The sequence below is a fragment of the Ailuropoda melanoleuca genome, chromosome 4, assembly GCF_002007445.2.
Source record: "Ailuropoda melanoleuca isolate Jingjing chromosome 4, ASM200744v2, whole genome shotgun sequence".
Taxonomy (NCBI): Eukaryota; Metazoa; Chordata; class Mammalia; order Carnivora; family Ursidae; genus Ailuropoda; species Ailuropoda melanoleuca.
In genome coordinates this window covers 12,194,124-12,330,218 of record NC_048221.1, presented here as the reverse complement: position 1 = coordinate 12,330,218, position 136,095 = coordinate 12,194,124, and the positions used below count along the sequence as shown (strand labels likewise).

The 136,095-nt window shown below is 50.3% G+C and overlaps 3 protein-coding genes across 7 annotated transcripts in view; all 3 read right to left on the bottom strand.

Annotated features, from left to right (window-relative positions):
- The window catches only part of SIN3B (SIN3 transcription regulator family member B), a 35,587-nt gene extending 1,881 nt beyond the window's left edge, over positions 1-33,706 (bottom strand). Inside the window, exons 1-17 of the mRNA XM_034657997.1 lie at positions 33,550-33,706; positions 32,136-32,289; positions 25,683-25,883; positions 23,596-23,739; positions 16,617-16,739; positions 15,417-15,503; positions 14,862-14,980; positions 10,517-10,724; positions 9,571-9,687; positions 8,408-8,646; positions 7,478-7,661; positions 4,630-5,233; positions 4,267-4,436; positions 1,938-2,111; positions 1,588-1,680; positions 508-602; positions 1-280 (exon numbers count right to left, since the gene is read on the bottom strand). The exon at positions 1-280 is cut by the window's left edge and continues 1,881 nt beyond it. Coding sequence (XP_034513888.1) covers positions 1-280; positions 508-602; positions 1,588-1,680; positions 1,938-2,111; positions 4,267-4,436; positions 4,630-5,233; positions 7,478-7,661; positions 8,408-8,646; positions 9,571-9,687; positions 10,517-10,724; positions 14,862-14,980; positions 15,417-15,503; positions 16,617-16,739; positions 23,596-23,739; positions 25,683-25,883; positions 32,136-32,289; positions 33,550-33,572 — 3,015 coding nt within the window. The 5' untranslated portion in view covers positions 33,573-33,706. The remainder of the gene's footprint in view (positions 281-507; positions 603-1,587; positions 1,681-1,937; positions 2,112-4,266; positions 4,437-4,629; positions 5,234-7,477; positions 7,662-8,407; positions 8,647-9,570; positions 9,688-10,516; positions 10,725-14,861; positions 14,981-15,416; positions 15,504-16,616; positions 16,740-23,595; positions 23,740-25,682; positions 25,884-32,135; positions 32,290-33,549) is intronic.
- Positions 33,707-42,563: 8,857 nt separating this feature from the next.
- NWD1 (NACHT and WD repeat domain containing 1) lies at positions 42,564-105,041 on the bottom strand. 5 transcript variants are annotated; one of them, XM_034657996.1, is made up of 21 exons: positions 104,297-104,916; positions 102,438-102,562; positions 98,667-98,752; positions 96,559-96,675; positions 91,730-92,027; positions 85,119-86,391; positions 79,295-79,498; positions 78,127-78,286; positions 77,408-77,525; positions 76,577-76,735; positions 71,888-72,085; positions 68,907-69,029; positions 62,280-62,488; positions 57,994-58,266; positions 56,596-56,686; positions 52,736-52,890; positions 50,946-51,222; positions 48,891-49,441; positions 46,335-46,440; positions 44,458-44,786; positions 42,564-43,764 (listed from the first exon to the last, which is right to left on the bottom strand). In XM_034657996.1, the coding sequence occupies exons 3-20, from the start codon at positions 98,748-98,750 to the stop codon at positions 44,485-44,487; spliced, it is 4,698 nt and encodes a 1,565-aa protein (XP_034513887.1). In that variant the 5' UTR covers positions 98,751-98,752; positions 102,438-102,562; positions 104,297-104,916; the 3' UTR covers positions 42,564-43,764; positions 44,458-44,484. The 5 variants fall into 5 exon arrangements, with proteins under 5 accessions (XP_034513887.1, XP_034513886.1, XP_002912756.3 ...); XM_034657995.1 differs by having other exon boundaries at positions 42,564-44,786; positions 102,438-102,622; XM_002912710.4 differs by having other exon boundaries at positions 42,564-44,786.
- A 16,762-nt stretch (positions 105,042-121,803) lies between these two features.
- The window catches only part of TMEM38A (transmembrane protein 38A), a 27,905-nt gene continuing 13,613 nt past the window's right edge, over positions 121,804-136,095 (bottom strand). The window contains exons 3-7 of the mRNA XM_019798057.2: positions 128,531-128,687; positions 128,081-128,265; positions 125,733-125,820; positions 124,222-124,339; positions 121,804-123,409 (exon numbers count right to left, since the gene is read on the bottom strand). Of these exons, the coding sequence (XP_019653616.2) occupies positions 123,170-123,409; positions 124,222-124,339; positions 125,733-125,820; positions 128,081-128,265; positions 128,531-128,687 (788 nt within the window). The 3' untranslated portion in view covers positions 121,804-123,169. The remainder of the gene's footprint in view (positions 123,410-124,221; positions 124,340-125,732; positions 125,821-128,080; positions 128,266-128,530; positions 128,688-136,095) is intronic.

Sequence of the window (136,095 nt, the reverse complement as noted above, 5' to 3'; positions counted from 1 at the left end):
GCGTGGGGTCAGGGCGGCCGTCAATGGCCGCGGGCCGGACCCCGGGCTCCCGGGCCGTGGGCGGGGGGGGGGCACCTGCTTGGCCCGGCAGAGGGTCCCGCGGCGGTACATGTAGTCCTCCGAGTTGACGATGAACATCATCTTGTGGGTGCTGAGCTTGAAGCGGCAGTCCACGTTGCAGGCGCTCTCCACCCCGACCAGCCGCTTCCACGAGCTCTTGGCCTCGCCGCGCAGGGCGCGTGCCTGCTCACACTGCCACCTGCGGAACTTCTTGAGGTTCCTGGAGGCGAGACGATGTCTGCGGACTGGGAAATCCTCACGGCCGAAAACAGCCGTCGAGACGTCCGACTTCCCCGCGGTCGGAGAAATGCAGATGGAAGCCGCGACACCACCACCCCAGCCCTTCCACCAGCAGCATGGGAAACCCAGTCAGGCCCCGGTGCTGCCAGTGGCGGGAGGGGCCTCCCCGGGCCCGCGGGAAGGAAGCGCACCTGCGGGTCCTCTTACCTCTGCAGGAACACGGGCTTCAGGAGGAAGCCCTCGGTGGGCGAGTTGGACGCCCCCTCGGTCCCCACGTACTGCTCCACGTACCGAGCCAGGTGCTGTGGGGACAGAGGGAGACAGGCTTGTGTTTTCACCCGCACCCCCAAAGCATTAGGAGGATGGCGGCTAGAGAAGAGCGGATGCGTGACGGAAACCACCAGATGGTAGCTCTGGTTGGAGCACTCGTCAGAGCCGGAGTCCGACACTTCAAGCTTACGTGGACACATCCCTGCCGTGTATCGTCCTCTCTGTCCGTCATGTGATAAGCTCACACGGGGAACGGGGCCCTCGCACAGAGGAGAGCTGGGTCTGGGGAGCAGAACGACATCACAACACGCGCAGCAGGGCACGGCCAGGGAGGCACTGGGGATGAGCAGAAGGTGGGCCCCAGGTCTGGGATGGGCACGGCCTGCAGTGTCCGGGTGACCTTTCATCTGCTTGCCATCCTCTAAACACCAGACTCAAGCCTCACTAAACCACACTTGCTGGAAACTTCCTGTGTGGGAAGCCCAGAAATACAGGGAAGGATGCGGTGAGGGAGCCCCCCGCTGGCTGTGGTGGGGGCGCGGATGCGACCCTGTGAAGCCGGCTGGGGGCTTACAGAGACCAGGACCCCACGTACAATGTGCATCTCAGAGCACGGGCCAGGGAATTTCTCCATCTTGAAGTCAGGGACCTGGGCTTTATGCGCGGGGAGTGCAGGGTCACGCGCCACAGGGTCTCAAGGGACCCGCGGGCCCATGGCAGTGGTGGGAGGAGCCAGGAACGGGGTTGTGGGGGGAGGGTGGCCTGGCTGTCACATGGCCTCCTGCCCCGGGACACCCCCACTAGCCCCTGGTGGGGCATGTGCAGTTGCCATCCCCTCTCAGGCTTCCGAGGACAATGGTCACACTGCAAGCGAGGCTTCTCTGGGTGGACAATTTGCAGCCTATGCTTGGCCAGCATGGGCACAGGGCTTGTTGTGGGGGAGCCCCACAATGTGCCCGTGGCTGCCCCTGACCCCCATGGTGTGCTGAAGGCGCAGAGCACGGGACTGGGCTTCACCTGGACCTCCACGGGGTCCTCTGTCTGGGCCTCCTCGGTGTCTAGAAGCTCGATGGTCATGATCACCTGCCCTTTGCGCTGGAGAAACATCACCTGGGGAGGAGGGGGACGAGCAGCCTGAAGCCATGGGGCCGAGCTCAGAACGAGGTTGAAAGGTCAGCTACGACCGCCTTCCCCAGGCTCCGGGGGTCCAGTAAGAGGACTGCGTGGTGTCAGGCAGGCTGGCAGCCTCGTCAAGGCCCAGCCCCAGCCTGCCTCCCGCGCCCGAGCAAAGCCGCCGGTCCTCCCCCGCTGTGGGCGCCCTCCTCGCAGCCCCGGCCTCGTGTGGGGCAGGGCACAGCCCCCCTTACCTTGAAGCAGTTCTCGTCCGCCATGCAGCGCTCGGCCTTCCACTGGTAGCTGGTCTCCCTGGCGGCGCGGACGCAGCGGGAGGACAGGTTCCCCCCTGCGGCACCCCGCTTCTTCTCGTTCAGGTAGAGCTCCACCACCTTCAGACAGACGTCATCGCTCACGAGGTGGTGCAGCTGGGGCGGGGAGGGAAAGCCAGTGGGTGGCCGGCGTGCGCGCCCCCCGGGGAGGGGTGAGGCACAGCTGCCGCCCCGGGCACCTCGCCCGAGAAGGTGAGCCGAGTCCACGAGGCGGGCCTCAAGGCCAGGGTCCACGGGGCTGTGCTGGGCAGCCAGGCGCTGGGTGCAGACCGCACCAGACCCAATCAAAAACCAGCCCAGAGCACAGCAGACTGGACCGGACCAGCAGGCCCTGCCTGGGTGTGTGGAACGCAGAGAAAAATAGCGAAGGCTACGTGACAAACCGGGGATGGGATTATCTAACGGCGGTGCTGTGGCAAGTAATTTCCCGAGTATTCTGCTACAAACACAGTTAATTCTTGAACCTCCTACAAGCGTGCTTGAAATTCGCAGGTGTAGGAAGACAGGAGTAAGGGAAGCAGCTGGGCGGCGGGGTCAGGCCGAGCAGGCGGGAGTCGGCACCCCTGGGCACCAGCCGCGGCCCCGGACGGGCTCCTGCAAACTCCGGGCCTCGGGGCCTTCCCCGCGCTCTGCTTTGTTGAATAGATACAACGTGTGGCCACACGTAAATCTCACATGGTGCCGGGCACACAGCAAGATCCCAGTAAACACCAGCCACCGCTACGGAAAAGAAATGCTAATCAAACAGGGAACGTGAGGCAAAGAGCGCCCACAGGGCCCTGCAGGCTGCCAACAGCGGCACAGAGGGCCCGTGAGCATCAGCCTGCTGGAAAGCGGGGAGCTCGGGGGGCGGGGGGGGGGTCCTGGCCCTACCAGGGCTTCGGCTACCTTCATTTTTGTAACTCCTTTTCTTTTCTTAAAAAAGCGAGTACTACAGAAGACATCTGTCCATGTCCATCCCATCTTGATGGGATGAAGGGGAATTAATTTAAAAAAAACCAAAAACATTCATCAGAGTGTCCGATCTGGTCCAACCCTTTTGGGTGCTACAGACGAGGCCGCTGTCCCCAGAACGGGGGCCCGCCGGGGGCAGACTGGACGCCCAGCCCCAGGACGCATGCCCAGCCCCATAATGGCCAGAGAGCAGGTGGGTGCCTGCCCGGGGGGAGGGCTGAAAGGAGGCAGGGCCAGGGCTGTCCGGCAAGACCCACCGAGCAGCACGCTCAGCTTCGGGGCACGCTTCTGTGTGTGCCTGCCTCGATGAGAAGTTTGTGAAGTCTGAAAAGAAATGCCGCTTCTAGCAACTGTATTTGGGTGGGAGGGTGAGGACGCTACTCTTTCCTCAGCTTTTTTGCTTTATGGCGAATAGCCTTCCTGGATAAACAGGAAACCAAGTTGAACAATAACGACTTTGGTGGCCACTGAGCGGGACTTGCGTCCCAAAACCACATCTGCCTCATCGGGGGTTTTGCTGTTTATAATAATGTGCCTGATTCCCGTTCCTGATTTCCTCTTGCTGACACGCAGCTGGGGGGCGTTTTGCTATCCTCAGCGATGTGGATAACTGGCCAGTAGCCTCCCTCCAGGAGGAGCGGCCTACGGTTCCTCACGTGCCGCTACCCTCAAGAAAGGTGTGTCGAGGAGGAGTCAAATGAATCCTGTACAATTGCCAGAAGAGTGAATGAATCAATGTGGTCCAGCCACACGATGGTGGGAGAGTTGGCCAGAGAAAGCAACGCACTTCTGACACAGGCTAGACGTGGATGAACCCTGAGAACAGTATACTGAGCTCGAGAGAAGCCGGACACAAAGGCCACAGGCTGTATGATTCCATTTACACGACACATCCAGAACAGGCAAATCCCTAAGACGAAGGACAGATTGGTGGCTGCCCGGGGCTGGGGGAGGAGAATGCGGGGGTGATTGCTCATGGGGACGGGGGCTCCGCCAGGGCGACAGAAAGGTGCTGGAACTAGATACAGGTGGTGTCTGCATGACACTGTGAAAGCACTAAACGCCACTGAACTGTTCACTTGAAAATGGTGCATTTTGTGATACAGGAATTCTACTTCTATTGAAAGAACAGAAGAAAGGTGCTGACCCTGGGGCGGACCGCAGCATGGAACAAAGGGCGGCGGGGGGGGGGGGGGGGGGGCCCCNCTCTCCCGGAGGCGCTAGAGGCCTCCTGCCACCCTGCTCACCGCCTGGCCCAGGCCACTCCCCTGCCCACGCTCCCCTGCCCCGCGCTCACCTGCCTGGCGATGCTCTGCACCAGCTTGTCCATGGTGAAGCCCACGTAGGCGTGGATGGTGAACATCTCCCGCAGCGTGTCCTCGTACTGCGTGGGGTCGATGCTGCCCTCCAGCAGGCTCCGCACCATGTCCAGGAAGGCCGGGTAGTACTCCTCCAGCTCCACCTCACCTGAGGGGCGGGGACGGCGGTCACCCAGGGCCAGAGACATGCGTGGCCCGCAGCGGGGTGACTCCGAATCCCCGCAGCACGCTGCCCCCCCCACCACAGGCATCCTCAGGGCGGCCCAAGGCTCCGGGACGGTGGCCCCGGCCGGCCGGCGGAGGGGAGCACCCGTGCGTCCCCCCGGGGGCCCGGGCCTTACTCGGCTGCTTCAGCCGCAGCTCCATGGCGGGGTCGCTGCCCCTCTCGCGGCGGCCGTCGCACAGCAGCTTCTCCCTGTCCTTCTCGGCGCGGTGCTCCAGGAGCTGCTTCTGCGCCTGCCGGTAGATCCTGAGCAGGCGGGAGCACAGGGTCTGGTGCAGGCGCAGGAAGAAGTACCAGTTGTTGTTGGCGAAGAACAGGCTGTACACATCGTCCAGGGGCTTGTGCTGCTGGGGCGGCTGCTCAGAGGCCGGCGCCTCGCCCACGGCCCCCTTCTCCTCTGGGGGGCTGCTCTGCGGCCCGGGCGCCGGCTTCTTGCGGTCCCCGGGCTCGGCGCTCTGCCCCTGGGGGCTCCCCCGGCCCTCATCGGCGGAGTCCTCGGACGCCCCCAGCTCCAGCTGCTGGGAGAAGAAGAGGCTGGGCACAAACTGGTGCACCAGCTGGTGGATGGTGCCCTGGTCCTCCTTCTGGATGGCCGGCTGCCGCTTCACGTAGTAGCTGATGAGGGCGGCCGCGTCCTCCAGGATCTGCCTGTCCTCGTACACGAAGATGAGATGCGGCTCGCTGGAGGGGGCGCTACGGCCCTCGGAGTGCTGCTCCTGGTGCTGGGGGGACAGGGGGCCGTTAGGCAGAAAGAGACCAGCTGGGACAAGTCCAAGATGGGGGGGGGGGCTCAGAGCCAGAGGATCTAAAGGCATCACACTCTGGTCCGGGTGCAGCCCAGCACCTCCCACCTGCCCGGTCCCAGTCACCAGCCCACTCCAACCATTGTCCTCTCCAGGTCTGGAGTGATTTGACCTTATCAGAGGTATTCTTTTTTTTTTTTTTAAGGTTTTTTTAATTTTTTTTTTTTATTTGACAGAGAAAGCCAGCGAGAGAGGGAACACAAGCAGGGGGAGTGGGAGAGGAAGAAGCAGGCTCCCAGTGGAGAAGCCTGATGTGGGGCTCGATCCCAGAATGCTGGGATCACGCCCTGAGCCGAAGGCAGACGCTTAACGACTGTGCCACCCAGGCGCCCCTATCGGAGGTATTCTTTTTCGCAGGATTCTTTTGAGCTTTTTATCACTCAAGTCTATGGAGTCAAGTCAAGGAGTATGGTCAGCCATATCACAGCCCCCTAGGCCTTCCTGCACTGCTCATGACAGGACCCCAGGCCCTGGCATGTCATCCTACAGCTCCCCCCCACACCTGGCTTCTTTCAATGTTTCAGGGGTGCTGAGCTCCTTCCTGCTGTGTGCAGGACCTTTGCACGTGCCCCTCTGCTTTTTGGCCCTGGAAAACCACAGCTGCTCCTCAGTCTTTATCCAGCTCATGGCTGCTTCCTGCGAATGTACACGATCACATGCCCTCCAGACTGCCTTGAACTGCCTGCTGAGGTAAGGCCCGACAATGCTCTCTCCCAGGTGGCACTGATCCCCAGCCACTAGGCACGGAGGCCGACACATACCCTGGCTCTCAGAAAAGTGAGCGTGGATGCCGTCCCTGCAGGGGGAGGGCTCCTGGGGGCAGGGCTGGGTCTCCTTCATCTCCAGGTGACCAGCCCAGGGTACAGCACTGAGGGGGCTCCTCGAACAGCCATGGAAGGCATGACCGACGGAAAACAGGTGCAGTGCCAGGGCCTTGGCTTTCTGGGGTAGGCGACTCCTGTTTCTTTCCACCAGAGGTCGTGCTCCCTCAGGGACGTTGAATTCTGCCGCAGCCCCAGATCTCCTTCCCCCGCTGGCGGGGAGGCCTGAGAGCAGGTGTGCCTGGCTCCTGGCTCTGGCGTGACTTCCCTTCTCCTACAGCTTTTTGAGTCCCGATCTCATCTGTGCCACAAACACCCTCAAAAATCTTTTTAAGTGCTTTCCTTGGAGCCAGCTCCGGTGCATGGGATACAGAACTGTGCTCTGCTAACCCCCAACGGTGAGGGCAGACTTCCCTATGCACGAAGGGCTTGCACATGCAGAGCCCTCGAGGCTGGTGGGCTGACCTCTGGCCTCAAACAGTGCTGTTCCCCTTTCCCCTCAGCCCTCAGGGAAAGAGTGAAGGAACTCAGTAGTGACCGTGGTGGGCCTTACGGATCACCTCATCCATTCTTTCTGATGTTGTCCCACAGACACTGCTGGGGGGAGTGGGGGTGGCGCTCTCAAGCCTGGACCACCAACTCGAGGAGTCAAGTGAGGAAAGCAGACTAGCTGCAGGTGGGCCCTGTGGGGCCGACAGTTGCCCAGGGCAGGAAGGCAGGAGGGAAGGGGCTTCCCATCACAGGCTCTTGCAAGTGACTCACTCCCTGCACGTGTTTTTCGATACCTAAATCCTCGAAGTCTAGACCCAGCTCTGACTTAGTTCTGTGGTTCAGACCCCACGAGCCTGACTACGCCGAAGCTGGCAAGAAGGCCCAGGGCAGTGGCTAGAGGCAGAGGCCTAGAGCCCGGAGCCCTGGTCTCCTGCGACTAGCCTTGGCAAGTGGCCACCTCTCATGCCTCAGTTTCATCACTGCTAAAATAAGGTCTGTGACTAAGGGTCAGATGGAATGTTCCTTCTCAGGGTCTACCTGTGCCGGGCACACAGCTGGCAGCAGAGAAAGGAGAGCTGAAGTCACCTGAAGGACAGCGACTTACCCAGGGGTAAGTGGGAAGGAAGGAGGCAGGGGAGGGGAGAGCCCTTTTCTAGCCACAGCAGAGCCGCCACAATCCTCCCCCTGGACCCGCTGAGTGCCACAGAAACATCCCTTCCACCCCCACAGAGCCCTGCAAGAGGGATGCTAGGGAAACAGAGGCAGAGAGCTGGCAACCTGCAAGAGACTGGGAGAGCCAGAAGCAGAGCCAGGACCCCTTGCCCGCTCAGCCCTGGGCAGAGGGCCTCACCTCATCGTAGACACTCTCGATCTCATTGAGAAGGCTCTTGGAGCGAAGGGCCTTGGTGTCGTTCTGTTTGAAGTTTACAGCCTGATGGTCCAGGGACTTGAGATAGGCCTTCTCATACTGCTCCCGCCAGATCTTGTTGAAGCCCTGCTGGGCCTCCCGCCACTCCTCCTCCTTGGCCTTCAGCCTGCGGGGTCAGAGGGGCTCAGCATGGGGACAACCCTGGGGACCCGCCTGTCATCCCTGCTGCACGGGCAGCCTGTCATCCACCCACGGGCCCAGCCGAATGTCCCACACTTGGGGCAGCCAGCTCCTGGCCTGGGCCGCGGGTTCTGTGCTGAAGAAGAGGACGGGAGGGAGCAACGGTTCTGCAGAACCAACGTGGCTGGTTTTAGTTTCTCAAACATCGCTGCCCCAGCACCTCCTCCCTGCCCTGGCCCATGGCACTGACCACACTCTGGGTGGGTGCTGGATCAACCACCGGGCTCACTCTCGTGACTGCAAGCCCCACGAGAAGGGACTGTGTCAGCCTGGCTGGGCTCTGCAATCCCACGGCTGAGCACAGCACGTGGTCAAGGGCAGCCACTTCATTAATACCTGTTCACCAGCACAAAAAAGTTCCTAAAATGCACCACTAAGTAAATGGCAAGCTGTGCCACAGAACCATCCTGTCTGTGCTTTAAAATAGCTACATTTCATGTTTGGATATGATTACGTGCATGGTGGAAAGTTCCAGAAAGACGCAGACAGCTGTTCAGTTGTGTTTTTCTCTCGGTAGTAGAACGGGGTGGTGAAGAAAGACTGGAAGCCGCACTAAGCCAGCCCGAGGCCCCGGGGAACCCCCCGCTCCCCTTCACACTGGTGACAAACAGCACTAATGAGCTCCACGGGGACAGCCTGCGGCAGGCGGAGCAGCAAGAATCTGGAGGACACCTTTTCAGGACGACAGGGACAGCAGTGACGGGGTTTTTCTTGAGGCTCTCGATGATCTCTGGAGCCTTGTCGCCGTAGATGCGGTGGATGGCGCGGCGCTGGATCACCTCCGACGTGCCCCCCAGACAGTCGTCCAGCCGGAACTTCTCCTGGTCTTCAGGCGCCATCCGGGACAGCTTCTTCTGCACACTTTCCAACACGCGGATCGTGGCCAGGTTGGTCTCCAGGACGACATCTAACTATGGAAAGGAAGGCAGGGGCTGGCTGTCGGGGGGCAGCGGGGCCCCGGGGACCAGCTTGGGTTGGCAGAAGAGATGCGTGGACAGAACTGATTAACTTCTGTGTCTCTGGGCAGGGGGCGGGGATGATGGACGCCAGGCCACGGTGGCCCTGATGCGGCTCCAGGGGCCCAGAGCAAGCACGGTTGGTTAAGGGGCTGGGGTCCGACCCCGGCAATGGTGTGAGCCAGGCACCCACGAAACAAGACTCATGGGCTCCTCACCCCTGCACGAACATCCAGCGGCTAGAAGGGTGGCCCCATCTGAGGAGGGAAACAGGCCCCGGGCTGGCCCACTTCGTGGGCATCAACGGCAATAAAAAAAGAGTGCTCTCAGGGCACGTGCTGATGGGGAGCCAATCCCCAAAGGGAATGCACTGTGACTCCACTTACGACAGAATGACAGAGCTGGAGGACGGAGTGGCTGCCAGGGGTCAGGCACGAGGTGCGGTGGGGAGGGAGGCGGGGAGGGCCATCAAGGGCAGCACGAGGGATCCCGGGAGTGGGGGAGCAGTGGAGTATCTTAGTGGTGGTGGAAAATACCTGGGCGCACACGTGTACCCACACACACAAACACAAGTTCAACTGTGGAGATGTGAATAAGATCTCAGGGTGTGTCAATGGCAACCTCCTGGCTGGGACACTGTGCCCACAACTTTACAAGCTGTGACCACTGGGACAAGGGTCCCCGGGATCACTTGCTGCATGTAAATATACAACGATCTCAATAAGACTTGAGGAGGGTGGGAGGGTAGAGAGGATCAGGATACGCGCCCCCGGGGCGGGGGGCGGGCGGTGGAGAGGGAGAAGGACAGACTAAAGTAGAGAAGCAGGGACAGGCTTGCCCCCCACGGCCCCCTGATCCCAGCAACACCAGCACACACACCTCGAAACGCTCGTCCTCACAGCGGTGCAGCTGCTCTTCGTAGGGCGTCTTCTTGGAGCTGACGAAAGTGGAGTCCTCTGACCAGGAGGGGAAGGAGACCCAGGTGTCGTTCAGCACCTGCACCGGGAGGAAACGCTGTGACCAGTGCGGTAGGCCTCGGTGGCCAGGACCGTTTACTGTGCCGTCCAGCATAAACGATACAGAGACAAGCAATATAATCTGAATTTCATAGGAAAGTACCTTCTCATACAGATGGCAACCTTAATTTTAAAGTGGTTTTAAGAGAAAACAGGACTGTGGTCAAGTAAACAAACTGTACTATTTCGGGGGTTGGCAAACGTTCTCTGTAAAGGGCCAGAGAACAAATATTCTAGGTTTTGCGGGCCAGCCCGTCCGTCAGGATGACTCGACTCTGCCTCTGTCCTGGCAGAGCAGCCACAGGCGCTACGTAAATGAATGCGCACGTCTATGTGCCGATAAACTTTATTTACAAACGCAAGCACAGGGCCGGATTTTAGTTTGCTGACCCCTGGACTAGATATCCTGAAATCCAGCAAGCACTCCTGAATTCTGGAAAGAGTAACAGCCTGTCTACTAACCTGAAAAAAGTATTTGATGGTCGGGCTAAACCGAAACATACCCAGGGCAGGGAACCTGGGACAGAGCAGGGTCCTGGCAGAAATACACGTAAATCTAAATGGAGGAATATGCCAAAGCCGACGCCAATGCCATGTGCTCTGCGGTTTACCAAAGCTGCCGGCAGGGTAAGGAACCATCGTCTCAGCTCAGGCATTTTGTCTGGCCACATCCCAGCACCATCTATCATTCAATATTTAGGGGGGTCGATGCTCAGTTCTTTCATGTAAACCATGGGGATGATGGGTGTTTGTGCAGCGTGGGGGGTGACGCATCACGTAAGCCGACACGAGCCACCAGGGAGCACTACCTCTTTGCAGATGGCCGTCCTCCCACTGCACTTGGGCTGCTGGTAGGTTTTGGGGAGCGCTCGGTAGCTGGATCCAATGCGCTTGCAAGACGCGTAGTCGATTTCCCGGCTTATTCCGTCCCCGGATCGGTCGCTCATGGGCGGGGCGAATGACAGCTCTTTCACCCCCAGGAAGGACTTGAACTGTGCAAACAGTTCTGGAAATTTCCTTCAGAAATAAAGACAAACAGTAAGTTGGCTTCCATGGGGCTTTCTGGGAGGGACCTAGCAATTTTAGAATGGCTTCCTGTAGACGCCTGCTAATAGTGGTTAGAGAGGAGGGGCGAGAGGTGGAACCAAGCATCAGGATGTATGTAATGTCCTCAAATGTGTGAATCAATCTGCCTCCCGCCCCTCTGTCATCAGCCAGGTCCCAACACTAACAGGAAAGCCTTGAAACATGCTGGAATAGACAATTCAGACTGGCAGAAGCTGGGGTTAGTGATGTTCTTTAACTGGAAAAGGCCGGGCAGCAGGCTGGGGCTTGGTAAACTACTGGCAACCTGTCCACGCCTGTCATTGCAAATAAAGTTTTATCGGTACACCATTGTGTCCATTTGCTTAGTACTGCCTGTGGCTGCTTTTGCACCACAATACCAGAGTTCAGTAGTACTGCTCCTTGGCCCTTGACAGATAAAGTCCACCAACTCTTGTTCCAGAGTCTTCTTACCTGAGATCCTTTCCCAGGAAAACCCTCCACAGACATGATCACGCAAGTCATGATGTAACGGTCAAGCAATGGGAAGGTTTTAATACAACTGGCCCCCAATGTCACCTGAATTTGTGATTAAATGAGTATCAAACCCTACCGGGGGCACCTAGCTGGCTCAGTTGGTGGAGCATGCACGCGGCTCTTGATTTTGGGGTTATGAGTTCAAGCCCCACACTGGGTGTAGAGACTAATTAAAACAATCTTAAAAAAAAAAAATCCTACCGCAAGGACGCAGTTACTCTAACACTTGGCACGGCGATCCTGCCTCCCGCAGCTCCCTTTGTGAACCACACACTCCCCTCCTGACATGGCCGTCCATTGAGCCCTGCTGTAGGGACCCCATGCCAACTCCGCTCACAAGGAAAACCCACGAGCAAACAGAAACGCGGAGAGGGAAGACATCAACAAAACCCGTGCAAAGGACATCTAACGTTGCAGCTGTGATAAATGCCAACGTGAAAGCTCTCTGAAGGGGGAACTGTCACTCCGACACAGCCCACACCAGGCCCGACTCCCGTTGTGCCGTCAGCAGGTGGCAGATCTCTGGGCCCCCGTGCCTGGCTGCCCCTGGGCGTGCAAACCTAGACCCAGGCTCACACCACGAGGGAGGCCTCGTGGAGGTGATCGCTAGCCCAGCCAGACGTGACAGCAAGGTGAGCGAGCACAGCCCGTTGTAGTTCTTCGCTGCACACCCCCACGGGCCTCCCCCAATGCCGCTCTCCGCACGTGGAACTGGGAACAGCGGACCCCCACCCGACACTGCCCACCTGCTCAGCACCTCCAATTTCGAGCTCCTTTATTCTTCTCCCTTAATCCCACCCCCCCACCCCGACAACAATGGCAGGAGGTAGGTTTGGCCATTTTGCAAACAAAGAAAGTCTCGTGCTCTGGTAGGTGGCAGGGTCCCAATTTGGACTTGGGGCTGGTGACGCACCCAACTAGGCAGCCTGCCCGGCACAGCCCTACACAGGCCCCTCACCCGCCACAGCACTTCATCTTTCCAGTAACAGCACCCCCTCCCCAGCTGGGACCCAGAGCCAGAGCACTGGATTCTGAGCTCCGAGACACACTGCTGCGGGAGTGAGCGTGCAATCCAAGTCCGTAGAAAAAAACCAGCCACGCTTTAGCCGAGGGTGTATAACAGCACCATCCCACTCTGGGCCAGGGATCTTCAGCAGCCTGGGAAAGCGAACCCAAGTGAAAAGGTCACCCTGACATGTGCACCCTCTCAGGACCTCAGGAAGCACTGCCTGACGACCCTAACTTGACCTCCGAGTATCCCAACCTATGGAGCGTGACCTTAGCACTGACTATAGAGACTGGAGACAGACGTCCTTCGTTACGGGCCCTGCGGAGAAAACCCTGATTCGTACAAGTGAGGGAACAGTGCGCAGTCGCCACCAACGATCATGTTGACTCACAACTCACACGGAAACACACCCAAGAAGTACCAAATTAAAAAAAAAAGGATGCTGCAGCCCAGCCTGACAGCACCGTGTCCCGAGGGCAGAGGAGGGGCGAAGGGCCAGCTGCTTCTAGGCGGGGCCACCCTAGACCCACCCATCACCACAGCAAAGCTCTCTGAGGAAAGGGAGACGTATTCACTCTGGGCCTCTGCCTCCTCATCTTTAAAATACTAAAACGGGGGCGCCTGGGTAGCACGGTTCGTCCGGCATCGGACTCTTGGTTTCGGCTCGGACTGTGATCTCGGGGTCAGGGGATGGAGCCCTGTGTCGGGCTCCACGCTCAGCGGGGAGTCTGCTTGAGTCTCTCTCCCTCTCCCTCTGGCCCTCCCACTCAGGCTCTCTCTTTAAAATAAATACATCTTTAAAAAAATAAAAAATATATTGAAACACATCAAATGTGTCTATGAGCCCGTAGGATGCTTTAAAAAAAGGAAAGAAAAAAGGAATTGGTCCCTAATTGGTCCTGATAGAACAGGAATATGACTCACCACCCAACCATTGTGATAAAGGAAGAAATCAAGCATCTACCCTGGGCCGCCAAAAGGTGAATAATACTGTTGAGGTTCTCTCTTTTGCACCCCCAGTGCACGCATAAATCCGTGAATGAACCACAGAACGTGGACGCCACTGACTCCTGGTGGACAGAGGGACGTGGAGGATGGGACTGCAGGTGCGGGGCTGCCACCACAGAAACGGCAGGGAGTCAAGTGGGAGGGAGAGACTCCCAGATGTGTCCTAAAACGAAACCCAGACGAGGAGGCAGGAGTGAGCCATGAGCTTGACAGGACCCGCACCACCCTTAGTGTAGGGAGGCGCTTGCTCCCAGGTGATCCGTTTGGGGGAGCATGATGGGATGGCACAGGGAGGGGCTCCGGGGGACCGGCGAAGGTCCGTGTGTTACTTGGGTGGTGGGCACAAGGGGCTTTGCCTAAAATGACTCATCAAGTCACCCATCATGCGGTTTCCTGGATCTGTGCTTTATTTAATATTTAAAAAGAAAAGTTAAGAAACTTTTTCAAATTAACAGTAAAGGGCTCAGGAAGCCGCTGTCCCTGGGGAGGACTTGAGGGCCAGCTAAGCTGCTACAGTCATTGTATAATGTGCGCTCGCCACGTTCCAGACGCCGGTCCACAGATCGTACATGTACGGCCCCCGTGGAGTGCTCTGAAACCGCGCGTGCTGCCTCTAGACATCCCGTTTCATCACAGGAACACGGAGACTCAGACTGTCTACGGAACTCGCCCGACGCGACAGAGCTGGCGAGCAGGGGTTGATGCTGGGCCGGTGCACTCCGCTCCTAAAGTGCCCCGGGCACGAGCCTTCACCTCCTAGAAAACCTCTGCCCTCCCGGCGGCCGCCCAGCCCGCAGGGTCTGCCCCACTCGGCAGCCTGTGCTGGAAGCGGCCCGCTGGCCCCGTGAACGGAGCTTCTCTCTGGCCAGCAGGGGTGCCGAGTGGCCATTTCCTTCCTCCTGACAATTTCTGATTGGCAGAATTTTTAAAAGCACGAATCGAGTGCATCTCTAGAGGATTAGGATGGGTGAAGAAAACCCAATCCCCAGAGGTTATGTACTGTGTAATTCCAGCTACATAACACTTCTGTCACGTACGATTAGAGTGGGGGCGCGGGTCAGGGGCTTGCCAGGGGCGTGCGGCTGAGACTGGGGTGGGGCGGACGAGGGACGTGGGTGTGGGTATCACAGGTCAACACAAGCATCCCTGTGGTTCTGAAGCCGCTCGGTCTCTTGACTGTTGTGGTGACACAGGAACCTTCACAGGTGATGGAGCTGTACATGCACGCGCACACGCACGCACACACCCACGCGCACACCCACACCCACGCGCACACACACGCGCACGCACGCACACCCACGTGCACACACGCACCAGGAAAACCCGACAGGACGGGTGGATTGTGCGAGTGTCAGCATCCTGGTTGTCACGGTGGGAGAAGAGCCCAGGGCCTGTGTTCTTTCTCACTCTACTGCGGCTCAATCTAAAACAACCTCCGCCGCCATGGTGACTTACAAACCAAAATCAAAGAAAGCATTTACCATTTTCCGAAAGCGACAAGCAACAGAAGGGTGGACAGTTTATGGACACACACCCGTGTGGGAAGTGTCACTCACCCCAGAAATGGGCTGACGAGCTGGAGGAGCTCGGAGCCGGACACGAGCTCCTGGTTGAAGAGCGCGATGCAGCGGAGGAAGTTCTCGTAGACCTCCTGGCTCTTCAGCACCCTGCGAACCTGCGGGGAGAGGGAACGAGGGGGCCCTGGAGGGCCAGGCTGACCTGCACTCTCCCCACCCTTCGGCTCAGACATCACTAGGTGAACAAGGAGTCATCGATGCATGTGCTCTCAAGTGACCGGATGTGGCCGGCAGGACAAGGGTCTCCAGGCAACTAATCCTTAGCTTGGAGGGTATGTGCACGGGACCAACTTGCTGGCTCCTGCCACCGACCCTTGCTTTCGAAAAAAGCTTCGGGGGAGGCCAACGTGTGTCTTCAAACCTGCGTGGGCTCTGAGCTCCGCCACCTCCTGCCCGCACCGCCTCCCACCGTGCAAGCTGGGTGCCAGCCCTTCTCCCCGGCCTGCCCTAGCAGCTGCCCACCCTACCGGCGCCCTTTCCAGAGGCTCCCGTCCTGCACACCCGAGCTGGGTGAGGCTGGCCTCGACGGCTCACCTTGTCAAAGAAGGAAAACTCCTGCAGAGTGCCGTACTTCCCCACGGCAGCGATGGACAGGTCTTTGGTACCTCGGAGTTTCATTTTCTTCTGTGGAGAGAAATTCTGTGCTGTGACTTTGTCAGAGTCACAGCGTCACCGACGCTGAGCTCTCCCGACAGCAGCTGTCACGAGGGGCTGGATGGGGTCTGCCCAGGACCCCTGTGGAGGAAATCTCAGGACCACCCACCTCGGCCTCCGCGGCCTAGTGAAGGGCAACAGTCACAGCTGCTCCACCCACGATCGGGGCTCTAAATTTCGGCAGTTTAGGGCTTTTGGTAACAGGCAGGAGCATCACAAAATTGGAATAACAAGGGAGATGTACCCCTGGATGCAGTATCAGAGACCTCTCCCGCCTGTTTTGTCCTGTGGCTGTGATGGTGGTGGCAAGGGGACAGAAAGAAGATGATCCTAGAAAAGCCTGGGCTTTAATCTCTGTGAACACTTTTGTCTCTAAGCTGGACTTAGACCAGAACTTGGCTGTACTCTTGGGGCATCGAGGACCTTACAAAACCATCTCCCAATGTGGGGATATGTCTAGAGGACACAGTAGCCAGCTGGAAAGGGTCCCACCGGGCAAACCTGAGACAGTTTAGATGCCAAGATGAACAATAAAAGTCACGAATTACAACCCAGAGTCCCTGTTGATGTAGGTAACCCAGGAAAGGGAAATGAAGGAAAAGCTCTTCCTTACAGCAGAAAGCCAACTAGTAAACGCACAAAAAATGATGGAATTAGAAAATCACGAGGATGGGTGATGAGTGCAACAGGAGCTGGATCTCAGCCCCTCTCACCCTTCAACAGGGCTCCTTGCGCAGTGACCAACCTGCACAACTGCACATGGTGGCCCTGCCCATGAAAGAGCCACCATGGCGAAAAGGAGCGGACCTGGCAGTACCTCCTGTTCCTACAGGAAGAGGTAACACTCCTCATAACAGTCCTGTGAGCCACGGGTAATGGGTGAACAGCCACCTTAGAGGTGAGCCCACCTCCTAAGGTCCCACGGCTGGTGAATTCCAGTGAGACCAGGGTCCAGACTCCGCGCATGCCCCGGGCCTGTGGCTTAGAGCCTCTGCCATGGCTCCCTAGGTCGTCCACAGGGAGGCCCAGGTTGCTGGGTGTCTGTGTAGGCGGGTATCTATGCACACAGCTGATGGTTACCTTGGCTGGTGCGGACACCGGACGGAGGAGCGAGGGCCGAGAGCGCTTTTTGCTGTGTTCCAGGTTCTTCTCATGCTCACTCTTCTGGACGCTGTTCATTTCACAGGGCCCATTTCCTGTGAACTAAAAACGCAAACCGGGGCGGTGATTCATGCTGGAGAGATACAGCGGGGACCCTCAGTACGCGGTCTTGGTGTGTGTGGGTGTGTGGAACCACCTTGGGCTCAGCCCACGGCCCCCTTCCACACGCGAGGAGACTCTAGCTCCTGAGGTGCCCGTGTTTACCAGGGGAGAGACCCGCGTACCCAGATTATCATAATCTTAACATCGTGAAGGTGGGAGAAGGCACACGGAAGGCCGCGACGGATGAGGGTCCTGCTAGGGAAGGAGGGCACAGTAGTGCGACACCAGTGTTGGGCTTTGGTGTGCAGGGCTCACCCGACAGACCACTGATAACAGGAGTCTGCCTGCATGCTTGCGTGCCCCACAGAAAGCATTGAATGCAGGGGAGTGGCAGGCACAAAGCCCTGGCAGCAAGAAACAGCCGACGGCCACCAGGTCACTTGGCAGGCCTTCCAGCCAAGTCTGTGTTCTTTTCTACGAATGGAAAAACAGGTCTTGAGGACTGTCATCCTCCCTCACTGGTTCTCCCAGGCTCTACGCTTCAGATGGGAATGGCCATCACAAGTGGGGTATCTGCAGGGTGTTGGCAATATTTATGAGGAACAGTTCTGGATGAACAGTTCAGGACTGGCATTTATGCTAATGTGCCAGAAAGCTGAGCAGACACGGGGAAGACAGACAGACCTTGGGTTCTCTGCAAGATGTGTGCTGGGCCAGGGAGGTACCTCGCAAGTCACCCCACCACCAGACCTGGGATGTGGAGATGCCACCTGAAGGGAGTACTGCTGGCCTGAGGTGTGGGCTGGGTTAGTCGTGGTGTATCCAAGTGAAACAGCCAGAACTACCGGATACCAGTGAGCTAGCTCTGTGTCCTCTGCTCCCCTGCTGGGGACAGGCATACCTGATACATTCTTAAGGAATGAGAAAAAAACCCAAGGGGCAGAATAAACAGGATACCATTTAGCTTTTCTTAAAGGATAAACACTTGTTTGTCCCTGTGTAGGAAATTTCTGGAAAAATACATGGTCTAAGACACTTGAGAGTACCTTAACTCTGAAGAGAGCAACCAGGAAACTGAGACAAGGAAGGGGAAGTTTACTTTTCACACCTAATGTTCTAACTAGTGCTTGATTTTCTCACGAACGGGCATGATTTTTATGATAATGATTACAATGGTAATATTAAAGACCTATCATTTAACTATATGCAAAACCTGGCCCTTAGGGGATTATGCTTCTCTGGAGAACATTCTTCTGAAGATTCAGAGCTACTCTAAGAACCTTAAGTGGAAACACCTTCAACTATTCCATTTTGTAGATGCCGGAACGGGTGCAGGCACCAACCCCTAAAGGAGGCGGCCAGGTGACACTGTGAGGTGCTGAGGGGACCAGGGGCCTCCCAGGGAGACAGACCCACTGCCGGCCCAGCCACGATTCCCCAGCTGGAAGGTAAGCCTAGTCTTACCCAGTGTCCTTAACACTTCAGACAGCACTTACTTTTTATAGTTATGTGTCCCCATTTGTGAACATGTGAGCGAGATGGACCCTTAAAGACCCTCAGAGTAGGGGCTGACATATTCACCATGCTCAGCCCCCTTTTGTAAATAAAGTTTTATTGGCACATAACCATGCCCACTGGTTGACATACCATCCAAAGCTGCTTTCCCAGGTCTTTGTGATAGAGACCCACTGGCCTGCAAAGCTTAAGACACTTACTATCAGGCCCTTCACAAAAAAAAAGTTTGTCGACTCTGACTTAGCCCAAGTGGTCACGTTTAATTAGAACAGTATCAAATTTCATCTTTGGTTTCTTGTTCCTGCTGTTTTAATAGAAATTCAAAATTTAATATAAAGGATGGTGAAGATAAAGATCAAATTATACAACAGATTCTATGTGGGTGTTTTTAGTAATTTTTAAAAAACTGATTCAATCGCTTAAACTGTACAAGACGCTCTAATCAATAAGCCCTGCTGAACTGATAACGAATGCTATTTCCAGAAACTGTGAGGGAGATGCTTACTCTCCAGGGCGGGCTTTGTCCAGGTCCAGCTTCGTAAGTGCTGAGTGGTGCCCAGCAGGGGGCGCAGCGACCACAGCAATCAGAGGACGGGGGCTCCACTGCCCCCTGCAGCCCGCCCAGCACCAAGTCACCGACACCAAGAGGAGGGAACTAATGAAGGCTGTCCTTGCGGCAGGCCTGCAGAGCCCCACAGCCTGCTTATCAGTTCCCCAGCCTCTGCCGTGCCCTGCCCCCCACAGCTGTAGCAGAAGGGGCTCCACTCACAGCCCCTCACCCAGGCCAAGCACTTTGCTGAGGAACCTTCCAGAGTAAGGCTTAGGGGGAGACATCCTCATGGCCGCTTCCTAGAGGAGGAACTCAGGTTCGGAGGAGGTGACCTGCCAGGGCCCTTCAACCGTGTGCCCTTGGTCCAGCTCCTGTCCAGGCAGGGCTGCTCTCTCCAGCCTCCTTGGGGTGTAGAGAAAGGGCACGTCCCTGGCCCCTTGATCTCTGCCAGAGCGGGAAAAGCTGGCCTGGGACTCAGCCAGGCCTTCCTTCCAAGGGGGATTGTGGGAGGGTGGAAGAGGGCTGCCCCGTCTCCTGTGCTGCCCCCAGCGAGGGCAGGGTTCAGGGAAAGAGCTGCCATCAGAGAGGCTGGAGCCGAGATGTAAGAGGCAGATCCAAGAGGATGACAGCGGACCAAGGACAGAGGATGACCAAGCGGGCCACACAAGGGGGCGAGTCAGGGCCAGCCAGCACGCGGCAGCGCGCAGCCCCAGCTCCTGGGACCTGGAGGCCCAAGTGCCCGCAACTGCGCCTCAGGCCGCACCCACACAAGGGTGCGCAGCGGGCAGGAGGCAGTGAGATTCCTCTGCTCCTCGTCTGTGTGGCCCCTGGAGCCAGTTAGGAGGCTCTCTGGCAAGCAGAGAAAGAAATGAAAGTGATGCCAGGACAGCACAGGACATTATTTGGGAAAAGGGCGCCAAGCCCAAGGAGGGACGCTGTGCTTCGGGGGGGGGGGCAGTGGCAGCTGAGAGTGGACGTGAGGGTGGGGACACGAGGAGGTGGGCTCAGCTGGGAGCAAAGCCGTCCTTGGTGGAGGTGAGCTCCCTGTCCCCCGGGGAGGGGTCAGGAATCGCACACGAGGGCTTTGCCAGCCCTCCCCAGGTACTCCTCAGGGGCCTCCCGCAGGCAGCAGGCCAGTGGGCCCGGAGGAGGCAGAGGAAGGCCCCGCCGCCTGGGTGGACACTCGGGGCGGGCAGGGTGGCGGGCGACATTGGCACTGGGAGGGGGCAGGGACAATCCATCTGGATCCTCTGCCTGCTTTTCCTCAACAGTCAGAGCTGTTCTTCTGGAGCACTGCACACGTGCTGGGCCGAGCGCGAAGCACTTAGATGACGGCTCGCCAAGGCTGAGTAGGAGGGCCTCCATCGCCATGTGAGACAGAAGGCAACCAGGCCCGGGAAGTGAGTGACGTGGTTGGCTCAAGCCCTCCTGAGCACCTGAGGACGCAGAGTGAGTGTCCTGGCCCAGGCTGTGTGCTCCCGGGGCTCTGCCTAGCCCTCCAGCCCCTAAGGACACCCAGAGCTCCAGGCAGGGTGAAGGATGGGCGACAGCTCCAGGACCTGACGTCAACCCCGCAGAGAGGCACAGAGCTTCTCTGACTTTGAGTCAGGAAGTGTTTCTGGGTGGCATTCCGACTCTGAGGCGGCACTCATGCACACTGGAAGGTCACGTGATTCTTGATGGTACCCAAACCCAGACTCCTGCACCCACCCCACCAAGCCCCTCCCGCTTCGATACTGCTGCCCCCCCAGCCCTGCCCCCCACTGCAGCTTCACTTAGAAGCAGGACCCAGGAGAGGTGGTAGTGATGCACTTTGGTGGGGGGGGGGGTGAGGGGACCTCTTGTGTACACAGGCCCCAGGTCACCATCCTAAGCAGAGAGGAACAAAAAGAGGAAAAGGAACAGTCAACAAACGAGGAACAGAAGGGTATTTCTTCAGTCGGATTAAGGGGTGTTTATGAAAAGCCCACAGCTCCTGGCACACTCGGGTGGAAGATGGAAGGCTTCTCCTCTAAGATCAGGAACAAAACAAGGGTGCCTCCTCTCACCACTTCTACTCAGCTCAGTACTAGAGGCTCCACCACAGCAATCAGGCCAAGAAAAAGAACTAAAAGGCATTCAAACTGGAAAAGAAGAAGGAAAACTATCTCTATTAGCAGACGGCATGGTAACATGCATATAAAAAATCCTAGCGAATGTACCAAAACTATTAAAGCTGGTAAACAGACTCAGCAAAGCAGCAGGACACACAACACACAATCAACACACAAAAATCAGTGGTATTTGTATATACATACATGACGAACAATCCAAAAATGAAATTAAGAAAACAAGAATAAGATATTTAGAGATAAATTTAACTTAGGAGGTGCAAGACATGTACATCAAAAACCACAAAAAGTTGCTCAAAGAAATTAAAGAAGTTTTTTTTTTTTTTTAAAGAAAGGGGGTAACTTTTTTTTTTTTTTTAAAGATTTTATTTATTTATTTGACAGAGAGACAGCCAGCGAGAGAGGGAACACAAGCAGGGGGAGTGGGAGAGGAAGAAGCAGGCTCATAGCAGAGGAGCCTGATGTGGGGCTCGATCCCATGATGCCGGGATCACGCCCTGAGCCAAAGGCAGATGCCCAATGACTGTGCTACCCAGGCACCCCTAAAGAAGATTTAAATAAATGGAAAGATGCCTCATGTTCACAGATCAGAAGACTTAACATTATCAAGATGGCAACATTCCCCAAAGCAATCTAAAGATTCAGTGCAATCCCTATCAAAATCCCAATGACTTTTTTCCCCTTTTTTTTGCAGAAATGGAAAAGCTGATCTTCAAATTTATATGGCATTCTGTGAGGCCCTGACTAGACAAAATAATCTTGAAAAAGAACACTATTCAAATCACTTCATTTCAGACTTAAAACAAAGTTACAGTAGTCAAGGCAGTGTGGTGCTGGCCTAAGAAGAGACGCGGGAATCAGTGGACTGGAACAAACAGTCCAGAAACAAATCCATACAACTATGGTCAACCGGTTTTCAACAGGGTGCCAGAACCATTCAATGGAAACAGAAAAGTCGCTTCAATAAACAGTGCCGGGAAAACTCGATCTCCACTTGCAAAAGAATGATGATGGATCCCTACCTCACACCATATACAAGAAAAACTAACTCAAAATGCATCAATGACCTAACTATGAAAGCTAAAATTATAAAAACTTTTAGAGGAAAATACAGGGAGAAACCTACCTGTCCTCAGATCTGGTATAGATTCTGAGACACAAAAGGCATGAGCAACAAAAGAAACAATAGATAAATGGATTTGATCAGAACTAAAAACGTGTGCATTAAAGGACACTAACAAGGGGTGCCTGGGAGACTCAAGTCGTTAAGCATCTGCCTTCAGCTCAGGTCATGATCCCAGGGTCCTGGGATTGAGCCCCGCATCGGGCTCCCTGCTCAGCGGGAAGCCTCCTTCTCCCTCTCACACTCTCCCTGCTTGTGTTCCCTCTCTCACGGTGTCTCTGTCAAATAAATAAAATCTTTTAAAAAAATAAAAATAAAGGACACTAACAAGAAAGTGAAAAGACGACCTGCAAAAAGGAGAAAAATTTTTAATAAGGGCTGAGTATCCAGAATATATATATATATAAAGAACCCTTACAGCTCAATAATAGAGACAAACTAAAAAACGGGCAAAGGATTTAGTTCTCCAAAGAAGGTATACAAATGGCCAACAGGCACACCAGACGGTCAATATCATTAGTCACCAGGGAAATGGAAATCAAAACCATGATGAGGTACAACTTCACAATGACTGCGGTAATTTAAAAACAAAACAAGACACCAGGTGTTGGTAACAATGTGAAGCACACGGCTAGTGAGAACAGAAGATGGTGCAGCTGCTGTGAAGAGAGTCTGGCAGTTCCTCAAAAAGTGAAACAGTCACTGTATGACTCGGCAATTCCACTCCTGGGTACAGACCCCGAAAAACTGAAAACAGGGACTCGAACAAATCCTCCTGCGCCCATGTCCACAGCAGCATCATTCACGATCACCAAAAAGAAACCACCCAAATGTCCACTAACGGATGGCTGGATAAGCAAAATGTGGTCTGTCCACACAACGGAGTATGACTTGGCCACAGAAAGGGATGAAGCACCGATGCGCACTGTGACATGGATGAACCACGAAAACATGCTGCGCGAGACCCAGACACTAAAGGCCACAGGGTGTAGGATCCCATTCACATGAAATGTGCAGAACAGATCCATCTCCAGAGACAGATGCAGGTGCGTGGGTGCCAGGGTGAGGGGGAATGGGGAGTGACTGCTCACGGGGACGGGGTCTCCTCTGTGGTGATGAGAATGTTCTGGAACTAGATAGAAGTGCTGGCTGCACAACACTGTGAATGTACCAAATGCCACTGAACGGTATACTTTAAATGGTGCATTTAATGTTATGTGAATTTTACTTCAATTTTTAAGAAAGCCTTATGTTCATAGAAAATACAACGAAAAGAGGATATGGAAAGTGCAACCCAGCAGGCCTCAGGCCATGACGGGGTGACCAAGGGTGATGATGCAGTCCGCACCCCCAACCTCCCCATCTCAGGCCCCTCCTCACCCTCTCTGCCCTCTGCCCCCACTCCGCAGTCACTGCCAAGCCTCAGACTGCCCCCACTGGCACCTTCCCATAGGTACTGGTTACAAGCAGTTCTCCACAGCAGGATGCTCTCCACCTCCCAACAGGGTCCCAGCTGAGGAGGTGGCCCTTGGGCCAGGGTGGGCACTCCGTACTCACCAGAGACCGCTTGGCTTCAGGCAGGAACTGTCCAAACTCGGACAGCAGGTCCTCCTGGCCCCGGAAGAGGTTGGCCACCTCGGTAAACACCTCCTCTTCAGACATGCCGCGGAATGGCCGGCCCTTTGTGCTTAGCTGCTCCTTCTGCCGATTTTCAGGAAAGGGAAAATGAGTCGTTAGCCAAGGAATGAGGCACCCCAGGCTGTGACATTCAGGTATCCCACTGGGGAGGGGACAGAAGGATGACTCACGAAACAGAGAACCGCCGGGCAGAGCCCATGCCCGCCGCCACTGGGAGAAAGGGACCCAGTCCACCACCCTGCTAACAACTCGGGGTGCCCTGCATGCTTCTGTCCTCGTCCCACCCCACAACAGAACCCAAGCCCTGGCCAGGGATGGGGCTTACATGGGGGTGGGAGGGGATGTGGGCAGGGACACAGTCATGGAATGATCTGGCCTCAGTCTTTGCGTGTCCTCAACCAGAGGCAGGGGAAGTACATGGTCAGTGACGAACCCACTGCCCTCACAAGGGCAAAGGGGGCCCTTTATGCTGGACAGGGGGCGGGGAGTGGGGAGCTGGCACTGGGCCTTGGAAACAGGAAACAGGGTGACGAGGGAAGGAAAGGCACTACCGGGACAAGGGACCTGGCCACCCAGAGTCAGAAAGACCCCAAGAGTTCAAGGAAGATGGCCTAATCCAGAGCTTAAAGCAACAAGATGAGGACTGAAGGGGACCCGGGTCGGGACGGCAGGAAGTCAGGATGGCCATTAGAAATACATCCCTGTCAACTTTACCCCCGAGAATGTGGCAGAGCAAGAGGTGGCGGTACTGGGGCTCTCCCAAAGCACACAGCTCGAGATTCCCACTCCGTGGCTGGAAAGGGCATGAGACGACCCCTCAAGAGCCCTTGATGTCTCCCTCCCCTTCCCTCAGGTCCCCTGAAGCTGGTGGTCTGCTCTGACCCCCAGGACTTTGCACAGGCTGTTTCCAGCACTGAGAAAGTCCACCCTTTGTCTATACTCATTTGCCTGATGGTTCTGACTGATTTCTCAGGATTCAAGCTGAATAGGCCCTTCCTGACAACCCCATCCACCAGCCCCCAGTCGGGGCTGGCAACCGTGAACCCAGACAGACTTCTACACGCTTCCCTCTTTCCCACCCCATCCATCTCTAAGTCTCTTCCACATCCCAACTGAACTAAGCAGCAGCCATTCATCTCTGCTGCTCCGCTGCCTGGCCCAGGGCCCACTTGTAATCCACTTGTAATCAGCATCAACAGAGAGGAGCTGTGTTGTCAAAACACTAGCGAAGCCGTCTTATAAAAAGAAGACCATCTTCTCAGGTTCTTTCTAAATCCCTGTACTGTGAGTTTCCTAGCACTTCTTGGGATGCACAGGTGCCTCAAGGAGCAAATGAAAACCCTAACAAAACCAAACTCCGACAGGTATCTGGATGCCCATGTTCACAGCAGCATTATTCACAGGAGCCAAAAACATGGGAGCAACTCCGGTGTACAGGCATGGATGAACAGATAAACACAAGTGGTGCGTCCAGGCCATGGAATGTTCTCCAGCCTTAAACAGGAAGGAAGTTCTGACCCAGGCTACAACATGGATGACCCTCCGGGACATCACTGTGAGCCAAAGAAGTCAGACACAAAAGGACAAGTACTATATTATAGGAGGTCCCTCGAGCTGTCGAATTCACAGAGACAGGAAGTACGACAGCGGGAGCCGAGGCTGGGGGAGGGGCTGCGGGAGTTACTGCTCAATGGGGACAGAGTCTCAGTTCTGCACGATGAACAAGCTCTGGGGACGGATGGCGGGAAAGGCTGCACGCATGAATGTACTTAATGCCACTGAACTGGACACTTAAGAAGGGTTAAAACGTAAGTTTTACGTTATGTATACTTTATTACAGTAAAAAGAAAAAGATTAATGCAAAGGAAAAAAAAAAAGGGAAAAAACGCATTGGAATTATACGGGATTTCATGAATTCCAGACCAGAAAATGCAGAAGCCTCAGATGCACCCTGAAAGCGGGACAGCACCACCTGCACCCACCCAGTGTGACATGGGGCCTCGTACCTGGTAAGTGTGCAGGATCTCCAGGAATGACCTATAGATCTCTGGGTGGTCTAGAAAACGCGTCTTAATCTTGTTCACGTAGCTGATGGCGTTGTTGAACTCCACAGAGTCCGACTCCAAGGGCACCTGCGGCTTGTCCTCCTTATACAGCATCTGTGGCTTGAAGTTCTCTGCACAGTCGCTGTGGCTGTGTGAATTCTCCTGCCAACAGCACGACAGTGAGTTACAGGCAGTCCCGACCCCGCGAACAGATGTGAGAAACGCCAGACAGAGCCACGGTCTGTTTGAGAGCAAGCGACACCCAGCAAGGAGCCAAAGTTTTTAAGGAGATGCAGGAGAACGTTCCTTGTGGGGAACTGGAGGGAGGGAAGCGGGGAGGGGGGGCTGGGGGGGGCACACACAGGCAGGTAACCCCTCCCTCACTGCGCCATGCGTCTGCCCCGTCCTCGGTGAGTCTCATGAACCCACCTCCCTCTGATCAAAAAGCATGAAAGTTTGACGAACACCCGACACCTTGAAAAATGAGCATGCAGGAGAAATAAACGTGAAGCGGGATCATCTAATCCCCTCTAGAGTGGAGTTTGGGGCTGTGTTTACAAAAGCCACCTTCCACATCTCCTGCCAGCCCATTTCAGCAAGACTGTTTTGAGGCGTGAAAGCACCTGCTGTCAGCAGCGCTGGGCAAGTGGGGACCCTGGAGGTGAGGGGGGCCCACCGCCCAGGTTGTCTAGGACCGTGGGACTCTTGCTGCTAAGCCGGGGGTAAGTCACTTAAGAGAAGAGACAGGCCCTGACCAGTCATCGTGCTTGCCCTCCATCTGTGTGCTTTTCTGTCCATACAAATAAAAATAGAAAATAGACACATACGTCTCTCTCCTAGAAACCCAGAACCCTGATTTGGGGTGGGACTGATCCCACCCCCCTGAAGGATGCGATGTTTATGTTTCTAAACTGAAATTTTATGCATGTCTGATGACTCCCCACAAACCACGACTGGGCGGTCAGGAGTGACCCCCGGCACCCTGCAGGTCCGACGCACACAGGGGCTGGTTCTTGAGCAGGTCAGGAACCCCCCAGCGCAGCTCCAGGTATCTGTCAGAGAACACCTTCTCAGCAAGTCTTCCAGAACGCGGGGCTCCAAACCAAAACGGCCTCTGTCTCCCAGCACTCCGAGCCCCTTTTTTGCTCTATTTTTCTCTGTGGCACATGTCACCTTCCGACACACACGTATTTTACTTATTTTATTGTCTGTCCACCCTTGACCAGATGGCAAATGCCCTGAGGGAAGACAGTCCACACTGTTCACTGCCATAGCCAAGTGCCTGGAACAGTGCTTGGAACAGAGTGGGCTCCAGCCAGTGTTGGGAATAATCAGATGAATGGATGAAGAACAGACAGCCTGGTGCTTCCATCCCCCTTGGCATGGGGCACCAACCATGGACCCGAAGACTCCAGCAGGATGGGGAATGCCGGGCACAAAGCTGCAGAGCTGTCATCAGGATAGACGCACTTGCTGGGCATGCTCGCTCTCACCGGGGTGGGTGTGTCCCACTCTGCTCGGGCTGCCATAACAAAACACCACAGACTGGGCAGCTTACACAACAGAAATTTATTTCCTCACAGTCCTGGAGGCTGAAGTCCACGATCAAGGTTTAGCAGAGGTGGTATCTCTGGAGGCGTCTTGGCTTGTGGGCGGCCGTCTTCTGTGTCCTCACGTGGTCGTCCCTCTGTGTGGGGGTCACTCCGCGTGTCCAAATGCCCTCTTCTTATAAGGACACCAGTCAGACTGGATTAGGGGACACGCTAAGGGCCTCATTTTACCTTAATGACCTCTGTAAAGGTCTCTAAAAACAGTCACATTCTGATGTACTGACAGTTAGGACTTCAACCGATGAACTGGGGTGGGGCGGGGGGTTGGGGAGAGGACACAATTCAGACCAAACTGTGGGTAAGAGGCAACTCTAGAAAAGTCTGAGCTGAGACAAGCAGAGACACAAGAGACCCACAGCAGCCACAATTCTAAATACCATCTCTCCCTGGCAGTGAGATGCTTCCTAAGGCCCTCTGGGGACTCTCTTACTGATTACCACAGGATCCAGGTGTGCTGGCCTGGCAGTGGAAGGAGCTAAAAGGAGCCAGGGAGGCGGGGAAGGGGGCAGCCTTGGAGCGGAGATCTGGTTCAGAGGAGGCTGTGGGCTCGTGGGAGCTCCGCACCACTCCTCAGGGGCATTTTCAAGCTCCATGTGCCCCTTCCCATGCCCTGGACTGAGGCGCGGGGACAAGATGGAGAAGCCTCTCAAGGCCAGGGCTTGGCAAGGAGGGCCAGACAGTAATGGTGCAGCTGCCGCTGCCAACAGCCTGATGGTTTTCCACAAGTTAAACGTCGTTACCACGTGACCCGGCCAGTCCACTTCCAGGTATCTACCCGAGAATCCGAGAATCGCGAACAGGTGTGCAAACGACCCAAACGTCTACCAAGCGGTAACGGATAAACGCACGTGGCGCATCCCTAGGACGACCTATTCCTCAGCTCTAGAAAGGAATGTAGCTCTGACACCATCATGCGGGGTGGGGAGGGGGCCAGACACAAGGAGTTACCCACGATTCCACCGAAACAAAACGAAACGTTCGGAACAGGCAAATCTGCAGAGACAAAGTGGATTAGTGGTTGCCAGGGGCTGGTGGGAGAGGAGAACTGTGAGATACGGTTTCTTTCTGGGGCGATAAAAATGTTCTGGAATTAGGGGGGAGTGGTTGTAAGATACTGTAAATACGTGCAAACCTGCTGAACTGTATACTTTAAATAGTTACAAAAAGTGAGTTTGTGTTAATATTGTCACAATTTAAGAACATTTATCTCTGGAAAATGTAAAAACCACTCTCCATACAAATACAAGCTGGCCAATCCCTGCTCTGAACCTTCCGGAACAATCCAGTTTCTTCTCTTTTGTGCCTGCCCTGGGCGGCCTCATCCAGGCACAGTCAGGTATACTCCTAGACACCAATGGGCAGCCCTGCACAGCCCACCTCTGAGTGGCCACACACAGCCCCCCTGGATACGTACGAGACACCTCATCCAGCAGCACATTCCAAACAGAGTGGCACCCCTGCCGTCCCCAGGCCTCCCTCACCCCAGCAGGTGCTGCCACCTTCACCCAGAGGCTGAGGCATCCTAGAATCTCCTTGGACTTCCCACTCTGACTCCCTGCCCCCCCCAGTCCGCATCATCACCCACTCTGCCTGGATCACCGGGGGGGGCGCCTCCCCGTCCACTTCTAGCACCACAGCTTTGGAACTCTCCACGGGTTCCCCCATGCTCCTGGCTCTCTCCCCCACCCTCTCCACTTTACCTCCCAACCCCACAGGCTCCCTGGGTGTTTCTCAAGCACAACCACTGATTGCCACCTCAGGCCTTGAGACCGGCCCGGGAAACCCCCATCCCGAGACACAGGCAGGGTTCCCGAGCTCTCACGCGGCCTCTGCCCACGGCCCCTCAAGCCCTGCCCCTGCCTTCACTCACTACAGCCCCTCACGTATTTCTCATCTGTCCACCCGCATCTCACGAGTCCCCCGCCTTGCCGTGTGAGAGCACCGAGCAGACTCTGAATAAACCCCAGCGCCTGGCACAGAGGAGGCCACCAACACCAGGTCTGTGCGTGACTAAGACACAAATATGAGAGGCGACCCACCAGGGACTCACTGAACTTCTAAATGACCCTCCCCGAGAGAGAACACGGCAGGCCTGCCTCTGAATGTAAAGGGTCACTTATCGTGCGAGCTCAAGGGTTAACCTTTACCTGTGTTCAAGCCGGCTGCTGTGCCAGCCGACCCTCAAGGGGCTCCCAGGAGGCAGGGGTGGCTCCGAACGGAGCCCGGGAGCTGAGATTCATCACCTTCCCACTGACACACGGTGTCTTGCTCCTCCAACACGTGCCTGGCACCGCCCCAGAACAGGGACACAGTCATGAACCGGACAAGGGTCCTGCCTGATCTGGGCTCAGTCGGCCAGGCGAGGCTGACCAAGACACACTGATTTCCAATTTCAAACCCTGGCTTTGCAATTTTACAATATACAAAATGGGGCGGTAAGAGTATGACCGGGGGGTGGGAGCAGAGGGCTCTCTGGGGAGTGATGTTACAACCAAGACCCGATGACCGGCTCCAACATGATGCTGACTCAGGAGGCTGTAGCCCCAGCAAGGGGACATTCTTCCCACCATGCTGCCGTGGCTTTCCTGGGGCCACATGCCCCACATCATGGCACATGTCTGTCTGTCTTCCTCTTAGACTTGTGTTCTCAGAAAGGCCCGTTCTGTCCCCCAGGAGGCACTTAGCGACGTGTGGAGACACTTCTAGGTTGTCACATGGTGGAGGGTGGAGGCCGGGGCTGCTGCTCAGCCCCGTAGAGGGCACAGGACAGCCTGCTCCAAGGGCTGTCCCAAGGGCAATAGGGCCAAGTCCGAGGAACCTGCACCAAGGGCTCCCCACAGCCTGGGACTCCCCTGCTTCCTCTTCCCCAGCAACTCAGAGCTACTCCCTCCCTGCCTGGAGTTGGCAGGACCCGCGAGGAGATGAGAAATGAAAAAAAAAAAAAACAACAATGAAGGTGAACCTCAAAATACGGAAGCTAGAAAAACCAGTAAAACAAAAAAATCACCGGGGCATGGCACATGGGGAGCCCTGAGAAGTTCTCAGGCTACTGTGGCCTCTCAAAGGACTCCAGGATGCCAACAGGCCCTCTCGTCTATGCCTGGCGGGAAGGAGCGCTGAAAAGCAGGGCAGGACACCCAGCAGGTCAATCGATGTGGACAGAAACGGAGTGGGCAGCGGAAGAAGGGGGCCCTAGACGTCGTGGTTTCGGGCTTTAGCAAGACCACAAAGCCGGGTTACATAGTAGCTGTGAAGTCAGGGGGAGACGAGGCCGGTCTGGTCTTGCTCTGTCCGCAGCACCTCTCCACGGAGGGAGCACAAGACCAAGGGCCTTGTGGCTACTGACCAGAAGGGCACCTCCAAGTGACCATGGTGTGGTTCGCACGGAGATCCAGCCGCACAAGCTGAGCTACTCCAACGGTCCAGGACTGAGAAAGGCGATTTCTACAACTAAGGTCTCCGACCTCCACTCTTTCTTAGGGAGTGATGGTCACGACACACCCGTGTTCAGATTCGTCTGAGCGCTCCCTGTGCACCGCTGCAAACGGGCCTGCTTTTCTTCCCAGCCCCAGCCATGATGGTTCCGCAGGTGAATCCGTGATGGCTCTTCATCGTCGGGAGCACTGAGCCCTCCAGCTGGATGGCCGCGCTCCATCTGTAAATGTGAAATGGAAGCAGCTCTCTGGAGTTCAGTGGCCACGCGCTTGCGAGTTCCTTTTCAAAACTGAGACGCTCTCCTCGGCTTTAATGAGGCAACATGCTGGTGGCAGAGCTTGCCTCGCATAGAGAGAAGGCAGAATTGACATGCGGGTCCCTCTCAGAGAGGGAGGTCACTGTCACACTGCCTCTGGCTGTTCTCCTTCCAAATGCGACTCCTGCGTTGATACAACACCGCAATCTCCTCCATCAGAGGCGGAACCAAAAGAAGGCTTTCTGGGGTAGATTTTTATATCCCCACTAAAACCCAAAGCCCTGCGGCAGAGACGGAAGAGGCTGAAAGAGCTGGTTCACGGAGACCAGGGGTTCTCAATGTTGGCAATGGGGCTCCCAGGAGTCAGCTGGCAATGTCTGGGGACGCTTTCGGCTGTCACCATGGGTGAGGGCCTCATGGGCGGAGTCAGGGATGCTGCTAAGGCATTACGGCAACGAGGCCAAGGTGGAGGAAAGGCAATGGCTACTTCATAAGAGTAAAGCTCACACAGGCTTTCGTTTCCTCAGGGGGTCTGGTGGGCTCAGGCAAGAAGGGACTGTAGGGACAGAGGCGGCAGCAAGCCACTACCAGAGACAGAAGGAACCAAGCCATAAGCCTGAGCTGAGCCAATGACCCTGCTGGCAATGAAATGCGGCCCAGCGACAACAAAATGGTTATTCCCACACGCAGCTCAACAGCTTTATTTTGTGGCTGGCACCTGGAATGATCAGAGAGAGCCCATGCCGGAGTACAAGTGCGGCCTGCCTGGTGCCCTCACGGGGAGAGCCTCAGGGTAAGAGCCTGGTGATGGTGGGTGGTTATTTTGACAGGACAGAGAACTATTAAGAGAATGCCCCCCTGACACAAACAACCATATCCTCTCTTCATCTGAATCCTCCAAATGGATCAATGGGGGATAAAAAGGCTGGCTGGGTAGGGATTTTGATCTGTTTTGACCTGTGCTAGAAGGGAGCAGCATGTCTAGAAAAAGACTGGAACTTCGCTGGCTTTCCAGCAACAAGATACACAAGACGGGCTGCCTAATCTGAGTACCTGGGTACCAGGGCACGCCGTGTTAGGGCCAGATCACTCCAGACCACCAAAGCCACATACCTGGCTGGACAGAGGCGACTGTATGTTTAACTTGCCGTTCTTGGGAATGTCTATTCTGTACCCGAGGGGAAGGAAAGCGTTGAATCCAACAATGAGGTCAGGGTGTTCGTGGAAGAGCTGCGACACGCGTCGGATGACTCCAGGCGTATCGATGCTAGAACGAAAAAGAATAAGAGTGGGCAGAACAGTCTGGGGAGCACCTGGAAAGCGAAATCTACTCCCAACTCGCTTGACAGTGCCACCCAATGAGCTTCTCGAAGGACAACAAAACACCCCGCAATGTGACCAGTGTGATTCAGCCAATGTGTTATGTGTCATCTACTTCCATGGTAACCAGGCTCGGGCTCCCTGTGCCCTCCTAGCGAGAACCACAGGACATTTGCATGGCACAGCTCCCCCAAAACACTCCGAGCACACACGCGCTCGGTTCTGAAAATGTCAGGAGGGCCAAGTGAAAGTCCAGGACTCCAAGAAGTGGCAGGAGGCCACATCCCTCTAAGCAACGTGATGAACTATGACACAGGTGCTGATCCCAGCAAGTGATGGCAAGGCATAAATACCAAAGGCCCTGCAAGTATGGGTTGCACAACAATGCCAGGGGTCTCCCTCAAGGCTATAGGGGGGCCCCCCTCAAGGCTTTAGCTTGTCTCTCCTGGAAGGAAACCAGGCTAGCCCTGCCACATTTCCTCAGAGGGGGGAAGCAGCCTGGTGGGGATGAGGCCATTGAGAATCTAAGAGTCAGAGTGCCCATGTTCTAGTCCTGACTGCCCCTAAGGTTCGTCTGGGCAAGCCCTGGCCCACTCTAAGCCTAAGCGAGCCTCCTGTCTGAGGATGGCATGATCTCCAGGTCCCCCATCTAGCTCTAACCCTCCTGTGTGCCTACAAAATCAGCCAATGTGTTTAAAACCCTTTCTATGTGCCAGCCCCCTTACGAAGCATTTTATGCGCATTACTGTCCAAAAGGGCTGGGACTAGGGTGCCGTTGGGTGAGGCACTCACCTTGGTGACAAGATTTAAGGGGGAGAGGGAGCCAAAACACTCAGTAATCAAGACAAATAACATTTTAATGTAGTGCTTAAAAAATTAATTTTAAAAAATCCTTGATGAACAAAATTCATTTAAAAATCAATCTGAGTAAAGACAGGACCGGACTCTCGTGCTTGCGGACTTCTCTCTTGCTCTCTCCTCACCCCATCCCTGCTCTCCTTCCAGGAATCCCCACAAGAGCTCCACAGGGGGCTACTCTCCACTCCCGTTTTTTAGAAGGAACTGAGGCTCTGAGAGGTTCCACGACCTGCGCAAGGTCATCCGACTGGGGCGGAGAGGCAGCCGGGATGGGGGGGTTCCCACCCCGCTCAGCCGGATAGCGGCCCAGGGCTGCCCCCCCCGGGGTGGGGAGGGGTCCCGCGGGTACCTCTGGCTTTTGAACTCCTTCATGATCTCCAGGAAGCCGTTGTAGGTGGCAGGGTCGCTGCCGAAGCGGATCTTCACCTGGTCCAGGTACGTGAGGGCGTCCTCCACCTGCGGGGAGGGGGAGGGTCCCGGTGGGCGGGGGTCGGCGGAGGAAGGGACTGAGGACAAGGGTCCCTGGCGGGGAGGGGGACGGGGCGAGCCTCCGAGGAGCCGAGGTAAGGGGTCAGGGGACTAGGGTCCGGGGCCGTGAGGAGAGGAGGCCGAGGCGGGGCCGGGCGGGGCCCGGGCTAGGGGCATCGGCTCCCGGGGGCCGGACGGGGGGGGCGGGGGCTTGATGATGTCGTGTGAGGGGCGTGGCTCCTTGAAGGACTTGCTCCGGGATCTTACTCCCAAAATTGAAAAGCTAACCAATGCCTTATATAGTGCGACTGAGCAAACCAAGTCCTGCCGTTTGCTTTTGTCCGGCTCCACTAGCGAACTCATAACGGTTTTCACATTTTTTAAAGTTGGAAAAATTTCAAAAGAGAAGGCTATTTCGTGACACGTGAAATTTCTGAAATTCAAATTTCAGTGCCTGTAAAATAAAATTTTACTGTTACACAGGCACACCCACTCGTGTACCTATCATCTGTAGCTACTTTTGCGCTACGACAGCAAGGTGAGTAGCTGTGACAGATCCTAGGATGTGCAGACTGTCATATATTTACTAAAAAATATTTGTGGACCCCTGCTTTATAGGGTTCATATGACAATGGGCCAGGGACACAAAGCACCACAGGGGGTCTTGCAAAGTGCGTTTTTGCTAACTGGCTGCTGACATAGTTCCCTTTCTCTCTTCACTTCCCTAGCCCTGATCGCATCATTTCCCCAGTGGACCAGTTCAGGAGTCTCTTAAGAAGAAAAATTATTAAATTTCTCTAATACTTACAGCCCATTAACAAGTCCTTGAAACAGGCAGAGTAACCTTCCTCTAGGGACTCAACTGCCTCAATGTTGATACTTTGTTAAGGCAAAAAGCAATCTTAGCCCGACCCCCAGGATCCTGTAAGTCTACTTAAACATATAAAAATTCCTTTGGAAACTTCCTTTGTCTCTAAACCCCCCAAGATACACGATGGCAATCATCCCCCAAGCATATGACTCACCGATATACACCTGAAGGGTCTCATGACTCAGGTTTTATTAGATGTAATAAATGACTTTCCCAGCAGTAGCTAGCCCCCTAAAGGTCCTGGAAACCTTGCGTCCAAAATTCCTTAGAGACTTACGCTATTCCTAACCCCCTCCCAACCTGAAAGTATATTATCGGCCACTCCTCATGACCTCGGGGCAGCTCTTTCTGGCCACGGTCCCATCCTGTGCTTTAATAAAATCAGCTTTTTGCACCAGAGACGTCTCTAGAGTTCTTTCTTGGCCGTCAGCTTCGAACCCTGTCCTTCCTACATCAGCAAGAACCTCGCTCTTACAAACCTTTTCTTGCAGAATTTTCCACCCACCTTCACTACCTCTGTGGAACCTCTGTCAGTGCCTGCCCAGCCTGGCTGCTTCCCGGCCCCATGCAACAGCAACATACCATTTCTCTTGTCAGAATCCCTGTCCTATTTCTTCATTACCCAGAAAACACCTACGCATCCTTCAGAACACAACCTTACGACCCCTCCTCTGCCTTCCCACCATCCCCTGTGCATCACCTTCTTTTTGCGCTCCCTCTCTGACACAAATCCCTGACATGGAGCCACACTGGTGAGCATTTATCAAATGAATGAACATTCAAGCAATGACCAAATGGCATCTCTCTTTTTTTGTATGTAAGGAAGTGCGGGAAAGCTAAGAACACCTTGGCAGGGAGGGCGTCATTTGCCAAACTCCGTGTCAGGATTAGAGTGATGAACAAAACAGGCAAGGCTTTTGCCCTCATAGAGGTTTCAGTGTTTCCAGAAAGACAGGGATCAAATAGTCACACACACGCACACACAATGAAGTTTAAACTGTAACAGATAGTTCAAAGAAAAGTACAAGTGTTAACACTTATTATATTCCAGTTACTGTGGCTGAGACCAAACCACCCCAAGATTTAGAGGATTAAAATGACAACATTTATTTGTTCTGCAATCTGTAATTTGGGCAGCCGGGCAGGGAAAGCTCATGGCTCTGGCCCCTCAGTGTCCGCTGGGTGGTTGGAAGGCTGGGGCTGGAATCTTCCGAGGCTTTACTCACACATCTGTCAGTTGCTGTTGGCTGTGGTTTGAAATCCGCGCCACGGCTGTTCCCAGAAGCACCTACCCGCGGGCTCCACGTGCAGCCTTGAAGCCCAGGAGAACGAGGTTCTTATCTCACGGAGTCGAAGGATGAATCTCATGGACAAAGGAGAGTGAGCAAAGCGGTCGAGTTTTATTAAGCAAAGGTACAGAAAAAGCTCTCGGGAGTGAGAGGGGTCCTGACAGTGTTGCCAATGAGGGCTTTTCATCTCTGGCCTTCTATCAGGACTTTCTGTGGAAACTTGCCTGAGGTTAGGTCAGGGGCCTGGAATTAGAGATGATGCTTGTACATCGTGTGTGAGTCTTTATTTCTTGTGACATCTGTGATCTATAGATATGTTTTGCTAGGTCTGCTTAATCTTTATAGTGAACTTCTCCTTTGAGGCTGATCCTTTTTTGTGGTTAATTTCTATTTTCTGTGGTTACAGTGTAATTACTTAGAAAACCATGTGAACCCTAGCAGTTGGGACAGGGGTTCTGGTTTTTCTTCCTTATCTCCATTTTTGTTCTGTCCCAGTGTCTGGATACCTGAAATACCCTGAGAACCTAGTCGGGGCCCCTGTTCTTTCCCTACCTGAAGCCCCACCTTTCCCTGTTCAGCCTGAGCACCATGGCAGCAGGGTTCTAAGAACGATTGTCCTGGATCATTGCCCTGATCCAGCCTCGGAAGTCACAAAGAATCATTTCCATGGTAGTCTTTCCGTGGTGGCTGTTACAAATTTTGTCGCTCACAAATTCAGGGCATCTGGGTGGTGCAGTCGGTTAAGGGTCTGACTCTTGGTTTCGACTCAGGTCGTGATCTCAGGGTCATGAGATCGAGCCCGTCGGGCTCAGCGTGCAATTTACTCGAGAGTCTCTCTCCCTCTCCCTGCACCTTCTGCTTAAGCTCTCTCTCTCAAATAAATAAATCTTTAAAAAAAAAAAGTCCATCCCAAATTCAAAAGGAGGGGAAACAGACTCCAGAACCTGGGGCGTGACCAGGCTCTGGAATGGCACAGGGGACAGGAAATATTGCCATGACTGTTTTGCCACCCCAGGGATTTAACCCAGTCTAGCAGGGGATGAGGAAGGCTTCCTGGAGGAGATGACATTCTACATGAGTTTTAAAGGTTTCGTAGGCGTTCACCATGAGCTGTGCGAGGGCCCATCGATGGGAAGCAAGGTGGTACATTTGAACTTAGAGCGACAGACAGAGACCCCAGGGTGGTGGGACTGCAGAAGATTTAGGGGTAGCGGTGGGGGCAGGGAGGTGCGGATAAGTGTGCTGAGGCCAGAAGAGGCAGACCACTCATCCTTATGGGATGACTTGAAAATTTTGGTCTTGGCATTTAGCGCCGGTAGAAATCGCGCATGGGTTTCCTGCGAGAAGCTGCTCGAGCAGCGTTGAATTTGGAAGCGAATGCCCTGGCTGTTCTTCAGGGAAGTGATTGGAGGGTGGCCAGGCAGGGTGCAGGGAGGCTGTTTATCATTTAGAAGGACGATGGTGGCTTAGACCAGGAGGGGAGCAGTGGAGGTGGAGAGAAGGGGGTGGAAGGGAGCGATACTCAGAAGGTGAAGCAGAGAGAATGTGGTGCTGGGTAGATGTGGGGGGGGAGGTGAGGAGGAAGAAAGCCTCGAGGATTCATGGCTCCCAGCCCAGAAAGGGATCCAGCTCAGTTTCAGCGCATTCCTGTATGAACATCCGCTAAGGCGGCCTGAACCTCTTGAGGCCACCAGATGTCTGGACTGTCATTCTTACACCAGCACCTCCTGGCAATCTACTAGTCATTGTCCTGGAGGGCCAACTGCATGTGTGGGCTTTGGACACACCGCGGGGTCCTCCCTCGGTGCTATTCACATTTCAAGGATCGCTTTAAGTTTTCCATTCTTTTTACAGATCTCATGTGATCTGAGAAAGCCCTCACTCATTTGGAGAACAGGAAACCACAAGCCAGTTCTACCTTGAATATGTGTGCGCATGTGCGTGCCTGTGTGTGAGTGTGTGTGTGTGTGTGTGTACATTCAATATGTGGCAATAGTACACAGACATCTTTCATTCTTATTTTTATAAAGCATAAAAAATGATGAGTTTTTTTCCTTTACTGTTTTCGTCTACACGGATGAAATGAAAAACCTTAAAGTTGACAGTTTAGATGGACCAACACACATTTTCCATCATTTTACAAGCATAATAGAATTATGGTAAGATTCGTAGGTAGGTCTTTTCATTGGACAGTATTTTGGCAGCGTTAAAAAGATCAAAGGATCCTACTTTGAACTAATCTGAGTCTTTCCAGATGGCAAACTTTATGACCAAAATCTCTAAAGTCCAGAATCACATGTTGCGGCAGGATTCTAAAGCAGGCCTCAATATTTTCGGCCCTGGTGTGTGTACCCCATCTAATTGCCCATCCTGGAGTGTGGGCAGGACCTGTGAGTATAATAGATGTCACTTTTGCAACTACATCACACCACGTGACAAAGGATGAAAGGATTTTGCAAGTGGCTTTAAGGTCTCCTTGAGTTGATTTTGAGGTCACCAGAAGGGAGACTATTTGGGGTGGGCCTGACCTAATCAGGGACATCCTTTGAAAGATGATCTGGAGGTCAGAGCCTCGAAGCCGCAGACAGGTGCGATCCTTCCTCTTTTAAGGAGCCAGCTATGTCGTGCATGCCTATGGACAGAGGCAGCCTTTTGGAACTGAGACCCACAGTCCTGCAGCAATGAGAGCTCAGTTCTGACAACAACCTGAATGAGTGGGGAGGAGGGCTGTGAGCCTCTCCGTGAGATCCCATCCCGGCTCATGAGACCCTCAACAAAGGACCGAACCGCAGTGAGCCTGGACTCGCAACCCACAGAAACCGTGAGATCATACACAGCTATTACATGCAGCAGCTAAGTGTGGGTACGTTGCCGTGCTGCAACGTGTAACCAATCCTTTATGAAGTTGTCTTGCCAAAAATGTTTACCTTGTGATGATGATGTGTTAAAAAACAAAATTCAACTGAGTAAATTTAAAGATCACATTGACTTTATTCAGTGATTCATGAATTGGGCAGTATCCCATCTAGCAAACAGAAAAGAGCGCCAGGGAGCTGTAAAAAATGGAAGGATTTTATAGACCGAAGGGGGCAGGAAACAACAGATTACTATTTTTCTTTGGGGGATGGAGTGGGTCCCTCAGGTGGATTACTTCACTAGTGCGGACCAGGAAATTCCAGACTGGTTAAGATTCCAGTCCTGGGAAGGGCTATCGAATTAGGTATTAAGGGTTGCTGATGTGGAGCTTAGCACAAGTGACTGTTTTAAGCCTGCTGTTTCTTTTTTAACAGATGTGTCAGTGCCGGTTTATCAAGTGTAACTAAGGTACCATTTGATGGTAGGGGAGGCTGTTCGTGTCTTGGAGCATGGGGTATGTGGGAAATCTCTGTACCTTCCACTCAATTTTGTTGTGAAGCTAAAACCACTTTTAAAAGTCTGTTAGGGCTGGGGCGCCTGGGTGGCGCAGTCGTCAAGCGTCTGCCTTCGGCTTGGGTCATGATCCCGGCATTCTGGGGTTCTGGGATCAAGCCTCATGTCATCGGGCTCCCCGCTCAGCGGGAATCCTTCTTCTCCCTCTCCCACTTCCCCTGCTTGTGTTTCCTCTCTCGCTGCCTCTCTCTGTCAAATAAATACATAAAATCTTAAAAAAAAAAAGTCTGTTGGGGTGCCTGGGTGTCTCAGTCGGTTAAGCATCTGACTTCAGCTCAGGTCATGATCTTGGGGTCCTGGAATTGAGCCCCCCATGGAGCTCCTTGCTCGGCAGGGAGTCTGCTTGCCCCTCCCCCACTTCGTGTGTGTGTGTGTGTGTGTGTGTGTGTGTGTCTGCACGCGCACATGCTCACTCTCTCTCTCTCAAATAGATAAATAAAATCTTTTAAAAAATCTGTTGGCATGCCTGGGTGGCTTGGTTAAGCATCTGCTTTCGGCTCAGGTCATGATCCCAGGGTCCTGGGATCAAGTCCCGCATCGGGCTCCCGGCTCCACAAGGAGCTTGCTTCTCTCTCTGCCTGCCACTCCCCCTGCTTGTGCTCTCTCTCTCTCTCTAACAAATAAATAAATAAAATCTTAGAAAAAAAATTTCCTCCTACCTTATCCTTCTTTAAGGAAAAAAAAATCTGTTAAAAAAAGTTTTACTTTGAATCTAATCAAGCTTTAAGACCAGGATCAGCACACTTTTCTGTAAAGGGCCAGATTGGCTTTTGGAACCATACATTCCCTGTCACTAATGAAAGCTGCCATAGGCTATATGTAAATGAATGGGTGTGGCCATGTTCCTATAAAACTTTATTTACAAAAGCAGGTGGCAGGGCACCTGGGTGGCTCAGTCGTTAAGCATCTGCCTTTGGCTCAGAGCGTGATGCCAGATGCCAGAATCCTGGGATTGAGCCCCGCATCGGACTCCACCGCTGGGAGCCTGCTTCTTCCTCTCCCACTCCCCCTGCTTGTGTTCCTCTCTTGCTGGCTGTCTCTCTCTCTGTCAAATAAATAAAATCTTAAAAAAAAAAAAAAAACGTAAGCGGCAAGCCTAATCTGGAATATAAGAGATGAGAGAGACAAAACAACCACGTGCAGTATGTGAACAAATCTTGATTGGGCTCTAGTTTGAAAAAAAAAACGCAATAAAAGATGTTTTAGGGCTGATTAGGAAAATTAGGGATGCCTACTGAGAGATATTAAATATTAAATAACAACTTCATTTTCATCAGTGTGTGGTTATGCTCAAGAATAACTTTATTCCTTTTTTTTAAAGATTTTATTTATTTATTGGACAGAGAGAAACACAGAGAGAGAGGGAACACAAGCAGGGGGAGGGGCAGAGGGAGAAGCAGGCTTCCCAATGAGCAGGAAGCCAGATGCAGGGCTCGATTCCAGGACCCTAGGATCATGACCTGAGCTGAAGGCAGACCTTGAACCGACTGAGCCACCCAGGCGCCCCGAGAATAACTTGATTCCTGAAAAGACATCTTCTGATGCATTTTGGCAGTGAGGTGTCTTGACATCACCAGAGCCGAAATGAGGGTAAGAAGCAAGTTCACTCAAGTGCAGGGTCAAATCCCATCTTTAATTTAAACTGTTGATATTTTGTTCAATGTGCATTTTTTAATCCATTTTGAGTTTTTTAAGAATATGGAAATAAAATATTACTTCCTTTGATTGCTGAGTTTTTTGGTACACCCTTAAGACTTGTGCCTGAGGGGCCCCCCTGGGTGGCTCAGTCCGTTAGGGGTCTGACTCTTGACTGCAGCTCAGGTCATGATCTCCAGGTCGTGGGATTGAGACCTGTGTCGGGCTCCGGTCAGAGAGTGGAGCCTGCTTGGGATTCTCTCTCTCCCTCTGTCCCTCCCCTAACTCTCGTGTACTCTCTCTCTCTCTCTCTCTTTCACTCAACAGAAAAAAAAGCTTTGTGCCTGAGATGAGTGCCTCAGTATCCTCGCCCAGTCCTGGCCCTCACTTTTGAAATGTTTTAGCAGAAGATTGACAGTGTTAGGGCAGTTGTTGAACCTTGATGGTGAGCAAATTCATGTTCATTGTCCACGTATTGCAACTTGGCTGTAGGTTTGAACATTTTCACGTTGGGATAAGTGAATAAATAAAAAGTCTGTAGACTTTTCCAATAAAGTAAAATTTTAAAAAATAAATTTAAACTTCAAACTTAAAAAATAAACCCCAAACTTACAGATACAGAAAACAGATTGGTGGTTACGAGAGGCAGAGGAGAGGGATGATGGGAAAAGTGGGTGAAGGTGGTCAAAAGTTATAAGATAAATCCAGTTATAAGATAAGTAAGTCCTGGAGATGTCATGTCCAGCACGGTGACTGTGGTTAATAATACTGTAGGGTATATTTGAAAGTCGCTAAGAGAATAGATCTTAAAAGTTCTCATCACAAGGGGCACCTGGTTGGCTCAGTGGGTGAAGCATGTGACTCTTAATCTCGGGGTCGTGAGTTCAAGCCCCACATTGGGTATAGCGATTACCTAACTAAATAAATCTTAAAAAATAAAATAAAATCTTAAAAAAAAGGTCTCATCACAAGAAAAAAATGTGTAACTATTGTGGTGATGGATGTTAACTAGATTTATTGTGGTGATCGTTTTGCAATATATGCAAATATCAAATCGTTATGTCATATACCAGAAACTGATACAGTGTTATAGGTTAATTATATCTCAATTTTTAAAAGTCTCTGGAATTTCATATAATTCCTGCTGCAACTAGAGGGGTGTCTATTCCACTCATCTTGGGACAATCCAGGTTTTTTTCAATGGCCAGGAGTAATCTTTTAAAGCCCCACCTTTGCTCTCAGAAGTGTTCCAGTTTGGATGCTATGTTACATGGTCCTGCTCAGCGTAGGAGATCGAGGTGGGGATTGCCATAACCTGGCTTTCATCCTGGCTCTGCCATGGCTGGAGGACCTCGGCTAAGTCACACCTCCCTAAAGCACAGTGCTTGTCAAACTGTCAGAGCAACCAAACTCTTTCTCAAATAAATGAGAGCTCACTGCAAAGAACTCCAATAGAACAACAATTCAGAGTTGCATTTTATTAGTAAAATTTCTCCTCCTACGTTCAAAGTAGTATTTACGTACAAGCAATGGATTCTCACTGAGGCTGTTGAGCTGGACACACACACCTTTATTTATTTATTTATTTATTTATTTATTTATTTATTTATTTGACAGAAAGAGAGACAGCCAGCAAGAGAGGGAACACAAGCAGGGGGAGTGGGAGAGGAAGAAGCAGGCTCCCAGTGGAGGAGCCTGATTTGGGGCTTGATCCCAGAACGCTGGGATCATGCCCTGAGCCGAAGGCAGACGCTTAATGACTAAACCACCCAGGCGCCCCTGGACACACACATCTTAAACCCGAAGTTGTGGCTGAAGTCTTACTCTGTCATGACATCCACTTTATTTCTGCAATGGGCAAAGTCCCTGGTTCGCAGAGAAGGAGTGGCCAAGAGTAGCTTTCCTCAAGGGCTCCCATCAAAATCTCAGTTAAACAAAGATGGAGGGAGAATCCTAAGTTAGTTTTCTCCAGCACCTTGAAACCTGCTGCCTCACCAAGCTGACCATGCATTTTAAAATTACAGTTTAAAATATTTCTTAAAAATGGAATTTGATGCTAACATCTGCAGAACTGCCAAAGCCCCACCCCCACCCCGGGAACCCTCGTTTGGGAAATGACTGAAGAAGACAGTCAACGGGGTCACATCTAGCTTCAAAGCCTCTGTTTCTAAGGTTGCGTTTTCTGAAACTGTCTGGAATCCGTCAGAGGGGAGAGGGCATAGCACCTTGAAGTTTGGACTTTCCTATCTTTATAGCGCAAGCCCCAGAAGCAAGGAGGAGCTTTCGGAAGGCTGTGGGCAAAGAAGCAAGATCCATTTTAGTGGAACAGAAACGGTTCCCTCTGCTGAACTTGGGGAGAGCAGGGCTGGTCCAAAAGCTCAGCACAGAGAGGTCGGGAGCTCGTTTTGTCCACTTCCAAGAGCCTCCAGTTTTTGAGATAAAAGAGGATCTTTAACCTCAAAGTTTGGGAGCCAGGGAGTAGGGATGGAAGAACGAAAACCGGTTTATTGTTTTCGTGCTGGCTTGGGTCATGAAGTCAGCTCCCGAACTACAGACACACAGGCTAAATGTGCCTGTGGATGTAAATTTGAGCCGATCGCCAACTTTTAAAAATGGGAATATTTTGCGTAGAAATCTGGGCTTCTGGCTTTGCTTACAACAACAGGAAGCTCTTGCTGCTTTTCCCCGTGGCCATTCTGGGGTAGAGTCAGGGTGCCAATGTCCACCCAAGGCAGAGCACCCATCTTCCGCAAGACCCATGGTCCCCATCGTTCTCTGCTGCTCACCCGGGTGCACGGCAATCATCTCGATTACTCGCTGGCCCCCGTGGGCGTGTGAGTGTGTCACCTGTGGAACGGTCATGCTTCCGAGACTAAAATTAGAGGGAGGTGCTCCAACAGGATGGGAACGGGACGTCTCCTGGCTCTCTTTTCCCAGACCTCTTGCACTTCAAGCTTGTGAGCCTGAGCACATCACAGCTACCTACCAGGGCTCAGTTTCCTTGTCTGTAAAATGGATGCAGAAACTCCCACCCTCCCTGAAGTATGGGCTGTGATAGGATCAGACCATAGCACCTGATGCTTTATAAATTATAAAGCTCTATGGTCCACATCTGTGGTTTGATCAGTCTCACATCCATCTACCCTCCCTTTGCCTTGTACCAGCAGCCCAGTTCCCCTCCCAGGATTAGCCTCTCCCACGCTCAGGCAACCTAGGTGGGTGGTATTTACTCTATCCTCAGCCCTGGTGGGCACGGGGTCAGGCTGGCCAATCACAGCACTGCATTCTCCCAGAGACAGGTGCATGAGCCCACCGGGACCAACAGAATCAGGGCCAGCACTTTGGTTCAGACTGCTGGCAACGGGAAGGTCTCTTTTCTACTGACCTTGGCTGTCATGTTGCTAACCTGGGCGTAGCCAGTCTTTGACTGCAGCCAACAAGGAGAGAAGAATAGAAGGGTGGCGAGAAACAGGGTCTGAGTCATATAATCTGAGGCTTTGGGTCCAGATATACATCAAAACACACATACTCTTTGTGTCAGCCAGATTGAACGGGGAGAACTCACCAGAGTCCCAGGCCCCCATCAGGGGTTCTACACTAGCAGGCAGACTTGTGAACGTTTGTTCGATTTGCATTCATTTCTCTGGGCACTTGCTGATCTTGAGCCCTGGTGTGCTCCTGCAGCAGCTGCCAGCTCTTCCCTCTGTCTGGATTTGACCTTCCACACTGCCTTCTTGAAGTTCTTGAGAGGGGCCTGCTGCAACGTCCTTGATGAAGGGCACTGGAAACGCTCGCGGATGAGATAGCCATGTCTAGTGGGGGCGATGAATCCATTGGAAGTTGGAATGATCCTGTTCACCACAGCGTGGACAAACTGGACAGCCAGGAGGGTGCCTTTTGGGGGTGGAGGGCAGGGCACTAATGAGAGAGTGGGGGCTACAGAGATCCAGTTTCACCCATTGGAGAGTTGGCTGCATGGGGTCAAATCCTTGCTATGTTCCTTACTAGCTTATGCACACATTCTAAACTCTTGGAGTCCCTCTTGCTTCATCTGCAATATGGAGATGATAACTAAACCCACCTGCAGAGGGGAATTCTAAGACTCAAAGAGGTCACGTGTGTCAGGTGCTTTGGTATTGGTTTCAGCCCAGAGTGAGTTCAGTAAATATTATTAGTGGAGGAGGAGGAGGAAGAGAGTTTGTGAACCTGCCCAGGATGGGCTTTTAAGGCCACAATCTGCAGCTCTCAGCTTCTGAACCATCTGTGACTTTTTGCCAGGCATCTTTGCCACAAGGTCGTAGCCTACACTATATTTGATTGCATTGAATCTAATTACAATGTATTCAAATCTACCTGATCTTCATTCACTCACTTGCTTTGTGACCTTGGACAAATCTCTTCATCTCCCTGAACTTCAGCTTCTTCACTTTGGCACCTACCCCCCTGCCAGGGTCATAAGGGGTCCTTTCTCTATAGGAGACTATGTAGGAGGGTGACAGGTGACCATGGGGACCAGGCAGACCAGCTGCGAACTACGGTCTACCATTTATTCACTGTGTGACCTTGGGCAATTCACCCCATCTCTCAGAGCCTCAATTTTTGCTCTGTAAAATGAGGTGGCTGTCAAGAGAGTTAAATAGCTCAGTGACAGTACCCAGTGCGCAAGAAATGTTCACTCTCATTAATATGCCTCTAGGGTAGTACTGAGCAGACCAAGAGATGTGGGGTTTTCAAAGCAGTTGGTCTTAAGCAAGCTGCCCCTATCATTTACAAGGCCTGGGGCAAGAGAAGGAATCAAGGCCCAAATCCTATAAGGCACAATATGTAAATGTTGCAAATCTAGCTGATAAACTATGAAGTGAAATTTGCTCTGTCCTCCTACACTGATGGATGTACTTTCAGAACCACGTGGAAGGTCATGCTTGGGTAGAGAATCATCAGGCATTTCAGTTCCATTATAGAATGTAATGGTGTGGGAGAGCTAGTCCCCAGCTCTTTGCAGCTTGGCCCCCTTCTCTTCCCATACCCAGCTCTGCTCTGCACTCCTAGGGGCCTCACACATATGCATGCAAACTGCCTGCCCAGTTCACATATCCAGACTCCATGCTCATCACCCCATGGCCACCCCCAAGTCTAGGGGTGCTCGCACTAGGGGGCACAGTCCACCCTCAGAAGGATAAGCCTGGGGGAGAGGACTGCCCAGGCCCTAAAGAGGGCACTATTCCAGGTGGGGAGAAGGTTTCGGGGTTCCAGGTACCCAGAGCATGGGTCTAGAAGAGGAGATGTAGCTCCAGGGGGGCCTGTCCCCTTGACCTGCAGACACCTCTCTCTAAGCAGCTCCCCCCAGCTGGGGAAGGCCAGGGCAGGGCCCTCCAACACCCAGAACCCAACACAAGGCCTAAGATCTAAGCTCAGTCTTCCCCTCGAAGAAAAATGACTCACCATCCAGTACACTCCAGACGATGATGGAGCGATCCTTCAAGCCCGCATACACATAATTGTCATCCATGGAGAAGCAGACACACTGGACTCCTCTACAGTAAGAATTCTGTAGAAAAAGGCAATGTGATCTGGAGTTCAAACTGAGACACCCAGGAGACCCACCGCAAGGCATTTGTATCAGAAGCCAGGCATGTAAGCCTCCCGTGGGGATGGATCCAACGAAACCCTGGAGAGATGGGTATATTCCATCACCAAGATTCCCAGGACCAAAACACATTTTCATAGGGATTGGACTGAAATGTTTGCAGACAGTTGGCACTGGAGAGCAGGAATTACCAGATTTAATTTCCTAAGTGACCTCGATTCTACAAGCAAGCGTTAGCTCTCATGGTCTCTAGTTAAAGGCTATATGCTAATTGCAATAGGGCATCCTAGATCAGATCCTAGACCAGGAAAAGGAAATTCACTGAAAAACGTATGATCCCAATGAAGTTGGTAGCTGAGTTAACAATCCTGTCCCCATGGTAATTTCGTAGTTTTGACAAACGTACTCGAGTTACGTAAGACGTTAACGTCGGGGAAGGTGGGTGAGGAAGAGGTAGAGGGGAACCTTGTATTATCTTCATGACTTTTTTGTAGATCTAAAATTGTTCCAAAATTAAGTTTATTTAGAAACAAAAAGGGGAGGGGTGTCTGGGTGGCTCAGTCAGTTAAGCATCCTACTCTTGATCTCCGCTCAGGTCTTGACCTCACAGTCATGAGTTTGAGCCCCACGTTGGGCTTCATACTGGGTGTGGAGCCTACTTAAAAAAGAAAACAAACAAACAAACAAAACCAAAAAGCTAGGTGTGTTTAACTTCTGTGGTGACATTTCCCATCTCAACAAGACAAAAGATGACTGACAGCTCAGTATTAGAGTGGTTTCATAAAAGTAAAGTTCAGATGGGACAAAGGGACAAAGGCCTTTTAAGACAAAACTGTCTGTACTCCCTTCTCGTAGTTACAAGATCGTCTCCCTATGTTTATGAGTAGTTTTTACATCTTGCAACCAAAAGCACGGTCTTCATTCCCCATTTGAAAAACTGGAATAATAACACCAAACTTACAAGGTCGTTGTGAGGATAAAACTCTAGGATGATATTTTAATATATGCATTTTATATAATATATAATATGAATATATGAATATATTTATTAAAGCCCTTTATTATATGGATATAAAGAACTGTCACAGCTTCTTATGAGATGGGCAGCGTGGACTCTGAGATACTTCTTATGTTAAGGAATCAGTTGCCAGTTTCCATCTTCAGAGCCTTCACAGCTGCTGTTCCTTTTGCCTAGAACGCTCTTCCACCAGACTTATTCTACCTTTTTTTAAAAAATTTATTTATTTATAATCACCACACCCAACATGGGGCTCGAACTCATGACCCCGAGATCAAGAGTCGCATGCTCTACTGACTGAGCCAGCCAGGCGCCCCCAGACTTATTTGACCTTCCTAAATAGCGGCCCTTGCCATTCTACCCCATTTACCTTGTCCTATTGTCTCCTCAAAGCTCTTGTCACTCCACAGCCCATCATGTTTTTGCTCTTTTATTTTTATTTTTTTATTTTATTTTTTAAAAAATATTTTATTTATTTATTTTAGAGTGAGAGCGCACAAGCAGCAGGAGCGGCAGGCAGAGGGAGAAGCAGGCTCCCTGCTCAGTGGGGAGCTGGAGGTGGGACTCGATCCCAGGACCCTGGGATCATGACCTGAGCCGAAGGCAGACGCTTAACCGACTGAACCACTCAGGCGCCCCCACTGCCTTATTCATATTCCACAAACATTTATGGAGCCCTGAGGACATGTCGGGAGCTCTCCTAGGGATGAGGGTCACCTCTGTAAGCAAAACACAGAAAGATCCTGCCCTCCCGGAGCTCACGCAGTGTCCCCTCCAAGAGCGGGACTCTAAAAGGCAGGACGGCGTGTGCCCTGGCCACGGCTAGAAAGGGGCCTACCGCAGACCTGGCAATCAAAACTGTTGGACGCGAGAACAGTGGGCAGGATTAGGGTAAGGAGGGGGAGGCAGAGGTGTTCTGGGGCAGGACTTGATCCCGTCTTTATTTAAAATGATATTTTGGGGACGCCTGGGTGGCTCAGTCGGTTGACCGTCTGCCTTCAGCTCAGGTCGTGATCTCAGGGTCCTGGGATCGAGCCCCGCGTTGTTGGGCTCCTTGCTCAGCAAGGAGGGCTTCTCCCTCTCCTTCTGCCCCTCGTCCCTGCTCTCTCTCTCTCTCAAGTAAATAAAATCTTTTTTAAAATGGTATTTTGTTCTTTGTGGATTTTTTTGTATTTGTTTCAATGTTGGTAAACATTGCATTAAAACAGCATCTCTCTTGATCGCTGAGTTTTTGGCTGCCCCTTAAACTCTGCTCCCAGGGTGAGCGTCTCTCACTGGCCTCACCCCGATCCCGACCCTGGGCGACGGTTCGCGGTGTGCACTTAGTACAGGACACCTGTCCTCAGCTTTCTAAGGCGGGGACCTCGCGTCATGTGGTGTGTGGGCCACGCACCGTGTAGTTCATCTGGAACCTCCACTTGCAGGCCTGCAGGTCCCAGAGACACAGCAGGGCTTCCTCGGACCCGCTGACCGCCAGCTGCTCCTGGTGGCTGACCTGCATGCAGGCGACCTGGCTCCCGTGGGCCTCCAGAGGGAACACTTTGGAGTTCGCACACTCGTAGAGGAAGAGGTCACCGTTGGTCATGCCATAGATCACGCGGTAGTCGGCCAGCACAGCCACGCTGGCTATGGTCTCAGGCAGCTGGGTGTAGAAGGTGTAGGTCGGCCCGTCGATGACGGGACAGGGATCCCCGGGGCTGATGTCCAGCACCAGGACGATGCTGTCATAGGCGATGGCCAGGCGCTCCTCGCCGGTACTAAGGGCCATGCAGTTGACGGCTTTCCGGGCCTCGGGAGGGGGAATGCACATCACATCCTGTCTGGAATGCAGAGGGAACACCAGGACCACCCCCGAAACGAGGCCGGTGAAAAGGAGATTGGCCCGCTGGGCAACCTCCAGACACCTGACCTCACTGGAGGTGTCCAGGGCATCTTGTTCCTCCCCTGCCACGGAGAGAAGACCACGTCAAGAGCAGCTCGGAGGAATGCTCGTGCCACAGTTTTCCTATTTCTAAGGATTTTAAAAACTGCTTTCCTGATCCGTACTCCCCAACGTGTCCACTGCCATCCCCTTGCCTCCACTCCCATCCTGCCATCTCCTCACTGCCCTGCCTACTACCGTCCAAGGATATTTTGCTCCCCATCGGGACAGATGGACAAAGGGACATGCATGACCTCTCATCCCAGACCTTTCCTTTACAAGCATCTGGAAAGGGTCGGAGAGTAAATATCTTTGCCTTGTGGGCTGTATGAGCTGTGAGTGCAAGCTCTTCACCCTGGTACACAAATGGGCTTTAGTTTGCACACTTCTATCTCATGCCCCACTGTGTCCCCTACCTTTGTGCCTGGCTTCGCCCCACAACTAGCCACAAGCACCTCAAACATTGTAACCTCATCCGTCTTGCTCCCTGCCAACCCCAGAGCCCGGCTCCACAGCTGGCACTAATCAAACATCTGCCAAACCCACGAAAGCAGGAGGGTGAGAGTCAATCTCTTTTCTCATAGTATTTTATCATTAACAAGGAATTTCCGTACCTCCGTTCGCCCCAGGGAGATTATAGCAGACACCACTGGTGACGTGCCCAGACCGCCTTTACCGGCCAGGGCACCGAGCCCCAAGGCTGCCCTCTGCCTCCAGGGGAAGGGAGCCCCTTATCTCAAAATGCTTGGGGGGCTGGGCTCACCACCCAGAATGGCCTGCAGCCAGTGACTGCCTGATGTGGGGATACAAAAGACTGGCTCTCTTGTTTTGAGATGGAACAACTCTGAGCTGCAATTTATACTCCAGGGCCCCCCTGGGGTCAAGCTGAGCCCACCTCCTTGTTCAGCCCTCCCCCTGCCCCTGCCTGCTTCCCTCACTCCCTCTCGGGTTTCTGCGGGAGCTCCCCTCCACCCACCCCTTGTGTGAATATCCCCGTCACATGCCCTGCTTCTGGGAAACCCGAACCAACATGGGGATTGATGACCAGATGGCCAATTACCCGCACGCTGGAAAAGGTATAAAATCAAGTCCTGTCTCTATTAGCCACTTTCAACCTCACTGGAGGTATGGGGGTATTATGGACTGAGTGGGTCCCCCCATAGTAACATGTCAAAATCCTAACCCCTGATGTGATAGTGTGGGGAGTGATGAGGTCAAGAGAGCAGAGCCCCCACGATGGGATTAGTGCCTTTACATAAGGGACCGGGGAGCTTGCTTCCTTCTCTGCGCTCCTGTGAGGACATAAGAAAGGGGCCATCTGCAACCAGGAAGCCGGCTGTCACCAGACACTGATCTGCCAGTACCCTGGCCTTGGCCTTGGCCTTCCCAGCCTCCAGAACCGTGAGAAATAAATGTCTATTGTTGAAACTGCCCAGTTCGTGGTGTTTGGTTCTAGCAGCCCAAGCTGTCCAAGACAGGGGCTCTGGCTCTTCCCCACAAGAACGACCATGCTTCTATCTTACCAACCTTCCGCTGAGTCCCAAATGGTGACTTTGTTCTTGTCACCAATCTTGGGGAAATAAACGTAGCCTCCATTGTGTGACACTGCAGTGAGGCCGGTGCGATCCAGAAACGGGGTGCAGGCCCTCGGCTTCTGAACGTCGGTGAGATCCCAGACTTTAAAAGATGAGGACTGCTGGGAAGCAGATGCCACCAAGGCCCCACCCCAGGCCAGCAGGCTCGTGGGGGCCCCAACGCCTTCCAGAATGTCCAGCAGGGTCCCCTGCTCTGACAGACTCCACACCTGAGGATGGACAGCAGAGGGCCAGAGCTGACTTCTTCCTTCTGCTGTCATAGCTCAGAAATAGGCATAAGTCTATTTGTCCACCTAGGGTGGAGTCTCAGGCTGCAGTTCAGGGGCCTTCACCAGCCCCTCGAACTTCTCCACACCTCCCCTATCCACTAATTCTCAAAGTGTGTTCCCAGGGAACCCCTGGAGGGTACCTCCAGGGATCTTCAGGAAGGCATGCAAAGGCAAAACTGTGTTCATAATAATTCAAGACGTTATTTGCCTTTTCTACCCTCTTCCTCTCACGAGTGAGCACTGCAGTTTTCCAGAAGCTACGGGACATGTGCTATCATAACAGATAAGAGAATGCAGAGTCAAATATGAGAAGCCGATTTATCTTCTACTAAGCCAGGCATGAAAGAGGTTTGTCCAAATGTGCAACAATGACACTCTTCCCATGAGTTTGTTTGTTTCAGAAACTGTAGTTATTTTCACAGAAGTCTGCTGTTACACTAACGTGTAATGTTCATGAATCGATGGATATGAATTTTTGGATTTCCTCATGTCTAATTTTTAATATGGTAATTACCAATAGATACTAAATATAATGTGGGATCCTAGATTGGATCCTGGAGTAAAGAAAAAAAGGACATTGGTGGGAAAGCTGGTGAAATCAGAACAGAAGCTGCAGATCAGTTAATAGTATTATCTTAATATAATTTTTTTAGTTTTGACAAAGGGCTCTGGTGGCATGAGATATGAATACGGAGCAAGCTGGGTGAAGAGTAGATATTTAGATATGGGGCTCTCTGTGCTTTTTTGGCAACTCTTCTGTAAGTCTGAAAACTATACCAAAATAAATCATTTGGTAAAAAATTATCAACCAAAATGATATAACTGACATAAACAAAAGCTCTTTGGGGTCCTCAATAATCTTTAAGAATGTAAAGCGGTCCTAAGGCCAGAATGTCGGAGAATGGCTACTTGTGTTATTTTTTTATTTTATTTTTTTATATATAGAGAGAGAGCGGTGGGGAGGGGCAGAGGAAGAGAGAGAGAATCCTCAAGCAGACTCCCTGCTGAGTATAGAGCCCCACATGGGGCTCGATCTCAAGACCCTGCGATCATGACCTGAGCTGAAATCAAGAGTCAGATGCTTGACCGATGGAGCCACCCAGGCACTCCGAGAACTGCTAGTTTATTATGTACTTCTCTCACCAGCATGAGAACTTTGAGCTCAATGGGAATTTTCCTCCATGTACTCCCAACCCAGCCCCACTCTGAAGGCCAAAATCCTCCCAGGTTTTCAGGTTTCGGTGGGAACGCTATATCCTTTGTTGAACATTTTGGTAATTCCCACCCCCCACCCCCAGGTCTGTCGCTGGGTCTCAGGGATCCCTCCCCCACATCCTCCCAATGACCTGCCCTGTTTCACCTGTACTAGGTTTTATCTCTATATTTCGAAGCCAAAAGACCCCTAAGGAATCATACTTTCTATGTCAGAGGCGGAGTGAGGCTGACCCCTCACCTGAATGAGTGCGTCCCGAGATCCAGTAATAATCAGATTGTTCTCAGGACCAAAACTGGCTGTCTCCACTATGTCCTCGTGTTCAAGGTCGGTGGCCATGAATCGATGAAACCCCTGTGAGTCGGCCAAGAATATCCGCACAGATCTTCCAAACCCTGAAATGGAAGGCGTGGGATTACACCTTTCACTCCTGGAGGAGCTCGAGAGTAATTCAGTTTAGTCAACAAAGATTTTTCTGAGCACCTGCTACGAGGAGGTAGGAGGAATACAGTGTTGAACAAGAGAGACATCCTCACCTAGCCTGTAGCTGCGGGGAGGGGGAAGCTGACCACATTGATCAATAACCTCACAGGAAACAGCCAAGTCATCTATTATCACAAGACTGTTTGTTTCCGGAACCCTGGGACTTCCTGTCTGGGCTGCTCGCGGCGTCCCAGAACCAGCATAAAACTGGACATACCGGGGCGCCTGGGTGGCTCAGTCGTTGAGCGTCTGCCTTTGGCTCAGGGCGTGATCCCGGCATTCTGGGATCGAGCCCCACGTCGGGCTCCTCCGCTGGGAGCCTGCTTCTTCCTCTCCCACTCCCCCTGCTTGTGTTCCCTCTCTCGCTGGCTGTCTCTCTCTCTGTCAAACAAATAAATAAAATCTCTAGAAAAAAATTTGAATTTCAGATAAACAGTGAAATTCTGATTAGTATAAATATATCCCAAATATTACATGGGATATACTTATACTGAACACTTGATTGGTTGTTTATCTGAAATTTAACTGTATTCTGTATTCAGAACGGGCGTTCCGCATTTTCTTGGGCGCCCCACCCAGGGCGACTTGCTCATGTGTGTTCCAAATATGGGGTGGGTGAATGCTTTGTTGAGAGGACCCCTGGCGGTGCAGGAAAGTGGGCAAAGGCCAGGTTATGCAGCTCTTCCAGGGCCTGCAGCCCTGGGGGTGATGGTGTGGGGCTGTGTGCTATGCACCTGGCCCACACCAACTCAGTTCCATTTCCTAGAAATGCCGGAATCAAGTCAGTGCAGGAGAAGCTGGGGGCTGGCAGCACATCTCACTGCCTCTTCAGGCCCTCCATGGAATTGTTTCGCTGAACTAGACTGGAACCTGAGGCTCACACAGAATGACGTTACTGGAAACGGATCAAGTGCATCAGGACATCTGATATCCAAGGATATCTGCATTCCATTCTTGAGCAGTAAAGGATTAACTCAGCAGCTCGGTGTTGCTGACGTCCCGCACACGCATGGTTTGGTCCTTGCCTGGCTCCTGACAGCTGCCCTCTAGGCCCCTGGATTGCCCTGCTTGATCAAAGTCTCCTTGTTTCCCGAGGCCTTGGGCCACACGGGATGGCGTGTGCTCACATGTGATTTACGGTGGGAGCTTTGGGACATGCGGTATTGGCTTGACCTCAGGGGGTGTTGGAGACTGAGGTCAGCTGTGCAGGTGGTCAGCCGGATCCATAAACAGACCCCCAGGAAAAATCCTGGCCACCAAGGTGGGGTGAGCTTCCCTAGTTGGCGGGACACTGTCATCACACCCTGTTGTTGAGAGAAGTAGGTGCTGTCCATGTGACTCCACGGGGAGGGGACACCAGGAAGCTCGTGCCAGGTGCCCTCTGGACTCAGCCCCAAGTGCCTCTACCCTTCATTGCTCTTCATCTCTATCCTTTTGAGCACGAGCCTTTCTGAGTTCTTTGAGCCCTAGCAGATCATCAAACCTGATGGTGATCTTGGGGACCCCAGAGTCGCAATTCCGTTTATGACACTTGGAAGAAATCCCTGCCTGATCTAAGTTGGGATCAGGGTGCATCTCCTGAGCAATGGGTGGGGTCCCAACACCGTGGATGGGGAAGCCGTTCAGGCCCCTCTTCACTGGCTGCTGGACAGAGCCCCACTGGAGACCCACTGTGATGAGGCTCTAGGTCACTGAGGTCCTCAGTGCCTTTGGCCTTGGTCCTGATTCCATGGTGTGCGTCTACCCCTCGTTTTTATTTCTTCTGTCATTCCTATTCCCCATGCTGCATTTCACACACACTTACACCACCTAAAATTCTTTTGGAAACAGGATGGAAGATGTATGATCAGTCAATCATCCATCAGTCAGGCTCAGAGGCTGTTTATTTCTTAGACCTGCGCTCTCTATGCAGGTATGGTCACCACGAGCCACGTGTGGCTCTTACTGTGGCCAAGCCAAGTTGAGACTAGCTGTCAGTGGACAACGTGTGCCAGGTTTCATATCCTTCACACAAGAATTTTTTAAAATGTGAAATAGACCATGAATAATTTTTATAGCAATTTCATGTCGAATTTTTGGATGTGTTGGATTAAACAAGATATATTATTAACATGAATGACACCTATGTCTTTTTGCCTTTTTCAATAGGGTCATGAGGACACTCAGTTATAAACGTGGCTCACATTTGTGGTTTGCCTTACTGGACAGCACTGGTCTACTGTTGTCTTTGACCGCTGGAAATGGCTTTATAAAAATCAGGCTGGGGGTGCCTGGGAGGCTCAGTCAGTTAAGCATCCGCCTTCGGCTCAGGTCATGATCCCGGGGTCCTGGGATCGAGCCTGTGTGGGGCTCCCTCTCTTCCCCACTTGGGATCTCTCTTGCTATCTCTGTTGCTATCTCCATCTCTTTTTCTCAAATAAATAAATAAAATCTTTAAAAAAAAAATCAGGCTGATTTTAGGGCAGAACAAATACCCTGAGATTATGATTGTGAACATATGTCATTACACATGATATTACGTCTGTCTAAACCCACAGAATGTACAACACCCGCACTGAACTGTAAGGTAAGCCATGGACTCTGCGTGACAATGATGTGTCTATGCAGTTCATCGTTTATAGCAAATGCGCCCCCCTGGTGGGGGGGTGCTGATATTGGAGGAGGCTGTGAGTATAGGGGGTAGGAGGTATAAGGGAAATCTCTGTACTTTCTGCTCAATTTGGCTGCAAACCCCAATCTGATTTTCTAAAAATATTTATTTATTTAAGTAATCTCTACACCCAAGGTGGGGCTTGAACTTATGACCCTGAGATCAAGAGTCACACATTCCTCTAACGGAACGAGCCAGGCACCCCCCAAAACTGATCTTTGAAAAATAGTCTTAAAAAAAAAAATCAGGCTGCAGAGTATCTGTTGGTCACCGCCTAGGAAGCCTTCCCTGATTGCTTCAGACTCAAGAAGGGAAACCCGTCACACCCTCCCATAACCCCTGATTCTTGTCTGGTCGTTGCACCAACCACTCTTCCTTGTGGCTACCTTACCGTCTGCTAGCCTGAGAGCCCCTAAAAGCAGGGGTCGCGTGGGCTGGCTCACCCCTGAGTGCACCCCATCCTCTCACGTGGCACCCCTCCATCCCTGTACCTGTCTGGCAGGGATAACCACCCCCATCTCAGAGATAACGAACAGGGGTTGGCAAGCTACAGCCCGTGGGCCACAGCTGGCCCACCATCTGCTTTTGTATGACCTGTGAGCTCAGGAGACTTTTCACATTTTTAAATAGTTTCACGAAAATAAAAATATGATTCCTGTTTTCTGACAGGTGAACATGATATGAAATCCAAATTTCGGCCTCCATAAACGAAGTCTGACTGGCACACAGCCACACCCACGTGAGACAGCATCTGTGGTGGCTTTCACATTACAGGACTGGTTTGATTTGGGTCGACAGAGACCACCGGGTCTGCAAAGCCAAAAATGCATACAGTGTGGCCCGCTGCAGAAAAGGTTTGCCAGCCACTGGTCTAAGACGGCCTCCCTGCCTTACCCCAAGCCCCTCTGCTCTTCCAACCAAACCCGGGGTTGCCTCCTCAAGGCTCCGAATAAGAGCTAGATACTACCTGCAGCAAGAAGGGACTCGTCTTCAGAGAGTACCAGGAACCTCACGGCTTCCGGAAGCTTCTCCAGCAGGCTGTCTCCTTCGGGGGAAACCTGTACAAAGTCAAGGGTGCCTATCAAGCATTTTCAGGGGTGAAGGGTCCAGGGTCAGGAGCTTGGATGCAAGGCTCTGCCACTCATCAGCTTCTAAGCAAATGCCTTAGCCCTTGGGTGCCTTAGTTTCCTGATCTGTGAAATGGGCAATGATACACGACCACAGCACAGGGCCATCATGGCCTGAGAAGTACGTAGAATGCCCACCCCCCACCCCTGGCACACAGTCAGCCTTCAAACCCTGGCTGCTAGTATTATTGTTGTTGATGCTGTTTTTGTAATCAACTCAGGGACCTGGAGAACATTCCAGCACTTGTTTTCTGCCCCTGGGGAAGCGCTGGAGATCTCAGATAAGATCGAAACACTGGTTTCTCCCCGTTCTGGAGTTGCAGAACTAATTTTGTTAGGACCTAAGAGGATGGTTCATTCCTCAATCCCGCAGCCCCAGTTCAGCTACTGACTTCTGAGTATCTGACCGCCAGCAGTCCGTGAGCCAAAAGCTGTCTGCTAGTTATCTCAGTGAGGGGCACAGACGGGACGTGGGGGGGCCAAGAAAAGTGAGTTGTTTGCACCAATCCAAGCCAATACTTAAAAAATATAAATTTGTTCACCTTTATTTAGCAGAGGTAGGAGAAAGTGAATTTCCCCGTGGCTGTTACTGATGATTTTTTTTTTAAATGTTTCTTGGGGTGCCTGGGTGGCTCAGTCGGTTAAGCGTCTGCCTTCGGCTCAGTCATGATCCTAAGATCCTGGGATCGAGTCCCACATTGGGCTCCCTGCTCAGCAGGGAGCCTGCTTCTCCCTCTCCCTCTGCCCCTGCTTGTGCTCTCTCTCCTTTCAAATAAATAAATAAAATCTTTAAAAACATGTTTCCTTTAAAACTTAAAAAATTAAACAACAATACTGTATAAGGTGGGGGGAAAAAAAAGAAGTATCCAGAGCACACCATGAACCTCTCTTCACCTTTCCTGCCATCCTCCCCTCCCCCCAGAAGTGACCGTTGTCTGCTTTGCTGGGCATCTGTTTGCAGAGATGAGTACTTGCACGACCCATCAGCGACACTCTTCTGCAAGTTTGCTTTGTTCACTTTATGTGTCCAGGGCAGCGGTTCTCAAGGGGTGGGGAGGGCAATTCTGTGCCACCCCCGCCGGCCAAGGACAATTGGCAATGTCTAGAGACATTTTTGTGAAGACACCAAATGTCATTTATGAAATGATCAAAGGTGAAGTGGCTTCTCCCCACTTCTGGGACCCCTGGGCACGTTGGAACCGAGCGGTGCGGGCACCACATTCAGGAGAGGGACTTACCCAAGAGATGGAGCCCTTGCTAAACCCCGTCACCATCTTGCCCTGCTTCTGGACTGAGACCCCACAGGTAGGTGTTTCTTCTCTGACACTGGACAAATGTTGCCTCCCCTGCAGTTTTCCTGTGGCTGAGCTCCACAGACTGACCGCGCCAACCTCAGACACGGTCAGCAGCACCGCCCGAGAAGCCAGCGCCGCTGTGCACATCCATCGGTCGGAGACGTCTCCCAGGATACAGAAAACCAGCTCTGCAGTTTCCAGATTCCAAGCACTGACCTGATGGAATCATGTCAAGGAAGAGAAAACTCAGTGAGAGACTCTGGAGTCAGATGCAAAAACTGTGTTTTTTCATAGTGCGTGAATTTTATTTTCAACAATTAGTGCCAAAAAAAAAAAAAAAAGGCAGAGGGGAGAGGTATCCTGGATTAGATCCTAGAGCAGCAAAAGGACATTTGTGGAAAAACTGATGAAATCGGAGTCAAGTCTGAGTGAGGTTGCTAGAAACTTTACCGGTATTCATGTCTTAGCTGTGACAGATGTTTCCTGGGTATGTAAGATGCTGACATGACCAAAGACTGGATAGACGAGTATACGGGAACTCTCTATAATAGCTTTATAACATTTCCGTGAACCTAAAATTTCTCCAAAATAAATCTTAAAAATGGGGGAAAAAAGTCAGCCATACTGTATGCATTCATGTATCTGTCCACTACAAGTAATTATTGAATACGGCAGGTTTCATAGTTAACCTCACCAAAAAAAGTACCTTTTAAAATCAATAGTAACCGGGACACCTGGGTGGCTCAGTTGGTTAGGAGTCTGCCTTCAGCTCAGGTTGTGATCCCAGAGTCCCGGGATAGAGTCCCTCAGGGGGAAGTCTGCGTCTCCCTCTGCCCCTCCCCCCACTCCTGCTCTCTCTCACTCTCTCTCTCTCTCTCTCAAATAAATAAATAAATAAAATCTCTTAAAAAATCAATAGCAACCATTTTAAGAGTAAACATTTGCCCATTAATTCTACTTTTGGGGTTTACTCTAAAGAAATAAGGAGAGGGGCGCCTCGGTGGCTCAGTCGGTAAAGTGTCTGCCTTGGGCTCAGGTCATGATCTTGAGGACCTGGGATGGAGCTCCCCGCTCAGCAGGGAGTCTCCTTCTCCCTCTACTCCTTCATCCAACTCGAGCGGGAGGGCATGCACGTGTGTGCACTTGCTCTCTTTCTCAAATAAATAAATAAAATCTTTAAAAAAAATAAGGAGAGATACAAAGATCTATGTATAAGGAAAGTTGTCTCAGTTATTTGAAAGTACAAAGAACTGGAAACAACCTGTATGTCCAGTAGGAAGGGATCAATTTCAGGAACTATAGTGGAGTCAATGCAAGGACATCTCACAAAATCACTAAGCCTGCTGTTGCTGAAGAATGTTTGAGGTATGGGCAAATAAAGATAGATTTATAAAGCTGCATAGCTAGCTTTCTATCCCCATTTTTATCCCCATTTTGTGTTATACTTACACACACATACACACTTGTATGTGCATACACACATTCCACAGAAACAAACTCATATATACGTTAAAACAGTGGTTGGGATTAATTACTATTTCTTATTTCTTTTTCTTTTAAAGCCTTTAAAAAAATTTTTTTTTAAGATTTTATTTATTCATTTGACAGAGATAGAGACAGCCAGCGAGAGAGGGAACGCAAGCAGGGGGAGTGGGAGAGGAAGAAGCAGGCTCCCAACAGAGGAGCCTGACGTGGGGCTCGATCCCAGAATGCCAGAATCACGCCCTGAGCCGAAGGCAGACACTTAACAACTAAGCCACCGAGGCGCCCCTTTTTAAAGCCTTCTTTAAAAAAGATTTTATGTATTTATTTGACAGAGAGAGAGAGAGCACAAGCAGGGGGAACAGCAGGTAAAGGCAGAGGGAGAAGCAGGCTCCCTGATGAGCAAGGTACCTGACATGGGGTTTGATCCCAGGACCTTGGGATTATGACCTGAGCCAAAGGCAGAGGTTTAACCGACTGAGCCACCCAGGTGCCCTTATTTCTTTTTTCTTTTCTTTCCTTTCTTTCTTTTTTCTTTCTTTTCCTTCCTTCCTCCCTTCCTTCCTTTCTTTCTTTCTTTCTTTCTTTCTTTCTTTCTTTCTTTCTTTCCTTCCTTCCTTCCTTCCTTCCTTCCTTCCTTCTTTCAGATTTGTTTATTTTAGAGAGAGGGAGAGCAAGAGAGAGTGACTGAGTGAGGGGAGAGGCAGAGGAAGAGAATCCCAACCAGACTCCCTGCTGAGCGCAGAGCCCAACACAGGCCTCGACTTCACAACCCTGAGATCGTGACATGGGCTGAAACCAAGAGTCAGATGCTCAACCGACTGAGCCACCCAGGCGCCCCTATTATTTCTTATTTTTTTTATTGTGTTTTCCAAACTTCTGCTGATAAAAAAAAATGATTTCTTTAACCAGTTTTGAAATCAGTCAACATGTCTGTAATATTTAAGCCTGCACTGTCAAGAACAGTATAATGCAAGCTGGGTGACTTCAAATTTTATATTAGTCCCTTTAAAAAAAGTAGGAAGAAACAAGTGAAATCGATTTAAATAATGTATTTGGTTTAACCCTATGTCCAAATGTTATCATGGCAACATGTAATCAATATCAAACTCCTACTGAACTCTTTCACATTGTTTCTATGGTACTAAGGCTTTGAAAGCCAGTGTGTGTTTTGTACTTACGACATATCTGAATTCAGAATAGGCACATTTCAAGGGCTCAGTAGCCACATTTGGCTGGTGACCCGCCATATTGGACAGCACAGTTGATAAACCACCAATATTATTTATGTTAACAATTGCCCACTACTAACAAAATATAATAATTAATAGCTATTGAGTATTTGGTGCTTACTTCGCACCAAGCACTATGCCAGGTGTCTCAGTCACGATCTCATCAGGTAGATGAGGAATGGAGGCAGAGAGGTAGTGTGACATTCAAGATCACTCAGCTTGCAAAGAAGTCAACTGCGAGTTAGGTACAGATTTTCCCCCATGCCTTTAGTTCTTAAACTTTCTTTCACCCACTGTGCTACTGTGTCTCTATTCATCACACACTCAGATCATAGGGTTATAATTGACATAAAGGAATAACGCAGCAGAATACATATTGTTTTCAGATGTATGTGGAACATTTACCAAGAGACCCTAAAATGAGTCTCAATACATTTGAAAGTATTCATCATGCAAATGAAATTAAGTTAGGAAGGAAAAAAGTAAGCTACCTGGGAACTTTTCAAACATCTGGGAACGAAGAGCATACTTCTTTTTTTTAAAAAAAATTTTTTTAAAGATTTTATTTTTATTTATGTGACAGAGAGACAGCCAGCGAGAGAGGGAACACAGCAGGGGGAGTGGGAGAGGAAGAAGCAGGCTCCCAGCAGAGGAGCCCGATGTGGGGCTCGATCCCGGAACACCGGGATCACGCCCTGAGCTGAAGGCAGATGCTTAATGACTGCGCTACCCAGGCGCCCCCAAAGAGCATACTTCTAAATAGCCCATGGACCAAAGAGCAAATCAAAAGGGAAGCCTGAAAGTATTTTAAACTGAAGGTAAATGATAACATGACAGAGTAAGGTTTGTGGGATGCAAGTAAGGCTGTACTCAGAGGGAAATTTATAGCACTAAAAATGACCAATTAAAAAAGATTAAGTGCACCTGGGCGGCTCAGTCAGTTAAGCCTCTGACTCTTGGTTTCTGCTCAGGTCATGATCTCATGGGTCATGAGATGGAGCCCCCCACCCTGTCAGGCTCCCTGCTGAGTGGGGAGCCTGTGTGAAGATTCTCTCCTCTGCCCCTCCCCACCAATATTTTATTTATTGATTATTTTTAGAGAGAGTGTGTGTAAGAGAGTTCAGGGAGAGGGGCAGAGGGTGAGGGAGAGAAAGGATCTCAAGCAGACTCCCTGGTGAGCCTGCAGCCCACCGTGGGGCTTCATCTCATGACCTTGAGATCATGACCTGAGCAGAAATCAAGAGTCAGAGGCTTAACCAACTAAGCCACCCAGGTGCCCTAATAAATATATCTTAAAAAAAAAAAGGTGAAAGGTCTCAACTCTTTGGGTCAGAAAGAACTGTCAAGATCATCTAATCCAAGTTTGAAACCCTTTATAGCATCCTATCCAGCGATTGTGCACCCCTGTTTATGCCCACCCTGTATCAGGGAGCCCCACCTCCTAGAAATAGCATATGCAGTCTTGGAATGTTCTGGTCACAGCTTTCCTTTGCAAACAGGGCAGGTGTTAGTTACCTTTGAGCCAGATGCCACATACACAACCTTCTTTGCTTCATCCATGTGAAGACTCCAGATCTCAGGGTCAGTGGGAGATTTTGAACCTCCATCCCAAATGGTGAATTTCTCCTGCCCAGAGAGTAAATCCCACAAACGCAGTGTGTGGTCCTTTGAGGCAGAGAGGGCGAGCGTCCCTTTGGCAAACACCTCCACACACCTCACCTCTCCTGCAGTAGACCAGGGTTAGGGAGAATATATTAGCTGAAAACATTTTTTTTTAAAGATTTTATTTATTTATTCGACAGAGATAGAGACAGCCAGCGAGAGAGGGAACACAAGTAGGGGGAGTGGGAGAGGAAGAAGCAGGCTCCTAGCAGAGGAGCCTGATGTGGGGCTAGATCCCAGAACGCCGGGATCACGCCCTGAGCTGAAGGCAGGCGCTTAACCGCTGTGCCACCCAGGCGCCCCCTTAGCTGAAAACATTTTTGACTTTCCAACTCCCAAAATGCCTGTTGGTTTGGAAAAGATGACAGATTCAAACATAAGCAAATTACAAATAATGGAATGTGGCAAAACTCAATTAAGAGCCCTAAAACTTTAGGCTGTGATTAAAGCAATTGCCCAGATGTGAATATGTGATAAACAGAGATCGCTGAAATTTACAAAGGTTCAGCATCATCCAGGGAGTGTTTAAAATCAATAAATGTGTAAAAACAAGGTGAGGTTATAGAGAAGACTTTACAATCTTGGAGAGATATTTTCCAAGCAAAACATGAAACTTGGAAGACATAAAGAGGAAAATTTGATCAATTGGATTATGTAAATATGCAAAATTTCAGGAGGATAAGTTGAATATATAGTTGAAAGTCATATGACAGATGAAGAGAAAATATCTGTACTATATAATAGATAATGGACGCTCTCCTTAATAAACAAAAGGTTCTTCCAAATAAGCAGGGAAAACGCAAACAACCTACTCAGAAATTGGACCAAGAAATTGGAGATTGACAAATATAGTACACGTCCATGATAAGCATTAGAAAATGATATGCAACCTCACTAGTAATCACAAAAATGCAAGATGAAATACCAATATATCATTATTATGCAAAATATTGGCAATTTTGTAAGAGAGAGAAAGCACGTGCATGTGTGCACGCACGAGTTGGAAGGGAGGGGCAGAGGGAGAGGGAGAGAGTCTTAAGCAGGCTGCACACTCAGTGAGGAGCCCTACACAGGGCTTAATGACCCTGAGATCATGACCTGAGCTGAAATCAAGGGTCAGACATTTTTTTTTAAGATTTTATTTATTTATGCGGCAGAGATAGAGACAGGCAGCGAGAGAGGGAACACAAGCAGGGGGAGTGGGAGAGGAAGAAGCAGGCTCCCAGCGGAGGAGCCCGATATGGGGCTCGATCCCATAACGCCGGGATCACGCCCTGAGCCGAAGGCAGACGCCTAACCGCCGTGCCACCCAGGCGCCCCAAGGGTCAGACATTTAACCTAGTGAGTCATCCAGGCGCCCCTGGCAAAAATTTTAAAGATTGATCACTGGACTACTACCAAAGATACAAGAAGTAAGTTACTTTCATACTTTGCTGATGGAAGTATAAATTGATATAAATTTGTAAAGGGTAATTTGGTAACACTTACTAAAAGTTAAAATGTGTTGTCTCTTGGTTTTGTCAATACACTATAGTTATAAAAGATGTTGCCATTCTGGGAAAGTGAAACAGGGTATAAGGGACTTCTGTGCACTATTTTAGCAACTTCTTGTGAGTCAAAATTATTTGGAAATAAAATGCTCAGAAAAAGAGGGGAAAAGGAAAATGTGCATACAATTTGACTCAGAAATTTCACTTCCAGGAATGTGTCTTTGCTGAAATAATAGCATAGGTGGGTAAAGATATAGGATGTTAGTTGCAGTGCTGTCTTCTAAAAATAAAATTGCAAACCACCTATTTACAAAAAGGGAGTTGTTAAATAACATGGTACATCCTTATAAAGAATGTCATGCAGCCATTAAAGATAATAAGATAGGTCTACATATACACTTAAACGTAATAAATTATTACAACAGCCCATACTTACCAGGGGTTTTCTATGTGCCAAGTGTAGTGGTTAGTACTTTGCATACATTAAACCCCTTTAATCTCATAAAAATGCTAAGAGGTACTATTATCATCCCATTGTACAGATACAGAAACAGAGGCACAGCTGAGTACAGTAACTTTTCCAAAACCGCATGGTTAATAAGTAGTGGAGCCAGGATTCCAGCCCAGAGCCCAAGCTCTCAGCCACTACAAAGTATCGTTACAATACATTGTGAAAAAAGCAAGTTACAGATCACTGTATAAAATAGCACCATCTGCTTTTGACAAAAACTCGAAGTACAGGAGCCTATACAGAGCTATGTCTGCATAAGCCCAGAAAAAAATTGCTTATGGCATATAACAAACTGTGTGTACTGATCACTTTCATGGAGACTGATGGATGGGAGAGACCAAAGGGAGTTTTACTTCTTTATAATTCAAGTAACAGGAGGAGAGTGGGTAATTTTTATTTGTTACAATTTGGGTATATATAATATTTTATTTATTTATTTGACAGAGAGAAAGAGCCAGCCAGCGACAGAGGGAACACAAGCAGGGGGAGTGGGAGAGGAAGAAGCAGGCTCCCAGTGGAGCAGGGAGCCCGATGTGGGGCTCGATCCCAGGACTCTGGGATCACGCCCTGAGTCGAAGGCAGACGCTTAAACCCTGAGCCACCCAGGCACCCCAATTTGGATATTTTTTAAATCCAAAGTGTGTATAAATAGTAATGTGTTACAAAATATCCCCATACATGGAACACTATGCCACAGTTAAAATGAATTAGATATATATGTAATATGGAAAGAGGCAAAATATGTGATATTACGGGAAAAAAAAACAGGTTATACAAGCAAAAGCTTATATGACTTTCTATAAAACCACATATATTTATGTATGTCCAAACATTCCTTGGGGGAAGGGACTAGAACAACAATATGATAGTAAATGTTTCACAACTGGCTCTCCAAGGAGTTTGGGGAAAGCCCTGATTTGTGGCACTTGCCAATTTCCTTGGCATAAATATTCCCACCCCTGGTTGATTTCAAGCCACCAACATGATGTCATTGAATGTAGGGTTGTAAAGAGAAACCAGTAGTAAGCACCCCATTTCCACCACACGGGTATAGTAGCCAAGAGCATGGGTAACAGAGTGCGTACAATACTTAGAAAGTGCTGAGTTTTGGGCACCTGGGTGGCTCAGTTGGTTGAGTGACTGCCTTCGGCTCAGGTCATGAACCTGGAGTCCTGGGATCGAGTCCCACATCGGGCTCCCTGCCCGGCGGGGAGTCTGCTTCTCCCTCTGACCCTCCCCCATCTCATGCTCTCTTTCTCATTTTCTCGCTCTCAAATAAATAAAATCTTGAAAAAAACATAAAGTGGGTAGGCAGTGAAAGAGAAATATCCAGGAGAGAGCAAGGTCATGCAGGAGGAGAGCCAGAGGATTTGCCTCAACGTTATCACAGAAGGGAAAAATGTAAGGACCTGGTGTTACAATGTTAACTCTTAAAAAAAAAAAAGCGATGAGTTTTGAGTATTTATTACCTTGTTTTAATAGAACTGATTTAGCTGCAAACTTCTATAATTGAATATTTTATAACGGCTGTGTTTGGGGCCCCGGGGTGGCTCAGTTGCTCGCTCAAGCCAACTTGATTTTGGCTCAGGTCATGATCTCATGGTCATGGGATCAAGCCCGGCATTGGGCTCTGCTCACAGCACGGAGTCTGCTTGTCCCTCTCCTCTCTCTCTCCCTCAAATAAATAAATAAAATCTTTTAAAAAAATTAAGAAAATAATGGCTGTGTTTGACAACCGTCTCACCACATTCCCGAAAACGTCACCATCATCGCTCACAAGCCGGGACAAACAACATCCAGCTTGCTAGCATGTGATGGGAAACATTCACTTTCCTTAGTACATATGCCTCTAATGCTCTCTGTTTTGCCAATAAACTGATTACTAAGTTTCCCTAATTACAAAGTTTGATGACTTTTTCAAAAATAAATCAAGGTCCATTGGTAAATGGGTTCAGGTCTTGAACAGACGGCTCACACTCACAAAAATAAAAATATTCAATAGACCTATACGGAATTAGCCATCCCGATGATAATAAAATGAATGGAATCTTATTTGACAGACACTCTATCAGGACCCACCTCACTCCCAGCCCTTGGAAGAAAAAAAAAAAAGTTGAGAACATCTGATGCTGGCAGCTTTGGGGTTGGGGAGGGTGGTTATTGTTTTACATACATATAGCCTATTTGGAAAGCAATAAGATACCACTTCTCAAAACCCGCAGAAATGCTCCCATCCTCCAATTCAAGACTCTAACTCACTGGAAATATTCAACAGAAGGGAAAAAAAAATTGATGAGATTAAAAGAGATTTGTCTCAGTGTTATCCGCAACAGCAGATAACTAGAAGTAGCCTAAAATAACAAGAACTAAAAAATAAATAAATAAAATAAAGCAGAATAAAATAAATTACAAAAAAGTCATTTAATACATTCTGGAACATGATCTGTTGCAAAGAATGAACTATTTTTGCTGCATTTCAACATGATAAAGACGACACTCGATGGATCATAGCAGTGAGACTCATACCAGCCTCAAACTGGAAACCATGTAAATGTCCTTCAACCAATGTGATCAACTGATAAACACAGGCTGTCCCTTCCATGCAACGATGGACTCGGCAATGCAGAGGACCAACTACTGCCACCTGCCACAGCAAGGACGAGCCTCACATACGCCGGGCAGTGCACCAAAGGATCACGTCGTGTACTATTCCATCTGCACAAAATGTCCAGAAAAGGCAAGTGGATAGACCCAGCAAGCACCTCGGTGGTTGCCACGGGGCTGGGGGTGGGGGCGGAAATGGACTATCAAGTGGGCAGGCAGTGCAAAGAGAACTCCTTGGGGTGCTGGAAAGTTCTAGGATTACGGTGACGGTAGTGCAACTCAGTAAATCTACCAAAGATTGTTGCATCCTACGCTTAACACGGGTGGAATGGTATGCCAATTACAACTCAATAAAGTTGTTGAAAAAAGAGTCAGTGGAAAGAAAAGAATGATTATGGCCAAATGTTGAGAAAAAAATGATGAAACAGTATATATACTTGGTTCACAATGATATAATATTTTTTAACACCTTTACTGAGGGACACCTGGGTGGCTTAGTGGGTTAAGTGTCTGCCTTCAGCTCAGGTCATGATCTCAGGGTCCTGGGATCGAGCCCCACGTGGGGCTTCCTGCTCAGCAGGGAGTCTGCTTCTGCCTCTACCTCCCCCTCCCAGCTCATGCTCTCTCTCGCTCTTTCTCAAATAAATAAATAAATAAAATCTTTAAAAAAAACTTTATTGAGATATAATGCACAAACATAAAATTCACCCATTCCATGGACAATGGTACAATTCATTGGTGTTTGTATGGTCACAGAGCTGGGCAACCATCGGCACGGTCTAAATTTAGAATATTTTCAAAACCTGGCATTCTCTTCCCTTTCTCTCCTATCATGTACACCATTTGGAGGTGTGCAATTCAGTGGCATAATAATTCACAATGTTGTGCAACCATCACCTCTATCTGATTCTAGAACATTTCCATCACCCCAAAAGGAAATCCCATCCCCATGAGCAATCACTTTCCATTCCTCCCTCCCCAACTAGCAACTGCTATTCTGTTTTGTGTCTCTCTGGATCCGCCTGTCCTGGACATTTTGTATAAATGAATCATATCCACGATGTGGGCTTTTGTGACTGTTTCTTCTATTTGATACAATGTCTCAAGCTCCAGCCTCATGTCTTCCTTGCTGTTCTGCAAACACGCCAACCTCCTTCCCCGTCAGGGCCTTTGCACTGGCTGCTTCCCATTCCTGGGATGCTCTTCCTCTCCCTACCCCTCTGCCCTCCGCCCACCTCTTTCTTTGCACCCTTTGTGTCTTGGCTGAATCGTCCCCGCTGGAAGAAATGCCTTACCTAACTGCCCTAAGTGGGTCACTTTGGTTACTGTTGCTGATGACACCCTGTTGTCCTCATTACAATATGTAACTATATTTTGCCTTCCCAAATACCGGAGTCTGACTTGGGCCAGGATTAAGGTAAGGCGAGCGAGGCGCTCATCCCCGGTGCCAAGTTTAAGCAGGTGCCAGATTACTGAGTTTCCCTTTTGCCTCTGGCTCCCATATGGCTTGGCACAGCCCTATTGCTGATCCTGTCGTTAAGACAGCTTGATATTTATTCACGGTGGATTTTTTGCATTAATTTTGATTTTTTAAAACATGGCATTGAAACATTATTTATCTTTTTTTAAAGAACATTTTATTTATTTATGAGAGAGAGAGAGAGAGAGCAGGAGTGGGGGAAGGGACAGAGGGAGAGGGGGAGAGACAAGCAGACACCCCACTGAGCACAGAGCCGGACGTGGGGCTCAATCCCAGGACCCCGAGATTACCACTTGAGCCGAAGTGAGATGCTTAATGGACTGAGCCACCCAGGCGCCCCGAAATCTCATTCATCTTGATGACTAAGTTGACAAACCCCACTTTCCGAGCCTCACCTGTGTGTCCAGTTAGGATGTGAATCACTTGCTGTTCTCCCATGTCCCACACAGCCACGATGCCGTCCTGGCAGCCAACAACCAGAAGCTTCTCCTCCAGGCTCCATGCCATGGCAGTGATGCCTGCAGCCACACAGACACAACAGTGACCACATCAGCTCCCGTGCTTAGCTACGGGGTCCTCTAATGGGCCTCTATTTCACAGATGGGGAAACTGAGGCACACATTCAGTTCCCTGTCCAGAGCTACACTCCTAGAAAGTGGCAGAGCCAGGATTTTGAAGCGAGCGCTGTCGAAGGCCAGATTCAGATCTCAGCTGTAATGTTTATGTTGCTCTTAGGGACCAAATCACATCGAGGTCATAAGTGTCTCTCAAGTTTGGTGGTTCTCACCTAGGGACGATTCTGCTCCTGGGGAATGACTGGAGCCAGGGGACACTGGGCAATGTCTGGAGACATTTTTGGTTGTCACAACTGGGAAGCGGGGTGCTACTGCCATCTGGTGGACGGAGGCCAGTGGTGCTGCGGACCACCGTTCAGTGCAGAGGATGCCCCCCTCCCCCCTGCAGAGGATGACCCAGTCCCAAATGTCAAAAGTGCATGGTTGAGAAACCCTGCCCTAGTTGGACAAGACGCAGAGATGGAATTATATTGGCTGAGAACAAGGACTCTGCTTCTGACTTCTCTTTGAGTTCAACATGTATGAAAAAATAAAGGCTGGTGCTCCAAAGAAACAAAACATCTGCCAATAATTTGGGCGAACCCAGCCCAGGGCTCGCTGCTGGGTCCTGACTGAAACATCGCTGAGGAGAGAGAGGCACCAAGTTACACGGGAGAAAACACTGGCCCAGGTAGCTGGAGGCCAGACTTTCTAAATACCTTCGGGTAATTCCTTCCCCTGTTTCGTGCCTCAGTTTCCCCAGATGTAAAACAGTCATGGGAGAAGTGTTGAAATCAGAGCCAGTCCAAGTCTAAGAAGCCCGGATTTTGTTCTTGCCTCATTGGGACAGGGAGTGAGGACATGGGATCTTTCTTTCTTTCTTTCTTTCTTTCTTTCTTTCTTTCTTTCTGTTCTGGTCACTTACGGTGTGACCTTGGAAATGTGAACTCAAACTTTTCATTTACAAAATGACCAAACTGAAACCCAGAGTGGGTAGAAACTTTCTCAGCTTCGACATGACTGGGGCTTGTATGAGAGGCACGGTGGGTCCAAAACACAGAACATCTCCCCACCGGAGGGATGGCAAAAACAAAACTTCGCTCTGACTGTAACTTCCTACGCCTATGCTCCGGTAGACACCACGAATCAGTGACTGCACTATCTGTGATTTGTCCCCCGGGGCCATTCTGTTGTGTTTCTTTTTGTAACCAAGCCCGCAGCACACAGGTATTAGTGGAGTCCGCCCTCACCCTGACCCCGTAATTCCCAGGCTCCCTTGCAGCTGGAGATGGCCAAGTTCTTGCCAATGAGACCCTCCTCCCAGGGGTGACAAATTCTGCTTCCAGAGCACGCCCTCAAAGAGAAGAGATGTGCCATCCACCTCCCCTTCCCACTTCCCACTGGCTGGAATGCCATGGTGTGGGTCAGAGCGGGAACAACCATTTTGAACCATCAAATGGAGGTTTCGCCTTGAAAATGGCAGCAAACAAGACTGAGAGAGTCTAGGTCTCTGACCCCTTGGAGACTTGGAGTTTTACCTCTGCTTACGCCTGGACTGTTATGTGAGAGGGAAATGAACTGCTATTTTACTTAAGTTACTGCTATCTTTTCCTTTATTATATATCATTTGAATCTGTAACCTAATAAATATAGAGCCTTACCCAGGAAACTAGATTCGGCCTCAGAACGCTTCTTAACACAGCATTCAAGCAGCTGTCCCTAAATCAATTCCTCCATGCATCATACTTAGTCTCTTAGAATTTCTATTTTGGAAGCTCTGTGCTGTGGGAATGTAGCTTTCCCTACAAGGCCTGAGTTGGCCTGAGTTGCATTAACTGACATTTGAACCACAAGTTAATTTTCTATTTGGTGGCCTTATAATTAATGCAAAGGATTATGGGTGGGCAGATGAGGGGATGGAGGAGTGGAAGTAGACTGGTGCATGAGTGGATAGTTAGATGGCTGGCTGGATAACTGGGTGAGTGGATGGATGGGTGTGAGATGAGTAGATGGATCAATCAACTGATAGATGAATGGGCGAGCTGATGAATGGCTGGGTGGATAGATGGCTGGAGGGGTGAGTGGATGGAAGATGTCCAGGAGAGGGAAATGGAAAGATGAGTGGTGTGGAGAGAGGGATGGAAAGAAGATAACTAGTGAAAGTATGGATGACTGATGGGTGGATGGAAGGAAGAAAGGAAGGAAGGATGATAGATGGATGATGGATAGACAGAAGGACAGACAGGAGAAGGAAGGAATGTAGGAAGGAAGGGAGGAAGGAAGGAAGGGTGGACGATGGATGGATGGATGGATGATGGATGGACAGAAGGACAGACAAGAAGGAAGGGAGGGAGGGAGCGAAGGAGGGAGGGAAGCAAAACATACAGAGTGAACAAGGCTGTCTTGTCTCTTTGATGTTCTGGTGACCTGGGGAGGGGTGGGGGCGGGGTGGGGGAGGGGGTGGAATCTATGAGTTCCACCAGCCTCTCAGGGGCCCGTCAGGCATCAATTCCTACCTTTTGGACTTACTAGCACGAGCTGGTGAATCACAGAAACTATCTGTAGGCAGTTAGCATCCCCTTGCTCTGGGCTCATTAGCAGTATTTACAACACTAATCTACGGTCCCTGGGGCCCAGAGACAGTAGAGTCAGCATGAGACAGCAAGGGCACACCCTGATGGGACCCTCGGGGCCTCCCTACCAACAGAGGGGAGCCCCAGAGAGCAGCCAGAAACACCTGCCATCCGCCTGCCATCCCCTGTCCACTGCCCTCAGGCACGACGGGGCCTGGCAGGACTTTTGCTGTGTGGGGGGAGACTCACCCTTGTGACAGCCTGTGAGGGTTGCCCGGAGGGGTCCTCCCGGGGGCTGCAGGAATCCCCCGAGGGGTATGAGCACAGGGTGGGGGCACACCCGGAACCAGCTCTGGGCCTGTTGGCACAGCTGTCCCACCAGTGCTGGATGTGAGGCGGCGAAGAAATGGAGTCTGGCCAGGAGTTCTGTATACAGGACGCTCCTCTCTGCAACAAAGTGGACTCAGGTTAAGGGAAGGGCACTCCATCTTCTCCAGACTCCTTCTGTCCTTTCCAAGTATACTCACCCCTATTTCAAGGGCACCAGGTGGTTCCTAGCCCTGTTGGCCAGGCAGTTCCCTCGGCCTGGAACACCTCCTGCCCTCCCCTTCTCATGCTAAATATCTCATTTTGGCTCAAGGGTTATTTCTTTATAGAGCACTCTCCAGCCCAGCCCTCTGATCCACCTGCCGCACTCCCCCAACTCATTAGAGCTGCAATTGACATTGCTTCGTGTGTTTATTCCCTCACTACCCTAGATCTTGATTTTCCCCAAGAACAGGGATGATGTCTGTCTTGCTCATTGTGTTCTTAGCTCCTAGAACATCACAGACACCCAGTAAATTGTAGAGGCTGCTTTTTGGCAAGGGGCTTGAACAATGGAATGCAGAGCAGGAAAGGGGCCCACAGCGACCACTGAGCTGAAGACAGGTCCATCAGGCGAGTCACCACAAACTATCCAGAAGCCCTAGCTGACCAGAGGGCTCCTGACAACCAGGCACAGTTAAAAAAAAAGGCGGGGGGAGGGAATTCCCACATGTCCCATACCGCCTGACCTTTCCCCTTTAAATACAGCTCCTCCCACTCTCTTGGGGCAGACAGCCTCCCCTGTGTGGTCCTGCCCAAAGCTCCCTTGGGGTGTATTCAATAAACTTCCATCTCCTTTGTTCTCGAAACTTGTTTCCTTTGTTCTCGAAACTTCTATCTCCTTTGTTCTGCCTCAGGTGAATTCTTTCACTGTTGGAGCCTGAGCCACCAGCTTCCACCGGATCAACATAGCCCCACACTCCTTCTCAAGATCCTTAATTTAATCAGGCCATTTGCCATATAAAACAAGAGTCACAGCTTCCAGGGATTAGGAAGTGAATATGTCTTCGGAGGGGGGCAGTGTTTTCTGCCTACCACAACAGAGGTATCATCACTATTATGCCAAGTTCATAAAGGGGGAAATTGAGGCCCAGAGAGGTTAAGCAACTTGTGCAAGGTCATACAGCCAGTAAGAGGCAGGAATCTTCCTCGAATGAAGACCAGGGACACTGAGGGCAGGTGGTTCATTGTCCCTGTTGTTGTCTTGTCCTAACTGTGGGGTTTGGGGCAATGGTGATGATGCCCTGTGCCTCGGTTTGCTGGTGGGTGAAATGAGACAAGGTCAGGACCAGGGGCAAGTGCCCCACTCACCATGGCTGCAAAATTTAAGGTGGCACCACAAAACCACCATCCAAATAAATACTATTTTAATGCAGTATTTTTAAAAATCAAAAGTAATGCCCCCCAAACCCATGATGAACAAAATATCAGCTTTTAAAATAAAAATAGGGTCAGAAACAGCACCACACCAAATCATACCAGAGCCTGAGGCAATAGGAGAAATCGGGTGGGCTTTGTGGAGCAGGCTCAAAGTCCTGGAATGTGCTGGAACTCACGTTCACCACTCAAGGTTGGCCAGCTGCGACCTCTGGTGGCAACATTGATTCCTACACTTTCTCATGCAGGGCAAGCCACAGGTTGTCCATCAAGGATTGTTGAAAAGAACATGCCGTGATCCGGGCTTTTAAATCTTCCCTCAAACTGGGCAGTTGTTCCCAAGGCTGTTTTCCTGGTAAATCACTCCCTGTGAGGTTTACAACTGCTGAGCATGAATGCACAAGAAAGGCCAGACTGATGGTGGGCACCAGCGTCTCCCACTTGGGACATACTTTAGTTCAATCCCATATTTTCCGGATGATGGAAGCTGAGGCTCCATGCAGAATTAACTTGTCCAACAAAAAAGCCAAAGAAACAAACAACAACAACAACAACAACAACAGAAATGGCTCGTCCAAGGCCGTTCACCTCAACAATATTGATGCTATCATGTGACAGTATTAGGACCCTTGGATGGCGTCATGGGGACAGGCTCTGCAAGAATTGACCTGTGTATCTTTCCTTGAAGCTCTAGGTAGGGAGGATGACCAGCATGCCCATTTTGCAGATGGAAAGACTGAGGACAGCAAGGTGGAGGGTGGGGTGGGGAGCAAAAGGGACTTGCAAGGTCACACCACCAGTAAGTGGAAAAGCCCGATTTGAATCAACACAGAGGGGCTCAAACTCTGAGTTCTTGGCCAGGACCGGTAGGACTGACAATTTGGCAGGGAGCAAGTGGGTGATGCCCCTGCCGTCACAGAGCTCAGAGTCTGGTGGGGCCCATAGGCGATACAAAAGAAAACCGGCAGAAATAATAATTAAGAGCTAAAACAGATGGAGAAAGGGTGCGGTGCTGGAGAATGCAGGGACTGGGGAGCCGGGGGGGGGGGGTTCAGGTTCAGTGGTAGCTGGACAGGCTTCTCCTAGGAGGAGCATTTGGTTAAGCTCCAAGGGAGCCCCAGAAGGGATATAGGGACTTAAACACCTTTATAAAACTCCTTATAAAACCCTCAAATGAAAACCACATGGGAGTTGTATAATAAAAACCGCCCTGGGGGCCCCTGGGTGGCTCAGTTGGTTAAGCAGCTGCCTTTGGTTGGGGTAATCATCTCTGGTTCCTCAGATGGAGCCCCCCGTCTGGCTCCTTGCTCAGTGGGGAGCCTGGTCTCCTTCTTCCTCTGTACCCACCCCCTACCCCCTGGCTTGTGCTCTGTCTCCCTCTCTCAAATAAATAAATAAAATCTTAAAAAAAAAAAAAAAAGGTACACTGGCCACCTCATACTCATTAGGATGACTATTATTTTTTTTTAAAGATTTTATTTATTTATTTGACAGAGAGAGAGACAGCCAGTGAGAGAGGGAACACAAGCAGGGGGAGTGGGAGAGGAAGAAGCAGGCTCCCAGCGGAGGAGCCTGATGTGGGGCTCGATCCCATAACGCCAGGATCACGCCCTGAGCCAAAGGCAGGCGCTTAACGACTGAGCCACCCAGGCGCCCCAACTATTATTTTTTTTTTTAAAAATCAGAAAATTGGGGCGCCTGGGTGGCTCAGTCAGTGAAGCGTCCGCCTCTTGGTTTTGGCTCAAGTTGTGATCTCAGGGTTGTGAGATCGAGCTCTGCACAGGGCTCCACGCTCAGCATGGAGTCTGCGTGAGATTCTTTCTCCCTCTCTGTTCCTCCCCCGCTCTCTCTCTTTCTCTCTCTCTCTCTCTCAAGTAAGTAAATTTTTAAAAATCCAAAAGAACAAAATCAGAAAATTAAAAGTACTGGTAAGGATGTGGAAAAATTGGAACCCTTGTGCTCTGCTGGTAGGAATGTGAAATGACGCAGCCACTGTGGAAAATGGAATGGTGGTTCCTCAGAACAAAATAATCAGAATTACCATTGGATCTAGCAATTGCATTTGTGGGTGTGTACTCCAAAGAAGTGAAAGCAAGGTCTTGAAAAGGTATTTGTATACCCGTGTTCGCGGTGGCATTATTCACAATGGGCAAAAGGCAGAAACAGCCCATGTGTCCATCAAGGGATGAATGGGCAAACAAAATGTGGTCCATCCCTACCATGCAAGGTTATTCAGCCTTGCAAATGAAGGAAATACAACACGGATGAACCTGGAGGACATCATGGTGAGTGAAAGAAGCCAGTCACAGAAGGGCAAATACGATACAATTCCACTGATACGAGGTCCCTACAGTGGTCAGATTCATAGACACAGAAAGTAGGATGGCGGGTGCCAGGGACTAGAGGTGGGGGTGGGGAGTTGGTGTCTCGCGAGGACAGAGTCTTGGTTTGGAAGATGGAAGAGTTCTGGGGATGGATGGTGGTGATGTTTGCACAACACTGTGCACGTGCTTAATGCCGTTGAGCTGTGCGCTTAAAAATGGTCACAATGGTAGATATTATAGTCTGTGTATTTTACCACAATTTAAAAAATGAAGATAAAAACAGACCAACGAAACACCATCCTGGACAGAACATCAGAGATTCTTCAAGCTCTAGGGCAGAGAGTGGACCAAACCCAGCCCCATGGCTTACCCCAGGAGCTAAAGATGGTTTTTACAGATCAATATTTGCAATGGACAGGGTGGCAGGAAACGCTGACTTTGAACCCCAATTAAGCAAAACATTTTCCCCTAGAGCAAAAACTTTCCTTTCTCTTGAGTAGACTCATGTTAAAAAAAAGTCATGTTCGATTATTATGATTGTATTTTGGATGTTATCAATAAAAAAATATTGTAGGAATGTGTTTTCTCTCTTGTGATATTAAATACTGACATAATTTCCTCAATTTTTGCCTGAGATTTTTCCTTTCTGGCCCTTTCTAGAAAAAAGGTGTGGGGCCAGGGAAGGGAGTGGACACTGCTTGGGTAGTTTTCATTCCAAAGCTCTTCCAGGTTCAATTCAAAATTCTAGAGACCCTGCATGTGTAGACAGGAAAGTTGTGCGGGTTAATGAAAATCCAGCTAGGGGCTCAGTGAGGAGAATGGGCTTCTAGAAGTCAGTGCAGAGTGAAAGCCCCCGGCTGGGCCTACTTACCCATGCCTCGGAGCTCCACAGCCGGGCGGCACAGCTGGAGGGCATCCCGGACCAGGCTGACCTCGGGACAGTCCAGGTGAGGGGCATACAGGTCAAAGTCGTCCAACAAGCCCTCGATGCCCCCAGAGATGCCCCGGCAGGAAATCCAGTTCATGCTGCCTGTGGGGGGAAGGGGGCGTCGTGGGGGCACGTGCCTCCCTCGGGTGCACACTGGGAGGTGGGTTCTCACCTGTCCGTTTCTCTGGGGGTCTCAGCCTCGGCACAGCGGGTGTTCGGGGCCGTGTACTGTAGGGTACTGACAAGCACCCCTGGCCCCCACCCACCAGATGCCCGTAGCGCCTCCCTAGTCATGATAATCAAAAACAGGAACATTGCCCCAAGAGTCCCCTGGGTGCAGAACCACCCTGGGTGGAGAATCACAGGGAGGAACAGATGGCTAGATAGACAGACAAATAGAAAGATGGATGGATAGGTGGATGGGTACACAGGTGACGATAGATGGAGGCATAAAGATGAAAGATGATAGATATGATAGACAGAAAGACAGGGTCTCATTCTAAGTCCACATTTCTCACCTCTGCACTATCAACTAGCACTAGATGCCAGTAGTGCCCCCTCCCCCAGCTGTGACAACCAAAACGTCCCCAGACTTCGCCAGGTGTCCCCTGCTGATGGGGGGGGGCACCGAATGACCCCTGGTGAGAGCCACTGTCTTAGGAGGAGCCAAGGATTCTGGCTTTTGCCCTTTACCCTTGCCAAGCCCCGGGAGGCGGGAGCACAGCGGAGGGCTGGCACCCACTCCCTGTCCTCTGCAACGGGCGCGACTCCTACCCAGAACCTCCTGTTTCAGCTCTTCGATGCGGCCTGAGTGCACCAGGTGATGGGGCAACTCCTTCAGCTTCCGCAGATTTGCCACCGTGTCTGAGAACCACAGGGGCTGAGGGGCCACCTGTAGGGGAGGAGGGGGCTGGCAGTCAGGCTGTGATGACACAGGCTCATTCATTCACTCCACAAACACGGGCCAAGCCGCCACACGCGGGTGACACTGGAGGGGACGGGGACACAATTCCAGACAGAGATGCCCCTTGCCCACCCCAGGCAGGGCCAGGGCAGAGGGAGGAACTTGGCGCTCAGGGAGTCCAAGGGGCATTGGAGCTGGGTCTCAGAGTTTAAGTAGGAGTTTGTCTGGGGAGCCCTATCGGAAAACAGTGGTATTCCCGGGCAAGGGAATGGCATGTGCAAAGGCCTGGGGGGGGTGGGTTCCAGGAGTTCAGGGCGGTTCTGTATGCTCCTGAATGTTGTGATTCTTACCCTGTACCCCGGAATGTTGGGGGTGGGGGGCATATTCTTCATCTGCTGCTCCCCATCCCCCCCATTATGCTCAGAGGCTGAGGGGACATCCTGCTTTCTGTGGGAAGGGAAGGGATGGGAAGGGAAGAAGGGCAGGAGGGCTCCTGGGTGGCAAAGAAGGAAGGATCAAGGTGGTCCTTGCCTGCACAGCAGGGTGGGGCCTGCAGGTTGAGAGCAGGGGTCCCAGACAGACACCTCACCTTACGGTCCAGGTTCAGGGGCTTCCCCACCAGTGGCAGAGTGATGAGTTTCTTGGTGCCCTGGCTCCAGGCCCCCGAGAAGAAGTCAGCCAAGACTCCGTGCCTCTTGGCTCTCTCGGGCCCAGGCAGGTAGCGCTCTTGGACCACCTCGGCCAGCTGCCTGCAGAGAGGGGACATGGGCTTGTGGGCCTGGGGGATAGGGTGAGCTCAGAGGGGGCCACCAGCCTTCCAGGAAGCTGTCCCCAAATGCAGGTCCCTCCTAGACCACCTGTCGGATGCTTGCTGGCTCTGCCGACCACCTGTCCTACTTGTTACCTAATATTCATCTATAAATTGGCCCAACTTCCTTTTTTGCCCTTAAATATATTTAATTTGAAAAGGAACATTTGGAGTCCTCAATAAATTAAACTTCAAATGAGGTACTGCAGGACCCAGCAACTCCATTCCTGGGTATAGACCCGAAAGAATTAAAAAAACAAAAAATGAGACAGGTGTTCAGAAGAAAACTTGTGCTCACGTGCTCACGACAGCACTGACCACAATCCCAAGGAGTGACCCAAGTGTCCATCAGTGGCTAAACAGATAAACAAAATGTGGTCCATCCACGCAATGGGGTATTACTCGGGCGTGAAAAGGAATGAAGCCCTGATTCACACTACATCATGGGTAAACCTTGGAAGCCTTATGCTGAGGAAAGCAGCCCGACACTAACGGCCACATGTTGTGTGATTCCATGTATATGAAACGTCCAGAACAGGCAAGCCCACAGAGACAGAGAGCGGATTCGTGGGTGCCAGGGGCTGGGGGCAGAGAGGTGGGGGGATAGGGAGTGACTGCTGATGGGGACCAGGTGTCCTTTTGTGGGGATGGAATTGTTCTGGAAAGATTTAGAGGTGATGGTTACACAACACTGTGGGTGTACTCAATGTGACTGAATTGCACACTTTAAATGGATGAATTTTATGTTATGGGAATGTGTCCTCAGTTTAAAAAGCAAGTTAGTTGTATCAGAGTCAGTGGTGTGGAACGCCCTGAATGCTGTCCAAAGCGCCCTTGTTTCACTGGGAACGGGGATAAAAGAAGGATCTGGAACGAGGAGAAGCCTGGCCTGATGAGCGAGCCCTCACTCCCGGAAGCCCAGGCAGCATTACCACCATGCCGGACCCACCTGTGGGCGATGGCCAGGAGCGTGAAGCCATCCACGGGCCGCCGGGCCAAACAGTGGCCCAGATCCCGGCGCAGCCTCACCCACAGCAGGGGTGGGAAACGCAACAGCTCCTTGCTGGGCGGGCTCCAGTCCTGGTACACCACCTGCAGGACCTCGTCGTCCAAGGACAGGACGTCCTTCAGCTCTGCCTCCGAGAGCCCATGCCTGTGGGGAGGAGGGACGGGCGCTGGGACACGCTGTGTCTCCTGTGGTTGGGGGGTGCAGATGCCCAGGGACAGGGAGATGTGGCCAAGAGCACAGCATCCCGCCCATCACCAAAGGGTCCACCCCAAGGGTCTGCATTTGGACGCTGCCCAGCAGGGACCAATGCCCGGCTGCAGCCATGCCCATTGAGTAAGACCTTCCTGCTCTTTCCTGCTGCACACACACCCGCAGGGCCATGAACCAGCCTCTCCCCAGCCTCACGTGAGTCAGGCAGCATAGAGAGGGAGACAGGGGGTGATTTGGAAAAATAATGCAGAAATCAACCATGCCCACCTTGGCCTCGCCCTTGGTTCCAGGCCCCAGAAAGGACAGAGTGAGAGAAGGGAAGCGGCCCTAAAGGGAATGAGTGATGGAGTTTCGGTGCCGGATCGCAAGGGACTTCCTAATACCTGACAGCATCAAATTGGAAAAACTGGAATTGCCTGCACATTTCATCCGGGGTGGACAGCAATCAGAGCGCCCTTTGCAGCAAGGGAAAGAGGGAGGCTGGCTTCAGTGGGCAACCTGCATGTGTGTGTGTTTAACTCTCTGATGTGGATCGAAATCTTCATTTTGATCAGAACACCTGCCACATATACAGCACACCTGCTCGCTTCGTGTTTTCCAGTGTATAACACGGTGGGTGTCCCCTGGGGTCTCTTCTGCAAGATCAATCATCTTGGACAATCCCAGCTACAAAATAACAGTTTTCTCCAAACCAGAATTCCTGGGAGCCACCCCTCGGGGGTCCATTTGATAGCACCCCTGTGTGGTCCTGTGCCTTCGCAGAAACCCCCTCCTTCAGAATAGTAGCTTCTTTCCCACTCTTTGACACCCCCTCAGTACACATCAAGCCTGGGGCCCCTCCTTTCAGGCTCAGGTTCAATGGCTCGTCCCACCTGATCAGGATGGAACAACTCGGCAGGTGTGCATCGTGTCTCTGCACAGGGCCCTCTGGGGAGGGGCCGGGCCAGTCCATTCATTCTCAGAGAAGCAGACGCCAGGTCCTGGGCGGTCAATGGCTCATCAACAAACCACTGGCATGTTTGTTTAACCATTACTCATGGAGTGATGGCTTTGCACAAGGCACCATGCTACTCCTGAGCGACAGAGAGCTTCCACCCCCCCCTCAAAGCTTATCTTCTCATCCACAGAGCCAGGTAGGAAGTAACAGGAAAAGAGCACACAGAAGTTGGGTAACACCAATGGCTGGGAAGAAGGTAAATCACGTCACATGAAAAAGAGCCACAAGGTGGGGGCGGGGAGAGAGATAGTTCTTGGAGGAGGTGGGTCCCTCTGAGAAGGTGTCACCGCAGCTGGGATTGGGTGGAAGGGAAGGGGCTGGCGTGAGATCTGGGGCCAGGGTGCTCCAGGCACGGGGTGGAAGACAGCCAGGTCCAGTCGGCCTTGGTAAGGCGGCTGGATACTTTTCTCAAAGCGGGAAGTCACTGGAAGGGTTAATCAGGGCAGGAACTGAATCTGATTTATTATTTTAAAATCTCCCTCTGGACAGGTGTGCAAACCACAACTTGCACACACATGTTCAGAGCGGCATAATTCACAATAGCTGGTGGAAACAGTCCAAACGTCCATGCACGGGTGCGCGGAGGAGCAAAATGTCGTCGCTACGGACTCAGTGTGTGTCTCTCCCAAAGCCAAAGGTTGAAGTCCTAATCCCCAAGGTGATGGTATTAGGAGGTGGGGCCTCTGGGAGGTGGCGAGGTCATCACAGTGGAACCCCATGCGTGGGCTTAGGACGCCACAGAGCTCCCTTATCCCTTCTATCACGTGAGGACGTAGCAAAAAGATGCCCATTTATGAACCAGGGAGCCAGCTCTCACCAGATGCTGTATCTGCTGGCACCTTGACCTTGGACTCCCCAGCCTTCCAGAACTGTGAGAAATAAATTGTTTCTAAGCCACCCACTCTATGGCGTTTTTGTTACAGCAGCTCAAATGGACCAAGACAGGGGTGTATCCATACAATGGAATATTCTTTGGCCATAGAAAGAAACAAAGTACGGACACACACTGCAACACAGATGAGCCTTGAAAACAGTACGCTCAGTGAAAGATCCGTCACAAAAGACCACACAGTGTATGATTCCATTTACTTGACACGTTCAGAGCGTGGGATACAGAAAGCCACAAGGTAGACGAATGGTTGCCAGGTGCTGGATAGAGAAGTGGGGGAAGGCACAAGGTGTGCTCCTCCCGGCTTTGCTCAGCCTCGCACTGCTGACATTTGGGGTCGGATCACTCTTGGTGGGGACTGTTCTGTGCATTGCAGGGATTTTAGTAGCATCCCTGGTCTCCGCTCACTAGATGCCAGCAACATCACCCCCAAGCTGTGACAACCAAAAATGTCCCTGGATGTGGCCAAGGGTCCCCTGCGGGCAGAATCTCCCCAGGCAAGAACCACAGGCCTAGAAGGACCTAGATCTGCTCTGAGAGCTGGGCTCTCCACCATCACAGCACATTAACTGCGTGGGGGAAGCATGATGTGTTTTCCTGGAACAAGAGGTACAGGTTCCCTCTCTAAACCACCTGCCCTGCCAGTCCCTGGACGGTTGGTCCGACCTTCCCGTCCCCCCCACCCAATCATTGTGAGGCCCTCGGCTTTACTAATTGGACCAGACGCGGGACCGAGAAGGTCAATTATTTTTGCCACCCCTGACTTTGGAATCAGGACTCAAGAAGGAGCCAGTGGGATGGTGCCAGGTCTCTGAAATGGGACCTAATGATGCCAGTAGAAGCTCGAGGCAAGTGGAACAAAGGAAGAGTCCAGAACAGAAGCCAATGGGCAGAGAGGACCCAGAGGGCCAGGGGATGAGAAACTGTTCTGATTCTCGTGGCTTTCTGGTTCCCATGACAACCCTGCCTCCTCCATGTAGACTGTATCAGGTTGGCCTGATGGCCCACCCCTTCACCCAGAACATCCCCCAGTCCGTCTTTGTACTCTTAGAGAACCCAGGCTCAGCCTCCACTCTGGGGGCACCAGTCACAAAATCTGGGGTATGGCATGAGATCAGGCCTATTGCCCCCCTGGAGTTGGCCAGTGGGTAGGTGGTCCTGGATCCCTTGAGCTCTTCCCAGGCCTTGGCATAAAGCCCTTACTTCTTATGCAATCCTGTAAATGGGATTCTGTGTCTGGCAAACAAACAAACAAACAAACAAAAAGCCACCCTTACTGGTCTGATCACCATCCTCTTGATTGATGGGGGCAAAAGACAAAGGTCTAGAAAAAAAACCTGCCCCTGAAACTGAAAAGAGGCAAAACCAGCTTGTCCAGCATTTCTGATGGTGGGCTTGAGTGTTGGCTTTGTTGCCGCGTGTCTGCTAATTGGCCTTCGCCCCGCCCTCCCAGGGGTCCGGAGTCTGGCTGCCGGCAGCGGGATGGACACACTCCCCTCTCCTGCTCCTTATTTCTGACTCGTCTCTGTCTCTACCCGGCATCTCAGAGCAGCAGCTCCTGACAATCACGTGTGCGGTGTGCAGCCCTGAGACTTTCTCTGGGCCGAGCAGCCAGATGTAAGCATTCAGTCCTTCAAGCTCTAGAAACACATTGAAATTGGATTTTCCTATTTGATTTTTTGCTGATTCCCACGCAACAAGCTTGGGCCGAAGTGTCCATGCATGCCGGTGGTCAGTCCTTCAGGGTAACTGGCTTTAAAAAGGTTTTTCTGAGATCTCTCTATAATATTGCCTATTAAATACAGAGGCGAGCTTGCAGATTTACAACGGGGAAAAAAAATCTGTGCCCGAGAAGGGCTGAGCATCCCTCAGGTTCAACCTGATGTGATCACGAGGAAACATTAGACCAACCCAGATGGAGGGACATTCTATAAACTGCTCCCCCCAGCCCGGGTGTGGTCCCCTGTACCAGCAGCAACAGCATTGTTGGGGGGGGGGACATGGGATTACTGGCCCCACCCCAGACCTGCTGAATCAAATTCTTTATGCAAAAACAAGACCCGAGATAAGCATCCCCATTGAGGGTTGAGAAGCACTCATCTCATCGACCAAATAACTGGCCTGGACTCTTCAAAAGGACAAAACCAGATGGTGGAATGTTCCAAATTAAAGGAGACCCAAGCAACTTGACAACTAAACGTGACATGCTATCCTGGTTTGGATCCTGGATTGGGGACAAAGAGGGGGGCAGTGGCTGCAAAGGATGTTTTTGAGACAATCGGCAAATTTTCACTGTAAACTGTGCTTTAAAAAATATTATTGCATCTGTGATGTGTTTCCTGAATTTTGTCATTGTCCTGTAGTGACATGGGGTTCCGATTGTCCTTGCTCTCAGGAAACATGTGATGTATTTAAGGGTAAAGGGGAATAATGCCTGTAATGAATTTGCAAAAGAAAGAAAGAAAACCAGAGGGGGTTAGGGAGGGAGGGAGAGAGAAAGCTAACGGCCAATCAGGGATTCTGGGGGAAGGGTGTATGGCAGTGGTTCTCAGCTGGGGCTACTCTGCATGCAGGGCACTCTTGGCAATATTCTGAGGCAGTGTTTGGTGTCACAGCTCAGGGGTACTACTAGTATCCAGGGTCAAGGCCGGGAACGCTGCTTGACAGCCTACAGTGCATAGGACAGCCCCCTAGGACAGTGATGTGGCCCCCGGTATCAGCAGTGCCCAGCCTGAGAACCCGTGCTGTGTGGGCCAGTCTTTGCAGTAGTTTTGTACTATGGGAATTCCTCCACTAGTCTATAATTTCAAAGTATTTATTTTTTTTAAGATTTTATTTATTTGAGAGAGAGAGAGAGAGCAAGAGAGAGCATGAGCAGGGGGAGGGGCAGAGGGAGAGGCAGAAGCAGGGAGCAGGGAGCCGGATTCCAGGCTTGATCCCAGGACCCTGGGATCATGACCTGAGCCGAAGGCAGACGCTTAACCCACTGAGCCAACCGGACGCCCCTCAAAGTATTTCAAAGTAAAAATTGTACAAAAGAAATACCACCGGCAGGCCCATAGAGACAGGAAGCAGGCTGGGGGCCACCAAGGGCTGGGGGTGGCGAGTGGCTGCTAATGGGGATGGGGTTTCCCTTTGGGGTGATGGGAATGTTCTGGAGATGGGCAGCGGTCGCACTGTGAATGTCCCCAATGTCACTGAACCATACACTTTGAAAGATCGAACTTTATGATACATGAATTGCGTTGGGTTGAATAGCGTCCCCCAAAGGTCATGCCCACCTGGAGCCGAGGAAGGTGACCTTATTTGAAAACATTCTTGAGAGGAGCCATCAGTGTATGATGAGGTCATTCTAGATCTGAGTGGGCCCTGAAGAGGGAAACTGGGCCAGGAAGGCCGGCAGGGAGGAGGCCACGAGATGGGCAGAGGCAGCGGCGGGAGGGATGTGTCTACAGGCCAAGGGTGGCTGGCAACACCAGAAACTAAGAGAAAAGCCTAGACCAGCTTCTCCCCTAGTGCCCTCAGGGGGATCGTGGCCCTGTCAATGCCTTGGCTTCAGACTCTGGCCTACAGAGCTGTGAGAGAAGACATTTCTGTTCTGAGTCCTGAGGGGCGAGTGCATGAATTCTGTCTCAACTACAAGGAGGGTGTAGACAACAGAGACTTACCGGGAAGACACGATGTAGCCCAGCACGTGGGCCACCAGGAGCTGCCCGTGTGTCTGCTCCAGCCGGGCACACAGTTGGTGCATTGCTTCCCTAGCGGTGGAGGCCAGAGGGGCAGGTATGGTGAAGGAGGCCCATTTCCGGGCCTCCTCGAAGGCCAGCCTCAGCCGTCCCGGGTGCCCACACTCTGGGAGGCTGGCCCAGAGCAGATCCCTCTGCTCTGGGCTCAGCGTCCTCCTCGAGGATGCCAGCAGGAGCTGGATCATCTCTTGCCCTTGGTTTCCAGAGAGGGGCTTCACCTCCCAGTAGGCCTCTGGGTCTGTCAGCGTCTGTCGCATGGTGTCGAGAACCCCCTGCCACCCTGAGCAGACTGAGAGGATGAGGTGGACCCTCGGAGGGCATTTGGGAGGCAGCCAGGGGACCCTGCGGGCGCGGCGGACGGAATCCACATCATCCACGGAGTCCAACAGGATCACCAGGGACTCGAAGTTTCGGCAGGAGACAGTGTGGAGGAGGGTGTGGAAGAACTGGACCACCCTGGCGTGGGCCTCCAGGACCTGGGCCGGGGGCAGGGGCAGCCCGTAGGCCAGGCAGAGCTGGAAGCAGATGCTCTGGAGGAGGCCCCGGGCGTTGGTGCTCATCTGGGACGTCCCCAGAAGCCGCAGGACGGTCACCGTCTTGCGGCCAAGCAGTCCCGGTATCTGCTCCGCCAGCTTGCACATCAGAGCTGTCTTTCCAATGCCTGGGGGCCCAAAAAGCACCAGGGGTGAGTGCGGCCGCCCGTCGCTCTGCCGGAGCCGCTGCCCCAGCTGGGCCAGGAGCTCCTGGCGCCCGCAGAAGATCCGGGTGGCTTCGGCGCTCAGCCCCAGGTGGTGGCGGATCTCCTGGTAGAGCCACGCCAGCTCCTGCCGGCCCGCCTCCAGCTCCTGGAGGTGCTCAAGGACCTGGTGGTTAGCCCTGGCCACAAACTGCTCCCCCAGCTCCTTCAGGTACCGAGCATGAGCCTTGTTTTTGGGGTTCACCAGGTCTCGGCTCCATGGCAGGTGGTGAGCCTTGAGGACTCCGGGTTGCACGTCGGCAATGCGTCCCTTGAGGCCACTGAGAAGGTTCTGGGCATCCGTGTCCAGGCAGCCGTCTGCGAGCCGGTCCACCATCTTGAGGGCGCAGTCTTCCAGGATGTGTTTGTTGAGGTCTTGGATCTCTCTCAAGAAGATGGTCGCCCCCTGGTCTCCGTCTGTCAAGCTCAGCAGGCCCCGGTCTATCTCCCATTCAATGACTGAAAAAGTGGGGGAAATGGGAAGAGAGTGTGGTCATCATTGTGTGATCAGCTGGCCCAGGTGGGGACACTTGAGAAACATATTTGGCAGGTGCGGACATTGATTCTCCTGCTTAGTGTGAGCTGGAGTCACCTGGCATAACCATAGACAATATGCAAACTAATGCACTCACCTGTGTTCCAATAAAACTTTATTCACAAAAACAAGCAGTGGGCCAGATTTGGCCAGAGGACTAAAGTTTGCCAGAGTCTCCTGGGGGCTCAAAACACCCATATGGGTGGGCTCTGCCTCCAGGAGTTCTGATTCAGGAGGTCTGGGTGGGGCCCCTGGGTTTGCATTTCCAAAAAGCTCCCAGGTGATGCTGACGCTGCTGGGCCGGGGCGGGGCCAAGAATAGCACTGATTTAGTCATTATTAATCAAAGAAACCTTGGTATAGGCAGCACAGGGATTCGATGTGAGAAGTAGCCCCATCATAAAACAATACCATCAGATGCAAAAAGTTAAATATGGAGTTTCTATAGGAATTCCACTTCTAGGTATGAACCCAAAAGAGCTGAAAACATAGGCAAACAGATACATGTGCACCCATGTTGACAGCAGTATCATCCACAGTAGCTTGAAGGTGGAAACAATCCAAGGGTCCATCAAATGGTGAATGCACAGACACAATGTGATCCATCCATACAACTGAATAGTACTCAGCTATAAAAAGGAATGAAGCCCTGATTCATGCTACAGCATGGATGAACCTTGAAAACATCGTGCTGAGTTAAAGAAGCCAGACACAAAAGGCCCCACACTGTCTGATTCCATGTACGCAAAATGTTTAGAACAGGCAAACCCATACAGACAGAAAGCAGACTGGTAGTTGCCGGGGGCTGAGGGTTGGGGGAAGGGGATGGGGAGTGACCGTTAATGAATATGGAATTTCTTTGGGGGTGAGGGAAATGTTCTGGAACTAGATAGAGGTGGTGATTGCACAACATTGTGAATGCACTAAATGTCAGCGAATCTTTCACTTTACAAAGGTTAATTTCATGCCATGTGAATTTCACTTCAGTTTAAAAAAAAAACAATGTTGTCAATTTTGGGTGCCTCTGTCATCACATAGTCATTCAACAAACACTTGTGCCAGCCTCTGCTCTCCATACTGGGATGTCTAGCAGTGAGAAAAATGCCCAAAGGTCCCTGTTGCCTTTGTGGAATGGTTATTCCAGTCGTAGTGAAAAAATGGACACATAAATGGACAAACGGCAGAAAAGAATATCTGTCCATCCTGGGTGGAGTAGGGCAGGAAGGGCATTTGAGGCCACGGAAAGCTGCTGCAAATGTTTGGGGGCCAGGGAGAAAATTTTTAATGAGTCTGGAGGCTGAGAGCAAGGGTCAGCGTGCTTTTCTGTAAAGGGTCAGGTAATAAATATTTCAGGCTTCACGGGTCGAATGGCCTTCGTTACAACTATTCAACTCTGCTGTTGTAGTGTGAAAACAGCCATAGATAACATGCGAGTTAGTATGTCAAGTGTGTTCCAATAAAACTTTATTCATGAAAACAAGTGGTGGGCCGAATTTTGCCTTTGGGCCATGGTTGGCTGACCCCTGGCCCAGAGCACACAGCAGCTGCCCTGAGGACCTGTATTTTCCAGAGCCAAGAGCAGACACTGATTTCTCCTCGGAGGCCACTGTTTTGAAATAGCAGTCAGACCTGAGGAGTTATTTTTTTAAGCTGCCCTGGGCTCAGCAGAGGCTCCCAGGTCTCTGGAGCTGAGCAAGTCAGGCCCTTGGAGACAGGATTCAATCTCAGAGCCAGAGATAGGAGCCACTCAAAAGCCCTCCTTGGAGTGACACCCCCTCAGGCCCTCGAATGGAAGTCAGGGATAAAGGCAACTAACAGTCCTGAAACGGGATCCTTCTGGGACACATCTCAGCAAGAATCAATGTCAGACCACCTGCTCTGGCACCAGCAGGCTGTGTGACCTTGGTCACATCACTGTGTCTCTCTGAATTTGTTTCCTCTCCCATAACATGGCTGTATTAGTTTAACCTTATTTTTTTTTAAAGATTTTATTTATTTATTTGTCAGAGAGAGAGAGCACAAGCAGGCCAAGCGGCAGGCAGAAGGAGAAGCAGGCTCCCCGCTGAGCTGGGAGCCCAATGCAGGACTCGATCCTAGGACTCTGAGATCATGACCTGAGCCAAAAGCAGACGCCCCACCGACTGAGCCACCCCGGCGCCCCTGTACTAGTTTACCCTTGATGGGGCTACCGGCAGGATCTTCTATGAAACAGCACTTGTGAAAAGCTGAGCTCGTTATGCCAAAGGAACAAAGCCAATCTCCAAAGGTTGTAGACTGTGCGATCCCGTTCTATAACACCATTGAAATAACAAATGATAGAGATGGAGATGGATTACTGGTTGCCAGGGACTGGGGACTGAGGGCAGGGCCAGGCGGGACTCTAAAGGGGTAGTGGGAAGGACCTACACAGTGAGGAAATAGTCCCGTGTACGGACTGTGGCAGTTATTCAAAGCTACACAGGTGTTCAAATTTCTTAGTGTGAAATACACATGTGCACGTGCACACGCGCAAATGCATGTCTGGAAAAGTGGTGCTTCGTCAGGGGTGCCTGGGTGGCTCGGTCGTTAAGCATCTGCCTTAGGCTCAGGTCGTGATCCCGGGGTCCTGGGACCGTGCCCCATGTCGGGCTCCCTGCTCCGCAGAGAACCTGCTTCTCCCTCTGCCTCTCATGAATAAATTAACAAAATCTTTTTTTAAAAAAGTGACACTTTGTCTGGTTGTCACAACATCCACTTTTTGGTTGTATTATTGCACTTTAGTTTTGCAAGATGCTACCTTTGAGGGAAACTGGATGAAGGGTACATGGAATTACTTCCTACTTTTTTTTTTTTTTTTTTGCAATGTCCTGTGACTATTTCCAAATAAAAAGGCTGAAAGGAAGAAAACTGAGCAAGGGGCTGGAAATATGCTCTGAGACACTGCTGTGAGCATGCCTTTGTGCTTCTGCGACTTTCAAGAAGTTTCTGTTTGTTCGTTCAAGTGGGAATTCTTTTTTTAAAATCTGTTTACTTGTTTGAGAGAAAGGGGGAGAGCACGGGAGGAGGGGCAGAGGGAGGGAGAGAGAGAGAGAAACTCAAGCTGACTCTGTGCTGAGCACAGAGCCGACACAGGGCTCCATCTCAAGACCCTGAGATCATGGCCTGAGCCGAAATCACAAGTCGGATGCTTAACTGACTGAGCCACCCAGGCGCCCCTCAAGTGGGAATTCTTAATGGGCTAGGTTTGATCGAATGAGATCATGGCTGGGAAGAGACCCTGGGACAAGCTCCGCACAACGACTCTGTGAGCAACAGCACATTTGGGTTCAGGTCACAGAGCAAGCAATACCAACACAGTAAGTGCTCAATAACGTTATTATTCACAGAAACACTATATTCAAAATTGATATGTCATTTGTAGTCTTTTTTTTTTTAAGATTTTTATTTATTTATTTGACAGAGATAGAGACAGCCAGCGAGAGAGGGAACACAAGCAGGGGGAGTGGGAGAGGAAGAAGCAGGCTCATAGCAGAGGAGCCTGATGTGGGGGCTCGATCCCAGAACGCCAGGATCACGCCCTGAGCCGAAGGCAGACGCTTAACCGCTGTGCCACCCAGGCGCCCCATGCCATTTGTAGTCTTAACCAAAGTATTGGGTTAGCATCACCTGTGATGTCGGGGTGCATCAGGTACCCCTGATCTGATGGGAGAGAGAAGGAACTTCACCTCTCTGGTCTTCCTCCCGGAAACCTATAACCCCCGTCCAACCCTGAGAAAACACCAGACAAGCCCAGATTGAGGGACATTCTGCAAAAGACATGGCCAGGGCTCCTCAAAATTATGAAAAATAGGGAAAGGCTGAGACACTGTCACAGTCCAGGGGAACCTGAGACGTGACAACTAAACACAACGTGAGAACCTGGACGAGATCCTGGGACAGAAACATTGACGGGAAAGCCGATGAACTCTAAATAAAGTCTGGAGTCTAGTTAATCCATCATGTACTGATGTTAATTTCTTACTTCTGGCAAATGCACTGTGGTCACATAAGACGTTAACTTCTTTGTGTGAAAAACAGAGACTCTGTACTTTTTGCAAATCTGAAATTATCCCCAAACAAAAAGTCAATTTTTAAAAATTGACATGTGGTTACTAGGATTAATATATATAATAGGTAATAATATATTTTAGTAAAATTAAAGTACTATTGACATAAATTACTACATTCAGTATCTTTAAACAAGTCAATATACTTAATATGTTCATACTATAAATCCATATATTTAATATGTGGATAAAATGAGATCATGTTTTTAATAATTTTAGTAAGAGAAATTCATATAGTTTTGGTGATATAAATGGACATATCTGACATATTCCTGAACCCATGAACAATAATTATCTGTTTCTTGCTGGCAGCGAGCAGTGGGGGAAATGGCTTGGCGACACTGCCATTTTTTAAAAAGAGTTATTTATTTATTTATTTATTTTTATTTTAGAGAGCCAGAGAATGTGAGCGGAGGGGAGGGGCAGAGGGAGAGGGAGAAAGGGAATCCCAAACAGGCCCCACGCTCAGTGCAGAGCCCAACGCGGGGCTTGATCTCAAGACCCCGTGATCATGACCCCAGCCGAAACCAAGAGTCAGACGCTTAACTGACTGAGCCATCCAGCCGACCCGACAACACTGCATTTTTAGAAAAATCTTTCCAGTAGCCAGTGCGGAGGATGGAAGGGTCAGAAGTTGAGGCTAGAGGTGGGAGGTAAGGGGCCAGCTGGGAGCTGGGTGATGGACACTGGTCAGATCCCTATTCCCCATCTTAGGTGAAGGAGACACCTTCCTGTGCCTCGGTTTCCACCTTTGAGGCAGGTGCAGGGAGGTGAGAGGACTCAGTGTCCCCAGCAGAGTGTGGCTCCTGGGCTAGCATAAGGTGACCCACTGTTCCTGTTTTTCCAGGACTATCTGGGTTTAGCCCTAAAAGTCCCAGACAAACCAGGGTTGTGGTTATCTTAGAAGCCTTCCTGCAAAGTCAGGAGTCTCCCTGGGAGAAGGAGAGAGGGAGCTGGAGGAGGAGAGGTAAGGAAGGTCCTAAGAGACAGAAAATTAACCAGGACGCGGCTGAACTCTTGGATCAGTACAGTAACCTCTTGCTGAACGAGGGACCCAGGAGCTAGGCTGGTCTGGTAATTACAGAAGTGTAGGCTATGGCATTTGGACAGCATGTGACGTGTGTATTTGAATGTGGGGCTTTTCCTGTGGACCCTGACGGGGTTCCCGGCAGCCTCACCTGACCAGTGGTAGCGGTGCCACTGCTCCTGGGTGATGAGGCCCAGCCTCCGGGCCTCCTGGGCTCCGGAGCGCAGCACAGAAGTCAGCGTGACCTCTTCGGGCCCGTGGGCCTCCACGGTGCCTAGCGCCTGCAACAGGTAGGTGGGGGGCACAGCGTTCTCGTCCCTCCGGAAGCGTCGAGCCACCAGCTCCAGGTCGCGTGGCCTGGAGGTCAGCTGGGCTCTCAGAGCCTCCCACTCCTTCTCCTCGATCAGCGTGGGGACTGGACAGGGGCCGTACTGGTCACCTAAGAGGGCCTGGCAGAGAGAGGGGCACGGTTCAAATCTCAGCTTGGGTGCTTAGCTCTGTGACCCTGGGTGAGATGCACTGAGCCCCCCCGATGTGGGCCCAGCTGTGGTGTCACGGTGGTGAGCACATTAAGAAGTGCAGGCTAGAGGCTCACTGGAGCACCTGCGTGTGAAGGTCCCTGAGAGCAAGGGACATCGGACAGGTACATTTGGAATCTGATCATGTACCAAGCATCAAGGAATCTTTTGCTGGGAAAACCCTCTGCGGAAGCTGAAATAATGGCCCCCAAAGACAGCCAACCCTGATCCCTGGCCCCTGTGAACACACCTTATACGGAAAATTTGCGATGGTTATTTTTCGGTGTCAGTTTGACTGGGCTGAGGGATGCCCAGAGAGCTGGTCGAATAAGATTTCTGAATGAGCCCGTGACGGCGTCCCTGGAGGGAAGCTGATGGCCCTCCCCAATGTAGCTGGGCATCACCCAATCCACCAGGGGCCCAAACAGGACCCAAAAAACCAAAACCAAAACAAAACCAAAAAATGAGGAAAGATGAATTCCCTCTCTCTGCATGAGCTGAGCCACCCTTCTCCTGCCCTTGGCCATTGTTGCTCCTGGTTCTTGGGCTTTGGGACTCAGATTGGGACTTGCACCTTCAATCCCCTGCTTCTCAGGCCTCAAGTCTACCACTGAATGACATCACCTGCTTTTCTGGTTTTCCAGCTTATCAATGGCAGATGGTGGAACTTCTCGGCCTCCATAACAGTGTGAGCCAATTCCTGTCATAAATCTCCTCATATCTCTCCCTCTCTCTCTCTGTCCTCTTGGTTTTATTTCTCCGGAGAACCAGGACTAGCATCAAGGTCTTTGCAGATGTGATTAAGCGAAGGATTTTGAGCTGGGGAGATGATCCTGGATTATCAGAGCCCTAAATGCAATCCCAAGAGTCCTCAGTAAGAGACAGGCAGAGGGAGAGAGAACTACAGCTTCTCATACAGAGGCACCGGCTAGTCCTGGAAATAGAGCTGTGTCAAGAGCTAAGGCTTCCATTGGCCCTGCCCAAATCTCATGCTATGATGTGGTCCCCAGGACAGGTGGGTCTCAAAGGTACAGGGCAGACCCTGTCTTTATTTGGATTTAAGGACCGAGCTGAAGAATAAGACACGGGAAAGTGTGCATTAGGCAGAGTTCCTTGCAAACAGAGGGGACAGCACGTGCAAAGATCCTGTGGCAGGAAGTGGCTCCAAAGAGCCAGAGCAGGAAAGCCGGGGTGGGGGAGGTGCTTGAAACACCAATGAGGAGGGGGCAGTGGTGAAATATAAAGCCACCCCCTGTGCTCACTTTGGCAGCACATATATTAAAATTGGTACGAAACAGAAGGCTATCCCCGTGGGCAAGATTTTGTGGGGGGTGGGGGTGATGAGACCCTAAGACTTTGAGGTCTTTTTTTTTTTTTTTAAGACTTTGGTCTTAATGCCAAGAACCCTAGGAAGCTCTCTCCCTGCCCCAACAGAAGGGGCAAACCGGAATGTTAGAGAATTAGTAGAGGAGGTCTAGGATGCCAAGCCTGAAGTCTTGAGTTTCCTCATCATAAAATGGAAGCAGTCACCCATCTTCTTTTCACTGGGTTGTACCAGAATCTTCCAGGGGTGTGCACGGAGGAAACCTGGATAAGTGGATCCTGTGATGACGGGAGGCTGAACAGGAGGCCATTCTCTGGGGGCCTTTCCCCCAGCGGTCAGCTTTGGAGCAGTGCGAGAAGTTGGAGAAGCCAGCAGACCACAAACCACAGATCTTAGGAGGGAGACAAGATGGAAAATGCTTCTGCCTGAGGGACCCGAGCAAGAGCAGGAAAAGCTTGAGAGAAAAAGGTCAGGGCCACCAGGAGCAACTCTCTGGAGGTGCTGGAGCTGCAGGTGGCCCAGGAGAGGCTCAGCCTCTAAAGGAAGTACCGTGGGGAGCCGTCCTCTGCTACTCACGCTGCCTAATGACTTATTTACCGGAGAGGCACCTCTCCAAGGGCCGCCAGCACAGCTCTGATCTCCACAGGAAGACCCCCCATTCGGAGCCACTGAAGGAGAAGGATGCCGTGACTCTTGGGGGACAGAGGGGAGATGCCTGGTTCAAGACGAAAGCAGGAAGCGAGTAGAGGTCAGCCAGCCACCCAAGGAGCCCTTCTGGAAGGACGAGCAAGTTCCCCGGGCCGGTCGGGCCTGGGGGAAGCTCAGAGATCATCATCCCGTCCCCCATGCCACCTGGAAGCTGCGTTGCGCTTTTCACTGCCTGCAATTTGGGTTGCAAAATCGAATTCCTCCTGGAGTTCCTTTTTTCCCCATCGCTCATTTTTCTTTAGAAAATTTCTTTTCTTCCCCCCCCTTTTTTTTAAACTCCTCAAAATGATCAATCATCAGGCTCACTTGGAAAACGAAATTGGAAGATTGGGGGGGGAATGTATGAAGGAGATATACAAGCAGGAGGGTAGAGCCCTCCAAACACTAGGATCCATTTTCAAGCAATAATAATTGGAGCAGAGGGGTTCAAAGGGCACAGACTTCCAGTTACAAGAGAAACAAGTCCTAGGGATATAATGCCCAACAGGGGGACCATAGCCGATGCTGCTGCACGTGTTTTCGAAATTTGCTAAAGGGTAGATCCCAAGAGTTTTCATCACAAGGAGAAAACCCACCTCTTTCTTGCTCTTTTTTTTTTTTTAAAGATTGTATTTATTTATTTGACAGAGAGAGAGAGGCAGCCAGCGAGAGAGGGAACACAAGCAGGGGGAGTGGGAGAGGAAGAAGCAGGCTCATAGCAGAGGAGCCTGATGTGGGGCTGGATCCCATAACGCCGGGATCACGCCCTGAGCCGAAGGCAGACGCTTAACCGCTGTGCCACCCAGGTGCCCCTTTCTTGCTCTTTTTTTGCATCTATAGGAAATGATGGATATTAATTAAATTTGTTTCAGTCATCGTTTCATAATACAAGTAAGTCAAGTCATTAACGCTGCACGTCTGAAACTTACACACCACTGGATGGCAAAAACAACGCAATAAAACTGGGAGAAACAAAACAAAACAAAACAAAACAAAGCAACGCCAACAGAGAGAGAAAAGCACAGAGCGAAAGACTGAACATGGAAGCCTGACTCTATCGATCGCACTTCATACATAATAAAGAAAGCTTCTCACACATGTTGGCCAGGTCGGAGTTTCTTTTGGGGGAGGGTCTCATCCCTACGGCACCCCTAGAGGCTTCGGTGGGGGGAAGTGTGCTCATCTGTGCCATCCAATGTGGTGGCCGGTTACCACATGGGACTATGAAGCCGTTGCCATGTGGCTGGTGGGACTGAGGGACTGAAATTTGAATCCTACTCGATTTTCATTTATTTACCTTTAAATTTGCCTCGTGGGCATTGTGGCTATTGAGCTAGATAGTGCGATTCTGGAGCCAAGCGGCCCTCAAATATTTCTCTTTATTTCCCTAGAAAACAGCTTTATAATGGGGACCACCCTCTCCTACACTCTCCTCTATCTCCAGGAGAGGTTCCGGGGAGTTTTCTTTTTATTCGGAACTGCTCAAAGCTTCTTGGTGACCAACGTGTCTTGGGCAAAGATACTTCCTTGACTTTTTCCCTCTTTACATTTTAGGACAGAGGTCAGCAGACTTTTTCTGGGAAGGGTCAGATAGCGAATCTTTTCAGCTTTGCAGACCAGGAGGCTTCTGCCACAACTATTCCGTTCCGTGCCTGTAGCTGGAAAACAGCCTTGGATGATATGTAAATGAAGGAGTGTGGATGAGTGCCAACAAAGCCTTATTTACAAAAACAGGCAATGGGCCAGGTTTGCCCCCGAGGCTATAGTTTGCTGACCCCTGCTGGAGGATTTATGAGCTCAAATGTTATAGTTCTTGGATGTACCTGGAACCTGGTCGTGTAAGAAATCAGGACTGTGGAATAGCATTTGCAGATCCGAGCCCAAACCACTAAATGTGACCTGGGAGTTATTTTGGGGACAGAGAGGGTGCTGTTGGGGTGGGAGGAAAGAATACCCTGGAACACGGAAAAACTGGTCAGGCCCAGCATCAGAGGAAGTTTGCCCTGAGGCAGGCTCTAGACTGAGCCACCGAGGCTGTTCCTGACACCATGAGGCACACGGGAGAAAAGAATTCCCAACATCCTGTGGGTTTCCATCCTCTCTATGCTTTTCCAGGATCCCCAAATTCCACACACATAAGGTAGATGAGGTGGGGAAGCTGGGGGTGGGTCCGGAGCAAATTCTAAGATTGCCTTGGGCTTTTACCCTCTGCTCTCAAGCTCACCTGCTACTTCCACTTGGCTGCTAATGTCTGGATCCCAGCTAGCTCCGTAGAAAATGAGTACTGTGATCGATTAGCAATGTCTGCCACGGGCAGGCTTTGGAAATTAGGTACTAGAGCAGAAATGCCACCCACATCCCTCCACTGATGGGTTTGGCTAGTGGGTAGGAGCCGTATATTGCAGCTGGAATGAGAAGTAAGCACCAACCCATCCCTCCCAAGAGACTCACAACAAAAGCGGGGCCTATGGATGTTTTCCGACATCGGTCGAGCTCCTCCAAGCAGAGTTCTGTGGTCATGTGGTCAGTGGCCTCAGTGTTCTGAATACCCCACCTCAGATCAACAACCTGGAGATTATAAGCATGGGTGGGTCAGGGAGGCTGCAGAATAGGTGACATTTTTCAATTCTCTTTGACAAAGGCATGAAGTTTCTTTCAGTGATTTTTGACAGTCTCTCCCCTAAACGGTGTGTGTGTGTCCAAATTGAAAGAACTTGAATGACGCCCATAACCCCAGGGTCATCATGAGAAAAACATCAGACAGACCCAGATGGGGGGCATCCAGCAGGACGGCCAGTCAGCCCTCTCCAAGACAGCCAAGGTCATGAGCAACAAGGAAAGACTTTCTCATACCAGAGGGAACCCCGCTGGGTTCCCTGGACAGGGTCCTTGGCCAGAGAGAGGACCCAAATGGAAGAACGGGTGACATCTGAATGAGGCTGGCTCATAGCATTGTGACAATGTCCATTTCTTAATTATGACAAGTGTGCCCTGATGATGTAAGATGTTCACAGTAGGGGGAAAACTGGGTGCAGAGCATATGGGAACTCTGGACCGTAGGCCACCTTCACATAAATCTAAATCCGAAATAAAAAGTTAACTTAAAAACAACATATCAGGGGCCCCTGGGCGGCACAGTCCTTAAGCATCTGCCTTTGGCTCAGGGCGTGATCCCAGCATTCTGGGATCGAGCCCCATATCAGGCTCCTCCGCTGGGAGCCTGCTTCTTCCTCTCCCACTCCCCCTGCTTGTGTTCCCTCTCTTGCTGGCTGTCTCTCTCCGTCAAATAAATAAATAAAATCTTTAAAAAAACAAAAACAAAAACAAAACAACATATCAAAAAAATATGTTTAAAGAACTTGGCCATATTCAAACTGTTCCTTTCTAAGTGAAGGCATGTCCACACTTGTTCCCAGAGCTTTCTTTGCAAAGGAGGGTGTTTAGTTTGGCCAAAATCAGACTTGGCAGAGTCTCCTTGGCAACCGCACGCTTGAGGTCCACTTTCACCTGCTTGCCTGGGCGGGGGCAGGCAGAATGGCTCAATTCAGGTAGCAAAACCGACTGGCAGAAAGTTGGGATAAAGGGGGGTGGGGAACAGGACTCAGAACGTCCCTCCTTCCCTAAATTCTTTTACCTAGAGGGAAAGATGCAGAAATTCCTAACGAACTGAAACATGGGGATAAAAGCACCCTACTACTCAATGTGGCTGAATGGAGAGGGAGAGAGGGTCAGCCCCCGGGCTCAGGCAAGAGCCTTGGGCTCTGCGGCCATTGCCTCCCATCTGCGCATTGAGGGTGTTTTCGGTGCTTGTCATGGCGCCTGTGTGGACCTGAAAGGCACAAGCATCAGTTCTCAGCACGTGCGTTTTCCTTTTTAGCGCCTCTGCCATTGAGCTGTGTCTTATGATCGATGGCAGGTGGAGTGGAATCCCCCAGCACGGCTCCTTTCTTAGTAATACAGAAACTCTGGTGCGTCATAATCAAGGGGGCCTCTGACGGCATGGATCGCTGTCATACTGGTCAAGGAGTCAGGGTCAACTGAGGCCAACTCTCCAAAAATGCTTTGTTGATTTCCGCAAGAAAACGTGCAGGGGGCAATTCCCCACCCCAGATTGGTGCGAGAGCCAGAGGGGCCTCTGTTTGGGGACTGCAGTCCACTGTGCCCCGCAGGTGCACCATCAGTGCTCCCGAAACAGGCACCTCCCACTTCCTTGTACACCCCAAACACCCCACAGTCCTCTTAGACTCCCCCTGAAGCTGCCCCAGTGCGGGGAGGGCCAGGAGCGCAGGACAAACCAACAAGGAAAAGCAGTTCAGTGGCATGCCCAAGGAGCAGGGTCACAAGGTGGCCACTCCCGGCCCTCCCACACCTCCTGGGCTCCCCACAGTGCCCATGGCCATAATCCCTCCCCCTCCCTTTTTAGAGGACTTTCATCTCCACCGTGCATCACCAGTGTGGAGCCTCTCAGAGCAAAAGGTCCCGTATGACAGCGTGGGTGGCACGCCCTTGGTCCCTCATTTCGGGAGCAGGGGACACCGAGACAGGGAGGAAGCTATTACCTCGAACATGAGCCCGTGCTTTTGGCAGAAGGTTTGAACTTCGGGGAAGGCCGTGCTCTGCAGAGCTTCTCGTTCTGCATCCATATCTGCAAGGAACAGCAGAGAGCATGTTAGCCGGAAGATTCCAGAACCCTTTCTTGCCCCCGAGGCTCTGCTTTTCGCCTCATCTGCCCCCACTAAGGCTAGCACCCTGCTGGGCAAATGAAAAGGTACAAAAAACTCGAGGTAAACCAGGGAGGGACTCTCCCACATCCCAGGAAGCCTCTCAGTCCCAGCTAACCAGGATGGTTGGTCAGCCTCGCTGAGGGTTGCCAGATAAAGTACGGGACACCCAGCCGCATTCGCACTTCAGATAAGCCACGAGAAACTTGGTAGCATAAGTATATTCTGTTCCATGCACTATTTGGACACACATCTGATAAGCCCAGTTGAATCTGCATTGCAGATGAACAACAACTCATCTGTTAGCGTAAGTATGTCCCATGTCATGCACTATTTGGGAAATACTTATACTAAAGGATTATTCGCTGTTTATCTGAAATGCAAATTTAACTGGTGTCCTGGTTTTTGCTGTTTGTTTTTGTTTTTGTTTTTTGCTTTTGCTAAATCTAGCAGCCCTACCCGGGGTAAACCTGAATTCTAAGACCTTCTGCACTACTGACTTCACCGTGTGGCCCAGTGCCAAGTGTCAGGCTATGCTCAGTTTTCCCCTCTGTAAAATGGGGATGATGCTTCTACTTTGCAGGGCCGCAAGCTCCCGGAAGTCAACGCCTCTGCTTGTCTTGGTCATGGCTAAATTCTTAGCACTCAACGCAAGGGCTCAGTAAGTGTTAGTTGAGCTGCTGAATCGTACATGTAAAAGCACCTAGCATGAGATAGACGTGGAGGACACGTTTGCATTCTCCCCCTGCTCAGGGGAGGTCATCGGAGGGCTCAGGGAAGGACTCCCAAAGCTGTTGGCACAAAGAAGCCTCCCAGGCCCTGGGACGGGAGCTGACCTGGGTTCCACTCTTGGCTGTGCCTCCTACCCCTGCCCTTCCCATGCCTGTCTAATGCATTCCACCCGTTATTCACATCTGTCCATAAAGTATTTATTAGAAAGTTGCTTTGTGCTCAGAACCTTGCTTAACCATAGGGGGCAGGGTCGCCAACGAGTCATCACGGGGATGACGCCGTGTGCTGAAGCCGGCCCTTACTGGCTTGGAAGAGCCGAGCGTTACATCTTGAGGAATTTTGTGAGCCAGTTGTCCGCATAGCCACTGCGAACAACGGAGTCATCGGAACTTAACAATGGAAAGGGCAGAGATGGCAAATACGCAACACTCATCACTTCCTGATTATTTTATGGCACTTGACTGTGAGCGCTGTTCTGGAGTTTGGTCCTGGCTGCTGATGTGTGTCAGGGCAATACTAGAGAAGGCTGAATTACCGCACATCTCTGCCTGCCTCTGTGTTCGGAAAAATCCCATCGGCAGCTCGAAATGGACCCTGGCGGAAGGATTTACACCACGGAAATTGGCAGACGGTACAAATCGGGTGTTTTGGTGTTTTTTGTTTTGTTTTGTTTAGATTTGGGGGGAAATGGGCTAGTAAACATGTGCCAGCACACTACTATATGTAGTCCTTGCCCTCACAGGGCTAGCAGCCTGCTCGGAGGAGCCAGACATGAACCACCCACAACCCTGACTACCAGTTATGCCAACCGGGGCTTCAAGGGTCCCACGACCTGCTGGAGCCCAGGGTGAATACAGCACGGGGGTGAGGGGGGGACCCTATGAGATCAAGATGGGAAATAAGGAGGGTCAGGTCATGCAAAGCCCGGTGTCTGAGGGGAGGGAGGGAAGGGCTCTCACACTTTTTAAGCCTGGCGTGTAGTACATTCATCAGAAATGTTCGTTGCAGTATGATTTGCTACTCACAGCAACTCTATCAAGTCAGGCTCTCAGCTTGGCTTATCGAGGAGGAAATAGAGGGTCTGGGAGGCTCCCTCTCACCAGTTCCCACGTGGGTCACTGGCCAGGCTGCATTCTTATCCAGGTCTCCTAGGGGACCCTATGAGCCATGCCCTGGCCACCTTGCCCCTTCCAGGAGTAGCTGCTTGCCTCTCACCCCCCAGCCCTGCCCTGCCCCTTACCCGAGACCGTGGAGCTGATGAAGATGGCCACACTGCTGGACAGAGGCGCTGGGAGGGGGCCTGCCTGACCCTGGAGAAGCCGCCGGCGGGTGCCCGGGCTGAGGGGGCCCACGCTCATGCTGCCTGTCCACCTGGATGACGTTTCCCCAGGATAGGGCCTGGGATTCAGAGACCTCAGGCTAGAGGCCAGGTGGCCCTCCTGGGAGGGCAGCCAGGCAGAGCCTTCTGGAGTGGGGCGTCCATGTCACCCCCTCCGTGCCCTGGAGTCCCCGCCACCTCCAGCGCTCCTGGGGAGCTGCAGCAGCTGCTCCCCACTGCTCTGCTCGGTCTGCAAGCACCAACGGGGGGACGTTGGGCAGCGGCCTCCCAGCCAAGGCCCCTCGATGTTGGGTCCTCCAGGCACTGGAGGCTTTTGCCCCTCAACCAGCCAGCTCTTTACCCCAAGAGCTCAGCAGTCGCCACGGCAACTACGGTTTCCTGGAGCCCTGCGTTGGGGCCTGGGGACCAGCCAGCCTCTGGAACACCTAGGTCCCCTGGGGATCCATGAAAGTTGAGCCTGGGCCCAGGTGTGCGGAGGGAAGCTGTCAGATGCTGGGAGTCGTGCCAGCCGTGGCGGGGTGGGGCAGAAGGACAGACACCTAGCAGGACCCCCACCTCATGCTGCATGCACTGTCCCTTCCAAAGGTGGTCCAGGCACTGGGTGTACAGTTCAAACCAACAGTGCTCAACAGGGGAATATTCTGCTCCCCAGGGGACCCTTGCCATGTCTGGAGACAATTTGGGTGTCACAACGTGGGGGAGGGAGAGCATAAGACAGCCCCACCAGAGAGAATTATCCGTCCCCGAATGTCCATAGTGCCGAGAAACTGATAAACCAGCTCTAAATCAACTCCAGCCAGATCTCCTTGCTGGTGGGAGGCATGGAGCCTGGGGCCAGCTCTCTTGGATGAGAAGGGAGATTAGCAAGTCTCCTCCCCATATCGAACTGAGATGTGCTCTTTGAAATAATCCCAAAGCACTACTTGTGACAACATGAAGAGACCTGGAGGGCATGATGCTAGGTGAAATAAGGCGGACCTAGAAAGACAAATACTGTAAGATCTCACTTCTACGTGGAATCGAAAAAAGCCAAACTCATAGAAACAGAAAGTAGAGTGATGGTTACAGGGGAAAGGGGGTGGGCAGATGGGGAGACGTCAGTCAAAGTTTACAAAATTCCAGTTAAAGGATGAATAGAACCGACCTAGGGATCCAAAGCACAGCATGGGGATCACAGCTGATAACACTGTATTATACGCTTGAAAGCTGCTAACTGCATAGATCTTAAAGGTTCTCACCATGAAAAAGAGACAGTAATGAGGCGCGTGTTGGAGGTTGTTAGCTAACGCCACTGCGGTAATCACCATGCAAGATGCAAGATAGAAGTGCATCAAATTAGCATGTTGGATACCTTAAACTCACACATACACCGATTGTCCACCAATAAAGCCGGGGGGAAAAAATGAACCAAAAACATGGCCTCTATGACCAGGGAAAGACCTTCTCATTATTCGACGTTATTGAAAATGCCCTGGTGATCTGAGTCCTGCCCACTCACCTCTCCATGGTCGCAAACTGCAGACAGAAGGAATGCGTACCTGAGCGTCCATGGTTGGGATGCTGGCTCGTTCATGGCTGTCCTGGAGGAGTTGAGCAAGTGGCCTCCCCTGGGACATCAGCCACATCATCCGCGAGATGGGAGTGAGAACGGCTCGAGGATGGGCTAGGATCAGGAGAGAAAGGCACTCTGCTTGGGATCAGCGCATAAGGAAGCAGGATAAGCCTGAAAACCAGAAGGAATGCCAAACATGCCCAGGATGACACCCCTGTGAGCGAGGCATTTGGGAGCTGATGCCATGTCCCCACTTTACATACAGGCACTTGAGAAATGGTGGTAACAGTTCAACCAAAGAGCCCGAGCTTTTTTATACCTTTTCCTTCTCTACCTCAACTTCCCTTCTCTGCCTCGCCCACCCAGGAAAAGAGTCTGCCTTTCAGGGGTCCCCAAAACCCCCCTCAGATTCGAGGATTCGTTAGAAGGACTCAGAGAATTCGGGAAAGCAGTTCTCGTGGTGATGGTTCATGACAGTGAAAGGACGCAGATGGAGGGCAGCCAAGGAAAGAGGCATGCGGGGCCGCATCTGGGACACACCAGGCTTGGGCTTCTAGCTGTCCCCTCCCAGTGGAGCTGCGCGAGCAGCGCTGGATTTTCACAGCAACAGCGTGTGACAGCACACTTGGAGGACTGCCAACCAGGGAAGCTCACCAGGGCCTTGGTGTCCACATTTTTCCTGGGCATCGGTCACACAGACATGGCTGACTTCAGAGTCCAGTGTCCCCTCCCCCCGGAGCCCCTCCAAAGAGGCTAACACGTGGCCCAGGGTCCCCATCAGAAATCACATCACTGGCATAGACTCTTCCGGTGTGTTCCAAGGCCCCCAGGTAAACAAACACACCCCTATCAGGCAAGACATTCCAAGAGTTTAGGGGCACGTCCTAGGAGCCAGTCAAGGGCCACATCGTTCATGTGCAGACTGTGGACAACCCAGGCCTGCTAAGTGAACCTTTCCTGCACAGACCTAAAAAATATTGTACCATAATCGACTGTCACCATTTTACAGATGAAGAAAACGGAGGATTAGAGTGAGAACTTTTTCAGTAGCCTGGAAGGGTAGGGTGGGGGAGTGAGTGCTGGTCTGGCCCCTTCTTCTCCAGGGACGCTCTCAGAGCCAGGCTGACCATCCACCCACCTTCTCACAATCCACCTAGACTCTCTGATTTAGCTGCACCCTGTTGACCTCACCTAAGCCCCAACTCTTGACTCCATGGTCGGTCTAGGCCTTTTCCTATCACCTCCTCACCAATCTCTTGACCTTGAATTTGCCTCCCACCAAATCTCTGTTCCTTCCTCCATTTATCTCAGTTCCCAGTAGGCCCCTTCAACTTTACCCCCCACTCGAGTACACGGCCACATTCCCTTGTTTACAACCTCCTGACTTCACAAGAGGATCGGAAGGTTTTGACCTTGACGCTCACCCTAGGTTTTCTTTCCATCCCTATAGACCAGACTTTTCCAATATCTGCATTCCTGGCATCTGGGGCCAGATTGTTCTTTGCAGTGGGGGCCAACCTGTGCATTGTAGGACTGTTGTGGACATCAGTAGCAGGGGTCCCTACCCCTCACCAAAGCTGTGACAATCAAAAATATCTCCCGACATTGCCAGCGTCTGCTGGGGGACACAGTCATGCCGGGTTGAGAACCCCCAACCGGCTTCTTACAGCCTCAGGGCCTTATGTCGACCTGAACTCCCAATCCTGAATGCTTTCATGTCATCCACACCTCGGCTGGAATACAGCTTCCTAAGAGGCTCTCCAGGCCATCTCATTGCTCAAGGACCACCCTCCCAAGTCACTCCCAATGCCATCACCCTATTCTACTTCTCTGCATGGTACTCACCACCAGCTGATATGTTTCTTCTTGCTTCTCTACTGCTTGTCTTTCCACAAGAACGTGAGCTCCATTAGCGCAAGGACTTTGTCCACCAAGGTCAGCATGCCTGGCACATAGTAGGTGCTCACTAAATAATCATCCCATCAACGGCCTCATCTAGAACTGTCCATCTTCCTTGACTCCTTTTTGTCACCACAGGCAACTGAACAAGATTGGATTTCCCCAGGAAGGACAGAGGCCCCTTGCAGGGCCCACCTTCTGGTGTTTCTGGTGTTTCTCTCACTCCTGGCCGTGGTGGAAGGGCCAGCTTCAAATCTTCTGGGGAAGTAGGCTGGAGAAGAAAGTTTTCTGGGCACAACAGTGCCCGGAAGCCTGGCCCCCGGCAAGCCTAGAAACTTTTGTCTTAGGTACTTCCCAGGTCTCTCCCTGCCAATTCACCCAGCAACCGGGATAATGAAAGAAATTGTGTGGCTCTCAGGCCCTGGCTTAGCTGGGCACTTAGCCAAACTTGACGGTTAACCGTTGTGTGCCGGGCTAACACACTCATCATAGAAGAGGCCATTTGTTAGGGGTCCATGAGGTCCCAGCTGGTTGGCACCCTGCATGGGCAGTGTGCCTGAGAAGCAGACATTATGATACTGTCCCACTGATGAAAAAAAATGAGGTCCAGATAGATGAGGCCCCTCGCACGGGCCACTTGACCTCTCTGGGCTTAAGGTTTTCTTCACGATCTCCAGAGTTGGCGAGACAACGAAATCCACTTACACGGTGAGCCTAACGCCATGTCTGCGGCATGCGAAGGGCCCATGAAATGTTGGCCATGATTAATTAACAATCATTTCCAGGCTCACCCAACAAGTGCCAGAGTCAGGAAGCAGAGCGTTCAATGTCAATGTCCCCGCAAGCGTTAAATGAAATCTAAGTTTCTAGAACAGGGTTTCTCAATCCCAGCCCTGCTAATATTTGGGGTGGGGTGTGCACATTGGAGGAGGTCATCAAGAACACGTGACTGCAGATTTGACCCGCCAGCTGGACCTGGGCAGTGAGAGGCCCCCCTCCCCTTATACCCCCCCCGCCCCCATCCTTGGAGTGTTGGCTCCACTGACCTTCCCCACACTAGATGCTCCCCAAGGACACAGCCTTGAGATAGTGATGTGGTGTTAAGACCATCTGGATGGTGTACGAGACTGAGCTCCGTTGAGGCCTCTGTATATATGTTAAGATTCTGGCTGGTAGGTCTACTTGTCTGTGGCCACTTAAGACAAGCCTGGGAAGGAAGTTCCCTTACTTATCAAGCCTGCCACCTACCCATCTGAAATGGCCTGACTTTCTTTGGTCTTGCCCAGCCCTCCCAGGGTGGGGGCTGGTTTCAGATTACATATGGGAAACTCCCACGAGGAGGAAGCAAACTACCGGGCAGGCAGGAGCTCTAGGATGCTGAGTAGCTTCCCCGGTCTCCACCAACTAGATGCAAGTAGCACCCCTCTCCCGATCACAGCAACCAGAAGTGTCTCTCCTGACATTGCCAAGTGTCCCCCGGGGAGCAGAATCCCCACCTCCACGCTCTGGTGGAGACCCACGGCTCGATCGTGTTACCAGATTCCTGTGACCATCATCATGTCATTACATGATGAGGAACTCTTAGCTTCAGATGCTAAGATAACATACAGTCTCGAATTCTGCCTGTGACCTGGGGCCTTCATTCGGCTATCCTGGTTTACCAATGATGGAAATAAGCTTCCGAGGGGCACCCGGCTGGCTCGGTCGGTAGAACATGTGATGCTTGATCTCGGGGTTGTGAACTCAAGCCCCACACTGGGTGCAGAGATGACTGAAAAATTAAAAAAAGAAAGAAAGAAAAGCTTCAGAGAAGTTCCGCGATTTGCCCAAGCTCCCTTGGCAAGGGGGTGACAGCACTGAGCCTCAAAACCCAACATTCGTCAGCTACACAGGCGTCTGTGGGGGTTAGAGGATTCTTGGCAAAGTTTTTAAAGTGTGATGATGGTATCGTGGTAACTTTTTTTTTTTAAGAGTGTCTTTATTTTTTAGAGATGCATAATAAAATATTTATAGAATAATAAGGTTTCTAGAACGACTGGGATTTGCTTTGGAATAATAATCCCAGACGGCAAGGTTCATTATACCATTCTGCCCACTAAAGTGTTTCAAATTCTCTTCAGTGAAAGTGTAATACATTCTTCCAACCCTGCTCTTAGGGAATAGTTACAATGATCATTACGTGTTGGGAAGGGGCTGAGCCCAAGGCGAGGGGATTTCCACACCTCTGCCTAACTATCATCATTCCCATCTTACAGGAGAGGAATCCTGAGCCAGGGAGGTGTTAATAACCAAATGAAACCCTTAGTTTGGAAGGAGGTGCCTGGGTTGAGGATGAGTGGCGAAGCAGCGCCCCCTGCAGGTCAGCGCAGGAGCTGCCGCGTGAACGGGCAGAAACCGCTTAAGTGCAGGATAGAGTGGGAGGGGGAAGCAGGAGAGGGGCTGGCTGGCCTGGGTTGCGACATTTTGGAGGGAGGGCACACACAAAAACCCTGCAAAACAAATAAATAATAATTTTTTTCATTTTTATGGTGATACAAGTGTAATGTGTTAAGACAACATTTAGAAAAATTAAAATCAATGCAGAGAAATCCACAATGAATGAACTATCACCATTTTACATGCAATGAGGCAAGTGCGGTAAGTATACACATGCTGGGTTGGATCCCGTTTTCATTAAAATTTTGATGTTTTGTTCAGGCACGAATTTTTTTGTGCGGATTTTGGTTTTTAGAAAATATTACTTTAAAATATTATTTACCTGTAAATCAAAACCACAATGAGAGAGCATCTCACACCTACTAGGATGCCAATAATCAAAAAAGTAGAAAATAAGTCTTGGCAAGGATGTGGAGGAATTAGAACCCTCGTGCACCGCTGGTGGGAACGTAAAGTGATGCGCCCGCTATGGAAAACAGCTTGGCGGCTCCTTGGAAAGTGAAACGTAGAATTGCCGTATGATGGGGCAACTCCATTCCTAGGTACACACCCCCAGAGAACTGGAAACAGGTGTTCAAACAAACCTGTACAAGGATGTTCAGAACAGCACTAATCAAAATAGCCAGACGTGGAAACAACCCAAATGTCCATTGACTGGTAAACGGATAAACAAAATATGATCAATCCATACAATGAAATGTTACCCAACCTTAGAAAGGCAGGAAGCGCTGACATACGCTACAATGTGGAAAGAGCCTAGAAGACATTGCGCTGAGTGAGAGAAGCCAGTGACAAAGGGCCACAGAGTGTACGATTGCATTGATAGAAAACGTCTGGAAGGCAAATCTGTGGAGACAGGAAGCAGACTGGAGGTTTCCAGGGGCTGGGGGAGGGGGGAGGGGGAGTGACTAGTCCCGGGACAGGGTTTCCTCTGGGGCCATGGAAACGTTCTGGAACTAGACTGAGGTGACAGTTGTGAATGTACGAAATGCCACCCAATTATGCACTTTAAACTTACTTCTTTTAAGATTTTATTGTTAAGTAATCTCTACACCCAATGTGGGGCTTGAACACCTCGAGATCAAGAGTCGCACGCTTCACCCACTGAGCCAGCCAGGCATGCCTAAAATTATTTATTTTATGTTATATGAATTTTACCTCAATTTAAAAAATGGATTTATTTATTTTGTATTTTGTATTTTTTTTAAATGGATTCAAATAGGAAGCAAATATTTATCTGGTCGTCACTGGTGTTTTGGGTACCCCCCCCCCCAAGTATTTTGCCCCAGGCGAGCGCCTCTCCCCAGTCCTGGCCCAGTTCACAACTCCTTCTAGGTGTGGCCACTGTTATCATTCCTAGGTTACAGATGGGGAAACTGAGACCCCTGGTCACACAGCTAGTAACTGTGTGTAGTAACTGCCTAGTAACTGGAGTGGTATATGAAACCAGATCCTGTATCATCTGTACTTCGAATTACAGACGGGTCCAGAATGACTGCCCAGTGGAAACCGGCCACTGGCCTCATTTTTGCCCACTGGTTCCATCAGTTTTTTGGGGGTTACAGACCACACTTCAACATCCTTGATAAAAGCTCTGGACCCTCTCCTAGAACAAGACATGTACGCACAATTTTGCTTACAGTCCCAAGAAGTCTGTGGAACCTCTAATTCCTCCTGTCCTTGACTGGAACTGGGCCAATGAGATCTTGGTTAAGAAGCTCAAAGTCAGACAAATACTCTGAGATTCAACCACTTAGGAAGAACCAAACGCATAATTTGTTACTAAAGAGACACTCACCTGCCGGCAGAAGAGACATATGCCAAGAACAGCTGTCACCTCCTGGGTGTTTACACGTGCAGAATGGACTGTTCATAGTGGCTGCCTCTGGGACGGTGGGTTGTCGGTGAGAGGAGGTAAGTCTCTCTCTCTCTCTTTTTCTCTTTATGCATTTCTCTTAGTTTGCGTGTTTAACAACCAGACTGCATTGTTTTTATAATTTAAAAAAATCTGAGCGGCACTGGAGTGGCTCAGTTGGTTGAGCACCTGCCTTCAGCTCAGGTCATGATCCTAGGGTCCTGGGATCGAGCCCCGCAGCAGACTCCCTGCTTAGCGGGGAGCCTGCTTCTCCCTCTCCCGCTGCTCCCTCTACTTGTGCTCTCTCTCTGTCAAATAAATAAATAAAATCTTTTTAAAAATCTGAAAGATGCACATATAAAAGTCGTTGCTTTTACAGGGCTTGGAAAACAGTGCATGCCTTCAGGAAACAGTCTAGGATGTTCAGTGAGGACATTTATGTGACAATCCAATAGCACGTGCCCATCTGTGGGTCCAGACAGAACCGGCCTCCTCACTCACTTACCTAGTTGCAATTTGGTTCCTGGTCCATGGTTCAGGGAGAGGTTCCTCTTGGCATTTTGTCTAATGGGTGTATCCATTTGCTGAAACTACCATAACAAAGTACCACACCCTGGGGGGCTTCAACAACAGAAATGGATTGTCTTACAGATCTGGAGACCAGAAGTCTGATAGCAAGGTGGCGGGAGGGTTGCTTCTCTCTGAGGGTTGTGAGGGAGGATCTGTTCCAGGCCTCTCTCCTGGGCTTGCAGCTGGCTGTCTTCTCCCTGTGTCTCCGTGTCATCTGCCCCTATGCGAGTCTGGATGCCCTAATTCCCTTTTCTTACAGGGACAACCATCACATTGGGTTAGAGCCAACACTAATGACATCATTTGAACTTGATCACCTCTTTAAAGGCCCTCTCTCCAAATAAGGTCACATTCTGCAGTACCGAGGGTTAGGACTTCATCCTGTGAACTTTGGGGGACCCAATTCAACTCACAACAGTGGGTTTTGCTCACATATGGTTGTTAAAGTGTGAAGTTGGATATGGGTCCCAGTGGCTCCACGTTGGGATATATTTATGGCCACCGTATCAGTAAACAAAACCTTCACTACTGCCCAGCACATCCCATCTGGATCTAGAATTCCCAGTGAAAGAGACATGCCATCTCCAGGGAAACCCAGAGATCCTTCCAAGAGATAACTGCTATGAACAGTCCTTGTATTATACACACATAAACACATGTGGGGAAAAGGTTTTTTCTGTTTTGACCAAACTGAAATCATACCATACGCTCCCTTTGGCACCTTGCTTTTGTCACATAAAAGTACAACACGACCGCTTTTTCGTGGCGGTCTCCTAGAGATCTAGTTCAGTCATTTTAATGGCTGGATACCATTGTATTGAGTGGATGGGCTGTAATTTTTTGATCCAGTCCATCCTGTCTGAGCCCTGAGGCCTGAGAATCAGGGGGCTGAAGGTGTAAGTCCCGATCTGAGTCCAAAAGCTCGAGAACCAGAAGCGTTGCTGCCCAAGGGCAGGAGATGTATGTCTCAGCTCCAGCAGAGAGAGGGAATTTGTCTTTCCTCTTTTTTGTTCTATCAGGGCCCTTGATGGATTGGAGGATGCCCACCGGCACTGGGGATGGCCATCTGCTTCACTCAGTTCATCAATTCAGATGCTAATCTCTTAGCATTAGACACCATCCCAGACAGAGCTGGAAATCATATTTGAGAAGCTGTCTGGGCATCCCTTAGCCCAGTCAAGCTGACACCTAAAATTAACCATCAGTGATGGCATTTGGAAATAGGGCTTTTGGGAGGTGATTAGGTTTAAATTATTGGGTCAAGAGGATGGGCCCACCCTGTTAAGCTTTGAGTCCTTATACGAGGAGGACAGAGCGGAGAAGCCATGTGAGGCAAGAAGGCGACTGTCTACAAGCCAAGAATCAGGCCCTGACAAGACACCAAATCTGCCAGCACCTTGATCTTGGACTTCCAGCCTCCATGCTGCGAGAATAAACGTCTGTTGTTTAAGCCGCCCAGCCTCTGGTATTTTGTTGTAGCAGCCCGAGCAGACTGAGACACGGAGCTTGCTGCATACCAGGTCTCTCATGGTGGAGCCCAGACCGGGCCTGGGGGATTGGATTCCTGGGGCTGTTGTAACACAGTTCCACGAAAGAGGCGGCTTAAAACAACAGAGGTGGCTTCTCTCCCAGTTCTGGAGGCCAGAAGTTGAAGTCAAGTTGTCAGCAGGGCCGCACTTCCCCTGAAGGTTCTAGGCGAGGCTCCTTCCAGGCCTCTTCCAGGTTCGGCTGCTGGCTGTCCTCGGTGTTCCTTAGCTCTCTTGTCACACGGTCTCCTCCTCATATCTCAGTGCAACTTTTTCTCTTCCTGTAAAGCCACCAGTCATATTGGGTTAGGGCCCAGCCTGGTGGACTCACCTTAACTCGATGACACCTGCCAATAACCTATCTCTAAATAAAGTCGCATTCGTAAGTGCTGGAGAATGAGGCTTCCATATCCCTTTTAAAAGGACACAATTTACCCCATAATGGGTGAGTGCATGTCTTTCAGATATTTTGTGTGACAAAACGGGAGGTACCCAGAAAGCCCTTCTATTGAGAGCTAACTTCAGTGGCCATCTCCAGGAGAAGCCCTTGAAGGAAGGCTGGGCTCTTTTTTCAGGGAACATCATTTTCATTGGAAATGTCTGACCAACCATGATTCAGACTTGGCTGTTTGGCAACATTTACTCAAAAATGAACAAAATGAGCCTGTCACTCCAAGGAAAACAACTCAGTTCTGTCGCCAATGATAAAATTCAAGCTTTCAAGGGAAAATAAAAATTTTGGAAAACCTGCATCTGCTGCTATGAGCGGGACTGCTTTCTAACACTCAAAGAAAGGCTTTTCTGATAATATGGGCAGTGATTTTAATGATTGACATTCTGATATTGAATATTGAAACGTGACAAGCTCTGCATCCCCAGAACTAATATTTTCCAAATGACCAATGCATGATGTTACAATCAATGTAGGAGATCCATTCAGAGTGCAAGACAGATGGATAGCTTTTAATGCAACCAAGTGTTGGGGGTTGCATGGTGGCTCCCAGAAAGTTATACTCGGGTCCTAATCCCTAGAAACTGCAAGCGTGATCTTATCTGGAAAAGTCTGTGCAGATGTGATTGAGTTAAGGATCTCAAGATGAGATTCTTTTGGATTACCAGATGAGCCCTAAACCCAAGGACGAGTGTCTGTATAAGAGTGGGAAGAGAAGAAGGCACAAACAGAGAGGAGCAGAAGGCTATGGCACAGTGAAGGCAGAGATTGGAATGATGGAACAAGAGGAAGCTGGAAGAAGTGAAAAAGGATCTTCCCCTAGAGAGGATGGCATGTGCAAATGCCCGGGGGTGAGGGAACGTGCTGTATTCTAGGAATTGCAAATAGTTTGGTGAGGTTCAATATTAGATATAATGAATTCAGATATAAACTATGAATAATGAAATATAATGAAATATATGAAATTTATATAATCAAATATGAATTCAGATATAAACTATGAAAATATGAAACTAATAATACAGTATATGTTAACTAAATAGAATTTAAGTTAAAAATTAAAAAAAATACTATAAGAAATAATAAGATGGATACCCATGTATCCACCACCTCATGAAGTTTTTCTATAAAGGGCCAAATAGTAAATATTTTCAGCTTTTCAATTCAGACAGGCTCTGGTTCCTCTATTCAGCCCTCTGCCACTGTAACTCGAAAGCAGCCGTAGACGATACCTAAACAAATGGGCATGAATGTGTGCCAGTAAGACTTTATTTCTGGACACTGAAATTTGAATTTCATGTAATTTTCACATACCATGAAATAGTCTTCCTTTTCTCCCCCCCCCCCAACTATTTAAAAAAATATGTGAATCCATTCTTAGCTCTAGGGTCATACAAAATCAGGCAACCTTGATCTAGCTTAAGAAAGAGAATATTTCCAGGGTGCCTGGGTGGCATAGCGGTTGGGCGTCTGCTTTCGTCTCAGGGCATGATCCTGGCGTTATGGGATCGAGCCCCACATCAGGCTCCTCTGATATGAGCCTGCTTCTTCCTCTCCCACCCCCCCTGCTTGTGTTCCCTCTCTCGCTGGCTGTCTCTATCTCTGTTGAATAAATAAATAAAATCTTGAAAAAAAAAAAAAGAAAGAAAGAAAGAATATTTCCAATATTTGAAAGCTCTCTGCACCCCTCCTCGTTGTCTGTCTCCCTCTCCTGACAAAGGGCAGCCTTGGTATTGTGTCTTGTGCTCACAGTCTCTCAGCTTATGTGATGATTTTACCATAAAAATATGTATCCTGAAATAATATATCATTAGGTTTGTATGTTTTTGGCTTTCATGTGAAGGGGAACAATGCCACAGGTATTCTGATGCAACTTGCTTTTTACATTCAATATGTTTTTGAGATTTGTCCCTGCTCTGGTTTGCTCATTTTTATTGCTGTATGGTATTCTGTCACATGAAAAGCAATTTGTTCATCCTCCTGCTGTCAATGGAATTTGCATTTATTTCTAATGTTTTTTCATTAGAATTTTCTGGAACATTCTGGAAGGGTTTGAGTCAAAGTTGGAGGTGGTCAGACTGATGGGTTAGAAAAGGAACCCCCCCACGCCCCCAAGCTATTTGTCAGACAGGCCTCAGTTATAATAAGAAGCAATGGTTTGTGGCTTGGATGGATGGACAGGTGGAGAAACAGGCTGAGGTACTCATGGGGAGAAACAGTACTCATGGGTGTGGCAGGCAGCCTCTAAGATGGCCCCTGGTGACCTTCCCCTCCCTGAGGCACACTTTTTTTTTCTTTTTAAGATTTTATCTATTTATTTGAGAGAGAGAGAGAGAGAGAGAGAGAGAGAGAGGACAAATGGGGGGGGTGTGAAGGGAGAGGGAGAAGCAGACTCCCCGCTGAGCAGGGAGCCCCATACGGAGCTCGATCCGAGGACCCCGAGGTCATGACCTGAGCCAAAGGCAGACGCTTAACTGACTGAGCCACTGAGGCGCCCCTGCCTGAGGCACACTTCTGTGGTAGCCTTCTCCCACACTGCCCCAGAGTTAGTCCATGTGACCAGTAGAATATGGCAGGAGTGGCGGGATGGCACTTTGAGGATTAGGTCATAAAAGACTGTGGTCTCCATCTGGGGTGCTCTCTTGAATGCCTGTGTTCTCCTTGGGTGTCTCCCCTGGGGGAAGCAGCTGGCACTTGGCGAGTGGCGCTGTGGTGAGGACTGCAGCCTGCGTCCATCAGCCAACGAAGAGCCGAGGCCTGGAAGAGCTGGGGGAGGGATCTGGAGGGCCATTCTCCGTCTGTAGTTAGGTTTGCAGTGACTGCTTCTCCGAGAGAGACTGAGCTGAACCCGCCCAGCTGAGCCACTCTGGGATTCCTGATTTCGGAAACCATGTGAGATAATAAATGTTTGTGGTTTTAAGCAGCTACAATTTGGGGTGTTTTCTTATGCAGCAACAGCTGACTGATACAGAAGTTAAACCTTTCAGCTCCTGGTCTAGGCCCTGATAGGATGCCCTGCTTCTCCCGGTCTGAGTCTGTCTGCCTTATTCCCACAAAGACTCTTTAATGACCATTTCCTACCATTTTTCAGCAGCAGAGACACACTCTTGGGGGCTCTCAGGTGACCCACAGACGGGATGATAAAGGTGAGGCTCTAGACATAATCACAGGGAGGGACTGGCCAGCCAGGAGGGAATCTACAATACTTGGCGGAGCAGGGGCCTACAGATGTCTTCTCGACCAGTCCAGCCAGAGAGTCCTCAGATAAGTGTTTTCTATACATTCCCACATCCCAGCCACGCTGTGGTCTCTGTCTGGAACGCTTTTCCCAACATCTTTTGATCCTCCCCATGTACTTAAGGCCCCAGATTAATCTCTCTCCTCCAGGAAGCCCTCCTTGACTCTCCATGACCCCTCTGAATCTCCCCATGGCACTTCCTTCTGTCTCTCAGGGAACTCCTTGAGAGTCAAGCTTGGGCCTTTGCATCTCTGTGGCCCTGGGGCACAGCGCAGGGACAGGCACACTGAGCGTTGGCAAGCGTTTGTTGAATGAATTCATGCCTACTCTGATGTTACATACTCAATATTTGTACACCCCCCGACCCCCAAACTACATATGTTGAAATCCTAATTCCCAACGTGATGCTATGTGGAGGCGTGGCCTTTGGGAGGTGATTAAGGTTAGATTAGATCGGGAGAGGAGAGCCCTCATGATGGATTAATGCCCTCATACACAGAGAAGCAGACACAGGATCTCTCTCTCTCTGCGTCCCACTGTGTGAGGATACAAGGAGAAGGTGGGTGTCCACGAATGAGGAAGAGAGCCCTCACCAGACAGCAGATCTGTCAGCACCTTGATCTTGAACTTCCCAGCCTCCAGAACTGAGCGATGTCTGCTGTTGAAGCCCCCCGGTCTATGGTAATTTGTTGTAGCAGCTTGAACTAAGACACCTGATGATGGTCTGTTTTTACCGAGAAAACGTGGACTCTTGAGAGATGGTCAGTGTCCATTGGTGGCGTGACACAGAGTTCGATACAGCCCTCTCAGCTGTACCTAGTTAATTGTACTGTTCATTTCTTGTATGAATTACCAGGTTTTTAGATTTAGAAAGCATCTTAAAAATCATCTAGTCCAGGGGCGCCTGGGTGGCTCAGTTGGTTAAGCATCTGCCCGTTGGCTCAGGTCTTGATCCCAGGGTCCTGCATTGAGCCCCGCATCGGGCTCCCTGCCCAGTGGAGAGTCCGCTTCTCCCTCTGTGATCTCTCTCACTCTCACTCTCAAAAAAAAAAAAAAAAAAAAAAAAAAAAAAAAAAGCAAACAAAAAAACTCATCTAGTCCTGGGGTTGGCGAACTTTTCCTGCAAAGAATTGGATAGTCATTTTCAACTGCACGGGCCAGGTGGTCTCTGTTGTAATGACTCAACTCTGCTGTTGTTGCTCAAGAGAGGCCAGCACCGGTATATAAACAAATGAGTGTGTCTGTGTGCCAATAAAACCGTATTTATAAGCACAGGCAGTTGGCCAGGTTTGGCCTGTAGGCCATAGTTTACCTGCCTTTGACCTAATCCAACATTTTCATTTAACTAGGAGGGGTTTCCCAGGGTCACGTGGGAAGTTAGGAGCAAAACCAGAACTCATTCTCAGGCCTGCCAACATCCTACCTGGCCACCTTCGCTTTGACCTCTTGGCTGGCTGTTACGGGCTCAGTTCAACTCTCGTTTCCTCCACTAATTGAGCTGGGACTTTTTCCCAGATGCCTCTGGGCAGATACCAACCAGAAAGGGCAATGTAAATGCGCTTATAACCACCTGTGTCTGCGGCAACTGGATGATTGCCTTATCTTCTGAGAGTCGGAGACCGCTACACTCCTCCCACGCGTGTATCTTAGGCTTCCCTAAAGAGACTCAGAGAGGTGAAGTGTAAAGGGAAAAGCGTAGGATTTGGAATGAGATACACTTGGGTCCTAAATCTGCCCCACTGTGAGCTGTGTATGACTGCTGGCAGGTCACTTTGCCACGGAGCCTAAAAGTTTTCCTATAAAATGGGAGGAACAACCCACCTCAAAGATAGACCGCTTGTAAAATATCTGCTTTTGTGCTTGGCATGTTGTGAGCACTTAACAGGAATTCCTAGGTGCAGTCGTGGCCCGGATTTGCTTACGGCAGAGTGGGCGGCTTCTAGGGTGGTCCCTGTGGATCCCCCACTCCTGGTACTTATGCTTTTGTATGAGCTCTATCCTTGAGTGTACAGGACTTGGGATTTGCTTTTAATGAACAGAATATGAAAAAAGGGATTAGAATGTGGCTCCTTAGACAATTAAATATACAATCATCCCACATGATCCAGAAATTCCCACTTCTTGGTATATATCTCAGTATATATCCAAAAGAATCACAAGGAAACTTTTTAGATGATAGAAATGTTCCCTATCTTGATGATGGTGGTGATTACATGGGCGTTTACATTTGTCAAAACTGGGTGAATGGCACGGGGTGTGATGGGCGTTTACATTTGTCAAAACTGGGTGAATGGCACGGGAAGGTGATGGGATGTTACTTCCAAGATTAGGTGGTAGAAATCTATGACACAGAAATTCTACTGCAAGCTTTATAACCCAAAGAACTGAAAAGAGGTGTTCAAACAAATGTTTATAGCAGCGCTATCTGCAATGACCCCAAAGTGGAAATAACCCAAATCTCCAACAATGAACAAAGGATGAACAGCAGGTCATAGATGCATATAATGGAACATCATTCAGCCATAGGGAGGAATGGAGCTCCGACACATGTGAAATGTGGAGGAAGTTAAAAAACGTGATGCTGAGTGAAAGAAGTCAGATGCCGAAGGTCATAGAGTGTGTGATTCCATGTATATGAAATGTCCGCAACACGTAAAATCCAGAGACACAGAAAGCAGATTCGTGGTTCCCAGGGACTGGCGGTGGGGGATGGGGGGGTGACTGCTATGGGCACGGGGTTACTTTTGGGGTGATGGAAATGTCTCGGAATCAAGTAGAAGTGATGGTTATACAACATTGTGGACGCACTAAATGCCACTGAAATGTTCATTTCAAAATGGTTAGTTTTACGTTATGTAAATTTCACCATAATTAAAACAAAACAAAACAAAACAAAAAACCTCTATGACTTCCGTTTTTCGAACAGGAAGAAACTTCTTGCTGGCTTTGATAAAGGAAGTTGCCGGGTTGGAGAGGCCCCCGTGGCGGGGAATTGAGGGCAGCTGTCTGCCTACAGCTGGTGAAAACCCGAGGCTCCCCATCCGACATGCCACAAGAAACGAAATTCTGCCAACAGCCATGTGAGATCGGAAAACAGATCCTTCCCAGGACGAGACCTCTCCACTCTTGTTGATCCTTACAATGGCCCACTGTGGAGACGATGCTTGAATTTCAAGAGGTAAAGTCACCTGCTCCAGGTCACATTGTTAATGGGTTTACCTGAGCCCAAGGCTCTGCTCATACCCCTAGCTCCGTGACTCCTGTGGCTAACATCTGTGAGAGGCGCAAGCAGCCAAGGTACAGTTGTTTGCTTGATAAATATATTTTTTTGATTCCTCCTTCCTTTCTTTGGTAGGGAGTGCAGAGAGCATCACTTAATGGTTAAAAGAAGACTGCAGATTTCTCCCGACAGGAGAAGACTGTAATATACCCTGCACTGTTGGGCTGGAATTGGAAGTTTTCTTTTCTTTCTTTCAGATTTTATTTATTTATTTGTCAGAGAGAGAGAGGATGTGAGTGCACAAGGAGGGCAAGTGGCAGGCAGAGGGAGAAGCAGATTCCCCGCTGAGCAAGGAGCCCAATACGGGACTTGATCCCAGGACCCTGGGATCACGGCCGGAGCCAAAGGCAGACCCTTAACCGACTGAGCACCAAGGTGTCCCTGGAACTGGAAGTTTCTATGCAAACTCATGGCTGATGATAGATATATATAACTGAATACAGATATGTGTGTATCATATTCATACGGACCCAGAGGCTCTGCTTCCTCCCCACCTTTCCTGCTTCAGCAACCTTCCTCTCAATTGAAAGCAGGGTCTTCAAGAGACAGTTGCACACCCATGGTCACAGCAGCATTTTTCATAATAGCCAAAAGATAGAAACAACCCCAGTGTCTATTGATGAAGGGATAAGCAAAACGTGGCATAGCTATACAATGGAATAATATTTATCCTTATGAAGGAAGGAAATCCTGACGCGGGCTACACACAGATGAACCTGGAAGACATTGTGCTGAGTGAAAATAAGCCAGTCACAAAACGACAAAAACTATATGATCCCACTTACATGAAGCACCGAGAATAGTCAAATCCATAGAGACAGAAAATAGAATGGCAGGGGGCTGGGGGGAGGGACTGGGGAGTTTGTGTTCCATGGGGACAGAACTTCAGTGTGGGAAGATGAGAAAGTTCTAGAGAGGGATGGTGGTGGTCGTACAAGGTTGTACATCAGTGCAACGTACTTAATCCCACTGAACCATGCATAAAAAATGGTTAAGACAGAAAATTTTATGTTGTGTATTTTACCATAATTATAGTAATAATGATAATGATAATGATGATGATAAAAGAACATTTCTTTCAATCCAGGACGGAGGAAGCTACTGAGCATGACTCCTGCAGCTATAATTAGGCTGGACTTGAGAGCCTGGTCTTCAGAGTTCTTACACCTACAGGGGCTGCAGGGTCATCCTGCCCTGCCAATCATCCCCCAGCCAGATGGTGGCCTCCCCACTCCCTTCCCAAAATAGGCTGGGAGGCTATTTTGGTACAATCTGTTCTCTCATAAAACGAGATCCTAGAACATCCATCGATGGCCCCGGCGGAGAGCCGGCTTATCACCCACACCCACCAGGTGCTAGATGAGCCCCAGCAGAAGCGCTCCGAGGAATCCGACTCCGGACACTCCCGCTAGTCGTCCGGAGAGGAAACTGAGGCTCAGAGAAGGGGAGTTACTCCCCCAACGCCATGCACCTGGCAGGCGAAAAGCCAGGATGTGAACAGGTCCGAGAAGCTTCGCAGCCTCTTCTGCTTTTCCTCGCCTTTTTAGATGAAGCTGGAATTCTCAGCATACATTTCTGGAAGTTTTGACAAAGACACCCACCCAGCTGTGGATTGCCCACCACGATCAAGATACAGAACTGTCCTATCCCCCCACCCCCTTCTCCTGGTCCCTTGGGAGGCAGTCTCTCCCCCTCCCAGTGCCCGGCCCTGGAACCATGGATCTGTTTTCTGTCCCTATAATTTTGCTTTTCCGAAAATATCCTCTAATCAAAGCACACAGGATGTAGTACGAGTCCTGCGGCGCTCGCGGGGCAAATGCCTCTGAGACGCATGCGCGGTGCTGTGCGAATCAGCCGCTTGGTCCTTTTCACCGCTGAGCACGAGTCCGTCGTGTGATGGGACACTTGGGTGAGCTTCAGCCACTCACCAGCTGCTGGACATTTGGGATGCCTCCACTTTTTGGTGATTCCCCCAAACAGCTGCTTTGAACATTTCTTGCGTGAGTACGAGTCTGTATCTCACTGCGGAATGGGATTGCTGCGTCATTCGGAAGAGAGACTCCCCAGCTGTTTTCTACCTGCAGTCTGTGAGCGCTGCGGTTGCTCCGTGTCCTTACCAGCACCCGGCTTCGTGAGCTATTCTTATTGTAAACATTCGAGACAGTATCCTATTAACTTGCTATGGCGGCCATAAGGACAGCTGAGCGGCTTTTTTGCAGAAATTTCTTTTCTTACAATTCTGGCAGCTAGGAGTCCAAGCCAAAGGCATTGGCGGTTCTTCATTGCTTGTAGATGGCCATCTTCTCCCTGGGCCCTCATAGGGTTTTTGCTGTGCTCATGTCTGTGTCCTATTTTATTTTATTTCTAAAAGAGATTTTATCTATTTGAGAGAGAGAGATTGATGGAGAGCACAAGCAGGGAGGAGGAGAAGCAGGCTCCCCACTGAGCAGGGAGCCCTATCCCAGAGCTCGATTCCAGGATGTCGGGATCATGACCTGAGCTGAAGGTGGCGCCCAACTGACTGAGCCACCCAGGCGCCCCTTTCTGTTCAAATCTTTTGCCCAATTTTTTATGGATTTTTTTTTTCTTAAGTGAAAAAAATTTTTTTTACATTTTTATTGATATATAATTGACATACAATAAACTGCACATTTTTTTTTAAGTAGGCTCCACGCCCAACGTGGGGCTTGAACTCACAACCCTGAGATTACCAGTGGTGTGTTCTACCGGCTGAGCCAGCCAGGTGCTCTTAAAATATGTAATTTGGTAAGTCGTGGTGTGCATGTAGACCTGTGAAACCACCACTACAGTCAGGATGGTTAAGACGTCCATCACCCACTTTCTATGTGCTTCTTCGCCATCCCTCCCACCCACCCTGCCAAGCATCCATCGATCGGCCTATTACTATAAATTAATTTGCCTTTTCCAGAGTGGGCTCATGGAGTATGTATCCTTCTTTATATGGTTTCCCCCACCTGTTGTAATGCATCTGAAGCTCGCTCACATTGTCCCATGCTGGTTCCTTTTGCTAATGGAATCGCTGAGCACGATTCCACTGGATGGAGCAGTTACTCACTCGTCCCCCCCCCCTTTTTTTTTAAAGATTTTATTTATTTATTTGACAGAGACAGCGAGAGAGGGAACACAAGCAGGGGGAGTGGGAGAGGGAGAAGCAGGCTTCCTGCTGATCAGGGAGCCTGATGCGGGGCTCCATCCCAGGACCCTGGGATCACGCCCTGAGCCGAAGGCAGAGGCTTAACGACTGAGCCACCCAGGTGCCCTATCATCCCCTCACCTTTTGACGGACATTTGTTCTTTCCAGTTTCTGGCTATTACAAAGCGTCGGTGCACATTGCTATACATGTCTTTTGGACCCACATTTTCACTGGTCTTGGGCAAGTACCTGAATAGCTGGGTCATATGATCAATGAACATTTAAATTTTTAAGAAACTGCCACTGTCTCCCAAAGCGGCTGCACCATCTTATATTCCTGCCCAAGGAATAAGAAAGTTCCCGTTGCTCCACATCCTTGCCAGCACTCAGTATGGCCAGTCTAGAGAGTGTAGTGGGTACTTTCCCACCCGTTTCCCTGATGGCTAAGGATACTAAGCATCTTTTCATGTGCTTTTTTTTTTTTTAAATGCCACCTGTATATTCCCTATGGGCAAGTATCCATTCAAACCCTTTCCTTGGTTTTAATTGGGCTGTTTGAGTTTTGGGACTTCTTTATATATTCTGGATACAATCTGTTTATCTGATGTGTGATTGTCAGGTTGTTCTCTTAACAGGGTCCTGCACAGACTCTTAGCTGCAAACCCCAATTGCCCCATTAAGTCTCCCATCTGTCTATAAAGGGCAGTGATAATCATTACCCCCTATTCCCCAAGAAGCAAACAGGCTTGGAGAAGGGGAGGCCCCATGACCTATCGGTGGCACAGTAAATATATGATCTCCAAACTCGAGACTCTACCAGCAGGCTCCATGGGGGCCGCCATGAGCCTCATCTCCCCAGAAACTCTGAGTGTCTCTAAGGACACAGAACCCCACTGCGTCCTGAGGCCGAAAGAGCAGGAATGAATCAGCCAGGCCAATGTGCTTCTTTCACCACAGATTTATTTGCTGAACCTTCATGCCGAGCCTTGACAAACATGCAAGAGGATGAATTTGGAGCCTCAGGACCCACCCGGCTCCCAGGTGTCACCAGATCAAGGCACTTTCCCAACAGCTGGGCAATACCTGGGACCCCGCCGACCCCGTGGTGATCTTGATGCAGCTGTAGCCTGCTGCTCTGATCACCCCGGTGCAGAGGACAGCTCTAAGCCAGCCCCGCCTGGGCCCAAACCCCACCTGAGACCGGCCACACCGCATCTACCCACCCTATCTCGGATGTCCTGGTCACACAGGCTGAGATGAAGGTGGCTGGTGGGGGTGGGGGGATGGGGGTTCAACTACCATTCCCCTCACTCACCCTGAAGCATGTTTCGGGCCCGCCCAGCAGCAGCACAAGGCTCAGCACAGAGCAAGCCGACTCCTCTGAAAGACTGAATGGGCGGTGGAGGACGCCAGCATGAGGGAGGCCCGAAGCTTCTAGGGCCCGAGGCAAGTGTTCGGAGGCTCTAGACAGAGCTGGATCTTGGCACCCCTGCCCAGCCAGCTGCATTTCTTTGGTTTAGGGGTGGCCTGAAGCCAAAGATCAAAAGCAGCCTTCCCCAGCCCCCCCACCCCAAGCTCTCACAACTGGCCCAGATGTGTTGACTGAAGGCCTCCTCTGTGCCAGGTAACTTGCAGGGGTTCTCCGATCCACAAACACAAATAATCTAAAATGCAAAGCTGTTCTCAAGCACGATGAACATCCGTCAAGGCCTCCCCTCCCGACTGCATGGTGCTTAAGAGTTTATGAGGCTGGTTCACATCCAGGCGCGCGCCAGCACTTCCGCTCGGAGGAGGGCTGGGGGTTTCCACTACACTGATGGGGAATGCAAGGCTCGGAGGAGGCAGCTTGCCTGGTGCCGTCCAGGAGGAGTGGGCACGAAGAGACGGAAGTCGCAGCCGCGGCCTCATAGCAGACACTTAGGAACCGTCCATCAATTTCATGAGTCTCAACCTGACCTGAAGTTCTTTCGGAGTCGAGATATAGTTTTAGAGGGGAAATAGTAGAACCAAGAATATAACTGCTAGGGTTTCTGGCTGGGGCCACTGCCAGGATGCTGTGGGCCTCCTCCCAAACACAGCTGTGTCGCTACAGTGGCCTGGCAGAAAGAGAGAGGGGACCCCTCCATTTCTACAAATGCCCCTCACCCCCATATCTCATTTAACCCGCCCCCAACATGGCCCCAGTTTGCAGACTGGGAAGTCGAGGCCCGGAGAGGGGAGAGCTGAGCCCAGGATGCCCCTGCACCAGCTTTGAGGGTCCTGGGTCCGGGTTCTCTCCCTGGCACCCCTCAAGGCCTCTGGGCCATCCACTAATCTGCCTTTTTGGTCTTCTTCTTCCTGGAGCCCTCACTCAGCTCCTCCTTGGACTTAGCAGGCAGGGTTGAGTGTGGCGAGCCGGGCCCGCCGCTGCCATGGGACCCGCCATGGGACCCACCGTGGTTGTCGTGGTGATGGTTGCCCCCCCAGGCGGTCCCAAACAGCACAGGGCAGATGTAGCCCTCCAGAACATCAAAAGGGGAGCTGTGGGAGTGAGTGGCTGTCAGGAACACCTGAGGTGGGGTGGCAGAGGGATAGGGAGATAGCGAGAGAGACAGAGGGAGACCGAGGCAGAAAGCAAAGTGGGGGAGGGAAGAGGGGAGAGAAGGTCAGCTAGGTCAAGGTCAGAGGTAGCCCAGACCTATCCCTCTGGCTTTATGCACCCCCAGGAGGGTGACTACCTATCCCACGTTCCTTGGAATACAGGACTTCTGGTGCTGAAACCCTAGACATCATTGGGCACATGGGGACAGCCGATCTCCCCCCTCACCTCAGGGGCCCCCCAACACCTGGGCTCGGAGAAGAACAGTGCTTGGCTTGAGGCTGCTCATTCCCTTCCCCTCTTCAGTGGCCTATGGGTCCCCTCCCAGGGAGCCAGCAGCGAGCTCCCCAGATCCACGGGGGAGGAACAGTGTGGTCCCTGAAGACCCCTCCTCGGTGAGCTAACCCCAGCTCAAGGCCTTAGGATTATACCAGCACCATTCCTGATCTAGCCTAAGTCCCTGGTGTCCTGAGTGTGCCTTCCTGGGTCCTGTCCCTCAGCTCTCCACCACCAAGACTCAAGGCCCCAATTCTCTGAACAGACTCCGCGTGCTCCTGCCCCACCCCCAGGCTGGGCCTTCTGCCCAGAAGGCCTTATGCTCCTTACCCTGTCCCCACCTGCTGGACGCTCCTCTTATCAGACCTTCCTCCCATGCACAGACCTACTGGGACCCCTTCCCTAGCCCCCTGCCTTAGGGCTGTCCTATCTGGGACGTGAGACTGCAAGTCTGAGCTCCCAGCCTGGAAGGTGTGGGGTGGTGTGGGGCAGGGCAAGCAGACTTACCTTACAGGAGACCATGAACATGGTGAAGATAAAGATGAGGCTAGCTTTGGACACCGGGAGCCAGCGGGTCTGCTGCAGGGTGAAGAGTATGGCTCCGTACAGGCTGGCCTTTGTGGGGCTGGAGGGGGCAGCTTCTGTTACCGCGAGGCGCCACGTAGCTCAGGCCTTTTCCCCTCTGGCCCAGACCCCCTTCTCTGCCTGCCCACTGCCGGCCCCAGCTCCCATCCCCGCTTCTCCCGCGTGTGCGGTGGGAAGATGCCTGTGTGGCATAGATCAGGTGGGGTTTCCCTGCACAGTACAGGGTTAACTTGGCCCAAAGAGAGGTGTGGCTTTCCCCCCTGGCTCCTGGGAGGTAGCCTCAAAGCCCTGGAAATGTTCTGCCTGATAGGAGTGTCTTTGCTCACTTGGGGACTTTGGGTCATACCAGTTAGGAACGAGGTGATTTAAGGTGGGGTCTTGGGCCACGTGGTATCAGTTCGACCTCTGGAGGGGCTGGACACAGGTCAGGCAAGCAGGCGGTCAGCTATGTCTGTGTGACCAAACCCCAATAAAACACTGGACACCAGCACAGTCCCCCAGATGGTGGGATTACAACACACGGTTTATCGTAACTTTCCTTTTCTTTCTTACGGGATAGGTTCGCAATATTTTAACTTGTTCTGGAAGAGAGACCCATGACTTCCGTTCCTGATGTCTGTTGTTCACTGCTGTCCTTCATAGTGATAATCCTGCCTGGTATTTCCAGAGCACTCACCAGGTACCAGGGTCGGGGAGTTTGTGAGTGTGATTCCATGGAACCCTCACCCTCAGCTGATGAGGCCGAAATAGAATCCAAGAGGGGCAAACACTTGCCCACTTAGTAGCAGGCAACACAACATTCTGGGTCCCCGTTTCCTTGTCGGCGGACTGAGGGTGGGACTAGACCTCTAGGAGGGATGAAGTGAGATAATGCTCTTCTCCGAAGCATGGAATGGGAATTTTCATTGGCGTATGGGTGAGCCTTTTTAAAAACTCTGTCATTTTTTAATGACCATCGCTTTCTTTATTGTAGATTGGGAGAAAATTTGATTAGCCCAAACCAATGAGGTCTTTTAAATACATATAAGCTAAATGTAGCACGGGGCCCTAGGTTGGATCCTGGATGCTGCCCCCAACGCTCTGTACTCCTCCCCACCCACACTCTGCACTCTGACCCTGCAGAACTGGGCGGAATCACTGCTCTTTTCTGACTTGACAGCTGGCAGAGGTGCTGATCTCTGTCCAGAGGCTCCTCCTTTGCCCGAAAACTCCTACTCACTCTTCAAAACCCAAATCAAGTATCTCATCTCCCTGCAGCTCTGCCTGCCCCTCCTCCCTAGGCAGAGTCATGTTCCATGACCTCTGGAACCTTCTGGAAGACAGAATTAGTGGCTGCGGCTTCCAAGTTACCAGGAACATCCAACCCGGGGTCAGGCCCAGGAGGCACCTGTACATATAGGAGAGATATGGGGGGGGTGGAATGGGATACTCACAAGGACATGTGCAGGATCTCATTGGTCTCTGGCTTCCAGACTCCTCGGAGCAGCTGCTCAACATTGGACATGAGGGCGACACCAGAGCCTAGGAGACAGGGTGCTCCTGAATGAGCCTGCCACCTCCAGCTCCCCATTCTGCTCGGCTGAGTTCCCAAGGAAGCAGCTTTGCTGCCCCTAGTCTTCTCCCGAGGGACACTGAGCCTGGGTGTATGACCATCAGTTGCAGCGGGGAGAGTGAGGCTCAGCAGGGTCACATGGCATATTTGGAGCAAAACCAGCATGAAGGAATTGAGGTCATATCTCACCTGCAAGGTATGTCTTTGACAAATCTGGCTTGTCTGCCCTGATGCCCCTAGTCCAGGACCCTGAGCTATGCATAAGGCTTCTAGAAGGCTTCCCATTCTAGGCGCTCTCCTTCCTCAAGGCTCTGAACTTTCAATCCTTCTTAAGCCACTGCCCTCTGGGAGGCATGCTATACCCCTGGGGAATTTGTTCCATAGCACAGGCTTCCTGGAGAGTGAATCAAGGAGACCCATATGGGACATAATGGTTGAAGTTCTAGAAGAATCTTCCCGTTTATCCCCAATGTACTGGCTAAAGAGGCTTGCACACCCACTCTAGGAATGGCTGTGCTGAGGTGCCTGGTATGCACCACTGGACCAAGGGTTCATATCTGGAGTGATTTTGCCCCCAAGGAGGCACTTGGCAATATCTGGAGACATTTTTGGTTGTTGCAACTGGGGCAGGGCTGCTACTGGTGGGTTAAGGCCAGGAACGCTGCTCAACATCCCACAATGTATAAGATAGTCTCCCCCACAGAGCATGATCCAGCCCCATGTGTCAATGGTGCTGAGTACACTGTGGCTCAGTGGAGCATGTTCTGGGCCCTGGCATTTTGGCAGCACCCACTTTGGTTTCAGGGAGTAAGGATAAGGCACCCAGTGGTGTTAGCACTTGCTTGAGCCTTTCTTTCCCAGTCCTCCTGTTACTCCTTGGTCCACCTCTACAACTATTATTGTTGGATTGTCTATTTCTCCTTTAACTTCTCAGTTTTTGCTTTATATATTTTGGTACTGTTTTTAGGTGCATATATATTTATAATTGTTATACTTTCCTAGCGGATTGGTCCATCATTGTAAAGTGCCCTCTTTAATTTTTAGTAACATTTTTCGTTTTAAGGTCTCTCTTGGTCTGCCTCTTAGCATAGCTAGAAGAGAGGGAAAAGGAGGACTTCAAAAGTAGTTAAGAAATTGGATGTTGAATTCAGAGAACCTGGAGTCAAACGTAGCTGCACCCCCTTAGCTGTGTGACCATGAGCAAGTAATTTCATTTCCCTCCTCAGTAAAGAGGGGATGATGTTAGATTTTTCCTAGAGCAGAGTCTTAAGAATCAAATGAGATAAGATGCACAAAGGCCTCAACTCAAACCTGCCCTGAGTCAGAATGTCTCAACCTGGAGTCCATAAACCCAGACAGGAAACAGAACATCTTCATTTTCATATCCCTCACTGCAATACAGCCTTTCCTTCCATTGTGAAGGGAGGCAGTAAGCTGAGAAGGATCTGCAAAGCTGTGACTCCATCACCAACAGATTCATGGATTTTTCCCTTTTCACATTCCCGTTGTTGCAGACGGTTTCATAATATCATTTGTGCTTGACAACACTTCAAAAGTTTGAGAAATACCTATTTGCTAAGTGAATGGTCTCTTATTTAATGCTTTGGTAAAGATGTATAAAATTACTATATCATATTAAAACTTTTTTTGGTAACTTTTATTAAAAATTTTTTTTTCGATAGCTATTTTAAAATAATGGGCCTCTTTTATCATCCTATATATTTTATCTTATGCACTTAAACACATAAAAGGCCTTCCTGGACTCAAAAAGGACCATGGTCCACAAAGGTTAAGAACCCCTGTAGTTATAGGGGTGTGATTTCTTCTCCAGGAGGCGTTTGGCAACATCTGGAGACATTTCTGGTTGTCCCACTGGGGGCGCTACTGACATCTGGTGGGGGGAGGCCAGGGATGCTGCTCAGCTTTTTCCAATGCACAGGACAGCACTCACCAGAGGGTGACCTGGCACCAAACATCAGTAGTGTCACAGCTGAGAACACCTGCCTGACAGACAGCTGTCATTGTCACGTGGTCCTATTTATCTTTGACAGTTAAATTCTGGAAGAATCTTCCCTCTTACTCTAAAGCTGTTGGCTAAAGAGGCTGGACTCCCACAAAAGTCCTCTTAGCTTGGAGCAATGCCTGTGCCAACCTGGGGGCCTGACCCGTACCACTGAGCAGGGGTTCTCAACCGAGGCGATTTCCCATTGTTACCAAGGTCCTGTTTACCTTTGACCCAGCCAGTGGCAATCATGACGAACCACCCATGGTGGTAGTGGTGATGGGCGTGATGGATGCCCACGGCGATCTTTCGGACTCTCACTACCTCCTTCATGGCCACGAATATAAGTTTCACAGGCAGGAAGCAGACACACTTGTAAAAGAGGTCCAGGGGGCAGAAGAAAATCAAGTACCTTTGGGGAGAGAACACAGAGTGTCAGGGAGGAAGACAGACCGTCGGGGGTCCCTGGGAGGTGAGGCTGTGTCCAGATCCCCCTCCTCTGCCTGCCGGGTCAGGATAGAGCTGGGCAATGGAGAGCAGTGCGTTCAGGCCCACTGTGGACATTGTGTGGATGGGTCCTATTTCCTCCAGCCCCCTACCTCCCACCTCCCCAGTGGCTGGGTCACCCCCGCCCCCAACTCTGCTCTCCCAAGCCCCACCAGCCTGATGGTGCTTACCAGACGGCTGAGGCCAGCAGGATGCTGGAATTGTTGCTGAAGTAGTCGATCAGGGGCTCCCCAAGGAGCAGATCAGCCAAGATGTAACTCCCGAAGCAGTGCAGCATGGCGCACAGCCAGGACGCCATGGGATGGCGCCGGGACAGCTCGACGGCTCCTGGGGGGCATAGGGGGGTCCCCCACTGTCACCAGGGTGCCAAGGGAATGCTTTGTCCCCGTGCCCTCTGGTCAGCCCATCCTAATTCAGCTGCCCTGCAGTCTGCCCATTTCAGAGGAAGAACCCAGGCTCAGAGAGGCTGGGCACGTGCCTGAGGTCACACAGAGAAAAGGCAGAGCAGGGTCGGGGCTCTTTCTTCTGTGCTCAGAGAGGTGGCAAGGATGGTATTGCCAGGTCCCATTTAGCAAGCACCTCCAGGCCTCAGACACTGGGTTTACATGTATATGAAGGACTCGCTAAATCCTTATTGATAATCACAGCCAAGCGATCACTCTCCTTATCCCTACAAGAGAGGGAGGCGTGGAGAGGGAGCAGTGTGCAGATGGGAACACTTTCATGTGGCTGCTTCTGCCTCGGGCTGATGCCAAGATCCCTACAAGCTCACGCCTGTCCTCTTGGTCTCTCCCTCTTTTTACATTTTTTTTTATTGCGGTAAAATATACATGAAATGTGCTAGTTTAACCATTTTTAAGTGCACAGCTTGGTGGCATGTAGCACATTCACACTGTCATGCCCATCACCGCCATCCATCTCCAGGACTTTTTCGCTGTCCCCAGCTGAAACTCTGTCTCCGTTAAACACCAACTCCCCATTCCCTCCTTCAGCCCCTGGCTTTCTGTCTCTGTGAATTCGACTCTTCTAGGGACCTCATGTAAGTGGAATCACACAGTATTGTCCTTTTGTGTCTGGCTTCTTTCACACAGCATCATGTCCTCAAGGTTTCCTCATGTTGTAGCAGGTGTCAGAATTCCTTCTTTTCTAAAGTTGAATAATCTCCCATTATATGGATATATACCACATTTTGTTTATTCACTCATCCATCGATGGACACTGGAGTTGTTCCCATCTTTTGGCTATTGTGAATGATGCTGCTAAGAGTGTAAGTGTACCAATAGCTATTTGAGTTCCTGGTTTCAACTCTTTTGGGGATATATACCCAGAAGTGGAATTGATAGGTCAAATGGTAATTCTATGTTTAATTTTTTTGAGGAACTGCCATATTGTTTTCCATGGCAGCGGTACCATTTTGGATTCCTACCAGCGGTTCACAAGGGTTCCAACTTCTCCGCATCCTCCCCAACACTTGTCTTTTGTTACAAACTAGTGGCATAGAAGGAGCAAAGACACAAAAGCAGAAATGGCCAAGCACAAATGCCACCTCTCTAGGAAGGCTCCTTGCTCTGCTGGGTCAGTCACTCCTGCCTCTGGGCTCCCACAACCCTGTGGACTGTATCCTATTATGGGTCTTGGTATTTTATTTAATTTTAACACTATGAAAAAGTAGATTAGAGGTTGCTTAGGGCTGGAGGGAATGGGGGAGATGGGAGGGTGACAGCTGAAGGATACGGATTTCTTTTGGAGTTGATGGTTGCACAATTCTGTGAATATACTAAAAACCATGAATGGGATGCTTTAAATGGGTAAATTGGGTGGTATATGAATTATGGCTCAATAAAGCTGTTATAAAATAAAAGGGACAAGAGAAGAACATAACTTATCGCAGTTTCTGTAACTGAGGATACACACTCATAAATGACAGTAAATTGATTCTTCCTATAAACCCAAGGCAACAAAATACAAAAAGAACGGCCTTGCTTCGTGAGCAGAAACAAATCCCACTCATCAAGAAAATCGCTCAGTGCACTGGCCTCTAATTCGGCTGTACGTCAGCATTACCTGGGGACTTTACAAACCAGACACCTGAGCCCCACCCCAGAGCATCTCAATTGGTGAGTCTGGGGTGTTGCTGGGGTTAAGGATTTTTTAATGCTCCTGGGTGATTCTTGCATTTACTGCTCCATCTCCGTGTTCAGGACAAGACTTTGTTTCGTTTTAAAGTAATCTCTATGCCTAATGTGGGGGTCAAACTCATGGTCCCGAGATCAAGGGTCACGTGCTCCACTGACTGAACCAGTCAGGTGCCCCTCAGGACAAGATTTGGATTGAGAAAGGGATTCTGGTGTTCACAGACATGCACACAACTGTTCATAGCAGCTTTATTTGTAAGTAAGTAATTTGTAAAATGGCTTCAATGGGTAAAGGGATGAACAAACTGTGGTACACCTATATCGTGGAATTACTCAGCAACAAAAAAAGAACCAACCCGGGATACATGCAGTAACTTACATGGATGTCAAGGGCACTATTCTGAGTGAAAACAGCCAATCTCAGAAGGTTATATACTGGGGCACCTGGGTGGCTCAGTCGGTTACACGTCCAACTCTTGATTTTGGCCCAGATCATGATCTCAGGGTCATGAGATCCAGCCCCACATTGGGGTCCACACTCAGCTCGGAGTCTGCTTAAGACCCTCTTTCCTTTCATGGGGCGCCTGGGTGGCGCAGTCGTTAAGTGTCTTCTTCCTCTCCCACTCCCCCTGCTTGTGTTCCCTCTCTCACTGGCTGTCTCTGTCAAATAAATAAATAAAATCTTAAAAAAAAAATACTCTCTTTCCTCTCTCTCTGCCACCCCCCAGCCCCTGCTCGTGCTCTCTCTAATAAATAAATAAACCTCAAAATAAAGAGAAGGTTACATATTACATGATACCATTTCTTTTTTTTTTTTTCTGATGTAAAGTTTGATGCTTCATTAGTTGCGTATAACACCCAGTGCACCATGCAATACGTGCCCTCCTTACTACCCACCACCAGTCCATCCCCTTCCCCCACCCCCTCCCCTCTGAAGTCCCCAGTTTGTTTCCCATAGTCCATAGTCTCTCATGTTTCATTCCCCCCTCTGATTACCCCCCTTTTCTTTATCCCTTTCTTCCCCTACCGATCCTCCTAGTTCTTATGTTCCATAGATGAGAGAAATCATATGATAATTGTCTTTCTCTGCTTGACTTATTTCACTTAGCATTATCTCCTCCAGTGCCGTCCATGTTGCAGCAAATGTTGAGAATTCGTTCTTTCTGATAGCTGAGTAATATTCCATTGTATATATGGACCACAGCTTCTTAATCCAGTCATCTGTTGAAGGGCATCTCGGCTCCTTCCATGATTTGGCTATTGTGGACAATGCAGCTATGAACATTGGGGTGCATATGGCCCTTCTCTTTACTACGTCTGTATCTTTGGGGTAAACACCCAGTAGTGCAATGGCTGGGTCATAGGGTAGTTCAATTTTTAACTTTTTAAGGGACCTCCACACTGTTTTCCAGAGTGGCTGTACCAACTTGCATTCCCACCAACAATGTAGGAGGGATCCCCTTTCTCCACATCCTCTCCAACAATTGTTGTTTCTTGCCTTGTCTATCTTTGCCATTCTAACTGGCGTAAGGTGGTATCTCAGTGTGGTTTTGATTTGAATTTCCCTGATGGCTAATGATTTTGAACATTTTTTCATGTGTCTGTTAGCCATTTGTATGTCTTCATTGGAAAAGTGTCTGTTCATATCTTCTGCCCATTTTATGATTTGTTTATTTGTTTCTCGTGTATTGAGTTTGAGAAGTTCTTTGTAGATCTTGGATACCAGTCCTTTATCTGTGGTGTCCTTTGCAAATATATTCTCCCATTCCGTGGGCTGTCTCTTAGTTTTTTTGACTGTTTCCTTGGCTGTGCAGAAGCTCTTTATCCTGATAAAGTCCCATAAGTTCATTTTATCTTTTATTTCTCTTGCCTTTGGAGATGTGTCGTGAAAAAGGTTGCTCTGGCCGATGTCATAGAAGTTGTTGCCTATGTTCTCCTCTAGAATTTTGATGGATTCCTGTCTCACATTGAGGTCTTTCATCCATTTGGAGTTTATTTTTGTGTATGGTGTGAGAGAGTGGTCAAGTTTCATTCTTTTGCATGTAGCTGTCCAATTTTCCCAGCACCATTTATTGAAGAGACTGTCTTTTTTCCACCGGATGTTTTTTCCTGCTTTATCAAAGATTAGTTGCCCAAAGAGCCGAGGGTCCATTTCTGGGTTCTCTATTCTGTTCCATTGGTCGATGTGTCTGTTTTTGTGCCAGTACCATGCTGTCTTTGTGATCACAGCTTTGTAGTACAGCTCGAAATCCGGCATTGTGATGCCCCCAGCTTTGTTTTTCCTTTTCAACAGTTCCTTGGAGATTCGGGGCCTTTTCTGGTTCCATACAAATTTAAGGACTATTTGTTCCAGTTCTTTGAAAAATGTCCTCGGTATTTTGATCGGGATAGCATTGAAAGTGTAGATTGCTCTGGGTAGTATGGACATTTTAACTATGTTAATTCTTCCAATCCATGAGCATGGAATATTTTTCCATCTTTTTATGTCTTCCTCAATATCTTTCAAAAGTGATCTATAGTTTCTAGCATATAGGTCCTTTACGTCTCTGGTTAAGTTAATTCCAAGGTAACGCATGGTTTTTGGTGTTATTGTAAATGGGATGGATTCCCTAATTTCTCTTTCTTCAGTCTCGTTATTCGTGTATAGAAATGCAACTGATTTCTGGGCATTGATTTTGTATCCTGCCACCTTACTGAATTGTTCTATAACTTCTAATAGTTTGGGAGTGGATTCCTTTGGGTTTTCCATATAGAGTATCATGTCATCTGCAAAGAGAGACAGTTTGACTTCTTCTTTGCCGATTTGGATACCTTTGATCCCTTTTTGTCTTCTGATTGCTGTTGCAAGGACTTCTAGTACTATGTTGAATAATAGTGGCGAGAGTGGGCATCCTTGTCGTGTTCCTGATCTTAAGGGAAAGGCTTCCAGCTTTTCCCCATTGAGAATAATGCTTGCAGTAGGCTTTTCATAGATGGCTTTTATGAGATTGAGAAATGTACCCTCTATTCCTACACTCTGAAGGGTTTTAATCAGGAAAGGATGCTGTATTTTGTCAAATGCTTTTTCTGCATCAATTGAGAGGATCATATGGTTCTTGAGTCTTTTCTTGTTGATATGATGTATCACATTGATTGATTTGCGAGTGTTGAACCATGCTTGCATCCCAGGTATGAATCCCACTTGGTCATGATGGATAATCCTTTTAATGTACTGTTGGATTCTATTAGCAAGGATCTTGTTGAGGATTTTGGCATCCATATTCATTAGAGAAATCGGTCTGTAATTCTCCTTTTTGAGGGGGTCTTTGCCTGGTTTGGGGATCAAGGTAATATTAGCCTCATAGAATGAGTTTGGTAGCTTTCCTTCTGTTTCTATTTTTTGAAATAGCTTTAGGAGAATAGGTATTATTTCTTCTTTGAATGTTTGGTAGAATTCCCCAGGAAAACCGTCTGGGCCTGGAGTTTTATTATTTGGAAGGTTGTTTATCACTGACTCAATTTCTTCATAGTTAATTGGCCTATTTAAGAAATCTATTTCTTCCTGTTTCAGTCTTGGTAGTTTATAGGTTTCCAGGAAGGCCTCCATCTCTTCCAGATTGTTTAGTTTTTTGGCATATAGCTGTTGATAAAAGTTTCTAATAATCCTTGCAATTTCAATGGTGCTGGTCGTGACCTCTCCCTTTTCAGTCATAATTTTAATAATCTCAGTCCTTTCTCTTTGTTTTTGGACAAGTTTTGCCAGTGGTCTATCAATTTTATGGATTCTCTCAAAGAACCAGCTTCTAGTCCTGTTGATCTGCTCTACTGTGGTTCTGGTCTCTAATTCATTGATTTCTGCTCTAATCTTGGTCAACTCCTTCCTTGTCAGTGGGTTAGGCCTGTCCCTCTGTTGCTGTTCCAGTTTCTTGAGGTGAGAATATAGAAACTGCATTTTAGATTTTTCTATTCTTTTGAGTGAGGCTTGGATGGCTATGTATTTCCCCCTTAGGACTGCCTTTGCAGTATCCCATAGGTTTTGGACCGTTGTGTATTCATTCTCGTTGGTCTCCATAAATTGTTTAATTTGTTTTTTGATTTCCTGGTTTATCGAGTCATTCTTGAGCAGGATGGTTCTTAGCCTCCAAGTGTTTGAGTTTCTTCCAGGTTTTTCCTTGTGGTTGAGTTCCAATTTCAGAGCGTTGTGGTCTGAGAATATGCAGGGGATAATTTCAATCTTTTGGTATTGGCTGAGACCTGTTTTGTGTCCCAGAGCATGATCTATTCTTGAGAATGTTCCATGGGCATTTGAATAGAATGAGTATTCTTTGGTTCTGGGGTGTAGTGTTCTATATATATCTATGAGGTCCAACTCGTCGAGTATGGCATTCAAAGCCTTTGATTCTTTGCTTAGTTTTTGCCAGGGTGTTCTGTCTATTTCTGATAGTGGGGTGTTGAGGTCCCCTACTATTACTGTGTTCTTATCTATATGTCTCTTTATTTTGGTTAAGAGTTGGCTTGTGTATCTTGCTGCTCCCCTGTTGGGGGCATATATATTAATAATTGTCATATCCACTTGTTGAATACTTCCTTTAAGAATAATATAGTGCCCTTCTGTATCTCTCTCTATGGCCTCTAGTTTAAAATCCAGTCTATCTGATATGAGAATTGCTACTCCAGCTTTCTTTTGAGGTCCATTTGCGTGGAAGATGGTACTCCATCCCCTTACTCTAAGTCTGAATGCATCTTTGGGTTCAAAATGAGTCTCTTGTAGACAGCAAATGGATGGGTCATGTCTTTTTATCCAATCTGCAACCCTGTGGCGTTTTATGGGAGAGTTTAAGCCATTTAGATTGATAGAGATTATTGACAGATATGATTTTAATGATGCCATTTCTCTTTAAAGTCTTTGTATCGGTTGTGACTTGCTGCTCTGTATCACTCTTGGGGCCTTTTTACCTTTATAGAGCCCCCCTTAATATCTCCTGTAGGGCTGGTTTCGTGGTTACGAAATTGGTTAATGATTGGCGATTTTGGAACGTCTTTATTTCTCCATCAATTCTGAATGACAGCTTTGCTGGATAAAGGATCCTTGGCTGCATGTTTTTCTCTGAAAGAGCTTTAAAAATGCCCCCCCAAGCCTTTCTCTCATTCCAGGTCTCTGTAGACAGGTCTGACGTAATCCTGATACCTTTGCCTTGGTACGTGAGAAATTTCTTTGCCCTGGCCGCTTTCAATACTGTATCCTTGGATCTAATATTTGCGAATTGCACTATGACATGCCGTGGCGTAGGTTTGTCCTGGTTGAGCTTGGATGGGGTCCTCTCTGCCTCTTGGACACGAATGCTTGTTTCCCTTGCTAGATTAGGGAAGTTTTCAGCTACAATTTGTTCAAATATCTCTTCTAGACCTCTGTTTTTCTCCACCCCTTCAGGGATGCCGATGATTCTGACATTGGATCGTTTCATAGAGTCAGTAATCTCCCGTAATCTACATTCGTGGGCGTGGATTTTTTTAAGACCAGCTTCTATTTTCGTTTTTTCTTCTACTAACCCATCCTCCAATTCGCTAACGCGTTCCTCTGCCTCGGTGACCCTGGCCGTCAGAGCCTCTAGTTTTGACTG

Excerpts from the sequence above, each read along its gene's own strand:
- NWD1 (XM_034657995.1), bottom strand. The coding sequence starts at position 98,750 with ATGGATGCAGAACGAGAAGCTCTGCAGAGCACGGCCTTCCCCGAAGTT. Across the intron at positions 92,028-96,558 it reads CCATAGGCCCCGCTTTTGTT|GCCCTCTTAGGTGACCAGTA; the intron begins GTGAGTCTCTTG and ends TCTCTCTGCCAG. Across the intron at positions 49,442-50,945 it reads CATTTGGGACTCAGCGGAAG|GGGAGGAACAAGATGCCCTG; the intron begins GTTGGTAAGATA and ends TCTCCGTGGCAG.